Source organism: Eschrichtius robustus, chromosome 9 (assembly GCF_028021215.1).
Source record: "Eschrichtius robustus isolate mEscRob2 chromosome 9, mEscRob2.pri, whole genome shotgun sequence".
NCBI lineage: Eukaryota > Metazoa > Chordata > Mammalia > Artiodactyla > Eschrichtiidae > Eschrichtius > Eschrichtius robustus.
In genome coordinates this window covers 52253595-52397773 of record NC_090832.1, presented here as the reverse complement: position 1 = coordinate 52397773, position 144179 = coordinate 52253595, and the positions used below count along the sequence as shown (strand labels likewise).

The 144179-nt window shown below is 39.6% G+C and overlaps 1 protein-coding gene and 1 pseudogene across 1 annotated transcript; one reads left to right on the top strand and one right to left on the bottom strand.

The window, feature by feature from the left end:
• Positions 1–50696: 50696 nt before the first annotated feature.
• SEC63 (SEC63 homolog, protein translocation regulator) lies at positions 50697–121892 on the bottom strand. Its single transcript, XM_068551338.1, has 21 exons — positions 121668–121892; positions 100233–100332; positions 95199–95313; positions 93759–93871; positions 89802–89863; positions 89156–89214; positions 87641–87691; positions 86506–86614; positions 83766–83860; positions 83534–83666; positions 82062–82154; positions 80895–81049; positions 79417–79564; positions 77983–78065; positions 70066–70125; positions 69687–69860; positions 66177–66335; positions 64307–64408; positions 59290–59388; positions 55454–55558; positions 50697–54488 (listed from the first exon to the last, which is right to left on the bottom strand). Exons 1-21 carry the CDS (start codon positions 121789–121791, stop codon positions 54345–54347), a joined length of 2283 nt encoding a protein of 760 aa, XP_068407439.1. The 5' UTR covers positions 121792–121892; the 3' UTR covers positions 50697–54344.
• LOC137769698 (large ribosomal subunit protein uL23 pseudogene) lies at positions 100424–101470 on the top strand (annotated as a pseudogene).
• Positions 121893–144179: the final 22287 nt, after the last annotated feature.

Sequence of the window (144179 nt, the reverse complement as noted above, 5' to 3'; positions counted from 1 at the left end):
GTAAAGTTTTCCACTTAAATTTACATTTTCCAGATAAAAATATTTGTTTTAATTGATACACAATTACATACAGTGAAATGCACAGGTCTTAAAGGTACAGTTTAATGAGTTTTGACAAATGCATACACCAATGTAATTCATATCCCAGTCAAAATTTAGAGCATTTTCTTCACCTCAGAACGTTCCTTTATGACTCTTTCCAGTCAGCCTCACTCTTCCAAAGCCAACCACTATTCTGATTTCTATCACCATAGATTAGTTTTCTCTGTTCTTGAGTTTCATTTAAATGGAATTATACAATACGTATTCTTTTGCATCTGGCTTCTTTAGTTCATAAACATATTTTTGCACATATCAGTAATTCATTTCTTTTTATTGCTGAACAGTATCCTGTTACATGAATATACCACAACCTGTTAATCCATTCACCTGTTGATAGACATTTAGATTGTTTCTGTTTTTAAGGTATTTGAACAAATCTGCTGGAAACATTCATGTACAAGTCCTTTGTGGACATTTGTTTTCATTTTCTAAGGTAAATACCTAGGAGTGGAATCTCTGGGTCATAGGGTAGGTTTATGTTGAACTTTATAAGGAACTGCGCGACAATTTTCCAATGGTTGCACCGTCTTCACTCCACCAGCAGCGTGAAAGAGCCCAGCTGATCCATATCCTCACCGATATCAGTGCTGTCGGTCTTTCATTTTAGCCATCCTAGTGTGTAGAATTTAATTTGTATTTCCTAGATGAGTAGAGACGTTGAGCACATCTTTAATGTGTGTATTGGCCATTCACGTATCCTCTATTTAACGTACCTGTTCAAGTCTTTTGCCCAAATATTTATTGGGTTGTTTGCCTTTTAAATTATTGAGCTGTAGGAGTGCTTTATATATTTTGGATACAAGCCCTTTGTCAAATATCTGTACTACAAAACTTCTCTCCCTGTCTGCGGCTTGCCTATTTACCCTCTGAATAGTGTCTTTTAATGAACAGAAGTTTGGGTTGGTTTTTTTTTTTCAGTGAAGTCCAGTATAGCAACATCTTATTGATTAGTGGTTTTTGTGCCCTCTCCAAGGAATGTTTTCCCACCCCAAGATCATGAAGATATTCTCCTGTTTTCTTCTAATTTATAAGCTTTGTGATTTTACTTATTACAGTTTAAGGTCTATGATTCATCTCAAATTAACTATTGTGTTTGATGTGGGATAATGTTCAGGATTCATTCATTCCCACACGTAGTTAGCAAGTCATCCCCAACACAATTTGTTGAAAAGGCTTTTCTCTCTCCATTGAATTGCTTTGGTGCCTTTGTCAAAAATCAATTAACCGTATGAATTTTAGTGTATTTCTTGGGCTATTTATTCTTTGTCACTGACATATTTGTCTATCCTTATGCCAATGCCAAACTCTTTTGCTTACTATAACTTTATAGTAAGTCTTAAAATCAGGTAATGTAAGTGCTCCAACTTCATTTTCCTTTTTCAAGATTATTTCATAACTTACATTTGAATTTCCACATAAGTACAAAAAAAAACACCTACTGGCATTTTGAATGGGATTGCATTGAAACTATGAATCAATTTGGGAAGAATTGAAATTTTACCAATATGGAGTCTTACAATCCTTACACGTAGTATACCTCTCCATTTATTTATGACTTCTTTGGTTTTTCTCAGAAATGTTTTTGTAGTTTTTGGTGTAGATATCATTCACACATTTTGTTAAATTTATCATTAAGTATATTTTGGTTTTTTTTTTATTTTTTATTTTTTTTATTTTTGGCTGTGTTGGGTCTTTATTTCTGTGCGAGGGCTTTCTCTAGTTGCGGTGAGCGGGGGCCACTCTTCATCGCGGTGCGTGGGCCTCTCACTGTCGCGGCCTCTCGTTGCAGGGCACAGGCTCCAGACGCGCCAGCTCAGTAGTTGTGGCTCACGGGCCTAGTTGCTCCGCGGCATGTGGGATCTTCCCAGACCAGGGCTTGAACCCATGTCCCCTGCATTGGCAGGCAGATTCTCAACCACTGCACCACCAGGGAAGCCCTATATTTTGGTTTTTGATGTTTCCCCACCTCCCTTCCTGGCATGGTGCACTCAAAGTCATCTTTCCAGATGGCTCAGAGGGCATCTCCTTGAGGAAACTCCCCATTCCTGCATCTACCTATACCTGCTCACTCCCTAGGTATGGAAGCTAGAGTTCTCTGCTACACCTAGGAAGGGCTCATTTCTCTCTGGAATATAGTTCATCAAGGTTTCTTTGCATCTATCACGTTTTGCTAGTCCCATTGAAAAGTATGGGTTTTATTTTTCTAAGTTTTTCTTGTTGCTTCCCATGTCCAAAAATATTGCACATTTTTTTACATCCTAACTGGAAGTAGAAGCCTCTAGGTATTCTTGCACATGCAAAGACAGTTTCCAGTAGTATATGCTATTACAAGGCTAAAGACCGAGAAGTGTGGAATGAGAGTGAGCACATAAGTGGGTAAAGAGAGACATTTTTACTTTTTACTATGATCTTTGTTAATTCATTCATTTATTCAGCAACTGTTTATTGAGCACCTACTATATGCCAGTGTTCTGGGCACTAAGGATATAGTATGAACAACAACAAAAAGTCACTGCTCTCATAGAACTTATATTCTAATGGGGAGAGACAGGCAATAAACAAACAAATAAACAAATATGTTATAAGCTAAGTGATGATAAATGTTATAAGAATAAATTAGGTTAAGGGGGATAAAGCCTGATGGCAATGAGGGTGCTTTTTTATATTGATGGCCTGGGAAGCCCTCTCTCATCAAGGGATACTTGAGCAGAGACCTCAGGGAACTTGGAGAATGAGCCATGGGGATATGTGAATGAAGAGTGTTCCAAGCAGAGAAAACAGCAAGTTCCAAGTCCTGTGGTGGGTATGTACTTGGGTGTTCCAGGACAATATGGAGGCCAGGATATTGGGCATAGACTGTCTGATGGGAGGGATGGGAGATGAGGTGAGAGAGAGAATAAGGGGCCAGAGACTGTAGTACCCCATAGGCCACTTACGAGTGTTGGTTCTTTCTCTAAGATGCAGAACCACCAGACGTTTCCAAGCCAGAGGAATAATGTGACTCACTCTGGCTGCTGTGGAGAGCACAGCTATGTGAATTCTGTACCAATTTACTAATTTTCATTTTAAACATGAACATGCGTGTGTACAACTTGTATATCTTGAAAAAATAATTTAAAATAAGTAAATAACCCTCAACAGCCTGCTACAAGGTTAAGTCCTGGCAGAGTGCCCACCATTGCTTGAGGCCAGGCCCCCTGGGAAGGCAAGATGGGGTCCAGGGCTTTGCTTCTCAAGTTTCATTTCAGCATTATAGATGCAGGACACCCAGAGGGGAGTCCAGAGGAGACAGAGAAAATGGGGGCCAGATTCAAATTGCAATATGTTGTTTAAGCATCCAAGTAGACCTAATATTGGAATCCAAACACGGTATTTTATACCTATGTATATGTGTGTGCACACACACAGACACATACAACCTTTAACTTTAAGAATTGGCTAGCCCTCCAAATTTCTCCTGCTAGCAGAGGATATTATCCAGTTGTCCCATTTTTTTCTCAGCCCTTGAAAGGAAAAAGTGTGACAAAACTGGGGTTGTCGAGGCAGCCCAGAGCCGAGCTGGACACGCGGCCCTTACCTGGGAAGAGGCCCTGCTCTCATCCCAGCCTGAGGCGCGAGACCAGCACCGGTCATCTGAGTGGGGTGGGGTTCAAGTTCATCTCTCCCCCTCATCCCATTCACGAATGCCTTCTATGTTTGCCAGACGAGCCACACCCGCGTACTTGCTGCCCTCACATGCCCTGGCTCTTGCTGGCACACATGGGAGGCGTGCAAGCAAGCAGGACGAAGCCTGCTCCGCTGCTGGACATGACTGATTGCAAATTCTTCCTAATCTTGAGCTCAACCTTGCCTCCCAGAAACTTCTCTCCCCGGCCCTAGTTCTATCTCTGGATTTACATGGGGAAGTCCACTTTCCCCTCCATACGGAAGACTAATTCTTTATGTTTCTAGAGGATCATGGTGAGACTCACACCTTCAGCCTGCCTTTCTCATCTTGCCTCTCTCCGTTCCAGACCCAGGACATGCTCCCCCGGATCCACAGACAGACTGTCTTGCACACACTGTTCAGCCTGCTGGAATCCCTTCCCAACTCCCTTCTCTGTCCGGCACACTCAAAGCCATCCTTCCAGATGGTTCCAAGGACATTTTCTTGGCAAGACTCTCTACCCTGTCCAACAGCGAGGACCCATGGCGCTTTGCAGGACCTCCTCTTACAGCTGGCCTCTCAGTGCCTGGGAATGAGTGATGTAGAGTTTCACATACGTGGTGAGCTCTTTTATAGGCCCTCAGATCTGAGAGCACGTGGCAGCTATAATATTCGCAATCAGACCTGGTGAGAAATCAGCCTGCTTCTGAAATACAATATTCCTAATTATAATAAGAACAATGGCATTGAAATGGACAGACATTATCTCCGAGGAGAACCAGGATTGGCAGGGGATCAGAGAGCATGAGAACCCAGGGATTCACGTGGAGAAGGCCACGGTTATGAGTTCTTGATCTATAGATTTCTGTCAGCCTCAGAAGAATGTCTAAGGAGACATTCCTTTTCTTTTCTTTCCTTATTGAACAAAATAAGATTTATCACGGGGCCAGGTGATACCACAGAGAGTCCTATGCCTACCACCTTCTCTACTTCTCCCAGGCAGCTTTCAACTTAGAGGGCCCCTTGTCAACTCAGAAGGACAAACAATCAAAAAGAGATTTTGTCCTAATAGACAGTGAACAGGGGCTCAGTTGACAATCCATGTGCTAAATGACAGTATCACATCAGCTTCAATTTATTGCACACTCCCTGTGGCCAGGCAATATGCTAAGTGTTATACCCATCTTACCTCATTTGCTCCCCATAGCTACCTGTGATATAGGTGTTCATGTCTGTAGAGCAGCGGGCCCACCAGAGGTCAACGTTAAGGAGCAGAACCACCCAGCTGTGCCCTGGATGGTGGTTACTGGGTCTGCTAGTGGAGAAGTAGAAACCAATTAGTGATGTTACGTTTGTTTGTAATCAGTGAACTTGACAAATAATTATTGAGCCCCTCTGATGGGTGAGACACATGGAGTAACTTACTCTGGCCATGCAGATAGATAAAGTCAGGTCCACTAGCACCAGAAGTGGGTCTCCTGCCCTTCAAGGACCACCTCCTCCAGGAAGCCTCCCTGTCTTCCTCCCGTTCTTGTTCTTTCTCTTGGAGGGCCATTCAGGTCTGCACCTCAATCCCTTGCTCCCTTAGGTCGGAGGTTATCTATTCTGTGTGTGTGTGTGTGTGTGTGTGTGTGTGTGTGTGTGTGCACGCACGTGCATGCACACACAAGTATGTCTTCTCCTCACTTAGGGCAAACTCTGAGGACAGCTGCTGCCTCGCACTCAAGGCTCTGTGATGCAGCATTGGTGTCCGAGCAGCCCAGGGTTTGAATCCCAGCCCTGCCACTGCCTCTTTTCATCTCTGATTCAGCCATCTCCAAGGCCAAATCTCTGACCTGAGGGCAGTTGCCATATCTTTCTCTTGGTTCCTGGCTCTTTGCCCATGTGGTGCTGGTAGCTGGACGAAGCCTTGAGCTCCGCCCAGTAAGAATCCTCCAGCCTGTCTGATGGCAAAGAACTGGCTTCCCCTGCCTTAGGGTTCAGGTGCTCCTGTGTGCTAATTGATAAATCGCTGGCAGCCAGAGAACGTGCATCAGCAACAGGGGAGGGAGAGGAGGGAAATTTAAATGAGTCTTAGGGGATTGGAAAATTATTTGGTGAAATGTTCCTAAGCTTTTTCTAATTAATATCCATAAATTTCAGGGGCCATGTGCGCTAACTGCTTTTGATTTATGATGTCTGTATTCTTGCACTGTATTTATGCCAAATTATGAAAAGGTAGCAAGACTCAAAAGAACCTTTTAAAAATGCTTTGGGACCCATCATGGGGTCGAGCCATTTATGTCAATCTTTGCCGCTACTTGGTTAAAACAAGGGCTCTGGGTGCTGACAGCCGAGTAGCTAATTGGTGTTGGACCCCAGCCCACCAGGAGTCCTCCTCTTCTTAGAAACTTTTTCTTCCCTTCCTCCAGACCCCTGCCTCGGGTAAAACCTTTTAATGGCTGCTGAGGGCAAGGAGGAAAGCCCACCTTGGGTAAACTTCGTGGGGCCAGGTCTCACTCAGCTGCCACAACACAGAAATATTCCCAAGACCCCTAATTAAAATGCCTACAGTCAACCAATATGCTCCTGCTTCATTGCCCAGGGGTTGCAAAGCTCCCTGCTAATGCTGAACACTAACTAAACGCCGTGTCAGCCTTTCTTGTCCCATAACAATGTTATTGTCATATTTATTAGCACAATTCCCTGTTGGACACTGGTTGGACTATCTGAAAAGTGAGTTAAGCACTCTCCTTGGCTAGATTGGGAAAATGCTTGGCCATTTTGGCCACTTCCCTGAACACACATCAACTTTGCCATTTGTGCTCACAGCAACTCCCCGCCAAAGACAAGCCGCCCTGCCGGTGTTCCTGCACTGGATGGGGAAGTTCTCGCAAACTGTAATTGTCTTGCATTCACAAAACTGTAAAATGACTAGGTTGTTGCCATTGTTTTTATTTCAAAGAACAGTTCTGTTTTCTGTTTACTAAAATTTAACAACCTACAGCACTTCCATGAATTAATTACAGTGTGAGGGGAAAACAAACGCAAACATCACCCATCACGTTGTTCCAAATCACTTCAGCCCAATTGCTTGATATTCGGAATTCAGTTTACTTTTGCACATCTCCCTCAATTACTCCCTCCTGCTCTGTCTGTCTGGCTGCCTGCTTCCGCAGTCATTTGTGGGAGACGTATTTTACCCAGAGTAATAGAGAAGTTGCATGAGGAAAAAAGAAAGCAAAAACAAAAACCTCTTTGGGATGTTTGACAAGGAAGGAAAGACATGTTACTATTACAGTTTTGTTCTTGGCCACAACAGGGATGTACATCCCGATACCTTCCTTCTTCCTCCTTGCCCACCAGAAAAATATTCTCAAGTCATGCAGCAGGAGAAGGTTAAGGATCTAAATACTATATATAAAGTCTGTGTGGAGAATATGTGTGGAGAATCAGGGTCAGGGGAGTGATATGTGAGCAATGTCTTAAAAGACACAGAATTTCATCACGTGGAGAAGTGAGGGAAGACATGGGAAGAGAAAGTGAAAAAACACAGAGGCTTTGAGAATGTATGGGAAAGGGCAAAAGGCTCATATGGCCTTTTTCATTTCTATTTTTGCATATGTTTTATAATATGTATACTGCATTAATACAAGTGTATGTATATAATCTATGACTATACATATACTGGAAATGTGCGCTCGAGGAATTATTTGTGATGGAGAACACAGTCCAAACATTTGGCACCTATTGATGTAAGCAGTGGAGTCTATGTGAGATGTTTAAGCAGCTGAGTGACTAGAGTGGATCCATGTGTTACAAAGGTAACCTTGCTGCAATGCACGAAGTGGGTGAAGGGAGGAGGAACTGCAGCGAGAGGAGCAGGGCTGAAGCCCATTGTCCAGGAGAAGGGTGACAGTGAGGGCCTGAGCAAGGGCAACGGAGGGTGGAGGGAGGACCTGAAAGTGCAGGAACTCTTTCGGAAGTAGCATCCATTAGAACTTGGTTTCTAGTTGGAAGGCATGGGGTGAGGAGAGTTAGGGATTCTGAAACTGTTATCTTGGGTAGCTGAGGAAGCAGTGATCGCTTTCATGAAGTCAGAATAAAGGAGAAGGAGAAGATGTGGGGAAGGGAGCAAATAATGAGTCCAGTTTTGGAAATGTTGAGTTTAGGGTACCTGTGGAACATGTAGGTGGAGATGTCCATTAAAACAGTTGAAATTCCAACCTGGAAGTTGGGAAGCTAGCCAAGCAAGTCTTTGGGTGCATAACCCCCTCATGTAACCACCCATCCCCCTTTCTGTCCATACATCTCCTTCGGTCCCTCCGGAAAACACAGGGAGCAGCTCCACGCCAGGCCTGCTGCTCTCGTGGTCCAGGGAAGGGGCAGCTAACAGAGAGGCCGTTCCTGGGCTGATAAGGCACTAGCCACTTCAAGCATGGCCCCTGTCCTGGAGGCTCACACAACAATCCTGATGCTACCACTATCAGCTGAGGAGCTCAAACACAAGGGCACTCATTCTCACTCCCCTCACTACGGTCCTCTTCACACTGCCTGCCACATCGGGGTCAAGAGTCACCGGAAATCTTCAGTCAGGGGCATCAAGTGGTATGCAGATAAATAAAGTCACCCCAAAAGCCCCCAGAAAACCCCTGGCCCCCAAGTAAGGCGGCTATCCCAGTGCTTTCTCTCAATGCCTGGACACCAACCGAAACCATGACAGGCCAGTCAAAACCAATTCACACCATCAAATACGAGTGAGGAGAGTGCTTGAGTTATATGTTATAGCAATGTATTTTCAAACTTCTTCATGCACAACCATCACATATTGCCCATCCTCAAATCAGGGATTCTAGGAAAACTTTACAGGTTAACGTTGACAGTGGCTCTGGCCTGGGATTCAAGAATGCAAGCTCTTCATCCTAACCCTGCTACTGTCATAGACCCTGCAACAAGGGCGCATCAGTCTCCTTGCAACGAAGCTTGTTAACCAGCACACATGCATCCAAACATCAGTGTCAAAATTCAGGTCACAATAATTATTATTCATTTTCAACAGGTTAATCTCTCAAGAATAAGAGGAAACTCCCAGATTGAAGAGTTTAAGAAAATCTAGTTAAAGGGTTGAACCTTAGATTAATAATTTTCACTTGAATAGAATCTGTATCCTCAAGACTCCCCCAGCCAACTGGTGCACAAAGCATCTTAGGATATCTCCTAAGACATCCTAAGATGCCTTGTGTCCTACTGGGAGAGGTAGAATGCACAGTGGGAGCTGTGTCCACAGCATAAACTCTGAGGCGCTATCAGTACAACCCTCCTTGTTGAGTTCCATCAACGTCATGAACTTTGTGAACTTGCACCACTGGGGGAGGAGGAGAGAGGGGGAGACTCCAGTTGCCATTTAAAAAGAATCTGGAGACATCAGATCACCTCCTCTGCCCTGAGGGGAGTGTTGGAACCTTTGTGAGGTAGGTCCCCCGGCCATCTGGAGTGGGTTCGACAGATAAGTGACTGACCTAAAATTCAAAGAAATGTAGGTGTTTGCTAAGTCATAAGAGACCATCATGAGGCATATTTAGCATTGATAGTTTCCAGGGAAATAGATGAAAACTGTCAGCTGAAATCTTAAAACTGCTGTGCACTGAATTGTACACCCCCAAAATTCATATGTTAAAGGCTTAACCCCCAATGTGATTGTATTTGGAGAGGGCCTTTAAAGAGGTAATTAAGATTAAATGAGGTCATAAATGTGGGAGCCTGATCCAATGGGACTGATGTCCTTATAAGAAGAGGGAGAGACACCAGGGGTACCCACGCACAGAGGAAAGGCTGTGTGAGGACACAGCAAAACGGTAGCCATTTACAAGCCAAGGAGAGAGGCCTCAGGAGAAGTGAAACCACTAACACCTTGATCTTGGACTTCTAGACTCCAGAATTGTGAGAAAATAAATTTCTGTTGTTTAAACCACTCAGTTTCTGGTATTTTATTATGACAGCCCAATCAGACTAACACAGGCACTATGAATATTTTCTTCTTTAGTACCAGAAAGAGATCACTGCTGTTTTCATCCTACAGATATATAATCAAAATAAATACAACTTGTTTTTGTGAACTTCCTTGTTTTCTTTATTGTATTGTTTGCTTCTTGTTGTTCCTCATGTTACTTTTTATTTTTTTTATTTTTTTTTTTTATTTTTTAAACACCTTTATACTCATGTTACTTCTGAATCAACCTACCCCTACTCCTTTCTCTAGTCTGACCAGAACTCATCACTTTCAGGGAGTGGAAGTTCCATCCCTCTCTCAGACATCGAAGATAGGGTGAAGACAATTACAGGCTCTGCTGATTTGCAGCAGTTTGTGTAAATGAGGGCTGCCCAGAATGCCCCCAGTCAAAAGGCATCCTCCTGGAGCAAAAGATGTGTCTTCTTCAATCCCACTGAAGTGCCCACCACTGATTTTCTGCTCTGCTATGACACTAAGTCAAAGGAGGTCAAAGAGATAAAAATGCTGCCCTAAAGACTTTTTATTCCACTTCCAAGGGCAGTTTAGACACAAATTCACAGGGAGGGGACAGTGGGTAAGTGAAATTGGTGGTGCTACATAGCATCATCCAAACAAGCCCAGCCCAGAGGGGGATATGAAAATGTTCAGCTCCCTTCATGGTCATGAGACATGGACCTATCATAGCTCCTATGATGCCACATCGTATACATCACATCTGAGCTCCCTGTCACCACTGAGCCAGACTTCGCATTACATATTGAGACAGGGTGCCCAGCGACCCTGACTTCTGGGGCAGACATTCTCTCACCAGAGAACCAAGCTTGCTGTGACGTACAATCCTGTGCGGGAGCTGGCAGGGAGCCCGAACGGCTGCTGCAGAACTGTGGGCAGCCCAAGGCACCGACAGCAAACGTGGCAGCCAGCTGGGAGAGGCAGGGAACGGCCACTCCCAGGAAGGCAGCCAGAAGACTGAAGGGTGGCTCAAACCTCCCCAGAAGTAGAGTCACCAACAGGGACATTCTCTAGAAGCTGCTCTGAAAGCCAAAGAATAACTCTTCCAGGAGACACTATGGGAAGGATTCAGAGGATCACAGTCTCTATGGGTGAACTAAGCAATATCACCAAGGATTTCAGCTCCAAACCCTCAGACCAGAGATAGGGATGGCCTAGGGCACAGTGGAGTGCTTAGCAAACTTCGGATCCTTAGCTACAACCTTCGCAATATTTGTCATGTCTGAACACCTCCTATGATGGTTAATTTTACGTGTCAACTTGACTGAACCGTGGGGTAACCAGATATTTGGTCAAACTTTTATTCTAAGTGTATCTGTGAGGATGTTTTCGGATGAGATTAACATTTGACTCTGTAGACTGAGTAAAGCAGATTTGCCCTCTCTAATGTGGGTGGGGCTCATCCAATCAGGTGAAGGCCTGAATAGAACATAAAGGCTGAGTAAGAGGGAACTCCTCCTGCCTGATGGCCTTTGAGCTGGGACATCATTTTATTCCTGCCCTCAGACTTGAACTGAAACATCAACTCTTCTTGGTTCTCAAGTCTTCCAGCTTTCAGACTGGAACTACACCATTGGCTCTCCTGGGTCTCCAGCTTGCTTTGCTGACCACAGATCGTGGAACTTCTCAGTCTCCATAATCATGGGAGCCAATTCCTTTTTTTTTTTTTTTTTGGCCGCTCCGCATGGCTTGCAGAATCTTAGTTCCCCAACCAGGGATTGAACCCGGGCCCTCGGCAGTGAAAGCGCCAAGTCCTAACCACTGGACCAGCAGGGAATTCCCTGCCAACGTCTTATAATAGATCTCTATCTCTAATCTGTCTGTCTATCTATCCATCTATACTATTGGTTCTGTTTCTCTGGAGAACCCTAATAATACACCCCCTGTACCATATTTACTTAATACCTACTAAATCTTTAAATAGCCTATTTAAATAAATGCATTTTAAAATGCAACTTTGTCATATTGACAAGTTTAAATCAAATATTTTTGTTAAAAATATAAATATATAAGCTAACTGTAAAATTAAATACACACTTACTAAAATAATAGTTCCCCTGAAAACACACACTTCTGGTAACTGTATATGGTACAAAACTTCTGTCTCTCATTTCACTCCCTAGCAAATGGAGATCAACTATATTTTATAGTGAATTTTACCCTCCTTTCAAGTGGAAAATCCTTTCCTCTTAGGCGTCAAAAGTAATACTCAATACAACAGAGAGAATGCTATTACTATGTGCTTCAGTTATCAGTTGCTACACTTAAAACTACACCAAGCTTTGGCTTATTATGTAGGTCTCGCCGTTTTGTGGGTCAGGAATTCAGGAAAGGCTCAACTGGGCAGTTTGTCTCTGATCCTTGTGGCATCAGCTGGGGAGGCTGGGACAGGAAGATCCACTTCCAGGATGGTATCTTCACTCACATGTCTAGTGGCTCCGTGTTTCCTGCCTATTCCTCTCTCCCCTTGGTGTCTCATCCTCCAGCGCCTCTCCACAGAGCTTTGACTTCTTATGGCCTGGTAGCCCTGGAGCAGTCACACTTCTTATGTGGCGGCTCAGTGCTCCAAGGGCGAGCATTCGGAGAGTCCCAGAGGTTCCCCCTGTCTATCCTGGAACGTGACTTCCGCCACATCCTATGAGCCAAGGAAGTCACTTAGGACAGCCCAGAGTCGAAGAGAGGGAACTAGACTCCACAGCTCCATGGGAGGAATGTCAAAGAATCTGTGCCATCTTTATTCCTTCACCCCATTCTTACGTACTGACGAAGGGGAAAGTCCTCAGACGTGGGATTTCCACATCATGGATAAAAGTGGATCGTCTAAGAACTAAGGCAGGAGCCAGGTCACACTGGAGCAAAGGCATCAGTTGGAAGTCAGGCACACCTAGCTTTGACACCAGTTATACCACCTGCCGGGTGACCTTGAGTTTAAACTCACTGCATCTCGGGGGTGGGGGAGTGTTGTCTGTAAAGTGGAATAATGGTACGTTCCAGGGCTATCGTGTGGATACCTAGTAAAAAGACTTACTTTAGTCAGTAAGAGTTAATGCTTTTAAGCAAACCCAGAAAAAACTGATGATTTTACAAAGGTATTTTTAAAATACTGTATCTATGATAAAACCTATTCATACTCTGAAGGAGGATGAGACATGATACAAAGAGCCTTCTCACTTAGCTTAAAGCTGCAGTTTTTGGAGGAAATTCGCGGGCGAGCATCTTCTCAGAATGTCAAAGTTACCCCCAAATTCCTGCCATGATATTTGAGATGGCTCTGCTTAGTAATCATGTAGGGAGCTGGCAAAACAGAACCATCTTTTTTCTAAGCCATAATTAGTCAGGTGTTTGGGGAGGGAGGAGAGAGTGAAATGCATGGCAGTTGGCATGCTCTGATCCACAGGTGCTCGGCGGTGGTGATCACACCCCTGCAGAGGGGCATTTTGGAAATGCGCTGGTCCAACGCAGGGGGCAGGGTAAGCATTACTGTACTTGGAGGGCAGAGACGAGGGACGCTGGGTACACGCAGCTGTCGCACATAATGAAGCACTTGCTCACCGTATAGTCACGTAAGTGAAGACCTCGTTTTTCTGAATCTAGAACTAACTTCGTTTTGCGTATAAACATAATGTATTTCTATTCAGCTATAATATTTTCCAGGAATTCAGTTAGTACATAAACCAAGGAAAGACTGTTCTCTATTTTGTTCAGAATTCCAAGAGTTGTTTACCATTTTGGAAAATCATGTCACTGGCAGCAGCACAAGCTTGTGCTACCCAAGTCTCCAGTATCACTCGCCTGTTTTAGCTGCACTGAAGGTAGCAAATGTCAAGCACCTGATCACGTCACTGGCATCCAACCTCCAAATCCTGGCTCCAAAACAAAAAGCGCGAATGCCCCGAAGTCAGTTTTCACCTTGGGTTTTTCGCCTCAATTGTTCTTGTTTTCTCTTACCAAGGCCCTGTCAAAACAGGATGCAAATCCTGAGGCCAGTCCCAGGCCTGCTCAAAGACTGCAGTCAAGGCAGACCCTCACACGGGGCCGCTGTAAGTGTTAACACCAGTCTGGTGAGAGGGCTCAGGGCCTGGCTCCGGACACCAGAGAAAAACACACTCCTTGGCCTTCCACCCTGGTTCTCTCATCAGAATGATGACGTCCCAGGATGACTTGTGGACGAATGCGAAAGGGAACATAGAAAATCCTTCCTTCCAAAAGAAAACGAACGACCCATAAAGCTCTGTGAGCTGACAGCCTTGTGCCACTGTCGGCTATTACTGAATCCTTTCTGAACTGCACCAGGGGACATAGGAGGGAGGGTGATGCCCAAGTCCTCCTTGGAAGAGGGATGGAATAGGCTCTCTCCTCTGGGTTGTATCTTTGTTCAGTGCCATTTTCCCTGGGCTGGACTAGGACCTAACCAGAGTAATTCTTTGCTCTGCCCAGATCAGCCTTTGCTCCCAAGTTTAGTGTCCATCTTCAGGAAAGGCTGTATATTTCTTTAGAATGAATTTCAGCCATATGTGTGTGTTTTGAAAGAACTGGGGCTTTTGCTCTAGAATGGTCAGCACAGAGACACAAAAAGGGCAAAGTCTTTTGTTACCAAATATTCAGCTCACGAAAGTTGAGTCACCATCACAGGGCTAACCAGACAATGTCACCACCTTTCAAAGCACAGCATTGACACTATTTTTCCCTGGCACATTAATTTTCTCACAACAGCCAACTCCACTCCTCTGCTTCTGTACTGAATGCCCTCTGGAGACAGTAAGGCCACCATTCCTCAGTCCAGCCCCTTCCCCAAAGGGCTCAAAGGAGTGTGCAATCCTTCCTAAAAAGCAGCAACACTGGGACCAAGTTCCATTTATGTGATCAATAAATGAAGCTGATGAAAAAGAATGCACACCTGCCTCCCCACAAATAAAAATTTAGGGAGAACGTGTCTGAGTTTGTGGGAGAGTAAAGAGGAGTTTATACAGTTTGGTGCCACCAGATTCTCTATAAATCACAACTGGTCAAACAGTAACAATAGCAATCCCAGGGAAGCCCGCGACGTGGATCTCGGAATATACTCCTGTTACTCCAGGTGTCACATAGACTCAGTGGAATGACTTCAGCCTACTGCAAAGTGAGAATTGCCACTGGGTAATAAACTCCTTTCTGTCCTAAAATAATCACTGCAAGAAGCAGTGATAGTCCACGAAGTAATCACTTCAAGAAGCAAGAGGTGTTTTAGCTCCTCAGTGGTGGCAAAGTGCCTCTTCAGATTGAAAAATGCTGATTTATTCCAGAATGTGGAGATCCTGCTGGCTGTTCGTCTCCGTCCCCCGCTCCTGAAGGCAGGGATGTTCTGGCCTGTGTCAGAACTGCCAGTTTAACCCAGCAGGAAGTTTTGTCTCCAGCACCCTGTTCGCCAGGTCTGTTGGCCGAGAGAAGCAACAGCTCACCAACGCTAACATGTGAGGAACCCAGAGGGTGGAGAGAGAGGTCTGACTCCTGGAAGGAGTGATCTGCACACATCGCCATTTGCCTTCCAGCTGCTGTGGCCAAATAGCAGCGTCCCTCCTCAGGCTGCCCCTGAATGCCACCCACAAGTGACCAACAGCACCGGGGAGTGGGGCCCGGGGGTTTTGTTGCGGGGCAGGCTGCTCTGAAGTGCCCTGTGCTCCTCTACCTCCTCGGACATTTATACACATAGGTCAGGATAAGCCAGATTTCAAACAGCCCTGAGCACATCTAAAATGGCCTGCAGCTCCACTTCTTTGAGCCTCAGTCTGAACCTCGGCATCTGACAACCCCAGGGTGAGAGTCTGAAGACGTATTAAGGAACGAACCCTTGCCAGAACTGAAACCGAGATGAGTGCAGCAATGAAAAACACTTAGAACCTCGTGGGCTCGCAGCCAAACGCTCGAACTTGGTTTGAACGTCCCAACGAATGCAGGATTCGCCACAGCGATTTACAGCAGAGATTCTAGCAGAGATTTACAGCAGAGACTAGCGTGTGGTGCTCTTGCAAAGGCAGAGGTTTTGGGGGGTAAAGGTAGAAAAGGAAAATGAAGAAAGAGAAAGCGACAGATGCAAATGCAATCCAAACACTCTGAGTCACTCTTTCAACCTCAGAAATTGTACAATTTGAGTGATCCTAATGGTCTTTGAAGTACATTGGAAAATGTCGCAATAGATGTTTGAATTAAAATCCAGTAGGTTAGCCAAAAGACCAATTGTTAAAAATTGGCAAGATTCCAGAGAACTTACTAGGCTGCAGACTGCCCGGGGCTGAGAGAATTGCTAATTCCAAAGAAAGTTAATTATCACCTTATTGATAAAGGGGTAATTTTTAAAGCTTATGGTGTGGCTTTTGTGACTCAATTAACATTTAGAGTAATTTACTAGACACAGTGGTGGCTTCTGTTACATTATATAGTATAAAACCATTTGATTTTTCTCCCAGGGGCTGTTTTTAATCCCCCTGGCCTCTCCTCACCTGTCTGCCTTTGAAGGCAACAAAAACATTAAAAACATGTAAATCTCAAACCAGCCTTTTGAGAGATTGCAGGATTAAGAAGTAAGATGTCCAGGAGACACTTAAACAAAGCTCTCTCCTAGAAATGTCAGATTTGTCCACCGAAATTAAGAATCACATGGGCTCACACCAAAAGGGACTGCTTTCACAAACTTCATTTCCAAAATGTGAGACCTAATTTTATGCCCTTTGTTAATTTGATGGGAAAAGAGTCTTTCCTCATCTCTTTTCCCTTCTCTCCCACACCATCTGCAAATAAAAGCAGAGGCTCTGTGGAAGAAAAGCCTCACGGAATGAAACTGGAGGTGCTTGGGCTGTGAAGCTCCCAGGCAGTGTCACCTCCTGCTCTCTCCAGGACGTGCTGATCGGGGTAAGCACGCCCGGCCACCTGGCGTCAGTGTGACGCTGAGACTTCCAGGGGTACAGACTCGGGAGGAACCTCGTCCCTCGGAGCTCTGCCCGGGGCCCCAGGGAGCCAGTTCCGAGCTCCGCCCCACCTCTGCCTGCCAGGACCCCGTGTTCGCTCTAAAGTGTCTTCAGGAGCGACTGAATGTGTGTGATGCGTCAGCCAGCCACGCCGAACTGCAGACCTCCAAAACACTCTAAACTATAACTTCCCACGTGTGCGTAAAGATTATTTCTCTCTGAGCATTCCTTGTTTTGATTTAAGGGCACTTCCGCGATGTTTCCTTAAACTTGTTGAAATATTTAAGATCCAAAATTTAGATTAAAAAATGCATAAAAGCCGCCACAATATGAGAGGTTTCTGCTTGTGATTTTTCACATCATTTAAAGTTTAAAATTTTTTTTAAATTCTTTGTACTCTGGGGCATCTCTTGAATTTTATAATAAGCAACTGTTATTTCACATTTTAAAAGTCATTATTCTTTCAAATTTTCAATATAAAAGTTTTACAGCAGAGACAGTACCTGGGGCTGGCTCGTGTTCTAGCAGCTGGTCTGCTTGTCTTACCTGCTGTTGGAGGAGCCCCTGCGACCCCAGCCCACAGAAGCCAAGAACTAGAAAGTGAAACTGCTTCTGCTGGTTTCACTTGCCTCAAAAACACACCACCAAAAGCAGATAAATGCCCCAAAGCAATTTACTCTTGTATCTCTTATTGTTTTCTTTCTATTATTGTTCAGTTACTTGTCAGTTTTTTTTATTCTTGCTGTTGTCCTGGTTTTGGGAGGGTGGGTCCTGGCAGCAAAATAGAAGTCATTTTAGTGGCATAGGGAAGAAATTTAAACACGTTAAACGTAAAAGAACTGGGTGTTTGCGGAATTTTCACTTTTCTTATAATTCCACAAATCAAGAAGACATAAATTATTTACCAAAATATTACACAGCCTCTCCACATACACAAAGATAAAAAAAACACATTCATATTTTTAGAAATATCTGTCACAAATATGTTTGAAAGGTAGATTGTGAAGCCACCAGACAACTTCCCTGAAACTGAAGGCTCTACGTTCACATTTTATTTGAGTTTAGACGATTCGCTACTGCTTTTCTAGGTAATCTTCACCGAGCACTGTTGCTCAAATACCCGCTTCATTTCTTCGGGCTAGTTCTACCAAACAACACACACAAAAATGCTGCACATGAATATTGCACCCCTAGGTAGTTTACTTTTCCACACTATAAATTCCTTCATAGTTATTTTTATGCTTTCACTCCAAATATCCTATCTTATATATATATTTTAAAGTCTTGAGGGAAAAAAAAAGCAACTATGTTTCTCACTCTTCAAAAATGATTCCTCTGGTTGAAAAGGAAGAAAAACAGAGTATACAACAAACATCTGGATTCTGAAGTGACTGGATTACTTTCTCAAATACCACAATTTCTGAGACCTACCAAAAAGCCACTTTCTCAGGAAGCTACTGATTGTCGGACCCTCTTGAGTATCATCACAGAATCCAGGGCCTCCTCTCCTTCACTGTTTCAGGTAATGGAAAGAACTTTTGAGCACCTCAACCATCAATCTAATGATTACCTGCAGCCCGCACCTCACCCTCATCCACTGTCCTGTCCTGCTCAGCAAGCAATCACGCCCCTGGATTCAAGTCACAGAAAGCCCTACCTGGAAGGAGGTGACTCTGTATTTAAACTTGGGAAAACTGCTCCTGACACTCCATAGTCACCTGGTTTTTTTCCCCAAAACTAACCAACACCAGCAACTAGCAATAAATAGTATTCTCATCTATCCTGGTAAATTAGGAGAAACTAGTACAAAGACATATAAAATATTCCATCTAAGATATAAAAAACAAAATTCAATTTTAAAAACCACTCTTACGGGCTTCCCTGGTGGCGCAGTGGTTGAGAATCTGCCTGCTAATGCAGGGGACACGGGTTCGAGCCCTGGTCTGGGAAGATCCCACATGCCGCGGAGCAACTAGGCCCGTGAGCCACAACTACTGAGCCTGTGCGTCTGGAGCCTGTGCTCCACAACAAGAGAGGCCACGACAGTGAGAGGCCTGCGCACCGCGATGAAGAGTGGCCCCCGCTTGCCGCAACTAGAGAAAGCCCTCACGCAGAAACGAAGACCCAACACAGCCAAAAATAAATAAATAAATAAATAAATAATTTAAAAAAAAAAAAACAAAAAACAAAAAAAAAAAAAACGAAAAAACCACTCTTACATGTTCACAACATACTGATTATAAAAATTAAATTTTAGGTGAATATTTTTATCCCAAGACATACTACAATTTTTTAAATTAAAAAACAGAACAAAGCAAAGTGAAATCATCATGCCAAAAAAAAAAAAACAAACTAACCAATTATTTGAGTGCACATTTGGGAAAAAAAATAACTTTCTACATATTCAAATGCAGAGTGAAAGAGTAGTATATGTACCCCAAATTGATAAACTATATAATTCTATACTATGTCTTCCCCTCTGAGATCTGGTCAAGAAATCAAACACTGTATTTTGAGTAGGAGGAACTAAAGTTTACCTGCCTGCCTCAGCGGTTTTAGTGCAGGACACTCGTGCATTGCCGTAAATGTAGGCATGCAATCCAGAAGAACTGAAACAGGTAATCTGTTATGCTTATAGTGAAAAGAGAAGGATCCCATGTCAACGGCACACCCTCCGATTGTGCATCTCCCTTACCTACAGCTCGTTCACCAGAGCCCTGATCAGGTTCTTTACCAGGCTGGGAATGTTGACTCAGAAGACAGATGACTTTCAGTACATGCAAACCGAGTATTGCAAAAGCTAATCTTCCACCCGTGTGTTAGTAGCTCACAGTTAGTCTCCAGCAGCCCTGCTCTCCGGCTGCAAACATCTCATTAGACTAATGCATTCAGCACAGGCAGAAAACTCGATTTACCATAGCTACAGCAATGAATTTCCATTACGATGACAGCTTCAACCACCTCATGTCCGGAAAACCAGCCAACCACTGGCTTTTAAAGAACACACACATTTTACATGCAGAAAACGAGGCGTGCGAGTGCATGTGTGTGTGTGTGTGTGTGTGTGTGTGTTTTGTGTTTCCTTCCTCTTAGCAACCCAACTAAGAGAAATGTGCCGTGTAGCTTTTTGCTGACACGAGCTGCAAGGTAATGACACTTCTGCTTCCTTGGTAGTTACGTCCTTGTAATAACCTGAATTATGTCACAATTGTCAGAATGGGTGTTTCCAACATTTCGGTTTTCATTACCCCTCCTCTGTTGCCATGGAAACCAGACTGTAACATCATCTCTTTGTCCCAGTCCTGCAGCAGTGTGCCAGCACCGGGCTTATGAGATACTGGTGATCTGAAGGAGTGAATGCTTGGCTTTGAACAAATAAAATAAAAAGAATTATTCTAATGACATCGTTGTTCAGGGGAGACTGTGTGTTTGCCAGAGGAGTGCGCCTCTACAGGTGAGCACACCATGCTCATACGTACTGACTCTACAGCTGCATACAACACATATGGTTAGTTCTTTTAAACGGGGCACTGACTTGGGCTCCAGATCTGTGCATAAGTGCAGAAGCGTAAACACGGTTTACACTCATAAACATGGTCGGGTCCTGCATGAGGTAGAATGGTCCTCACATGGGATAAGGGCTACTATTCATCCTCCATGCCCTATTGTTTTCTCTGTGGCAAATCAATTTATAGTGGTAAAGAGACTTTTTCTTCTTTTTTTTTTGTAAAGTGGAGCAAGGCTCCCAATTGCCCATTTCATTCACCCCATTCTGGCATTTTATTCCCAAGTATTTCCTACAAGATGAAACATCCGTTTAATATGTGATCACCTGCAGGCTTATTCCTGGGGGTAAACAACAAGCAAATTTAGCCAGGACTAAACATCAACCAGGGATAATTAAGGTTTAGGCCACAACTTGGACAGTTACTGAGAATGAAAAAAATGAAATTACAATTTGCGGTTTTTCCAAATACATACACAGAGTCACAAAAGAAAGAAATAAGAAATCTCTCTCCTCAAATTATAAACATAGAAAAAAATTAAATTTTTTTGAAGTCAAAGCATTGTACTTATTGAACAAGAAATAAATTCACCACTTAATCATCTAATTTTGTTGTTTTGTTTTGTGTGGGAAAAGGCAAGTTTGGTAGTTTTTCATTTTGCTCATGTAATATAAGTTCATTTCATTAAAGGAGGAGGAGGAAGAGGAGGGAGGGAGAGGAAGAGGAGGAGGAAAGAAAACAGGACCCAATGGATGATTTCAATTTGGCCAGCATTTCTGCTGCAGCCACAGTGGTAGTATTTATCCCCATGGCCTTGAACACAAACCTACACTACACTCAGTGAAGCACCTTGGCCTGAGATGCTAGACCAGTCTTTGCTTTAAAATATTTCTTCAGATAAATCAAATAAAAATTTCCCAGATAATCTAGAATATTTCCCAATTTCTGTAAAGGAAGAAAAAGGCTTGTCAAGATCTGCCTGAAATAAAGGAGTTTTCAGTTTTCCTACCCAGCTCTAGAGATTCTGGTGATTCTGGTCCTTGGGGTGCACAAGACCCGTCCTTAAGTCAAGTGTGTCTGGGATGCAGGCACTGGCATCACAGGTCAACTGCACAATGAGGCTTAAAATGGAAATTAACTAAACCTGACTTGCTTTTAAAAAGTAGATAGATGCTTGATGGATAGACAGATAGATAGATGACAGATGATAGATAGATAGGTAATTTTACTGGGATTTCTTTCTTTATACAACCATGACTATGGGTCTTAAGTAATTAAGTTCATGTTTTTAAAAATCCTCAATGTTTTTAATTCCAAGAAAAATTTAAGTTAAACACGTAAGAGAAAGGAAATTTGGTGGGATGGCTGCCTACAAGCTAAGGGGTCTGCTGAGAAGACAAGGGGCCCTTCCGAGCTAATGTATCTCCAGGTTTTATACATCCCTGGGCTAGGATCAGGATGCTTAGGCTATGCCACGTTGTTAATTTTCTTTGGTACTGTGGTTACATTTCTGTCTCAGACCACAGGCAGCACGCTCCACTCTTTCTACACAAATGTTACTGGGTTGGTAGTTAGCAGGAGGCAGCCAGAGGGAACAGGTTAATTTGGGGGCATCCCAAATGCAAATCTACTTAGAGTAGCCTCTCTCTGAAGAGTAATCCCTATGTCAGCTGCTGGTAAAGAGTTCTGGTTCCAACACAAGAATCAGGTGGAGAGGGCTGTGTCCTGGACAAAGGAGTCAGTGCTATGGGAAAAACAACACTTGTTATCATAATAATAGCCAACATTTACTGGGGAAATATCATGTACCAACCCTTTTCATATGTTATCTCATTTACAACAACCCTATGAAATAAGTATTATGAATACCATCCCCATTTTACAGAAAATGAAACTGAGACTTGAGGACTTTAAATAAGTTGCTTGGGCAACTTATTTAAATTTAAATACTTATTTAAAGTATGCAGCTCAGAAGTGTTGCATACAGGACTGACCCAGGCACTTTGTCCCCAAAGACACAGTACTTAGTCATTTGGCCACATGGCCTCCTGGCACTGCCCCTTGTTCCAGCTCTGCCATTAACCCAAAAACATTGGTCGAATGTTATTACACTCTCCTTCTATAACATGGGGATGGGATTAGGAGACTAGATCACCTTTGTGGTCTCTTATGGTCCTGACATTCTACAGTCCAATGAATTGCTTTATCTGCTGGGCTGGAACAGACCAATGCTTTGGGTTGGAGGAGAACTCAGTTATGGTTGTGGCTATGGCCATGACTACTAAGAGGAAAAAAGCACCCTCTCTTTCATTAGAATAAGATCTGATAAACTAGTGCTTTGGACTGCCAATTTGGGATGGAGGTAGAGGAGAGAGAGCATAGAGAAAGAACAGGGAAGTTTTAAAGGCCAAGATCCCATTCCTGAAGTAGCAAAAGGAGACCAGTTTCCCGCAGTCAAGAAGCCCCATGACACCGCTTCCACATCATTCAACACAGACTTTTCCCTGAATGTTCCTGAGAATTTGAGAAGTTTCAGGGTTATGGAAGGTATGAGGCTTATGATCCCATTTTGCCAGAGGGGAAATCGAGGCAGCAAATGGTTAACCTGATTAGTCAGACAAGAGGTAAACAATTAGTAGACCCATATCTCCTAGTTCCTCCAAACTGCCAATTCTTCAACCGAAAACCCTACCTTCCACAGGGCCAGACCTTTGTTTAAACTACACAAGCAGGAATCTTTCAAAATTAGAAGCAAAATTGTTCTTTGTAGTGAAGTTAAATGGGAAACAATCTCAATGTCCAATAAAAAGAGATTATTTGTTAATGTATCATGTGTCCATACTGTAGAATATACAATGTAACCACCAAAAAGGATGTCATAGAAAGCCATGACATGAAAAAAGGTTCTCAATATATAGTTGCCAAAAAATGCAAGTTACAAAAGAATATGCGGAACAGAATCTTATTTTGAAAAAAAAAAAAGATTTGCAAAATACTGGAGCTATGGTAATAGTGATGATCCCTTGGTGATAGGATTATGAGTAATTTTTATCTTCTTAATCTTTCTTTTTTATATTTTCTATAAAGGAACACCTACTTTACGTGGTAATAAAAAGTTAATGTGAACTAATTGATTAGTGACAATTTTTCCTTATCACATCTGTAAACATATTTGCTTATAATTCTCATAAATCTTAAATCTCAAATTTCTTTTACATCAATGAAATAAAAATAAATCCTGTGCCTGGTGGTTGTAGGCTATATTCAGCCATGGCCTTAGCCAGTGCTTCTAGCTTGAAGACTGCTCCCCAACTCTCTCAAGTTATCCTGCTGTCCTCCACTCTGGGCTTCACCATTACCTAATATCTTTGAGCCCATACAGCATACTCAGCACAACTAACACAAAATCAGGGACAGACTCCCTGTCCTTCTATACCCAAGGGCTCCCATGGTCTGTGGGGTCCTTTCACACCTGGTAATACTCAGTCTTGTTTTAGTAAAGCCATATTCTAAAGATAAACGGGTTGGTGAGGGGAGAAGGTGATCGAATGAAGTGAAAATCACTCCCATCCAAGGAAAAAGTGACTCATTAAAATTCTCTTGGGCCTAAAACTTAGTTCCTTTCAGATGGGGCCTACTGTGTTTGTGGCTCTGGGCCTGTGGCCCTGGCTGATATTCAGGGATTGACTTAGTGGAAATATTTGTCTCAGGGTCTGGCAGTTTTGGTGGTAGCAAGTCGTCCAGTGACCCTCATCCCAGGGGCAGTGTCTGGTAACAGGATTGGTTAGTGAGGGCATGTGCTGACAGCCAGGAGAGCTGCAGGGGACAACAGCTGGGACTTTTCTTTGGTAACTAGTCTGTAGATTCCAAGCTGCCAAGGAACCAGTCTTGCTCTCCAATGAATCCCCAACATGTGTCTGGTCTGTAGTAGGAAATCAACAAATAATTATTGCTTAATGAACAAAAGAAACTAGGGGTTAAAAAGGTGACCTAGGGCTTCCCTGGTGGTGCAGTGGTTGAGAATCTGCCTGCCAATGCAGGGGACACGGGTTCGAGCCCTGGTCTGGGAAGATCCCACATGCCGCGGAGCAACTAGGCCCGTGAGCCACAATTACTGAGCCTGCGCGTCTGGAGCCTGTACTCCGCAACAAGAGAGGCTGCGATCGATAGTGAGAGGCCCGCGCACCGCGATGAAGAGTGGCCCCCGCTTGCTGCAACTAGAGAAAGCCCTCGCACAGAAACGAAGACCCAACACAGCCATAAATAAATAAATAAAATTAAAAAAAAAAAAAAGGTGACCTAATCTTAATTAATATTAGTATAGGCCTTTAGACCTGATTCCTTTTCCCCCCCAAAAAGTGACTGACTTTGGATATCTGCCATCAGAAAAAAAAAAAAAAATCCTAATCTGTTAAAACTGAAAGGATGACTTCCATTTCCTATCTCCCTCTACCTTTATGCTCTAAAAATGCTATCTCCTTGGGATCACTTCTGCTTTGAGCCATGTTTGTTTGAAACTGATGAATTTTTATTCAGAATTCATAAAGGTGATCTCCAAACACTTTTGGCTATTTGATAGGTTTCCTTTTACCTCCTAAAATATTTTCCCCAAGTTAAATATGAGCGACCAATGTTGGAATGCTGAGAAACTCCTAGAATTAGAGAAAGTGAGACTCAGCCATACCTGTATGTATACTCCAAAGAGACAGAAAAAGAGACTTCAAATAAAGAGTATATGCAATTTACTCTTTTTTAACCTGAATAGCCAAAGCAATCTTGAGAAAGAAAAACGAAGCTGGAAGAAACAGTTTCCCTGACTTCAGACTATACTCAAAGCTACAGTAATCAAAACAGTAGGGTACTGGCACAAAAAAAGACACATAGATCAACGGAACAGGATAGAAAGCCCAGAAATAAACCCACACACCTATGGTCAATCAATCTACAGCAAAGGAGGCAAGACTATACAATGGAGAAAAGACAGTCTCTTCAATAAGTGGTGCTGGAAAAACTGAATAGCTACATGTGAAAGAACGAAATTAGAACATTCCCTAACACAATATACAAAAATAAACTCAAAATGGATTAAAGACCTAAATGTAAGACTGGATACTATAAAACTCCTAGAGGAAAACATAGGCAGAAGACTCTTTGACATAAATCACAGCAATATCTTTTTGGATCCATCTCCTAGAGTAACAGAGATAAAAACAAAAATAAACAAATGGGACCTAATTAAACTTAAAACCTTTTGCACAGCAAAAGAAACAATAAACAAAACAAAAGGACAACCTACAGAATGGGAGAAAATATTTGCAAAGGATGCATCTGACAAGGGATTAATTTCCAAAATATACAAACAGCTCATACAGCTCAATATCAAAAAAACAAACAACCCAATCAAAAAATGGGCAGAAGACCTAAATAGACATTTCTCCAAAGAAGACATACAGATGGTCAATAGGCACATGAAAAAATGCTCAACATTGCTAATTATTAGAGAAATCCAAACCCAAACTACAATGAGGTATCACCTCACTCCAGTCAGAATGGCCACTATCAAAAAACTACAAATAATAAATGCTGAAGAGGATATGGAGAAAAAGGAACCCTCCTACACTGTTGCTGGGAATGTAAATTGCTACAGCCACTATGGAAAACAGTATGGTGCTTCTTTAAAAAACTAAAAATAGAGCTGCCATTTGATCCTGCAATCCCACTCCTAGGCATATATCCGGAGAAAACTATAATTGGAAAAGACATACGCACCCCAATATTCATTGCAGCACTATTTACAATAGCCAAGACGTGGAAGCAACCTAAATGTCCGTTGACAAATGAATGGATAAAGAACATGTGGTGTATACACACACACACACACACAAAACACACAATGGAATATTACTCAGCCATAAAAAAGAATGAAATAATGCCATTTGCAGCAACATGGATGGACATAGAAATTATCATACTAAGTGAAGTAAGCCAGACAAAGACAAATATCATATGATATGGCTTATATGTAGAATCTAAAAAAAAAAGATACAAATGAACTTATTTACAAAACAGAAATAGACCCACAGACATGGAATACAAACTTATGGTTACCAAAGGGGAAAGGGCAGGAGGAGGGATAAATTAGGAGTTTGGGATTAACACATACACACTACTCTATATAAAATAGATAAACAACAAGGACCTACTATATAGCACAGGGAACTATACTCAATATTTTTTAATGAACTATAAGGGAAAAGAATCTGAAAAAGAATTGATATATATACATATATATACACATATATACACACACACATATAACTGAATCACTGTGCTGTACACCTGAAACTAACACAACATTGTAAATCAACTATACGTCAATTTTAAAAAAAGGAGTATATGCAATTTAGCTGATAACAGTTACTTCTTCTGGACCCAATTTCTACAGAAAGGGGTGTGTGTGTGTGTGTGTTAAGTAGGAAGGACGTACCAGGGGGCTCAGCTAAAAGAAACTCTACATTTTAAAAATGTCATTTAGAGAATAGCCTGTTGGGGGTTGCCTGCAGTTTCAGTTTCTAGAATAAAGTCATTGATCACCTGACGCTCCATCTCCCTTTATTTGAGGGAAGATCTCCAAGATGGGCCCTTCAGTTACCAGAAGGCAAGAACATAACCATTGTCCTTGAAACAGAACTTGAATGCAGATGATGCAGTCAGAAATTTTTCACTGTCTTTAGATTAAAAAGTAGCTGGTTGGTGAATAAAAAGCAACTGGTTGATGAATTCCCTGTAAGGATAACCAACTTCAGTATGGGCCACAATTTTAATAAGCCCACTTGGTTAGAAGCTGAACCCAGAAAACTGACTCTCAGGCCAAGAAGAAGGAAGAGAGAAGTAAGGTTGTATTAACAGTAAAAATAACTCAGAGCATTCATTGGCAGGGAGTCCAGTGAGCTTTCAGTGAGGCTGACCCAACTCAGTGATATGACAAAACACCTGGTCTGAATCATCCTATGCCTGGCTTCCCACATGGTCACAATATGGCTGCCATTTGCTTCTAGGCCACATACTTCCCCATTCACATTCAACACAAAGGAGAGCTTCTCCAGGTACCTTCCACAAAGGAGCTAGGAAGCTTCTTTCTTGGAGCAACCTGCCAACATCTTTCTCATCTCGTTGGCTGCAATTGGGCCATGCCCCATCCCTGAACCAATGACAGCCACTTATATATGCTGATTGGCTTAAGCCCACCTTTGGAGGGGGTGGGAGGTGGATTCTGCTTTGCCCCAGGCACAGGAGCTGCCTGGGGAGGGCTGGATACCTGAATAATTGCAGTGCTCTTGGCCAAAAGGAATGGGTGCTAAGGGACCATAGCCAGCAAGAAGTGACTGATTAGTAGAAGGTAGGGAGGGGGAGATCTGGGAGGAGAGAAGAGCTTGGTGGGTTGGGGGATAAAGAGATGGCAGGATGCTGTGCGCTGCGCATGTGACCCTCACTCCTACAGCACTCTCAGACGTGATCTTCAGGAAAGACCACAGAAATTGTGAAGTGCTTGATGTGGTTGAAGTTCTTGTAGAAATTGGTGAAGATGCTGAGTTTTGCTCTGTTTTGGTGAAGATGCTGAGCACATGAGAAGCCAGGGACGAATACCAAAGGGATTCAAAAACTGTTAAGCCTGGGGAAGTAGTTAACTGCTAAGCCATATGGGGAGAACTCTGGACTTCCCTGGGATGTGAAAATCAGGAATTTAAGGGACAGAAAGGCAGCCAGCTGACAAAGGGGCTAGAGCCATGTAAGTTGGGTGTATATTCAGCTATATTGCACTCTTAAGTAAAGGGGAGGGATCTTCTGGAGATCCTTGACTGGAATTGGTACTCTCCAGATGAGCTATTCAAGACTGAATGACTCTCACTTTGAGAAGACTGTTGTGAACGACTGGGATTACCTTAATCTAGCTGCACAGTTCACCCCTAAACTGCATGTGTGTGTTTTGTGAGATGAGAGAGAAAAGCCAGGCCCTGACTGAAGGGGATCGATGGGAGGGTCGGTTCCGTCCTCTTGAACAATGTAGGGGCTGCAGGCAAGCCTTGGGAAAATGGCCAGGTGGAAACTGAAGGAGTTCCTACAGCTTAGGGCTCAAGGGATGCTGTAGGGACTCAGAGACTACCTGCTTTTGGCAGCAACAGGACATGAGGCAGCACCATCTGGGAATGGGTCCTCTACTGACCTTCCAGTGATGGAGACCAGGAACAACCTCTGGACTAGTACAAAACCCAGAGAGTTTGGGGGACTCTCCAGTGAGGGATGCCCATCTTCTCCTGGTTTGTGGGAGTTATATTCATATGAACACTAAAGGAGATGGGAATAGCAAAAACTAAAATGAAAAGAAAATTTAACAAGAAACATACAAGTTTTATGTGAAGCTCAGTGGCTCAGAGCAAGTATTCTGGCTTGACCCCATCTGTGACCTTGGGTGAAGAAAGTCAACTGCTCTGTGCTTTATTTAATTTCTCTTGTCTGTAAAATGGGCACAGTACTACTGTTGTGAGGATGAAATGAGTTAGAATAGATATAATGTCAAGCTGTTAGAATAGTGTCCGGAATGAATGAATGAATGAATGAATAAATACATAAATAGCTATAATAAGGAAAAGGGAATCTAAACGGCACAAACACACTTGAGAAACAGGAGAAAAGGGGGATAAAAGCAACAAAATTGTAGAAGCTGCAAAGCAAATGGGCTGATGGATGAGGGATCTGACCTGGTGGACCCACGATATCTGAACCTTTATTCTGAAGTGAGGGGTCCCAGGATGCACACACTTCACACCATGAAAGCCTCTGAAAATGGAGGCTTCAGGAATCTCCAAAAGCGGAAGTGAGAGGGGACTAAGAACAAGACCAGACCCCCTCCCCACCCCTATGCTGCTGGTGATGGCCCCTCAATCCTGACCAAACAAAGGATTACTCTATTCTTGAGGACACAGGCCCACCTGAGGGCAGAGGTGCTGTCCCCAAAACAGGATTCAGAAAAAATCCATATCCTTAACCGTGGGACCCACAGAGCCCACCCTGACTCAGCTGTCAGACTGTTTGCAGGGAGACTTAGACCCCCAGGCAGGACATCAGGGGGAGAAAAGATCTACACACACTGACAGGTGGGGTTCACGTGAACGGCCCAGCAAGATCCCCCTTCAGTGAAGGCCACCAGTGACAAGGCTACCCATACGCAGAAAGCTTCCCATCACATTTTAAGGGGCTCACTAAATTTGATTCTCTGGCCTGAAAGACAGAGACTAAAACCAACAAACAGGAAGAAAAGGAATCTGGAGAAAAAAAAATTTTTTTTTAATTATGATGAATGTCCTGGAAGACATAATACAACATATTGCACTAATAACATGAGAATGGGTTGCTATTTTCTAAAAAGACATTAAAAGGATAAAAGAGGATCCTTGGAATTAAAAATATGAGAGTAGAAATGGAAAATGTAATAGAAAGATCAAAGGATATTGTCAAGATAAGAGAGAAAAGCTAAAAGAAGGAATCCAGAAGAAATTAGGGGATCAGTGTAGGAGATGCATGGCAGGCTGATGCCCTCTAAGAAGTGAGATGCATGTCCCTCCTGGCTTTACCCTCCTGCAAGTTTATTTCAGCTAGTTTTTGGTTGTATTTGGATGTCTTCTTGGGAAAACAAGGATTTTGGAGCTTCCTAGGCCATTGTGCTGACGTAAATAATCTTAAGCAAATTTTGATTGCAGCAATTTTTGTTCCTGTGCTTTAAGATGTATTTTAGAAGCAGAGAATAAATTTCTTAAGGCAGATTTATACATCCTTTTAAAAAAACATGCTGTTTTGGAAAAGTATGTTAATTGGAATATTGTTGCTCTCTCATTTGAAAATACTTTAGCAAAAGTACTCTAAAGACATACAGATGAATTTGGAGCTGGCACAGAAATGAGTCCTGCAGGTCAGAGTTATCCTGTCTCCTTATTCTCAGAGTTTTATCCCTCACCCACTCAAAGGCCACATCATCGACACCTTAACTGATGAAACTACACTTTAGGTACCACTTTAGGTAAAGTCTGATTTCCAGATGCTAAACCTCTAACCACATCACAAGACCTAGGGACTTTCCACCCAGGGCTTACCAACAACATGGGGTGCCCTCACTGTCTCTGGACCTCCCAAGCACTGGCCACAGCATACATCATCATCTAATTCTTTAGTCAAGGATGGGAGTAGCTCTCCCACTACTAATTTTGATTGCCCAGATAGGTGTGGTGACTCCTCAAACAGGTGATGACATCTGTTAGTATTTTACTACAACCAATTCGTACAAAACAAAGCACAATACACATTGTATTACATAAGCTCCCACTTTCTCAAAAAAATGATAATCAGGACCACATAGCCCAGGACTCACTCAGAATCTGCCTAAATTTAGCCATTTCTTTGTATGCTTGCCTCGCTAAATCCTGTACATTTGGGAAGTTGTCTGGCATACAAATGCCACAGTCTTCCCCACAATATCACACACTCCTCCCTTTTCCGCTGGGATATGATCAGGGCCGTGAAGTTTTGGAGCACCACATTTCTCAGAGCCACCATTCTTACAGTGATATATGTCCAGTCTCTCATATGGTTTTTGTCCTTCCATACACTGGGATTTGTATATTCAAACACTGTTCTGGAGCTTATCCTGGGTTCTTGATTCCCAGTCTTGATTTCCCTCCCCGCCCGCCATCTTCAGGGAGCCATTGAACATCCACAGGTGTCTCACATGCCCAGTAGGTAGAATAAAGGGCAGGCTGCTATTCCTTACCCATTATCAGAGCCCACTCTGTGGGATCTGCATTGAGAGGTGATAGTATGGAACCATCAGGAAGCATCACATGTTCCAGGAACTGTGCCCTTCCACTTCCGCCTGGGCTTATGAAATGTGTATACCCTAAATAAGGGAATAGCCTTATCGGGTGGGTATCTTGGGGTGTCTGAGGGTTAGATTGTCAATCATGAGCTCTGGGTGACCAGTTTCTGGGCATTGTGGTCCCCAACCCTGGATGTCCAGAAATTAGTAGGCCTACTGTGCTCCCACCCATACCCCATGAGTTCCAGGTTTTGGTCCCCCATCCCATAATTATGAGTGTTTTTCCTGACATTTTCTCTTTGTTTATGATATTTATCAGGTTGACCACTGGGGACAGATCACCCAGAGCCACTGATAGCCTGTGACTCTTGTCAGGTTTAACACCAGATATTATGATAGCCCATCCTTCAGAGATTATGGAGTGAGGGGCCTTCCAAACCTGGAAGGGTATTTTTCCTAAGCATTTTCTTGATGTAGATCAACTCTCTATCAAGGCCCTGATTGCCCTATGGGTGCCATAGCCCTGCCTACTAGGGCCATGATCACATTATCTCTCAAGTCGTAGCTGGCTCCCTACATTAGCACTGCACAGTGCTAGGGCGAGCTGATTGGCTTAAATCTTATTCCAACTGGTATCATAGCCCAACATGTCCTAGATTAACCTCACCATCATTAAGAGAGAAGCAGGGACTCCTTAAGTTTCTCCCCACAAATAACAATGAAGGGCTATTGCTGGCTTACCACCACCTGGGCAGGGCTTGTGGCCCTCTAGAGTCCCAGAGGTGACCACTCAGCCTCCTTTCTCCCCAGGCAGCAAACAGAAGCGGTGATAAATGAAATATGAGGTCAGCTCTGCCCCATCTTCAATTCTTCCCTAGTGTCCTCTAAGGCTTGGTTCAGGAGTGTCTGAAGAAGGACAAATCACCAGAAGCAGTTGGTAGGAGTGATTAATTCCAGAATAATGGTGATGGGAAATTCCAGAATGACAAATATCAATGGACCTCGTGAGCTGCCCATCCTAGAGGCATGTCACCAAAGGGGGAAAAAAAGAACTAGGAGGTAAGGTAATGCTTAAACATAATGAAAGTGTTACAGTGCTGGCAGATAATTTGGGGATAAATTTGTGATAGGTACTTAGAAAACCAAGCAAACAAAAAATAGAGAAAGAGAGAGAGAATTATTAACTCAGAGAAATAAAGAGAAAGAAAAAGAAAATATAACTGTAGTACATTATATGATTCAATTCCAAATGATATATACATTTTCAAAACAATATTATCACTAAGTATCGATTTCACTAAATATTATGCCATAACTTCATTGGGAGGATGGAAGGAGAAAAAGGTGGGATGAGGTCTTCAAGCTAAACCCTCATCTTCCAAAGTAAGAGATAAACAGACTGTACCTAAAATGAAAATAATCAAGAAAGGGCATTATATGCAGATTAATTAGAAATTTAGGCAAATATCAGAAGCAACAACTAACAAAACATGGTTGTCATTGAAGAGTAGGGACAGGAGACCACTATTTTTGATGTAAATCTTATAGAATTATTTGCCTTTTTAATCTCTTTCTCAATAGATAGATACATATATACATATATATATAACTTTAATTATAAAAAGCATTAAATAAAAAATTTTAAGCATGCCCATTAAAATAGAAAAAAAGAAAATCATTGATCTTCTACCTCTGAGAGCGAAGGAGCTCACAAATACTAGGAACATGATATTTTTCACCTAAGAAGAGTTGCCATTTTAAAAAATATGTAATAAAATTCAATCATAAAATAAAAATTAAAAACAAAAATTTTAAAGTAAATCTAATTACACTGTTTTTTCTTTACTCATAATAAAAAATTTTGTATTATTACAGATTCTTTATGAGAATACCTACCATTGCTCTCTAGTTGGATATTGGAATTTTTTTCCTTGGAGAGATTCAATAGCAATGTTGTGCCTAGAACAGTGCCTGACACATAGTGGGCACTCCATAAATGTTTGTTAAATGATGAATGAATGAATGAATGAATGATACTAATTCATTAAACACTTGTGAACATCTAGTTTCCCAGATTCAGAGTTCACTGAACTCTGAATGAGAGGGAGAAAGTTCCTTGAAAGCAGAGACTGTGTTGGATCTATTTTGGGGTCCTGATCTGGGATAAATAATGTGACCCACTGTGTGTCTAGCATGACCCTATTATAGACAGGGATTTTATATTAAATAGGCACTTTTTGAGCTGTCTAGCATATCAGATGCTCACAGATTCCTAACTTCTGAATGCCTTTCCCCTAACTTATGATAAGTGAAGTGACAGGGAATCTTTACTCATTCATTCATTCAACATATAGGTAATGAGTGCCTTCTGTGTTCCAGGCACTATTCTAGGCTCAGCTTAACAAACAGACCAAAATCTCTAGCCTCATGGAGCTTACTTTCTACTGCAGGGAGACAGACAATAAGCAAGATAAATAAATAAAATATGTACATGTTAATAGTGATGAATGACAAGGAGGAACATTTAAGCAGGGAAGGGGGATAAAGAGTGTCAGGGTTGCAGTAAGGAGGAAGGGAATTGTAATTAAAATCAGAGTAGCAGGGCAAGTCTCCTGGAGGTGAAGGTGTGTTAAGATCTGAAGGCAGTGAAGGGGAAGCCCTCTGAGTCTCAGCCCCTCCACTGCAGTGCATAGTGGGAAGACGGTGAGCAGGGGTATCAGCCTGCTCTGTGGACCCCTCACCCACTGCACGTTGGCAGAGCAGCCTTGGGCAAGTTACCTAACCTCTGTCTGGGCCCCTCCGAGTGGGAGTGATGGCAGCTAACTCATAGAATGGGTATGAAGATTCCCGAGACTGAATTCTTTGCTCTCTTCTATGACTTTCGTGATGTTATCAGAGGAACCTCACTCTCATCTATCTGCTCAATCCCCAAACATACCATCTCCCTCCCTTTACCCATTATATCACATCAGACAATATTAAGTCTGTATTGACCAGCATCAATAACTTATAAATAGGTTTATAAATAGTTTAAAATGTAGATTTGTAGTCATCACCTTTTTTGTGCGTAAAACATAATTGATTTAAAACATTGTGTAAGTTTAAGGTGTATAACATGTTGATTTGATACATTTATATACTGTGAAATGATTACCACTGTAGCCTTAGCTAACACCTCTATCATGTTACATAATTATTATTCATTCTGGGGGGGAGATAACATTTAAGACCTAGTCTCTTAGCAACTTTGAAGTCACCTTTCTAATAGGCCAAGATTCTTTCCATTTTTATTCTAAAATGGTCTCAAGTTGCAAATCTGCCAACTAACACTTATCCAGAGCTATTGTTTGCCAGATATTGTGCAAGGCACGGGAGAAACAAATACAGACTTTTCTATCCTGGACCCTATGGTCATGAATACCAGCAAAAACACTCTTTTACATCTGAGCTCTGAGGCCAGACGGCCTGGATTCAAATCCTGACTCTGTCACTTATTAGGTGACTAACCTTTGGCAGATTACTTAACTTGTGCGTGCTTCAGTTTCCACGTCTATAAAATGGGGGTAAAAATACGTTATTCATAAGGATTACATGAACTAATTAATACACTTAAAGTGCTTATAACAATACCTGGAATGTTATAAGCTCTCAACAGATGTTAGCTTTTAAAATGACATAGATGACCTATAATATTTTAAAAAACATTTATAACATCTAGTTTTCACAGATGTCCTGGGTGACAGAGAGCTAACACTCACAAGTCTAACTTGTATAAGTGAATGAATTCCTCTTCCTCCATACATCTGTATTTGCATCCACTGATGTACACAGGGACTTAAAGACTCTTTTGGGGGAGGGGGTAGGAAGTTTTTCCATTTTTTTCTATTTCATTGATTTAGGCTCTTTATTATTTCTTTCCTTCTGCTTGCTTTGGGTTTAATTGCTCTTCTTTTTCTAGATTCTTAGAGTAGAAGCTTAGATTTTTGATCGGAGACATTGCTTCTTTTCTAATATAAGCTTTTTTTTTTTTGGCTGTGTTGGGTCCTCGTTGCTGTGCACAGGCTTTCTCTAGTTGTGGTGAGCAGGAGCTACTCTTAGCTGTGGTGCATGGGCTTCTCATTGCAGTGGCTTCTCTTGTTGCGGAGCATGGGCTCTAGGCGCGCAGGCTTCAGTAGTTGTGGCATGTTGGCTCAGTAGTTATGGCTCACGGGCTCTAGAGCACAGGCTCAGTAGTTGTGGCGCACGGGCTTAGTTGCTCCACAGCATGTGGGATCTTCCCAGACCAGGGATTGAACCCATGTCCCCTGCATTGGCAGGAGGATTCTTAATCACTGTGCCACCAGGGAAATCCCCAATATAAGCATTTTAATGCTATAAATTTTCCTCTAAGCACTGCTTTTGCTGCAATCCACAAATTAGATATAATGTATTTTCATTTTTATTTTGTTCAAAGGATTTTAAAATTTACCTTGAGGCTTCCTTGAGGCCCATAGGTTATATAGAAGTGTGTTAATTGCCAAATATTTGGGGATTTTCCAGACATCTTATTGTTACTGATTTCTAGTTTAATGCCATTATACTTCAAGAACATACTTTGTGAGATTTTGTTTACTTTTTTAACCTGTCCACCTGCCCTCTATCCCACTGGCCCAGCGGAGACACCCTGCACACTCTCTAGGCAGCACCACCACTCTTGCCCATAGGCCAAAGCTCCAGGAACCAAAAAGAGGTTTCCATTTTTAAAAGTGTGTTAAGGTTTTCTTTATGAGCTAGTGTATGGTTTACCTTGGTGAATATTTTGTGTGCAATTGAAAAGAATGTATTTTCTGATCTTGCTGAGTATTGTATCAATATAAACATCAATTAGGTCAAGTCGGTTAATGATATTATTCAGATCTTCTTTGTCTACTGTTTTCTGTCTACTTTTTCTATCAGTCCTTGAAGTCTCCATCTATAATTATGGATTTGCCCCTTTCTCCTTTCAGTTCTAGTAGTTTTTTCTTCATGTCTTTTTAAGCACTGTTGTTAGATATGTACGAATTTAGGATTGCTATGTCTTCTTGGAGGATTGAGTTCTTTAACATTATGTAACATCACTATTTATCCCTGGTAATATTCCTTATATTGAAGTGTACCCTTTCAGATATTAATATAATATAGCTATTCCAGCTTTATTTAGTGTTTGCATATTTATTTTTTGTCCTTTACTCACAATATATGTATGTTTCCATATTTAAAATGAGACAATATAAAATGGTTTAATATATATGCAGTTGGAGCACCAGAAGGAGAAGAGAGAGAGTGAGGCAGAAGAAATATTCGAAGAACTAATGGCTGAGAATTTTCCAAAATTCGTGACAGACATCAAACCACAAATCCAAAAGCTCAGAAACATCAAGCAGAAAACAAAAACATCACACCTAGGTATATCATTTTCAAACTGCTGAAAATAAAAGATGAAAAGGAAATGTTAAAGGCAGCCAGAGAAAAAAGGCATATGACATTCCCTGGGGAGGACAGGAGACTCTAAAAGAGTAGTCAGAAACATCATTCCAGTGCCCCTTTAGAAGGCCATCAATCCAAAATTTAAAAAAAAAAAAAAAATAGAATTGACTTCACCAAACTTAGAGCATCTGTTTTGCAGCAATCTTAAAACTTCTAGTAACATGCCTTTTGAGCACATTAGAGAAGCGTGTTATTCAAAGTAATCCAGGCAAACAAGTCCCCACACACTGTACACTTCTGTTACCAGCTTCTTCATCAACCTGCCTGCTCTGCCTGCCAACCCTGCTAGTGACTTCTGAGCTGTTCCCCCCACAGGCCCTATAGCGGGGGACTGCAGAAGAGCAGGACACCTGTAGGCACATTCAGCTTCAGGGAAGGAGACGAAACATATTTCCAGGTGGGAATGACCCACCCAAACTTCCCGAAACAGGCTGGAGGGGGCGGGAAGGGGATTTACCACACCTGCTCTCACAAGAATTGGAGAGCCCACTGGTGAAGAGACTGGAAGGTATGGCACCGGGGCTGCTGGCACCAGGGCTGCTGGTGATGTTGACCAGCTTCAGCACCTGGAGTCTGGTTTCCATACCCCTGAGAGAGAAAAACCAAAGCAACAGGAAAAAAGAGACAAAGAAAAATTATAATAATCGCAAACTGAGTAGGGGAAACAATCAAGGATACGGTATCAGAATGAAATGAGTGTGAGATTGCTAAAGAAAAGTTAGAGGTAACACGATAGGAAAATAGAAAAATAAAACGTACACCACGATACAGAACAATTAAGTGATGGGAAACAGATGTGAATGTGTGTTGGGAGGAGAAAAAGAAATGAAGAGACTGACAGGAAGAAAGCACATGTTGGCTATGGAAGGGTGAGTGGGTCTTCTGGAGCAGGGTTGACTCACAACAGCATGGGGATATGTGTTGTTGAAGGAGGCTGCCAAGGAGGGAAGGCAGGAAAAATGGTGTTGGTACCCTTGTATGCAAGTGATTGAATTAGTCTTCTACCCGCAATCTCTTTCTACCTCAAATGTATTGAGAAAAAGTATTAATGTGCTCACAGTGGATCAAGAAGCTGATGATTTAAATGATTAGTAGGTACTAATTAGCAGCCACAAGCCTTAAAGGTCTGCAGAAGGGTGTTAAGCCCCCAACTGCTCCTGGGCTCTCAGCTGGACCGAGGCTTCCTCACTTTGCCAAATAACTTTATCTTTAAGGACAGAATCCAATTCATTTTCCAAACAGCTACCGCCGGAGCCCCAAATGGCGATGGCCGTCACAGCAAGGGGACTCCCTCCCTGAGGTCAATTCTCCATCCCATTTGCTCAGATGCCAAATTTTGCACCTCCAATACATTATACTTTAGGGAGATTAAAAATTCATATCCCCAACATAGTGAGACAAAGGATCTCATTTTGGCAAAAAGGACCATTTGAAATTATGCCTGGGGGGATGGGTTGTGAAAAAATCTGTCCTAATGCAGCAGGATGTGATGGCCCTGACTACTAAGTTAGCATTGCTGGAGCCTGGAGACTCTCCCAGGGGGACCAGTAATGGTGGGAAATTGCATGTGCTATTAGCCTGTTTTCACACTGGACTTAGCAGCTACTAGAAAGGTGCCGGTTCTCTGGAAATTACAGAATAGTTGACTGGATTCTTTTTGTCTCCATAAACCAGTGGAGGAACTGGGATTCTCTCCCTTGCATGATTTCCTGTTACTAATTAGAATATTAAAATCTTATGGAACAAAATGGTGACCAAAGTCTGAGTTTGAAACTCTGCAGTGACTATATTCACTTAGAAAGAATTAGGCAAGGCATTATTTTGAATCCTCAGATTTCAATTGTGTGTGACAGAACATGGAGTTGCATTAGAGTTTTATCATCAGAGTAAGAGGATACAGTCCAGGGAGGCTGGGTTTTATGAGACCCAGATTGCTATGAACATGTACTACACGTTATTAAATTTTTACCTCAAATCCTCCGAATGCCTGCCCTTGTTTTTCTTTCCTGGACCAATTCCCAGCTCCTCAGTGAACTTGGGTGCCACATGTGTTGGACACATCCGTGGAGGATGCTCTGCTCAGGGTCCTCTTCCCACCTGCAGTGAGAAGAGACAAGTGGGCCTCTGCCCTGGGGAAGACAAGGACCGCTCCCTGAGGCAAGCATCTCCACCATGGAAAGGTTCACTGTGGAGAGGAAAGCGCCTCTCCTGCCAGGAGCTCAGCTGATCTCTCAGACCAAGTTCAAGTGTCTGACAGGAACAATGTGCTCTCCCAGGAAGCCAGCACTTCCTGGGTTCTAGGAGCTTCCTGACCAAAGCTCCAGCCTGGCAGCCAGCCCCCTGTCTATCAAGGTGCTGATGGGACCCCTCCCCGCCGCCAAAAGAGTCATCTCTCAGGCACCAAAGTATTGCACTTTCATTTATCAGGGTTTCCTTGGTGTTATGGGTTGAATTGTGTCCCTCACAAAATATGGTGCAATCCTAACCCCCAGTTCCTCAGAACATGATCTTAATTGAGATAGGGTCTTTACAGAGGGGATCAGGGTAAAGTGAGGTCATTAGGATGTGCTCTAATCCAATATGACTGGTTTCCTTATAAGAAGGAGAACTTTGGACACAGAGACAGACATGCATTGGGAGAAGACAATGTGAAGAGACACAGGGGAAAGATGCCATCTACAAGCCAAAGACAGATCCTGGAATGATCCTTTCCTCACAGCCCTCAGAAGGAACCAACCCTGCTGACAGCTTGATTTTGAAAATCTAGCCTCCAGAACAGAGACAATACATTTCTGTTGTTTAAGCCACCCAGTTTGTGGTACTTTGTTATAGCAACCCTAGGAAACTAACACACTTGGCTTTCTCTCCTCCAAGACTAAGCAGGTCAGGAGCAACGGGGAGCATATCTACATCTGAGTCAGTCCTATTTTGGATGGGACTCAACAGTGGAGTGAAGGAAACAAGCTCAACAAGGGCCAAGCAGTGTTATTAGGAATATTATAAGGGATCTGGTCCCTCATAGGGGATTGAGTCCTTTGACCCAAAGTCTAAATGTAATGGACACATAGACTGTGTGTGTGTGTGTCCCATAGGACAGTGGGTGTAAAATGCTTATCCAGAAGTGAGGTCCCCAGAAGGCTCCCACCAGGCTTTGTTCAGGGTGGTGCACAGGTGGTATCATGACTTCCATATTTCTGCCCTACCCAACAACTGCTGAGCCTGTGCTCTAGAGCCCGCGAGCCACAACTACTGAAGCCCGTGTGCCACAACTACTGAAGCCTGTGCACCTAGAGCCCGTGCTCCACAACAAGAGAAGCCACCGCAATGAGAAGCCCACACACCGCAATGAAGAGTAGCCCCCGCTCGCTGCAACTAGAGGAAGCCCACGCGCAGCAACGAAGACCCAACGCAGCCAAAAATAAATAAATAAATTTATAAAAAAAAAAAAAAAGAAAGTAAACCTCTCTGCCAAAATAGCAAAATACAGGTTTGTCTATTAAAATAAATTATTGTAAAAATATTAAGCTTCTCAAAAAGAAGTTTCCATAGATATAAAGAGCAGCAGCTTTAGCTGAATTTCACGATCTAAATGATTGGTTGCTTTTTCTTAAAATCTGTTAAGAACGCTGATGGCTTGGGAAAAAAGTCACAGACAAGGTTGTACTCGAGTTTAACTGAAACAAAGCAGAGATTGGATTTTTTTAAAAACCAGCCAGGTTTTTATAAATGGAATTTAAAACATATAGATAAGAAGACATTCAAAAGACAAAACAGAAATGAATCTCTCTCACGATGAGGGTTTCACGCATTCTTTCATTCGCCCACACCTTTCCATTCCTCCCTCCACATAAATTCATTCCTGGCTAGAGTTGCCAGAAAAAATACAGGACACTCAAGTCAAATTCGAATTTCAGATAAACAAGGAACACACACACATACACACACATACATTTAGTATACCAAATGTATATACCTTACACATATATGCATATTTATTAATAAATAGATTTGTATATATATTATGTAATATATATTTAGTATAAGTGTTTTCCTAACTATATAATATAAAAATATATTTAATATACATTTTAGTATAAGTATATAGCAAATATTGCAATGAAACACACTTAAATACTAAAAAATAATCTGTTGTCTATCTGAAATTCAAATTTACCTGGGCATCCTCTGTGTGTGTGCTAAATCTGGCAACCCTGTTCCTGGCCCCAAAGCCAGGCTCCTGACAGCTCCGATGGAAGGTGTGGCGGTGAGCCCTAATGAGGATTATATTTATCCAGGGGGGGTGGCTGTATTTCCTCCATGCTCTAGCGAGAGGCCCTGAAGTTCACCGGGTTACACCTCCGAGGCAATGACCGTGGGTAGCTGTCGGCCCCCAGGGTGGAGTTTCGGGGCTGAATCCTGGGGACAGTGGGGGAGCCCCCCCCGGGGACGGGGCGCCAGGTCTATCCACCCGAGAGACGAACAACGAAAGCGGCAGTGACTCCCTTTGGCTTCCAGGGGTCCGAGGAGAAGCAGCTCGGTCCTGGGAGTGGGCAAAGGGGACATGGTCGGGACTCCGGATCGCCCGTAGCTCGGGAGTGGCTCCGGCCACAGGGGCTCCGGCCGCGGGCTCACAGGAAGGCGCCCCGGATGTCCCGGCTCCCGACGGCCTGCTCCCGGCCTCCTCGGCCGCCTCGCGCCCCCTGGCGGCGGCAGCTGGACACGCCGCTCACTCGCTGAGTCCGTTCCCGCCTGAATCCCGACACCTGCACGGAGCACCTGCGCTGGAGGTCGAGCGTCCTGGGGAAACTAGTGCTTCGTGGGGCAGGGCAGAAGAAAGTGACCGTTTCCACCGAAGACACCTCTTTCAGGGTCTTCAGAGACAAAGGAAGACCTGAGCTCCTGGTAGAAAGTCTCCTAGGGACAATCGCACTGCTCCTGAGAGCATCTTTGCCCTCGTCTTCCGCAGGTGTTAGGTAGCTTAATGCTCCGCTGGCCCCATCACTTAGACCACCTTGAGTAAGTGTGATAGGGAATCCATCTTTTTAACTACAAGACTTGCCAAACTGTAAGAAAAATACAAGTCGACATCTTGCTCAGTCAAAATTAGTAGTATCTCTTGCTGCAAATGCAAAACAAAAAGATGAAGGTCTTGTGTCTTGTTTTACCTTACTCACACAATGATTCCATCCTCTCCCCTTCTCACAATGCTGTGCAGACGTTCTCTAGGCAGACAAAAAATCAAGAGACTGATGCTCCAAGTGAAAACCAAGGGCAAGAGATGTCCTAACCGCCAAATGACTGTCTCTCTCTCGCCCTCCTTCTCCACCCAATGCAAGTTAACTGACAAACACTGTCAAGGTCATCATGGTGGGTGGTTTTTTTATGTGTCCACTTGGCTTGGCCAAGGTACTCTGATATTTTGGTCAAACACCGGATGTTGCTGCAAAGGTATTTTTAAAACGAGATTAACATTTCAATCAGTAGACTTTAAGTAGATTATCCTCCATAATGTGAGCAGGTCTCATCCAATCAGTTCAAGGCCTCAAAAGGAAAAAGATTCACTTCCCCCAAGGAAGGAGGGAATTCTGCCTCCAGACTGCCTTTGGACTCAAGACTGCATCAACTCTTCCCTGTCTCCCAGCCTGCCAGCAGCCCACCCTGGAGACTCTGGACCAGCCCAGCCTCTACAATCGTGTGAGCCAATTCCTTAAAACACCTCTTTCTCTCCCTCTCTCTCTCATACATAGATATAGACATATCTATATCTGGCTGGCACCCTGCTCAGCCCAGACCCATCCCTCTCACCTACTCCAGAACTTGGCTCCAGCAATACCCCTCTCTTGCCTTATAAGTTTTTCCTCTCCAGTAGACGATTTCCTTCTGCATAAGACATACTGTTATTGCTCTCATCTTTTAAAAAAAAAAAATCTTGATTTCATTTCTCTTCCAGCTGCTACTCTCTTTCTTTGGTCATCTTTGTAACAACATTCCTCTAAAGAGTTGTGTGTGCTCTCTGTCTCCAAGTCTCTCCTCCCATTCTCTTTGTTTGCCTTTTTTATTGTGAAATACAACACATATACCAAAAAAAGGGGGAGTGGAGGGTAAAAACAGAACCATACAGCTTAATGATTTATCCAAAACAAATACCCTTGCTACCACCATCCAGGTCAAGAAAAATAGCACATTAGCAAGAGCACAGAGTTCTTCCTTATGCTTTCTTCCACTTCCTTCCCCTGTCTGCCCCCAAAGGTAGCCACCATCCTGACTTTTATGATCATTACTTCCTTGATTTATTTTATTGCTTTACCTTCTAGGCATGCATCCCTCAACACTGTACTTTAGTTTTACCTGTTTCTAGAACTTTAAATAATAGGATTAAAAAAAATGTCTTCTGTGGCTGGCTTCTTTCATGCAATATCATGTTGGTAAAATTCACCCATGTTGACAAATGTAACTGCATTTCATTTATTTTCATTACTTTATAGAATCCCATTGCACTAGTTATCTATTGCTGTGTAACAAATTACCCCAAGATTTAGCAGGTTAAAACTAACATTAATTATATCACCTATGTCCTGAGAGTCAGGGATCATTTGTGGCTTAGCTGGGTGTTCTGGCTTTGGGTGTCTCGTGTAGTTGCAGTCAAGCTGTCGCCTAAGGCTATAATCTCTGAAGACTTAACTAGGGCTGGAAGATCCACTTCCAAATTCACTCACAGGGCTGTTGACAAGACTTGGGCCTCTCCATAGGGCTGCTCACGACATAGATTCCCCAGAGCAAATAGTCCAAGAGAAAAAAATGTGAGTGAAGGAGCTCCCAAGATGGAAGCTGCAATGTTTTTTATAACCTAATCTCAGAAGTGACACACTGTCACTGCTGCTGTTTCCTATTGATCACACAGACCATCCTGGGCCAGTGTGGGAAGGGACCACCCAAGGACATGAGCACCAAGAGGCAGGGATCACTGGGGACCATCTTGGCGGCTCCCCACCTCAACCTTTGTATAAACATAGAAAACTTTATTTATCCTTTCTATAATCAATCAATATTTGGGTTACTTTTATTTTGGGGCTGTTATGAACATTCTTGTACATGTCTCTTGGTGTGTATGTGCATGCATTTCTGCTGGATAAATACCTAGAAGTGTAATTGCTAGGTCACTGCCTATGCATAAGGTCAAGGTTAGTAACTAATGGCAAACTGTTTTAGGAAGTGATCTACAAAGTTACAACCCTACCAGGAGTAGATGTGATTTCCAGTTGCTGCATGTCCTCAGTACCACTTGGTATTGTCAATCTCGTCAAATTCTGCCATTCTCATGAGCATGTAGTGATATCTCATTGTGGCTTTCATTTGCATTTCCTTGATGGATAAAGAGCTTGAACAGCTTTTTTTTATGTATGTGTGAGGACCTTGGGATATAGTGTTTTGTGAACTGTAGTAGATGTGGAGACATGGCACTCAGCTCCTCCTTCCAGGAAGGACTTGCTGCCCAGCAGCGGAGTGGTCCCCAGACAGCCTCCAGCCAGTGGCTCCTTCAGGGTCAGCCTCGACTGTAGAGAACCACCTTGTCCAAGGTCGTGCTCTTCCTGGGGAGCCCATTCTCTGACTGAGCAAGGCAGACTATAAGGGTATAGCCGTACCAGCCTGACACGGGACACAGGACACATTAATGAGCACCCTCCACCAAGTTAGCCTGGGCTTTGCTGGGCCTACATCGAAGTTCAACTCTTTTCTCTGCCCGATCCTGCTTCCTCCCCATTTTGTTCACCATAAGCCTCTTGATTCTTAATAAACATCTTGCACCACAAACTCCTTCTCAGGGTCTGCTTCTGAAGAGCCCAATCTGTGACACAAAGTGTCTTTTTAAGCCTATTGCCCATTTTCCTGTTGAGGCCTTTTTTTTTTCTTACCAATTTGTTGGTGCTTTTTGTTTAGCATGGATACAACTCCTTTGTTAATTGCATGTATGGCAAATATCTTCTCCCACTCTGGGGCTTGCTTTCTTCATTTATTGCGTCTTTGGACAGAAGTCCTTCATTTGTATGTAATTCAGTTTCTCAATTTTTTTTCCTTTTTAGACATGCTCTTTGTATCCTACCCTAAGGTCATGAATATATTCTCCTATATTCCAAAAGCTTTTATTGTTTTGCCTTTCAATTTTAGACTTATATGCCACCTGGAATTAATTGTTGTATAAAGCGTGAGACAGAAGCCATGTATCTTTGTTTTCTTTTTTCCCAAATGGATATCCTATTGTCCCAGCATCATATTTTGAAAATGCCTTCCTTTCCCCCACTGCTCTGCAGCACCAACTTCTCACATATATCAAGTGCGTGAGTCTATCCACACGTGTGGGGCTGTTTTTGGATTCCCATTCTGTATCATTGGCCTCCTTGTCTGCTCTTGTCCCAATACCACACGTCATAATTCCCGTTCTGAATTTCAAAGCTGCTTGGAGTGGGGTTTTTGTCTCCAGTTGTTCCACTGAAATGGCTCTTATGAAGATCAGCAACACTTCCTCCTGGTTAATCCAGGGGTCAATTCTCAGTTCTCACCCCTTTCTTGTCTTCTCAGTGCAATTGACACCAGTGACGATACCTCCTTCTCCTTGACAGCGTCTGCCGGAACCCCACACTCTTGGTTTTCCTCCCAACACATGGTGTGCTCCTTCTCTGTCTCCTCCGCCATCTCCTCCTCCTCACTCCAGCCTGAGAGTGTTACCCCTCTTCAGGGCCCGGACGTCTCTCACTTATTTCTTTGTTGATCTCATTCAGTGAGTAAATGCCATTTCAACCCAAATTTCTATTTTGAGGTGGACCTTGTTCTTAAGCTCCAGACTTAACACACTCAGCTGCCCACCTAACCTTTCATTCGAAGAATCTCAAACTAACATATCCAACACAGAACTTCTAATCTTTTCCCCCAAATCTGTTCCACGTCTTGCCTTGATCTTCTCTGCTGACAGCAACTCCATCCTTCTAGTTGCTCAGGCAAAAACCGTAGAAGGATCTTTACTCCTCTCTTTCCCTCATAACAGCACATTCACTTCACTAGGAAATCCTACTGGATTTACCTTCAAGATATTCACATCCCAAATCCAAACACTGCACCCCACCTCCACGGCTGCCGCCCCACCGAAGCCGCCATGCGGACAAAGGGATAGCTATACAGGCATACCTCGTTTTATTGTGCTTCACAGATTTTTTTTTCCCCCCACAAATTGAAGGTTTGTGGCAACCCTGTGTCAAGAAAGTCTATCAAAGCCATTTTCCCCACAGAATTTGCTCACGTGTCTTTGTGTCACTCTTTGGCATTTCTTACAATATTTCAAACTTTTTCACTATGATATTTGTTACGGTGATCTGTGACAGTGATCTTTGATGTTACTATTGCAAAAAGATTTTGACTCGCTGGAGGCTCAGATGATGATCTGCTTTTTAGCAATAAAGTATTTTTAAATTAAGATATGTATGGTGTTTTAGACATAATAGACACAATACACTACAGTATAGTGCAAACATAACTTTTATATGCACTGGGAAACCAAAAAAAAATCTTATGACTCACTTCATTGCAATACTCACTTTATTGCGCTGGTCTGGAACAGAGCCTGCAACATCTCTGAGGTATGCCTGTATAGCATCCATTGCCTTATAACACATGTAAAAATTCTGGGGAGAATTCTGCAGTAACCTTCTAATTGGTCTTCCTACTTCAACCCCTCTCTCCTTAGTCTTTTTTTTTTTTTTTTAACATAATAGCCAGAAGTATCCTTTTAAGACATAAAAGGATCAAAACCCTGTCACTCCTCTGCTCAAAACCCAGCAGTGGCTCCCCCTTCACTCAGAGTAGAAGCCGAAGTCCTTAAACAAAGTGAAAGGCCCTGCCTTCTGCGACCTTGACCTTCGGTATCTCTCTGAGCTCATCTCTTGCTGCTCTCCCCTCGCTCACTCTGCTCCAGCGGATCCAGCCACTTTGATGGCCTCTTTGATGTTCCCCGCACTTGCCAGCCGCTCCTGTCTTACAGCCTGTGTGTCAGCTTTGCCCTCTGTCTGGAACACTCTTTCCCCAAATATCTGCACGGCTAACTTCTCCACTCCTGCAAGCCTTGGCCCAAATGTCAGCTTGAGATGAGACCCGTCTTGACCACAAAAAGTGAAACCTGTCCTCCATCTGCCTGCCTTGTTTTTCTCTACTTTCTTTTTTCCATCACTCTTATCACCTTCAATTATACTATTTAAATTACTTATCAATTATGTTTATTGTTCATTCTTTTTCTCCTCTTTTAGAATGTACAGCAGGGGTCTTTATTTGCTTTTGTTCTTTTCTGTTTTCTTTGTATCCCAAGCACAGTCTACTCTTAGCTTTGTCCTCTGCCCCTCCCCTCGGCCTCAGGCCCCTGCACCTGGAGCCCATGAGGAACCCGTCAGTGATGGTCTTCCGGGGTAGCCCTGCTGTCGGAAGCAGTGGTGCAAGTAAAGACACGTGGGTTGTACAGTGCAGCCCCTGTGGGGGAAGGTGCCTGGGTCCCAGCTCCAGCTCCGTCACCAACAGTGACAAGTCACTTCTCTTTTTTTTTTTTTTTTTTAAATGCTCACTGTGAGCCATCAGTTAATATGAGGGCTCAACTTTGTTGACTCAGAAAGTGTTGAGTTTCTTTAGGAGTTTTTGTTTAAATTCCTCTACTTTTTTTTTTTTTTTTTATGGCTGTGTTGGGTCTTCGTTTCTGTGCGAGGGCTTTCTCTAGTTGGAGCAAGTGGGGGCCACTCCTCATTGCGGTGCGCAGGCCTCTCATTATCGCGGCCTCTCTTGTTGCGGAGCACAGGCTCCAGACACGCAGACTCAGTAATTGTGGCTCATGGGCCTAGTCACTCCGCGGCATATGGGATCCTCCCAGACCAGGGCTCGAACCCGTGTCCCCTGCATTGACAGGCAGATTCTCAACCACTGCGCCACCAGGGAAGCCCCACATCTCTTATCTGAGTCTTTGTTTCCCTGTCTCTCCCTCACGTCAATGCCTGGCCCTCTGCGGGCGCAGCTGGAAGTGTGATCTACTTCAAACCAGAGCTGCTGAGAAGGGGCCTCCCAGGTTCTCAGCACTTGCATACACGCTGTCATGAACTCCCCACGGTAATGCCACCCCATGGAGGTAGCACCAAGACTAAAATCCATGGATTTTGTTCCCATACCTACATTCTCTCTGCTTATATTAGGCTGTTGGAGGGATTGGGGGACAGGCACTCAGTTCAATCAGAAGTACCTAGCACTAAATTATGCAAAGAAAATTTTACGAATCATACACAGGGAGATGGAGGGAGGCTTTTTTTAAAAGATTTTTTTTTCTCGCTCTAAAAATTATTCTTTTCAACACACTGAAACAGTCACAATTCTACTCAAAACTCAGTTTTAGTATTAGCAAACCTAAAATCGTCTAAAGCGCGCTGCCCCTAATGTGTCATTCCTGACGCTCAGAGGGATACCCTGTCATCAAGTCAGCAGACTTGAAAGATGTGGAGGTTCAGTGTATAAAGAAATAATACTGTGAGTCATAACACTAGTTTCATCTCCAATCCTCAGAAGTACTATTCTGAAAATCACAGCAATCCTCCTAATTTGCATGATGAAGGGCCCGGATCAGCATTTTGTGAGTTGGGTAGGGTAGCTGGAGGAAGATCTCAGGACGGTGGGAAAGAGGAACTGCAGAGTCCGGAACCAGGAGCCGGTTGTGGGGAAAACTGCAAGTCTGAGACGTTTGGAAGGGATGCCCTGCTTCCCTTCAACTTGGGGCACCTCTTCTGGTGCTTCCCCTTCTCTCTCTCATATATGTGTTGTCACCTCAAGAAGAGGAGTCTTCTGGAAAAATGTGGAAAGTTGAGGTACAGCACAGCCAGCAACAGGAGTCCCAGGAATGTGGCAGAGAATCAAGAAATTATAAAAAGCTGGAGAAACTTTGGATGTGATTATAAAGCAAGTAGACTAATTTTTACGAAGATATAGATGCCGAGTAATTCATATACATGAGGGAGGCTAGAGTCATCCCAGTAATATTACTGAATGTCTCCTTGGGAGTCCTCAGATGCACTTTAAATAAAAACCATGATTTTTAAAAAGGCACCCATTGAATCTTGGTCACATGCTTAATTTTTCATCGAAATATCAGCAAATTTGACTACCCTCCCAATTCATCAGCATCATCTCTAAATGACTTTTCACAGTAAAAAAATAAATATTCTCTCAGAGGATGGTCAGATGCCAGCACAACTGTTCAGAAGAATATTTCAGAGGTTCCTCAATTATTTCAACCAAAGACACTCCAAAGACTCCCTGGACTTGGATAGCATCTTAGGAAAAAGGACACCACTAAAGGGATGGCAGCTGTTCTACAAGGATCCACTCACTTGGAGGCACACGTTCAGTTTGTTGGGAAGAGTGGGATTTGGGGGAGGGGGGGGAAGGACACGTTTTGGGTTGAGGTTTTGGGCAAAGGTACAGAGGCAATTATCAAAATCTTTTATGGTTACAATATATAACAGCTATAGTGTTCATTTTTAGACACCCTGTTTGCACTACCACACTGCTCTGGAGTCAATTTGGAAAATTCTGTATTTTTTTTAGTTGGTGCACATGTTAAGTGAACGGTCTTCAATTGTAACATAAAACTATCTTTGACAATAAAACATTTGCAAGAGGTTTAAATGCACATTATTCTCAAGGAACATGGCCTCACTGGTCCTAACGGTCACTAAATAGAACTCATTCTCTTTGAAAATAAGTACTCTATACCTCTTTGTAAATAGAAGTTACTATATATTTTGAATTCCAACTTTTGAGAGACAATTTTCTATGAATATCTCATGTTTCTGCAAACCTTGTGAGCAGAGGCACACTGCTTTTGTTCCAGACTATCTTTTTATGTGTGCATAGGAAACAGCCTTGGAAGAAAGAGTGTCTCCCTCTTGGGCAGCTTTGCTTGCATACTCTTTAAAGAGCAGGTTTCCTGAGCTCGAAATTCCTCAGCATGTGCAGCATCCACCTGAGCTACTCCAACCAGCCCCATGGAACTCGGGAGACAGAGGAGCAGATGGGGAACAGGAAGCTCACGCAGCCTCCAGTGCCTCTGACTTGGGAGTCTCCTGTCTTCCGCCAGTATCCATGGCACTGTGGCAGGTTAACTTGTTAGCTTGTACAAAGAGTAAAAATCTCAGACTCTTCAATAGTTTTTGACACCTACCATCCAAAAATTAATTTTGTAGAATAAAAGGACTTTTTTGTCCTACCTGACTTCCTATCTCTCTCAAGCAATCTAATACATTTGTATTAATAAACGTGGATTGTCCTCGGGAGTTTGTTGCACAGGGGCTTAATGTTTCTAGCCAGAAAACCGGGAAGTAAATTTAATATATTAAAGGACACATGTAATAAAGGCTAGGGTTAGACAGGAATACAAAACATTAAAGGAAAGGAAGTAAGCCTAGAAGGTGGAGATAGAAATAAATTACACAGCCATGTCTTTAATTTTGGTTCTTTGTGTCACAAACTAAACCATTCTTTGCTAAAGAAAATTATAGCCCTATCGTCCTCTACCGGAACCAGGCTAGAAACTACAGGGAAATAGTTTAAAGTTCTTTATGGAATCTGCTCATAATTATCCAGATTTTAAAGTGTACACTTCAGGGATCCAGTAACCCAGCCTGGCAGGTTAACGCTGGACCATTTAGTGCCGAAAAGAGTGGACAGCCCTTCTCATGCTCACCTGTAATTTGTAGCAGCCACTGATTGCAGGGACCACTAACAGAGCTGTAGACTTTGCTGGAAGTCCCTGGAAGCCACACCTGGCACTTCTGCCCTCACCTGTCCCACTTTCTTTCCATGGACAACAGCTGCTTAGAACCCTCCCCTCATCTATTAACCCCATCACCAAACCTACTCAGTTCCACCTCAAAAAATATCACTTTGCTACACAGTGAATGCCAACCCTTTGACTCCAGCAGAGTAGCATTGTTTTGTGAACTCAAATGGTGAGTGCCAAAGGTCCAAACCTTCCTTTTTGCTTAAATGGCAGTATATCAACACTTCAAAGCAGCATATCCAAATATTTTGATCATGCATTGAAATCAGAAAAGAATGTATAATGCACCAATAAATGTATTATTTATTTACAAATTATAGAAGTGTACAATTGTACAATATATTATGTACATTATAAAACACATAAAAATAGAAATTTAAAAGGCTGAGATTAAATACAAACAACCACTTTAACATTTTCCCAGTGGACTGATTACCTGCATATTCCTGGGATGTACACGCCCCCACCTGAAACCACAGCCCTAAAGCAGGCCAATGATTGCTAGACTTGAATTTTTAGCTCAAGTTACAGAAAAATGTACAAGATCACAGCTTTTTTTTTAGTTTTGCAAAATAGCCCTAGCATCAAGTTTAAATGTGTGAAGATGCCTGATGCTAACTTTTTCAGACATATTTGGGCTAATCACTGCACAGCCGGTAGGTAAAATGTCACATTATGGTTCACTGATAGCTGTTTCAGTTACCATAAGGCAGATTAAATAGGGGATTTCATGGAGTTGAATAAGAATATTTGGGGAGGAAAATGCTTTAAAGAAATACTTAATAATAAAGGATGAAGGTTTGCCTTTTTCTTTTTTTAAGCCAACAAGTAGCTAGCACCTAAAAAAACTCCTCTGCCTACAGTGGAAAGACAAACAAAAAAAGGCATTCCAAACAATGGTCATTAGCCAATGCAAATGGATTAAAACAGACTGCCACACATCTGCCTGCCCTAATACCTGTGAGTCATTAAGAACGCAAATTCTTTTGATTTTTACAGCCCCAGTGTCCAATCACAGACCCAGCCACACTGAAACTCAGTAAATATGTGATGAATGATGAACAACCCCTCGAAAAATATGCGAAGTGCTTGCTGAATTACATTTGAAATAACAATTGTTGCTAAAGACCACTCCAGTATCTGGTTTTTATTGGCTGAAGTGAATAACTGGATAAATGTTATGGTCGAGAATAATATGCTTAGAGAACCTCATTACATTCCTCAACACCCTTGCCCCCGTTTTCCGCATCAGTCCGTTGGTGTCCACCCGCCCTGCTTCCCCCCAGGGCCTGAGCCTCCACCTCGCCGTGGAGCCCTGCAGCCAGACCAGGCGCATTATCCTTCTGCACCCCTCAGTGCAAGCTGGGAGAACTAGAAGACAGTAATGTTCTACACAGAAAACCTTATTCAATGTACTCAATTTTTCAAAAATATTCACCAAAAAATTTTTTTTAATTTTAAAGGACATGAACACCTGACTTCGAGATTGAGATATGCAGGTGGGGCCTCAATCAAGTTTCATAACACAAAAATTTACAACTGAAAGACTTTCAATTGTGGTCTCCTCTGGACGAGTACCTTTTAATAGGTACTTCACCAATTTAAAGAGATAAAAATATTATACAATTTAAGTAGCTTAATTTCATAAATAACCAGTTTCACTTTGTATATGCACACTGAATGTTTTCGTCTATATGTTCATCTATTCTGTTGACAAAATGTCAGTGTTTCTTGATGGGAACAAAACTGAAACTGCACTCAATGAAAGTTTCCATTTGATTAAATGCAAACCAGGGTAAATTAGTTATTAAATCTCAATAATAGAGAAAGAAAGAAGGGATGTAGAATTCAGAGACTTGCTGGAAAGATGAGAACTATAAAATGAAGGCTCAGTTCTTTCACTATTGCAATATGGAAAGAGCTTACCTAAAGTACTCATTAGAAGAAAATGTACTATTTGGTTAGGAAGTACACATATATCACACAAATGGCAAAGGAAAACAGGCTAGTAGGGTTTCCTAACGAGGTGATGTTGTTTTTTTAAGCACTGTGGTGAGTTACTGGGTTGTAAAATCATCCTCTAGCCTTAAAATCAGAAAGAAGCCAGTTGTTTGAATAACTTACAAAGCCTCTTTAAGACAAAATCGCCACTAGAATAGAAATACTTTTCTTGAAAAGTATCTTTCAAGAAAACCAGGACTGCGCATACTACACATTGTTTCATTTGCTCACTTTCCTTGCCTTCATGCCACCTGCGTTTTCTCTAACCTCTCCTTTCACTGGATGCTACAGGCTGGCTCACTCCCTTCCACCTCAATTAGGTGACCAGCAGCTTCCCAGCAAAACCTGACTCAAAAATTAAACCCATCCTCTACTTATAAAATGAAACAATTCCTCAGTGGCGCTTCTGCTTCCCAAGGAAGGGTCTCACTAACACCTTTAAAAGAAAAATAGGTGATGGAGGTTCCAGTGAAAAAACTGCTTTGACCATATTATAGGATTTAGAACCAACCTAAATTTAGAACCAAAAAAACCCCCATTCATGTTTTCGGTTAAATTTCAAATTTTATTTCCAACTACTGCAGTTACAAAACACCAGTGGTAATTCTGCATGGAAAGTGGCAACCTTCTAAATAAACAAGGTCACAAATTAGTATTCCAAGAGTACTTTGGTCTGTGGAGATTTAGATAGGAGAGGATTATTACAATCAGTCCTCTAATAGAGACTTACGCTTCCTCCGTATCTAGTAATACTAATACCGCAATAACTCATCATGTACACATTTCTGCTCTATATACGCACTACCCTGTGGGAGTGTGAGGGGGAAATTCCTCCCAATCATGGGTTTTTCTAAAGTATACAGAAATAGCAATCACTTCAGCAGTCATGTACATTATTATTAAATTTTTAGTTGAAAAATAAAAGAATGAATTATCCTATCATATCCCTTTCTGGGAGTAAAAAGACACACCATTACAAACGTAAAGTGAGTCAAACTTCTATTTTATTGACAGGAGTCCAAAATGAATACAAAAAAATGCCTCGTTTGCATGTTATATTTTTCCTTAAAAGGCTTCTGATAGAGTCAGGTAGATTAAAAGCTAAGAATGTATTTCAGCTTTTATAATGAACCTTTTAAAAAAGGTTTAATAACGTAAGTCACCAATATCAGAGAACATATGGTCCCACAATCATTTTTAGATCTACAGCTTATAAAAAGAATTAGATCCTGTATTGATCTGCTAAAATAGAGGCTTAAAAATGTTTTAAGCCATTAAAAGCCATTTTTATAATCTGATAACTCTGGGCAATTAAGAAAAGGAAAATCCCAAAACGTAGCCCTCTATATTATGTGGAATGTGACAGAATGCCAACTTACGACCAAGATAGGCAAAAATAAAATGTTTAAAGCTATGAATGGAGCTGTTATAAATACTCTTGTATCACTGCAAAATGTCAATAAATGAATAATAGAGCTTACCAAGAGATTAAAACTTGAGCAGATGTTACTTAAAACATTTGTGGTGTTTATCATACTTTAACGTTTGTTAAAACTAAAGCTAAACAAAGAAAAGTCGCTCATTTATAGATTGTTTTTCATGTACCTTTACTTTCACTGGGACCACAAATGATCAGATAATACATAGCCCACACTTCTGGACAGTTATAACAAAGGGTTTATTATCATTTTCAGATGAAATAAATGCACCAGCCCATACTTGAAAGGCTTTCACAAGCCTTAAGCATTTTTCAGACTGTACCAAGGCACCACCACTGCCTAGTTATATTATGCACCCATTTCTAGTAAAGAACTAACACCTCCCTCAACATCAGTTCTGCACTGTTTCTGGTTTATTACACACTTCCAAAACAGCAAAAATTTGCAAATATGTGCAAACGTTGTGGTCCATTCATAGTACTGCTTAGTCATCATCTTCCTCCTCTTCTTCCTCTTCCTCAAAGCTATCTTCAAAGCCCTCGCTGTCCTCCTGGTCTTCATCCCCCTCTACTGCTGTATCCCACTGTGGGTGATTTTCTGGCACAGGCTTAGCCTCATGAACTTCCAACTATAAAAAAGAATTAAATGTAGACTTCAGAAACTTGGGGAGGAATAATGGGAGAAATACCTGGTAAAGAAAAGGTTTTCTTTGACTGCAGCAATTATAAAGAGATAGATTTTATGCTTTTAACTCTAAATTTAACAGATTTAGAACAGATATTCATCCCAGAAATAAAAAGGTGAATCTACTAACATGCAAGTATAGTTAAATTTCTAATGTAGTTTGATAGTTTGATTTTAGGAGCTTATACTATTTATTCTGTGACATGAAAGAGGAATAATTGTTATTCTTGAGCGAGAACACAGAGTAATGTCTTAATAAGTCTTCTGCTGATGAAGAAAAACTCAAGTGTGACTTCCAAAGAGGTATTTGCAGCCTCCAGACTCATGAAGTAACATTCTACAGCCAATGGAAAGAAATACAGTATTCTCGTGGGGGAAAAAAAGGTATGTCTTTGCTGGCTCCCTTCTCTTAGGTCTCCAGTATAGAGTGCAACAATACTTCTTCAGCACAGTGTCTCTAACACAATAGCATGCCTCTTATAAAAAGCTCAAGTGAAATGGTAAACACTGATGGGAGTGTGCTTCAAATGATACACAAATGTATACTCTAAAATGATCAAAAACAAATTAGTTTTGGAAATCAACAAACACTACAATGGAATCTGTGGGAAAACACATGTGCTTTTTAAAGAAAACAGAACCCATTTGGTGAGGCCCTGTAAAGTAAGAGCATATTACAGCACATTAAAATGTATCACGTAAGTTATACTCAAGGTTCTAAATCATTATACTCCGTTAATACAACTTAAGTTTATTACTGAAAGAGTAGTCCATCAAGTATATTACCCAAAAGTATGAGATGACCTCTTTTTCTATTATTCTACATTTCAAAACTAGAAAAGCTTCTCCAGTATATTAAGCACTTATTCAAATAGACAACCATATTTACTGCATAGTCATTATTCTTACCTTCAATGGTTTAATCTGATCCAAACCCATATAGGAGTCTGATCTTAGAAACACTGTATATTGATAATTTCCAGGCTTTCCTGGTGCAGGAAACTTCAGTTCTACCTAGAATATAAAATCAGCACTTAAAATCTGTATTTTGAGGAGTGGAAGAAACAACAGCTCACTCCTAAAATATTTAGACTAGAGTATTTAATAGCTAGGGTTTACTCAGATGACACAGGAGGTCCTAATAAATGTTACAAAAGTTCTAACAACAACAAATACATACATATATGATGTTTATGTCATATATATACTATACAAAAAGAAAACAAAAAGAGGCAGAATTGATGGGGTTAATTTCTATCTCCACAATTCAAGAAAGCATATTTAAAGCAACCAAGTTCTATGTTGACCATCACATCTTCACAACTTGAATGAAGTTGGGTATAAAAGTAAAATAAATGAAATTGGCTAAAACAGACTTCACCAGAGAGGAAACAGTTCTTGCCAAATTCTCTTATTTCTATGACAAATGTTGTGAGATAATAGAAAATATATATTATTGGCCTCTGCCCTCAGTTCCAGGCACAGAGCTCCTCAAACCCCTGTAATTTCGTAAGTGATAAGAGCACAAGGAGCATCTTTTGTTCTAACATTTGGTCTTTGACTCTGGTTCCTGACACTGAGCTTATAAATCCCTTGGAATTTCCTGGATAAGAATGAGTTCTCTTCTAATGAGGTGGCTCTTGGTGGGCTCCTAGATGAGGACTGGTCACCAGAAAGCCCAAACCACGATTAGAGGCTTAGAACTTTTAGTCCCACGCCCCCATTCTCCAGAGAAGGGCTGGAAACTGAGCTAATGATCAATTATGCCTTTGTGATAAAGCCTCCATAAAAATCCCCAAAGTAGGGGTTCAGGGAGCTTCCGAGTTGGTGAACATGTGCAAGTGCTGGGAGAGTGGATTGCTCAGAAAGAGCATGGAAGCTCCATGCCCCTTCCCACATACCCTGGCCCTAGGTATTTCTTCCATCTGGATATTCATCTATATCCTTTATCATACTATTTTCATAATAAACTGGTAAATATGTTTCCCTGAGTTCTGTGAGCCATTCTAGCAAATTACTGAACCCAAGGAGGGGGACCATGGGAACCACGATTTACAGCCAGTTGGTCAGAAGTATAGGTGACAACCTGGGACTTGTGACTGGCATCTAAAGATGGGGAGTGGGGGAACAGCAGTCTTGTGGGACTGAACCCTTAACCTGAGGTAGATATCCAGGTAGACAATGTCAGCACTGAGCTAAACCACAGGACACTCAGCTGGTGTCACAGCGAATTGCTTGGTGTGGGGAAAAGCCCACAAACTGGTATCAGAAGTGTTGAGAGTGTGGCAGTAGTGTTAGAGTAAAGGAGAAACACACAGGAGAAATACATTTTTTCTTTATAGATGTCCAATGCCTTACCAGGTCAAAAAGATATGTTATTTCCTATCATATACTAATGAACTTCAAATACAAAAATTTACGAACCCTTAGAAGTTTCTATTCCACTTGGACAAAGGAAGAATACATTTTTATGATGACATTTAGATGTTCTGGTAATCTGCCTCCACTTCCCAAAATCCAGATTTTGTTGGCAAGATTATATATTCAAATTTGCCATTAAAACAAACAAGTTAGAAAACATCATGGGAGAATTTTTTCTTAAATTAATCTCAAAGTTTGGCCCCTCTAACTGTAACATCAAACCTAGAAATCATAAATGAAAAAAACTACTAAATCACACCATCAAGCACCCAAATAAACCAATGGATAAACAAATGAGTAAATATTTCTATTTTTGCTTGATAAAAACAGCCACAAACTGGGGAGAAATATCTGCAATACACATCACAAAGGGCTGATTTCATAATGTTTAAACAAAAAAAGTTCCCCAAACCAATTTAAAAGACCAATAACCCAACAAAAATGAACAATGGTCACAAAAACACACACAAAGAAATATGATTCAAACACACTGAAAGATGTACAGTTTCCCTCTTAAGAGAAATATAAAATTAAAACTACACTGAATACAACCAGCATAGTAAAAATTGATTCAGGCAAGAATCATCAACATATGCTAAAATGAGTGGGTTAAAGTCTGTTGGAGAACAGGGTATTCACATAGTGTCCAAGTATCACCCCGCAGATTGGAGGAAGACATACTTTTTACAACAGAGAAAAGTCTTAACTAAATGATCAACCATGATATATCACCAATATCAGGCAAACTGATATAATGTGCCCCTGATGTGATGCACTAAGAAGGTTATTACATCACCTACGCAGTATTTTTGCCAAAAATATTTGAGAAGAATATAAGCGTGAGTAACCAATAAGACAAATTCAGATTAAGGGATATTCTATAAAATACCTTGCCTGGACTCTTCAAAAATGTCAATGGCATGAAAAAATAAAAAAGAAAGAGGTCAAAACTCATAGATGAAGGGTCTATGGGGGCATAACGTGCATGCCACATTTTTATATGTCTCACACACTGAGAGGCAATGGGCACACTTGAACATTCATTCTCCCTATGGAGAAATAAACATTTAGCAATATCAAAATTACAAATGTGCAGGGCCTCTGATTCATTAATTCTACCTCTATGAATTTATCCTATAGATATGTTTGTACATGTGCAAAATGACATGAGGTTATTCATTGCAGCAAAAGACAAGAAACATCTTGTAAGTCCACCAAACAGCTGAGTGCTGAATAAACTAACTCCCACACAAAAGAATATCATGCAGCTGTAAAAACAAATGAGGAAGCTTTTTCTGTACTAACAAAAATTAATACAGAAATTAATTTGCACCATAACTTGGTGCAAATTCCAAGTTATGTCACTAAGAGAAAAAGGTAAGGTGCAGAACATGGTATATGCTACCTTTTGTGCAAAACTGAAGAGAATATACCTACATATTTGCTTGTAATTTACAATACCACATGAAGAACAGATAAAATTTTGATAACACGGATGGTCTCCAGGAAGTGGAATGGGTGACTGAGAGACAGGGATACAAGATATTTCAATGTGTGCACTTTTGTATATCTTCTGAAATATTAACTAGGTGAACGTATTATCCATTCAAAAATAGGTAAAATTTAAATTTAAAAAAATGTTAAAATTACTCTGTCAAAGAAATACCCTTAAGTTGGTACCAACTCTAAGTGTCAAATAAACAAGAAACTACTTCATACATGTACTACTTGGTTAGAAAGGTGGGAAAAAACGTTTTGGATTAAAAATCATCATCATAGATCTTGAAATTCAAAGCCTTGCTCTTGTCCACCAAGTCCAGGTAGACAGAACCTTCTTCCTAGAAAAATAACATAAAAAATCAAGAAGAAAAACAAGAAAATCCAAGGCAAAATATGTTCATCACAAAGCTATATTAGTGATGTCACTGACAGTGGACAATGCAATGTAATAAAAAATTCCACTCTAAAACACGAATCACCAGTTCTTATATTTGTTTTTTAAGACAAGAGGTATATATCTGAGCACTAACCCAAAGAGGATAAAAATCATAAATTTTTCTAAAACATAATTAAATTCTGGAGATAAGGTAAGGCATGTGTTCTGAGATAGTAACAGTGAAAACTCCCCAAAATAAGTTGAGAACAAGGTTTTAGAAGACTACCAAGTTGTAGTTCAGTACTTTATAAATTTCCAATGAGCTCTCTCCAAAAAGATGTCAGAGAATAGTTATAAAATGTGTCTTAAATAAAATGTAATAAGCCAAATACGATAAACTGATTTCTATACTGTTTTCTATATTTAAATGATGTTGTTGGATAATTACCTCTTCCATATCTTTTAGTGTGCACACATGGTATGGCATAGATATTAACGTTTGTTCCTTCCTATCTGCGATATAAAGCCACCACCATTCTTGTTTTTCCTGCAAAGAAAAAAAGAGTATAAATAACCAAAAAGAGTTGGAGAAATACAATTTTGCCTTGTCTCATTTTAGCGGTATGGTTATCCCTTGGTACCTGAGGGGGACTGGTTCCAGACACGCCCCCCCACACCCACAATGTGGACACCAAAATCCATGAATGCTCACATCCTTTATATAAACTGGTGTCGTATTTGCATATGATTTGTTTCATCTCTAGATTACTTATAATATCTAATACAATGTAAATGCTATGCCAGTACCCAGCAAATTCAAGTTTTGCCTTTTGGAACTTTCTGGAATGTACCCCCCTAACATTTTCAATCCACAGTTGGTCAAATCCACGGATGCAAAACCCACAGATGCAGAGGGCCAACTGTATTTTCCTTGTTTTATTCGTTGCTGTATCCCCAGCACAGACTCAGTGCCTGGTACAAAATAGATGTCAATAAATATTTACTGAATGAATAAATTGTTCTTAACCATTTGTAGATCTGCTCTCCACAACACTTTTGTATGTAATTTTGGTGTTTCAAATGGCCCCTTAAACGCTATTGATGAACCTCTGTATTAAAAACCCCTGATTAATTGTAAATGACAAAAGATATGCTAAAAAAGAAAACAGTATGAACTATTACAATATCATTTAGCAAATAATCTTAGTAATGTTACCTAGTAATAAGCAAAAGCCAGAAAGTAGGAGTGGAAGGGACTTGGGCAACAATATCAGAAATCAATATATTAAAACACATTACTCATAAGAGAGCATCTCAGATTCCAAGAGCCTGTTTATACCTTTTACTGCACATGATTTTAATAAGCTCAGCATTTTTAGTTGTACTTCATAGAAGATTAGGAACAGAAAAAGAGCTGGGCAAAAAAATTGCCACCAGAATGCACAATGGTAGCAGAGAGCACTGACAGGAGACAAAAATCTATTAAAACAAAAATTAGAAGACTAGTCTGGAAGTACCAAACTTCAGTGTGCCCAGCAACCGTCACTGTATTACAGCACAGGTCAGTAACTAAACAGTCATCTGCTTCGCATCCACTGTTTAAGAACTGGGTAGAGACAATATCTTTCTAAAATGGCTTTTAAAAAAAAAAATGTTTTGTAGCTAAAAATAAATTCTAGGATATTCCAAATAATCAACCAAAACAACAATAGACTATTCTAAAGTCTCAATTATCCAAAAGAAGGTTAAAAAAATGACTTTTTACTGAAAATAGTTTCGTAGGAAAAATGTTTATGCTTCTAAGCCAAAATCACTTGCACTTTCTATTGCATTTCAATCCTAAGACATTAAAATTTGTTTTATTATCTTTCTAAAAATGCTACACTAAGTTCAGCTAAAAGTTTTTGTTTAAATGCCTTAAACTACAAGGCACTGCAACATTAATAAGCAGAATAACAGATCACAAGTGCATGATTAACCCAACTTCTGCTTAACCCAAGGGTTAAGACTACCACAATAGGTATATGTGTATATATATGTTCGTCTATGTGTGTTGTGAACACACAAAATGTGTAAAACATAACAGACTCAAAATGGAGTACAGTTGTACCCCACAGGAGATTGGTTCCAGGACCACCCCACCTCCAGGATACCAAAATTCATAGATGCTCAAGTCTCTTACATAAAGTGTCATGGTACGGTTGGCCCTCCATATTTGCAGATGCAGAACCCACAGATACCGAGGGCCAACTGTATAAACATCTGGCCTTTGTGAGCCAGAGTCTCTGCTGCAACTACTCAACTCTGCCACTGTATTGCAAAAAGAATGAGTGTGACTCTGTTCCAATAAAACTTCATTTACAGGCTGGGAGGCAGATTTGTCTGTAGGCAGTAGTTTGCCAATGCCTGTTTTAAAGCCATCCAGACCTGATTATTTCACTTCTCTAAACCTCACTTTTTTCTCTGTTAAGTGATGAATGCCTACCTCACGCTGTGTTGTGAACATAAACTGAGATAATACAAGTAAAATATCTGTAAAACTGCCTAGGACACAGAGCACAATAAAATTACAGTTACATTTATATAGCCACTATGGAAAACAGTATGGAGGATCCTCAAAAAATTAAAAATACTACAACTACCAAATGATTCAGCAATTTCACTTCTGGCAATTTACCCCAAGAAAACAAAGTTGCTAATTTGAAAAGCAATTACTGCAATTACACAGCAATTCACCGCATCATTATTTACAGTAGTCAAGATATGGAAGCAACTGAAGTGTCCATTGATGGATGAATGGACAAAGAAGATGTGGTACATATATACAACGGAATATTACTTAGCCATAAAAAAGAATCGAAATCTTGACATTTGAAACAATGTGGATGGACCTAGAGGATATCATGTTAAGTAAAGTGAGAGAAAGACGAATACCATATGATCTCACTTATTTGTAGAATCTAAAAAACAAAACAAAATGAAAACAGACTCACAGACATAGAGAACAAACAGGTAGTTGCCAGAGGGGTGGGGGTAGGGGGAGAAATAAGTGAAGGAGATTAAGAAGTACAAACCTCCAGTTATAAAATAAATAAGCCATGGGGATGTAATATACAGCATAAGGAATATGATCAATAATATTGTAATAACTCTGTATGGGAACAGATGGTTACTAGACTTATTGTGGCGACCATTTCATAATGTATGCAAATGTCAAATCACTATATGGTATACCTGAAACTAACGTGATGTTGTATTTCAACTATATATCAATAATAATTTTAAAAGTTATGATTATTAATGAAATGAGGTAAACATCTCTACTATTTAAGTGGTCTGACATTTCATTACCAGAACATATATTAATATGAGAAGCAGAGGGGTATAGTCAAAATGTGCATTTATTCTTTATCTCCACTTAGAGAATGCCTCCCACCCTCCACCCCCTACCCACGCTATTTGATTAAAATGAGATTCATTCAAGAATACTATTTATTAAGAAGCTAGTGACTATCTGGGACTTCCCTGGTGGCGCAGTGGTTAAGAATCCACCTGCCAGTGCAGGGGACACAGGTTTGAGCCCTGGTCTGGGAAAATCCCACATGTGGTGGAGCAACTAAGCCTGTGTGCCACAACTACTGAGCCTGCACTCTAGAGCCCACGAGCCACAACTACTGAGCCCGCGTGTCACAACTACTGAAGCCTGCATGTCTAGAGCTCGTTTTCCTCAACAAGAGAAGCCACGGCAATGAGAAGCCCGTGCATCTCAATGAAGAGTAGTCCCCGCTCGCCGCAGCTAGAGAAAGCCCGCGTACAGCAAGAAAGACCCAATGCAGCCTAAATAAATAAAAGAAAATTTAAGATTAAAAAAAAAAAAAAAAGAGCGGATCTGTTGTGTAAAAAAAAAAAAAAAGAAGCTAGTGACTATCAATCTACGGCACTGCACCTACGCTCTCTTGATGCACATGGTGAAAAGTGGAAAAGATGTTCTACCATGAGTTATTTGTACTTTAAACAAAACTGTTTCTGTTGTGTGAGATTCCCAACCATTCTTAACTTATTAAATAAACATGAGCTGCAATTAACATGTAAGTCAATTATTAACATAAAACTTTAAGTAATTTAAGTGGGTAGTATGGTGGTTAGGTAGGTACATGGGAAGGTAGACAGGTAGATGTTAGGAAAATCCTAAATAAAGTTTATCTGATAAATGGCACTTTGAGATATTTACCATGTAGATGAAATTACAAGAAGGCATTTTCACTGCTAAAATGTTCTAAGGGAGTAAATGAATGCTTTGCTTATTAACTAAGCATGGTCTAAAATGAAGCTGTCTATTATAAGGGTACAAATTATGCAGCTTACAGCATCCCATGGTACTTTTAAAACCAATCAATGAGTGGAATTTATTCGCTTGCTTTCAGGAGCTTTGGTGTTGGCAGACGACACTGCAATGGGCAAAATGCCCCAACAGATGGGCTATAGCTCAGGACATGCCAGAAGATCAGTGCACACAGTAAGATGGAATCCTGGGCTGACTTCTCTCCAAGTCAAAACAAAAGTCTGTGCAGAGCCACTCATTTATTATTAGGAGAGCCAAATCACTTAGGAATTTGCCTTCAGCAGCCCCCAGCAACTAGAGATTGATGTTCTAGAGCAGAAAGCAGATTTATACATGAAATCACCTGCCAAACATGAGTGGTAAGCACAAGGTTCTGTGGCAAAGCTGCAAGGCAGTCTACGGGAACAGCTTCGCTAAACTAAGAGGCAACCAGTCCTTGATCTCTAGCCACAGACAAAATCATCCACAAATGCAATACGTCAAGCAGATCCCAAATTCATTTGAAAGACAAACAACATAGCGTATCAAAGAGATCAAAAGTTGAACAGGCCACAGTCACAAAGTAAACAAGCACAAGGGAACAAACAGCACTGCAATGATCTGTCCTGAGCTTGGGGCTTGGCTACTACTGAACTTAGCGGGTCCCTCAGCCATGGGCTTGCCTCTTCCCATGGACCAGGGCAATTATCGGAGCAAGTCTAGTGGCTACAGGTGGCCAGTAGAGAACCCTCAGAGAAAACCCATGGGGAAAATTTAAGGACATTTTCATCCTATTTAAAACATGACCGAAGTGTGAGATTCACAACAGCCACATAGTCATAGGCAAAATATGCATTTGTCCAACTAGGACTGCCTGAACTGCTAATGAAAAATCATCATTAAGCACAACTCTCAGTAATCTGGGCGCAGAAAAGACAGAAGTACTTAAAAAGTTAACAACCCTCCTTTTAAACAACACATTCACTAAAAATGATTTATGTTGAAATATAGGCTTCAAAAATGTGGCCTATCAAGAATAGACCACATTCAGCATATTTGAGCCAATACACACTACAGAGAGATAAAAAGCAACTAAGAAATATCTGAATAGAATAAGGAAAACACTAGGCTGTGTATAACTCACCTCAGGAAAGTAAAGACTATAAACAGGGTGTGTTATCTTTGATTTGGTTTCCAGTAGAGCTCGCTCCTTTCGCTGTATACTTTGTTGTAATTCTTGCCACTCCTGTAAAGTGAAAATTAAATATTTGAAATCAAGCATGTTTTCAATCATTTTGAGGGGTGTCCGTCTTCTTCCAGATGTTATTCCTGACAACACTAACTACTACTGAGTTCAGTTCCACAAATCTGATCATTTCCCTGCCCCAGACTTACAATGCTTCTTTTCATAAATCAACTCTAACCCATCTAGTATGAACTACACAGCCAATCATGACCTGACCTGGACCTGTCTCTCCAGTCTCCTGTCACTGTTTTCCTCCCTGCACTTTTTCTTCTAGTCGTTTCCAACCACCTAGACTTCTCTGACCTCACCAGCTATTTCACTCCTCCTAAACCCTGTTTGGATTTTTGTTTTCTTTTTTCTCTACCTGGCAAATTCCTACTCATTATTCTTTCAGGAGCAGCTAAAGTCTAAAGTGTGAGTTCCTGAGTCCCACAAATCGTCCTCTACCCCAGAGCTGAGTTGATCACTCCTTCCTTTGTGCCATCACTGCCCCTTGCACAACGTGCATAGTCTCTTTGGTACTATAGTGCTTACTTACAAGTCTGCCTTCTCCATTAGGCTACTATCATTCAAGGGCAGAAACTATTGCACATTTAGCTTTGCATTCCTATCATCTAACACCACGCTTGCAGTGTGACAGATAATGAGTAATTATTTGTTATTTGTATAATTATTTGTCAATTGAATGAATGTAATTTTTGGTCATCTGAAGAAACTAGTTTATCAAAACCCTACTAACCTAGTCACTTCTACTAACCCTAATACAGCCAGAAAGAAATATGTCAACTCTTTCTCAAAACAAGGGTGGGGGAATAATTTGATAGGTTTTAATTTCCTGGCAATCAACTTAATTCTCAAAGTACAAAAACACTCAAGGGCCAGCAACTGCTAAAAACAGTCATCCTTATTTTTTTCCCACCATTCCCAAGGGCAAGTGCATTATTTCTATATACCTTTATCCTTTGCCCTTTTACTTTTTCCTTTTTTTTGGCCTCTGCTTTTGCTTCAGAGGCTATTCAGGGAATCTCTTTTAAATTCCTAAACCACAAGGGTTACTTTTAGATCAATGGTCCAGTCAAGAACACCACAAACACAAAGAAAATGGCTGATCAGGTTACAGTTCATTTACAGTGAGCCTCTAAGGACCGTTATTTGTCCACCAAATATTCTTTTCTACAGCCTTCTCATAAATCATGTGCAACTTAATGCCATGCCATGAGATTTTTTTTCTATTCCCTTTACCCTCACAATCTTAATTCCTTAGTGACAGCCCTTTCCTTAATGTCTTATATACCTCTTGAAACGAGGTGGCATTCCGTAAATGTTAGCTTTTACCTTAACCAACTTCTTGACGTTACAGCCCACAGTAATGTTTCTTCACCCTAAACATTTCCTGGAACTTTTGAGATCCTCTTCCAAGTAAATGCTACCTATTTCATAATCCACCTTTCCTTACTCATATTTCCAGATAACACAGAAAATTGCCTTAAGAGAACAAACTGACTTCACCTCAGACCCAGGTCCTACCCCATCTAACAATTTAAGATTTAAGAAAATTAGGATTTCCAATCTTGTTAGAAATAACTTTTCTTTATAATTACAACTACCATCCCTCAAAAACATTCTGTAAAAGTAATATAAGATTATAAAATATACTGGTATTGCTTAAGACAAGCAAAAAAAGTAAGCAAGCAAAGGAAAAACAACAACAGAAACCAAAACTATCATCAGAGGTATAATTCCAATTATTTAAACCTATAAGTCTTACTGCTTCATCATCCTTGTTTTGTTTTTCATCTTGCTCTCTATCAGAGTCTCTGTCACTACCATCATCTTTTTCACTTTGAGAGTCTCTATTGGTTTCTTCTTCCTCAGAGTCACTGCCTTTGTCAGAAACTTCTTCTTCATCTTCCTTTACTGCAGCTTCCTAAAAGGAAAAAGCAACCACAAAAGCTCTGAATATCTCAATGAATATACCATTCTGAGTCCCTGAAACTAATTTACTGTCATTATAATTAAACGGGCTCAAGATTACAATTTCACTATTCATGCAGAATTTTAGAGAATTATAAACATTTTTATGTATAAATATGTGGGAGTCAGCCTGAAGACTTTTAACATTTGGCTTATTTGTCTTTTTGTCAGTTATTTTATTCAGTCTTCAGAGTTTGTAAAACAAAAATATTTTATTTCTATTTGCAAAATATACTACCACAATGGCTAAGATGGCTCATCTTTCACAAACACCAATTATATAATATATTTTATTTGAGAAGGAGAAATGAGAAGTTTATAGTACTGCTTTGGGAATTTAATATCATCTTCAATAAGGAGTATAATGCAGTAAGGAAAGTCACTGTCCCAGACAAAATACTTACTAGTCCGTTTCAAGAAGCAAGCAAAAGAATAGCAAATTAAATGCAAAGAAAGTAGCAGTGAATAATACAGACCAGAAATCAATTAAAGAGAAAGCAGATATGCAAAAGGGAAACCCAAACAAAACCAAACATTGGTTCTTTAAAAAGATTAATAAAATTAATAAATCTTATTAGGCAAGACTAATCGAAGAAAAAAAGAGACAATACAGATTACCAATATTAGGAATAAAAGAGACATAACTACAGATCCAAAAGACATTAAAAATAAGGATATTATGAATAACTTTGTCAATAAATTTGACAACTTAGAGGAAATGGACAAAGTCCTTGAAAAACACAATTTACTAAAACTGATATAAGAAAAAAAGTGGAATGTGTTAAATAAATGGACTCTACAATTAAATCCTTTTTCAAACTCCAAGCCCATATGGCTTCTCTAGGTAATTCTTTCAAATAAGAAACAACCCAATCTTATATACCCTTCCAGGAAAAAGAAAGAGAGAATAATCCCTAACTTGTTTAATGAGGCCAGCATAAACGTGATCCAAAACCTCGCAAGAATATTACAAGAAAGAAGAATGACAAACCAACTTTCTCTCATAAAAATAGATGCAGGAATCCTAAACAAAATATTACTAAATCCAGATAAATATTTTAAAAATACTATGTTATGAGCAAATGAGATTTGTTCCAGGAATACAAGGATAGTTTAAAATTTTTTAATTCATCAGTATAATTAGTCACATTAACAGAAAGGAGAAATATCATACAATCATCTCATGATAAAAAACCAAACTGGGAATAGAGGGAACACATCCTTAACTTGATAAAGAGTATCTACAAAAACCCTATACCTAACCTCATACTTAGTGGTGAAATAATGTTTGCTTTCTCCATGAGATCAACAATAAGAAAAGGGTGACTGCCATCTTCACTTCTACTTCTAATCAACATTACACTGAAAGTTCTAGCCAGTACAGTAAGGCAGAAAGGAAGAAACCGCATAAAGATTAAAGTAAAGCTGTCTTTATTCCCAGATGGCATGATTGTGTATGTAGAAAATCTTTTTCTTTAAATATCTACAAATAGTTAGAATTACTGTCAATTCATCAAGAATCCTTGATATAAGGTAAATATTTAGAAGGCAACTACACTTCTATACACCAGCAATAAACACTGAAGAATGAAATTTTTTTAATGTTATTTGCAATAGCACTAGAAAGGATCAAACACACAGGAGTAAATCTAATGAAAGATGTGTCATATCCTCTGCCAATGGAAATCACAAAACACTGCTGAGAAAAATTAAGAAAGATCCAGTTAATAAAGATAAAGCATAATTATGAATAAAAAGAGTCAATACTGTTAACCTGTGAATTCTTCCCATATTGAATCACAGAGTAAACACAATACCAATCTAAATTCCAGCAGCTTTTTTTGGGTGGAAATTCTCAAGCTTATTCTAAAATTTTAGCTGGAAATGCAAAGGACCTAAAATAGTCAAGACAATTTTGAAGAAGTAAAATAATAGTTTGAGGACTTACATGACCATATTTTAAGACTTAAAATAAAGCCACAATAATTAAGACAGTGTGGTACTGGCACAAGAAGAGACAAATAATCAGTGCAATGGACTAGAAAGTCCATAAACAGATTTGCGCATATACACTTATGGTAACGTTTTTACAACAAATCACTATTGCAATTCAGAGAGGAAAGAATGATGTTTCCAATAAATGGTGCTAAAATAAGTGGTCTATAATCCCAATCTCACACTATTCACAAAAATTTAAGATATAACACAGAGCTAAATTTAACAAGCAAAATAATAATACTCATAGAAGAAAACAAAAATATCTTCCATTCCTTGTGTCCTTGGGATAGGCAAAGATGTCTCTAACAGGATACGAAAGCACTAACCATAAAGACTGATGAAACAGACTTTATTAAAATTAAGAACCATCAAAAGCTCCATTAAGAGAGCTAAAAGGGACTCATATCCAGAATACATAAAGGAATCCTACAAATCCATAAGAAGAAAAACAACCCCAAAATAAGAGGATATCCAAATGGCCAGTATGTACATGAAAAGGTGCTCAAAATCATTAGTCATCAGGTAAATATAAATAAAACCACACACAGGAAAAACACACACACACACCCACACCCACACCCACACACACAGATACCACCACAGATCCATCACAGTGGCTTAAATAAAAAAGAATGGTAAAACCAGGTATTGGTGAGGATGTGGAACAGGACTCATATTTTGCTGGTAGGACCAAAAAATGGTAAAACTTTAGAAAATGGGCTCTTTCAACAAGTTAAACATACACCTGTTTTATGACCCAGCAATTCCACTGCTAGGTACATACCCAAGAAAAATGAATGCCCACAAAATGACATGTACAAAAGCAGAACATCTTTATTAAGAATAGGCAAAAACCAGAAAAACCCATAATGTCCACCAATCACAGAACAGATAAATTGTGGTATATTCATATAATGGAATCTCTCTCTCACACACACACACACACACACACACAGCTGCTGCTGCACACTGTACAGGTGAATGTCAAAGACACTATGTTGAATGAAAGCAGCCAAACAATGCCACTTATAGGAATTTTAAGAATAGGCAAAACTAATCTATGGTCCTAACAGTGAGAACAGTGGGGAAGGCCGTCGGGGGTGGATGGAGGGGTCACTGACTGAGAAGGGTACAAGAGAGCCTTTTAGGGTGCTGGTAAGGTTTTATATCTTGATCTGAGTATAATGGGTACACACAATTGTAAAACTTCAGGAGCTATACACATAAGATTTGAACATTTTAGTGTATGTTAGACCTCAATAAAGATGATAGTAACAATAATCTTTACATAAGATAATAAACTTACGCTCCCAACGACTCCGTTAGCCTGCTTTTGTTTCTGTTGCTTTGGTTGTGATAAGGGCACAGGTGTAGGTTTTTTTTTTAAAGGTTTCTTTTTTTTTGATTTAGCAGTTTTCTTGGGTCCTTTACTCTTCTGTTGCCATCCTCCTTTTGTTCTGTTCTTGTTAGTATCACCCTGCTGTAAATCACAACACACATGCACACTCAGAAGTTGTAGCACTAGTTTCATTTGGAAGTCATAGTAAATTTTAGATGGAAATGGCTAAACTAATAAATGTTGTAGTAAAGTGAATTAGTCTCCCACAGCAATATAAATCAATCAGAGAACTAAACAAAACAGTTCTTTCACCAGGAAAGATAGATAGGAAAACTGAAGTTTTTACCCCATCTTCTGCTGGCTGTTCCTCTGCAGCACAGATGGACTGCTCCTTTTCAAATACTTCCTACAGGTAGTGGGAAGAAAAATATAAAGTCTGTCAACCTATATTTACCTTTCCGATAAAGCAATCTTTCAATATATATTATCAGTAAGTTTTTTAACTGCTGACAACTGCACGGGGTGGGGACAAAACCATGGATAGACAGGAGACTTGAAGCAATTACTAAATGATGTATGTGTGCAAATTTAGCAATCACTAAATGATGCTTTAGAAGTTACCTTCTGAAATATCTCACATCTGTCTTGAATATATTTTGAGAAGTACGTTCTACTTAAATTTACAAATGCAATGCCTTAAAATATGTAAACTCATTATAAGTCAGTCATATTTCATAATTTAAATTTTTACTTTTATTCTAATAGTAATCAGACATGACTATTTTAAAGTTATGAGAATTTGAATATATTACATTATTCTCTAACATTAAAACTTCAGGAGACCAATATTAGTTTATTTATGATTGTAAGTGATATTGCTGATATAACTGATATAACTTAGATATAACTAAGAAGTGGAACACCAAATCTACATATCCTAAAGACATACCCACCCACCAAATAATCCATTTAGAATCAGTACAGAAGCTATAAATTTAGGATTTGAAATCCCATAAGAACTTAGCAAGAATCTATACCAGAAGACGACAAGTGATATGGGTTGTGTTTCATAAACTCCCTAGAATTATTAAAGCTAACAAGTGAAAACAACAACTGTTGGGCTCAAACTGTTGGCCTAATGCATCGGTCAGCAAACTATGGCTCACTGTCTGCTTTTTAAACAAAGTTTTATTAGAACACAACTATGCCCATTTGTGAGTTCAGCAGTTGCTACAGAGACCGTACGGCCTGTAAAAACCAAACATATCAATATTTTTTAAAATTAATTAATTTCTTTTTGGCTGCGTTGGGTCTTTGTTGCTACGCGCAGGCTTTCTCTAGATGCGGTGAGTGGGGGCTACTCTTTGTTGCGGTGTGCAGGGTTCTCATTGCTGTGGCTTCTCTTGTTGTGGAACATGGGCTCTAGGCATGCGGGCTTCAGTAGTTGTGGTTCACGGGCTCTAGAGCGCAGGCTCAGTAGTTGTGGCTCACAGGCTTAGTTGCTTCGTGGCATGTGGGATCTTCCTGGACCAGGGCTCGAACCCATTTCCCCTGCATTACCAGGTGGATTCTTAACCACTGCACCACCAGGGAAGTCCTGAACATATTATTTAATAACTGGACCTTTATAGAAAAAGTCTGCCAGCCTCTAGCCTAATTCTATCATCTCTGCTTCATTTCTTCACTTATTAGTTGGGTTCTAATGCTTAATTATGCTGAGATACAACTGATGAAAGAACTGAAAGATAAATACTTGATTCTTTCCCTTCCTCCAGGGCACTTTTGCTTTTTCTTTTACTAATTACCTGAGAAGTGTCAACAGCCGAAGGCCAATTTTGTGCTCATTTCTCAGGCTGGGAATTTCAAAGCCTGTGGGCAGTGTAAATCTAGATTCTAAACCCAATCCTGACCACTGGCTTAGAGCTTCCTCTTCTCCCAGGAGGCACGTCTCATCCAGAGTCCATGATACAAATGCTTCCTTACCACTTGCTACCATAAAACAGTATCTTTGATTTGATATGTCCTACTACAAAATATGCTTTTCCTACCAGAGGTTTTAGACATGGGTTTTAAAGGTAGCAAAGGTTTCCTACAGATGCCAATAGACCTCAGAGTAGAACAGGCTAAAATCTACCACTGGCTGAATAAAACTGAGCTGAAATACTACAGTCTATTAAAAATGGGTTACGACTATAGTTGAAACTTGGGAGTTATACTTGGCTTGGGAGGTAATATAAATACGTAACAGAAACTGAGAAAAACAAGATGCAGGAAACATAGACATTATGACTGGATTTAATGAAAAAGAATGAGAAAAGTACCAATATACATATACATGCATGTACATATATGCACTGAAAAGGTCCAGATAGTAAACACGAGCATGGAGAAAGATACAAAAAGATTAACACAAGACTGAATTCTGGTCATCTGGGTCTGACAAGGAGGTTTCCTGGGGGAGCAGGGGTGAGATAAGGGATCCATGATAAAACTATCATTTAACTCTGTGGGTATTCATGCATTAGGCTAGCTAAAGGGATGAGCTTCAAAACTGATGATCTCAGAGTGGCAGAATTTTAGGTGATTTTAATTTCTTCCTATACTTTTCTGCATTGCCTCAATTTTTTTCCCCACACAGCATGAATGTTTCACATAATTAGGAAAAAAAGCTAATTTTACTGTACTTTTTAAAATAAAAATAAAAGGGAGTAAATTCTCAAGAATTGACTAAAAAGAAGTAGGTAGAGGGCAGACAGCAGAAGCAAGAAGAACTACAATTCTGCAGCCTGTGGAAGGAAAACCACATTCACAGTAGGACAGACAAAATGAAAAGGAGAGGACTTTGTACCACATGAAGGAACAAGATTAAACCCCAGAAAAACAACTAAATAGAGTGGAGATAGGCAACCTTCCAGAAAAAGAATTCAGAATAATGACAGTGAAGATGATCCAGGACCTCGGACAAAGAATGGAGGCAAAGATCTAGCAGATGCAAGAGAAGTTTAACAAAGACCTAGAAGAATTAAACAACAAACACCTAGAAGAATTAAGAACAAACAAACAGAGATGAACAATACAATAACTAAAATGAAGAATACACTTGAAGGAATCAATAGCAGAATAACTGAGGCAGAAGAACGGATAAGTGACCTGGAAGACAGAATGGTGGAATTCACTGCTGCAGAACAGAATAAAGAAAAAAGAATGAAAAAGAATGAAGACAGCCTAAGTGACCTCTGGGACAACATTAAATGCAACAACATTCACATTACAGGGGTACCAGAAGGAGAAGAGAGAGAGAAAGGATGCAAGAAAATATTTGAAGAGATTATAGCTGAAAACTTCCCTAACGTGGGAAAGGAAATAGCCACCCAAGTCCAGGAAGCGCAGAGTCCCAGGCAGGATAAACCCAAGGAGAAACATGCCGAGACACGAAGTAATCAAATTGACAAAAATTAAAGACAAGGGAAAACTACTGAAAGCAACAAGGGAAAAATGACAAATAACATACAAGGGAACTCCCATAAGGTTAACAGCTGATTTCTCAGCAGAAACTCTACAAGCCAGAAGGGAGTGCCATGATATATTTAAAGTGATAAACGGGAAGAACCTACAACCAAGATGACTCTACCCAGCAATGATTTCATTCAGATTCGACAGAGAAATCAAAAGCTTTACAGACAAGCAAAAGCTAAGAGAATTCAGCACCACCAAACCAGCTCTATAACAAATGCTAAAGGAACTTCTCTAAGTGGGAAACACAAGAGAAGAAAAGGACCTACAAAAACAAACCCAAAACAATTAAGAAAATGGTCATAGGAACATAGATATCAATAATTACCTTAAACGTGAATGGATTAAATGCTCCAACCAAAAGACATAGGCTCGCTGAATGGATACAAAAACAGGACTCATATATGTGCTGTCTACAAGAGACCCACTTCAGACCTAGGGACACACACAGACTGAAAGTGAGGGGATGGAAAAAGATATTCCATGCAAATGGAAATCAAAAGAAACCTGGAGTAGCAATATTCGTATCAGATAAAATAGACTTTAAAATAAAGAATGTTACAAGAGACAAGGAAGGACACTACATAATGATCAAGGGATCAATCCAAGAAGAAGATAGGACAATTATAATTATATATGCACCCAACATAGGAGCACCTCAACACATAAGGCAACTGCTAACAGCTATAAAAGAGGATATCGACAGTAACACAGTAACAGTGGGGGACTTTAACACCTCACTTACACCAATGGACAGATCATCCAAACAGAAAATTAATAAGGAAACACAAGCTTTAAATGACACAACAGACCAGATAGATTTAATTGATATTTATAGGACATTCCATCCCAAAGCAGCAGATTACACTTTCTTCTCAAGGGCTCATGGAACATTCTCCAGGATAGAGAATGTTGGGTCATAAATCAAGTGTCACATCTTGGGTCATAAATCAAGCCTCAGTAAATTTAAGAAAACTGAAATCATATCAAGCATCTTTTCTGACCACAATGCTATGAGATTAGAAATCCATTACAGGGAAAAAAACGTAAAAAACACAACACATGGAGGTTAAACAATACGTTACTAAATAACCAAGAGATCACTGAAGAAATCAAAGAGGAAATCAAAAAATACCTAGAGACAAATGACAAAGAAAACACGATGATCCAAAAACCTATGGGACGCAGCAAAAGCAGTTCTAAGAGGGAAGTTTATAGCTATACAAGCCTACCTCAAGAAACAAGAAAAATCTCAAATAAACAATCTAACCTTACACCTAAAGGAACTTGAGAAAGAAGAACAAACAAAACCCAAAGTTAGTAGAAGGAAAGAAATCATAAAGATCAGAGCAGAAATAAATGAAATAGAAACAAAGAAAACAATAGCAAAGATCAATAAAACTAAAAGCTGGTTCTTTGAGAAGATAAACAAAACTGATAAACCTTTAGCCACACTCATCAAGAAAAAGAGGGAGAGGACTCAAATCAATAAAATTAAAAATGAAAAAGAAGTTACAACAGACACTGCAGAAATATAAAGCATTAAAAGAGACTACTACAAGCAACTCAATGCCAATAAAATGGACAACCTGGAAGAAATGGACAAATTCTTAGAAAGGTATAATCTTCCAAGACTGAACCAGGAAGATATAGAAAATATGAACAGACCAATCACAAGTAATGAAATTGAAACTGTGATTAAAAATCTTCCAACAAACAAAAGTCCAGGACCAGATGGCTTCACAGGTGAATTCTATCAAACATTTAGAGAAGCGCTAACACCCATCCTTCTCAAACTCTTCCAAAAAATTGCAGAGGAAGGAACACTCCCAAACTCATTCTATGAGGCCACCATCACCCTGATACCAAAACCAAACAAAGATACTATAAAAAAAGAAAATTACAGACCAGTATCACTGATGAATATAGATGTAAAAATCCTCAACAAAATACTAGCAAACAGAATCCAACAACACATTAAAAGGATCATACACCATGATCAAGTGGGATTTATCGCAGGGATGCAAGGATTCTTCAATACATGCAAATCAATCGATGTGATACATCATTATTAATAAACTGAAGAATTAAAACCATATGATCATCTCAATAGATGCAGAAAAAGCTTTTGACAAAATTCAACACCCATTTATGATAAAAACTCTCCAGAAAGTGGGCATAGAGGGAACCTACCTCAACGTAATAAAGGCCATATATGACAAACCCACAGCAAACATCATTCTCAATGGTGAAAAACTGAAAAGCATTTCCTCTAAGATCACGAACAAAACAAGGATGTCCACTCTCACCACTATTATTCAACATAGTTTTGGAAGTCCTAGCCACGGCAATCAGAGAAGAAAAAGAAATAAAAGGAATACAAATTGGAAAAGAAGAAGTAAAACTGTCACTGTTTGCAGATGACATGATACTATACATAGAGAATCCTAAAGATGCCACCAGAAAACTACTAGAGCTAATCAATGAATTTGGTAAAGTTGCAGGATACAAAATTAATGCCCAGAAATCTCTTGCCTTCCTATACACTAATAACAAAAGATCAGAAAGAGAAATTAAGGAAACAATCCCATTCACCACTGCAACAAAAAGAATAAAATACCTACTAATAAACCTACCTAGGGAGACAAAAGACCTGTACCTGTACTCAGAAAACTATAAGACACTGATGAAAGAAATCAAAGATGACACAAACAGATGGAGAGAGATACCATGTTCCTGGACTGGAAGAATCAATATTGTGAAAATGACTATACTACCCAAAGCAATCTACAGATTCAACGTAATCCCTATCAAATTACCAGTGGCATTTTTTACAGAACTAGAACAAAAAATCTTAAAATTTGTATGGAGACACAAAAGACCCAAAATAGCCAGAGCAGTCTTGAGGGAAAAAAATGGAGCTGGAGGAATCAGACTCCCTGACTTCAGACTATACTACAAAGCTACAATAATCAAGACAATATGGTACTGGCACAAAAACAGACATATAGATCAATGGAACAGGATAGAAAGCCCAGAGATAAACCCACGCACCTATAGTCAACTAATCTATGACAAAGGAGGCAAGGATATACAATGGAGAAAAGACAGTCTCTTCAATAAGTGGTGCTGGGAAAACTGGACAGCTACATGTAAAAGAATGAAATTAGAACACTCCCTAACACCATACACAAAAATAAACTCAAAATGGATTCGAGACCTAAATGTAAGACCGGACACTATAAAACTCTTAGAGGAAAACATAGGAAGAACACTCTTTGACAAAAATCACAGCAACATCTTTTTTGATCCACCTCCTAGAGTAATGGAAATAAAAACAAAAATAAACAAATGGGACCTAATGAAACTTAAAAGCTTTTGCAAAGCAAAGGAAACTACAAACAAGACGAAAAGACAACCCTCAGAACGGGAGAAAATATTTGCAAATGAATCAACGGACAAAGGATTAATCTCCAAAATATATAAACAACTCATGCAGCTCAATATTAAAAAACAAACAACCCAATCCAAAAATGGGCAGAAGACCTAAATAGACATTTCTCCAAAGAAGACATACAGATGGCCAAGAAGCACATGAAAAGATGCTCAACATCATTAGAGAAATGCAAATCAAAACTACAGTGAGGTATCACCTCACACCAGTAAGAATGGGCATCATCAGAAAATCTACAAACAACAAATGCTGGAGAGGGTGTGGAGAAAAGGGTACCCTCCTGCACTCTTGGTGGGAGTGTAAATTGATACAGCCACTATGGACGACAGTATGGAGGTTCCTTAAAAAACTAAAAATAGAACTACCATACGACCCAGCAATCCCACTACTGGGCATATACCCAGAGAAAATCATAATTCAAAAAGACACATGTACCCCAATGTTCACTGCAGCACTATTTACAATAGCCAGGTCATGGAAGCAACCTAAATGCCCATCGACAGACGAATGGATAAAGAAGATGTGGTACACATATACAATGGAATATTACTCAGCCATAAAAAGGAACGAAATTGGGTCATTTGTTGAGACATGGATGGATCTAGAGACTGTCATACAGAGTGAAGTAAGTCAGAAAGAGAAAAACAAATATCGTATATTAACGCATATATGTAGAACCTAGAAAAATGGTACAGATGAACTGGTTTGCAGGGTAGAAATAGACACAGATGTAGAGAACAAACGTATGGACACCAAGGTGGGGAAAGTGGCGGGGGGTGGTGGGGGGTTGCTGGTGGTGGTGGGATGAATTGGGAGATCAGGATTGACATATATACACTAATATGTATAAAACAGATAACTAGTAAGAACCTGCTGTATAAAAAAATAAAATAAAATTCAAAAATTCAAAACAAAGTAGGTAATGAAATTCTCAACAATAATCAATAATTAATCTCTGTATAACACTTTACAGTTCAAGATACCCACACTACCTTGTAATTATAATGTTTTATAGGGAATTAACAAATCATCACAGGAAGAATTAAAGTATTTTTCAACTTTGTGTGTGTGTGTTAAAAACTAATGTGAAAATTATAAAAATTAATTTAAAATTTCAAAACAGCTAACAGAACCTGCAAAATTAGATTTTCAAATCTACAATAAAAAAATTAATTAATTAATTTTTTAAAAAATCTACAATAGTTTTGACTTTGAGAATGTATAACTTAGAATGAAAGAATATAAAAACCTTAACACATAACTCTTAAAGCATAAAAATACAAACAGACTACTTACTGCCATTGTTTGCCTTGTCAATTTAACCAACACTGTAACTAAGGATCCTACTGTGATGTTGTTGCTATCTTCATCATCCAATACTATAAGATAAAAGGAAAATAAATAAATAAAAATCAAGCTCTATGTCAAGGCAAACAGCAAAACTTAACTTATTCAAATCAATCTGGTATTTCAGTATTTCAAACATACAGAGTTTTAAACCTACTAAATAAAAAATAATTCATTGACTATCTACTCTATAAAAAGCTCTCTAGTAGATGCCTTCAACAATGTACTCATTTAATCCTTAAATCAGCTCTATGAAGCATTATTATTATTTCTTTAAAGAAGATACTGAGGTTCAGAAATAAAGTAAAATGCCCAAGGTCACAAAATGGCTACATTGACACTGCCAAGTTTCAAACCCAAGTCTTTTAAAACAGAGTATAATGTTAGGACTACAACAGCTTTCTCTCACAGTGATATAAAAATAGAATTCTGTCACTCTATTAAATTGTGCAAACTTTATACTCACAAGATCTTACCTATATGAAAAAATGCGTGCCTGTAAGAATAAAATAATTAAAACTAGTATTCTGAGCAACAGTAAAGATATTTTAAGGCAAGAACTTGAAAATATTGTTTATATTAAAAAACACTTTAAAAACATTTTTTGCAATGTTTTTGCAACTGTTTAATTTTTTAAAACCACATTTGCTACACACACCCCCAAAAGTCTAATAATAAGAAAACACAACTACAAGCCCTTTAAAAACAGAGACCATTCCTAACACATCCTTGTATTCTTGGTCCCACAAGAATGTTTTCACAATGGCAACTTAGTAAATGTCAAAGCTCAGAACAATGTCACAATGAAGGAATGGAGCAGAATAATCTCTAATTCTGTCACCATTCTAAGATACTATATTCAGCTCTAAAATGGGAACTCACAAGACAATTATGTAGGTAGAAAAATAATCTCTATTTTTTTCACTCCAAGCAGACATAAAGACAGAAGTCAGTCAAGAAAAACACATGAAATGTGCCACAGAGCATGGTGATTTTCAAGATTTAATTAATATAAACAAGTTAGGTTTTTCAAAAATTAATTTTAGAACTAAGCAGGTATCTTATACTAACAATAGATATATTTCAAATATCCTTCATTACATCTAGAAATCTCTTTCATTCTTTGAAAAGTTAAGATCTTCTTGAAAGCTGAACTACAGAACAGAAGCATCCTCAAGCCTAAGCCCATTAGGAGGATAATAAAAGTAGGGTTCTCAAAACTAGTAAGTATACAACATCTTCCATCACAGCAAATTTGACAGGTAAACTACAGTTCTGCAAAGTCTAATTAAAAGTTATTAAATGAAGTGTTTTGAGAACCTTGAGCCAAATAAGCAAAAGCCAATCTATCAAAAGGGAAGCAATGGGAAACCTCCCATTTACCCTGTGATTTTATGTCCATGGTCACAAATGGGAAACTCCCAAGGACAGCCATAACCTCTTCATACTTTTCATCTTCAAGGAAGTGCAATAGATTGTGACGATCTGATTCTTTTAAACTCACCAAATCCTGGATAGTCTTAATTTTGTACTAAATTTAAAAAGAGAGAGAAAGAAAATAAATCCCGAAGTCATATAACTTTACATAAAAGGAAAATTATTAGCATGTTTACCAAAACAAAATCCAAAAACTTTTAGAAAAATATTAAGATTATATACATTTCAAAGCAGAAAATACAACTTCACTGCATTTCATGGCCTTTTTCTCCAAGGAAATTTAAACGTAAGAATTTTCTTTATTACAAAGTTAATACACAGTTACTTTTTTTTAATTAGAAAAAAATAAAGTTAGAGGAAAAAAATAATAACATTCATATAAACTCTTGACCCAAGCAAGAATGACTGTCATTTGATTTGTTCAGTTTGCAGACATTTATTTTTAATTTTAATGATAAAAACCTTTAAGAGTATGAATTTATGTCCAAGTAACAGCTGCATGCACCCTTAAGTTTTACTATGCAATACTCTCATTTTTGTTATTTTCTAAGTACAGCTATCTGTTATTGCAGTAATACCCAGCCTGGCTAAATGGATACTCAAGAGAGGATTTTTTAATTTCTGAGTATTTGGTGCCAGTTATTAATTTTTACTTTCACCGATAGGGATTAGCTCAGGAGGCATGTGAAATGCCTGCTTCTGAATTCTGAAGTTTACAATTATGACTTAAAATGTGATCAAATTTATAAGAGTAACACACTTACTCGAAAGGAGAGAACTCTGATGCAAATTTCTAATATATATTTATTAGTTCTACCTTAACACTATCAAATCCAATGTCTATCTTCTGCCTACTTTGTCTAATATCAATATATACAAAGTAATGTTTAAAATCTCCTAGCAAAATTAAATTTCATTCCACTTTTTCTTATATTTCCTCAAGTTTTCATTTATATTACATTCCTTAAGTATCTTAAGATTCATTATCATAATCTATATACAGATTGTATTTTCTAAATAAGAATTATCTGTATTTGATCTACTTATTTTTTGAATGCTTAATTTTTTTTGTTCATACTCAACCAATAAACTATTGCCCAGCCCTTTAAGCCACGAATGAAATAAATGGAAAGTATACAGTGCATTTTTACTTAGTACATTTATTTTTGGCAACATAAAGAACAAAGTGTTGACTGCTAAAATGAACTGACAGCCAAAGTAAACCACTACAGTAGTAAAATATTACAAAACAGCTACCTAATCAAGAAAGTATTAACAGAATCACTTGAGGGATAGTTTTAGAATGTTTAAAACATTGTAAATCTAAGAAGTTCATAGTAACCATTTCTAGAAAAATTTTCATTCATGTTACCTTTAAGTGACAGGACAAACCGCTTAAAACTAATTTTAAAGTAGCAAATTACCTTTTTATGATTAGAAACCCTTCTAAGATTGTCTTCTTCAATGTGAGGGAGCTGCAGAAGGGGAGACTTAAACTGCTGAAGGCCTTGCACAGCCATCTGGGAAAGCTTCATGCAGTTTTCCAGGGATGCCAAAGTTGGAGCACGAAACTCCCTTTCTTAGAAAGAATAGAAGAAAAGCAAAAACAGGTCTGGACTTTTTATATGTTCAGGAGTACACAATTCATCACAAAACCAAATTCATGTTAACATCCTTAACACCTCAAATTTTACGATCACAGTGTTGAATTTCCTTTAAAAGTTACTGGGTAAGACACAGAAAATACACAAACTTGATCAAATGTACATACTGATGTCATGCCAAAAACTGACATCATCCATAACAACAAAACACAACCAGTATCTCTTTTTTAAGGGTCTCTCTTTCCATTACTGACCATAAATAAACTCCCTCGTTCTTTTTTCCATTATGTAAAAAACACTACATGTCAGATCAATCACCATAACATCACTTAAAGAATTACTTCAGGGCTTCCCTGGTGGCGCAGTGGTGGAGAATCTGCCTGCCGATGCAGGGGACGCAGGTTCGAGCCCCGGTCTGGGAAGATCCCACATGCCGCGGAGCGATTGGGCCCGTGAGCCCCAACTACTGAGCCTGCGCGTCTGGAGCCTGTGCTCCGCAACAAGAGAGGCCAAGATAGTGAGAGGCCCGCGCACCGCGATGAAGAGTGGCCCCCGCTTGGCGCAACTGGAGAAAGCCCTCGCACAGAAACGAAGACCCAACACAGCCATAAATAATAAATAAATAAATAAATAATAATCAAAATACCAAGAACCTCCCACATATTTAAAAAAAAAAAAAAAAAGAATTACTTCAAACTCATTGTTAACCTAATTCTAAAACTACTCAGAGGAAGGAAAAGGGTATTTTAAATCTTTGCAAACAATAAATAACAATAAAACAATGAAAAATTAAACTCAAAAAACATACGTTACGATACTTTACATAATGAAAAATACAGGAAAGAAGAAAAACCATGAACAAAACTGGGAAAACTGATTCACCTTACAGACAGAATTATACTAAGCACCCAAAAATCTTAAAACTATGAAGTGTAATCTGTATGTGCTTGCAAGAAAAAGTACAACATAATTATGCTTCCTCCTCACCTTCACGGCTCCGGGCCATTATTATTAGTTGGCAGATTACATTAACCATTTCTTGAAGTAGGGCAGGGCATTTTTTCAGCATAAATTGCTGATCTGCAAAACAATAAAACACCTGAAACAAATCATTCTTCTTTTATGATTAAAACATCTTTATCACCTGTAGTCCAAGACGAATGCTAAATTTAAGCTGTCACACAAATTTTTCACATAACTTCAGAATATTACAGGTTGAACACAATAGTTTCTCCTCGGCAGCACTATGTCAAAAATCAATCAGAAAACCCTACCTCAAATTAGATGTTTCAAAGGCAAACTTTTAATATTATGGTCTTGGCCTTTATAAATTACTCCCTACCTTTTTTTTTTGAAATAGCCTTAATCTTAAATTTAATCATAATCTTACTAATTTAAGAACTTCAAAATTCTTCTTCTTGTGTACCTAAATTCCTATAAGTATAATTATGGATAAGTCCAAAGACTAAGCTTGAGAATAAATGTCAACTAAATGGAGAGAGGAGGATAGGAGGAGGAGTGAGACAGACACTTTCATTTATACTGCATATAATAGTTAACCATTAAGATCATCCATTGGGGTTGGTACTCAACCTAAAAAATATCTGTTCCCTGTTTCTTAGATAATTGGTAAAAATGGAGATGGTTTCATATCTGTACAGAACATTAGGAACAGAATTACTAGTTAACTTGCAACTTCAATAAACAATGTCTAAATAGCGCTCCTTGATTCCATCATAAGCAGCCTATCCTATCATTAATCACTGAGCATCAACTGACCTTGTTTTCAAAGGCATTTGATTGCACTACTGGCTTAAAGCAGGGTTGCGGGGGGGGGGGGGGTTGTTGGTTCATTCAGAAAGAAAATTCCCTAAGGATAATAACTTTCTTTTAAAACTTCCAATTGAAATAATGCAAGTGAAAAGAGATGACACTCAAATTCATGACATCCCTAAAACACCACTGTCCCAATCCACTGCTTTTCTTTTAAGTAGAATAGATGGCTTCAAGTACTTATGAAGCTTTAAATAAAGATTAAACAGACACTTTATTGGTAACTACTGCTGGAGTATGATGGTGGTACTGGTGGCAGTGACTGAGACATCTGTTGTGAAAATCCATTTTTTTCTTGCCCCAAAAGGCTTACAAAAGCCTTTTTTAAAAGTCATCAGGAATTATTGTATAATCTGCAACTGACTTAACATTTTTCATAGAGAGTATTCTCTCACCTTGAAATACAACATTTTAACATTTGCCAAAACATCTGACTTACTAATACCTTCAAAGAATTTGTGAAGTAATGATGTACGTAGCATATAGATTTGTTTTTAAAAGGTCCTTGAGTAATTATCTGATTGAGCAAAAAAGAACAGTGACAAAAAAACACAGCACCATGAGGTCTAATTAAATCCACCTCTTCTGTACCACTAAAACCCTACAGATATTAGAATCACAAATACCTTCTTCAAGAGTCTCAGGAATTTTCATTCTAGCAAGATGAGACAGTAAAAGAACTCTGGCCTTCAGGCTATATGGGCAGGTAAGTGGCGGCTCATTCTTCTTTAAATTAATGCTGCCAATTTCTCTGATTAGCTAGAGTAAATAAAATAATCATTTAAAAATGTATACTTAAAAAAGCATTAACTTTATATACTTAAATGTTTATCAAGGAATTTGGGAGGCAGGCCTAACCTGAGGTATTAGAATATTATCTGTTGGTCTGCTTGTGGCATCCTTGTTATACTGAGGATCAAATTCAGAGGCTCCAGCCAAGACCATGATAAGCCCTAAGAAAACAAAAGAAATATGAAGAAAAATAAATTTGCTCACCCATTAATCCGCCTCCCATGATACTTGGTTAATCCTAGAGTGAGGCAGTTTTCCAATCACACACAATGCTAAAATCATCTGAACTCCACTATCAATAAGCAGTAATCTCTCTCATAACAAAAGAAACGTCTCACTTTTTAAAATGTGTGCAATATTACCTATCACAAGTAAATAGAAATACACATCAAATTAAGGGCCCAGAAGCAACTAGGTGCATTAAAATCACTACAAATAGCATCGGTTTCTAGACCTAAGCATGTGTTCCACAGAAATTTATAGCAGGAAGTATTCTATGTGATGTTACTAACTGCTTTGTAAAAAAAAAAAAAAAAGGGCGGGGGGGAACAGTGGTTGAGAATCTGCCTGCCAATGCAGGGGACACAGGTTCGAGCCCTGGTCTGGGAAGATCCCACATGCCGCGGAGCAAATGGGCCCATGAGCCACAATTACTGAGCCTGCGAGTCTGGAGCCTGTGCTCCACAACAAGAAAGGCCGCGATAGTGAGAGGCCCGCGCACCGCGATGAAGAGTGGCCCCCGCTTGCCACAACTAGAGAAAGCCCTCGCACAGAAACGAAGATCCAACACAGCCATAAATAAATAAATAAAGCACACCTAGTATTAAAAAAAAAAAAAGAGTTTCAGGTTTCTTCACTTCATGACTCCTCAGAGCCTTGAGTAAACTAAAATATACTGTAATTTGCAGAAATTTTTATTATGGAACCCTGGAGGGTTTTGTGGGAATAGTGTTCCTTGAAATACACATGATGTGAGGTCACATATATTAGCATTACTCTCGTTGGCCTATACAAGTTCTTTAATGACTGGCACTATAGTCATCAATCTTACCTTACAGCAGAAAATACATAAAACATCCTCACAAAAAGCAGGACGGTACAGAGGTTAAGTGCGTAGATGAATGACCTAGAACAATATTCTTCACCTCTCTGTGGGCCTCGGTTTCTTCATATGTGCCTGACACACAGTCAGCATAGTAATGTGTGTGAGCTATTACTATTACTATCCTCAAATGTTTGAATGAAAACAACTAAGACAGCTATATAAATGGTGCCAATGCTAAAACCAAGGATATATAACCAAACCCACCAGCTAAACAAAGCTTTTCTGATAGAATTAATTGTTAAGGCCAAGTACCATCCTCAGAAATGAAATAGAAATCAAGATCACTGATCCAAAAAACACATTAAAACAGGTTACAAACATGAAACAGTTTCATAAGGGAGAATGTTTATATATTAATATTTCGACCCAGCGTAAGGAAGAGCCATACATGTACATAAGGGAAGGTAACATTCACTCATTCCTCAGAAATAAAAGATCTGCTCATTCTTCAGGAATATAAGATCAGTTCATTCTTCAGAAACACAAGATCAGCTCACACAGTCATATGATCCTGAGGAATCTCTTTCTCACTACCAAGAAAGTTAGTAAAATTGGCAAATATGGGGCTTCCCTGGTGGCGCAGTGGTTGAGAATCTGCCTGCCAATGCAGGGGACACGGGTTCGAGCCCTGGTCTGGGAAGATCCCACATGCCACGGAGCAACTAGGCCCGTGAGCCACAACGACTGAGCCTGCGCGTCTCGAGCCTGTGCTCCGCAACAAGAGAGGCCGCAACAGTGAGAGGCCCGCGCACCGCGATGAAGAGTGGCCCCCGCTTGCCACAACTAGAGAAAGCCCCCGCACAGAAACGAAGACCCAACACAGCCAAAAATAAATAAATAAATAAATAAATTTTAAAAAAAAATTGGCAAATATGAAATACGAAAAAGTCCACTCAGGTTTTGGAACAAAAATACATCCTCCAGTGAGGCACAATTTAAAACTTACTTTTTTTTTTTTTTTTTAAGGAAGGGAAGGGAAGGGAAATGTGTATGATTTCCACAGAGCAGTGATTCTGAAAGGCAACACTATATATTCCAGGGATAAAATTTATAATGTTAGCTTTATGGGATCAAAGAAAGTTATTTAGGATGGTACTTTTTGTTTTTCATAATAAATTTTGAAATAAGACTCTGGGAATGAAATATTCTGGCAGTTTTCTTTTAACACACCCAAGACCTCTACATACTTTACACGATTAACACAGTATAATGTACTGGTTTAGGGCTTGGGAACCACATTACCTGAGTTCCATCCTAGCTCTGTCACTTACTGTATATCCTTGGGCTCAGTTTCTTCATCTATAAAATGTGCTTAAAAACAGCACTTATTTATGGGGGCATACAAAGATTAAATGAGTTAATACATGCATAGTGGTTAGCAATGCCTGGCAACGACAAATACTCAAGAAATGTTAGCTGGTATTATTATTACAAAATTAGCCCACAAGAAGTTTTACTATAAAATTTCTGGAGGGAAAAAAATATGTATTGATATATACATATAGCTGAGTAAAACGGGAACAAGAGAACTACAGATTAAGACATATGATAAAGGGTGTTAGCATTTTCCTCCAGCTTTAGCTATAATGAACTGAATATCCCTAAAACTATTAAATGGAATTTCTCCAGTTGAATATATATCAACTCTACATAAATGACTCAGAAAATAATCTAATGTCACAGTTACTTAAATTTACTTACGTTTCATATCCATATTTCGGGTTTTATAAACAAAGTATGTATAAATCTGTGTTGTGCGTATTAGAATCTGGTCTCCACTATAGCGTATTGAGCGATACCACCAAGAGCCCTAAAACACAAAATTAAACCAGAAATAAAGCATAAAAACCATGATAAATGTTAACTTTGATGCAGAATGGTCAAATTTTCTAAATGTTCATAAACCAATAAAAAGACATGCTCTTTAGAACAAATGCCTTTGTTACATATTTCAAATGATTTATTTGGTAAATATTTATGCTGCCTGAGGCCTAAACACCAACCTACCTCATTACATATATATGATTAAAACATTTAAGTTTCAGCTAGAAATTAAAGACAAAATAGGAATGAAACAACCCACTGTTATAAGCAACAAGCTGGTTCCTCACACATAGCATGTCTTCAACAAATATTTGACAAATAAGCGTAGGAGCAATTTTATAGTTGATATACTACTTTCATTCACATTATTCCACACAAGTGGATTCTCACACAACAATCCTATGAAGAAGGCAAGACAAGTTAATTGTTAGCCTCACTATGGGACCCACAGGAACCATAAGATCAGTAAGAACACCACCAGTCATAAGAGTAATAAACAACAAAATCATAAACTTTATGGTACCTCCATATTGAGGTACTATGCAACTGTTTTTAAAAATGAGGTTGTTCTACATGTTGTACCCCTATATGAAGCAAAAAAAGTCACAGAACAATACATATAGTAAGATCACATTTTTTAAAAAAATGTGCACATGTATATATACATAATGCAAAGAAAAATATCTGAAAAGGAAGCAAACTTAGCAGTGATTATCTCTGACAGAGAAATGGAGTTGGGGGAGGTGGTAACGGAAGATTTTCATTTTAAATTCTAAATACATCTGTACTATCTCGTTTGTGTGTAATTTTTGGATCAGGAGGAGATTCATTTTAACATACTAAAGAGATGTCACCTTTAGAAGACCTTTAAAGTATAACTGAATATAAGATTATTAAAATTCAAGGATTAATGGATTATATTCTAATACAAATTACAATCTTATAAGGAGACTCCAAAGCATGCACCAATTCCCTTCCCTAAAAAATGTTAATAAAAAGAGCTGGAACTTACCACAACAACTGGAAGGATAACCATGAATGCCAATCCATATACAAGTAAAACCTTGAATTGCAAAGGAAAGAAAAAATTATGGCCTTCATCAGGTAAATTATGACAACATCCATGAACACTTATTTTGAGGCTTACATGGGGGAGGCACTATTAAAAGCACTCCTCATGCAGTACTTCATTTAATCCTTATTTTCAAACTCTAAGAGGAAGGTACCATTATTATTTTCCTTTTGCAGATAGGGAACCTGCAGCATATATAGTCATCCCTCGGTAACCATGGGGAACTGGTTTTAAGGCCCCCAAGGATACCAAAATTCAGGGATGCTCAAGTCCTTGATATAAAATGGTGATAAAAGAGTAGGGCCTCTTTATCCATGGATGCAAAACATGCCGAAAGGGAGGGCCAACTTCAGCTGACCCTTGAACAATGTGGGGCTTGGCTCCCCGACCTCCTTGCAGTGGAAAATCCACCTCTAACTTCAGAGTTGGCCCCCCATTACCTGTGGTTCTGCATCCGCAGATTCAACCAACCATGGATTGTGTAGTACTGTAGTCCGTATTTATTGAAAAAATCCATGTATTAAGTGGACCCACACAGTTCAAGCCCCTGTTGTCCAAGGGTCAACTGTATTATATATCCACACCTTGGCAAGTAGTTAGTGCCTTGGAAATAAATGGTAGAAGCTGGTTTCTTTACCTAAATATCAAACAGAACACATAATGTTCTGTTTGCAAGTAATTTCTATCTATTGGTCTTAGATGTCTGTCCTACTGCTTGATCCCAAATCTGGTAGCTAACTATCTTTTCTCTTCTCTAGTATTCCCTGAATAACCCTAAGCATAATAAACATGCTTATATACAGCAACTATATACCCTGGAAAATAACATGTAAATAAATAGCCATAAAATAACACTAAATAGCCATTTTTAAAACAAAACATGGATTTTTTTATTGCTTCAAAGATAGCTCCTAGATAATTATTTTCAAGAAAGGAGAAGTAGGGAATTCCTGAACAATAGGTTAGGATAACTCCCGATGTTTTAAGAGTTGCAGCCTCTATTACAGACTGAAGTCTGATAACCTACTGCCTCCTGAAGTACCATATATAATATATATCATTATGTTAGCACACATTAAAATTAATTTAGCCTGGGTAAATGTGGAATAAAAGATAACAAATTTTGAGCGCTACTTAAGATAAATGTAGATACCATAAAAAAACAGTGGTTCCCTAAACCAAGGGTAGGACCCAATCTGAAACCACCTCCACAAGAAATCACCACAACTGTAAGAAATTCCTTAAACAGTGGCGGGGGGAACCCTACACTAGAACACACTGCCCCAAACCAACAACCTAATAATAGGAACCAATTCTTTTCTCCATTATGCAAAAACAGTTTTCACAATCCACAGTTAAACTGAAAACAGCATACCAGTATTTTCTTTGTAAAGCTCTCTTTATATTACCAAGATATAGCGAACACATTACAGTGTCTTATTTAAATGTACTCACCAAAATTGAATTTTTCTGGTCAACTATCCAAGCTGGCAGGGCAATTCCAAAGCTCGTGGCTAAAATAGGAAGAATATTTTTGAAAAGTCTCCATTTCCAGTTTTATTTCTTTATATCCCCAAATTCTGTCTCCCCCACCCCCTCCAAAAAAGCTGTAAGATTATCTTATTATGTGTTTCCATTACACAAAAGTTGATGGACATGGTTTATATTTGAAACTAAATTTTTCCAGAAGAAAAAAAAATTCTAAGTACGTGAATTCCTTCTTCCCAGAACACTTAAATTCTTTTATATGTCCTGAGTTTATGTAAACACTATGACTATATGAGAAAATGTTTAGTCAGTAAAGAAAAACAGATTTTTTTCATCCAATTTTTATCAACTACTAACTGGAAATGAAGAATAATGACAGTGACTACTTTCCTCATCAAATCAATCAAAGTTCTATCTTTCAAACCAATCTCTAGAAAGAAGAATAAAGTAAAAATTAAAGGGAACTCACTTTACATATTTGTTTAACTCCTTGTAGTTGTAATTTTCCTATTCACAAACTAAGAAAATCAAAACATTCTTTTCAATCTAGTTAACATTTTTATAATATACACATATCATAACCCCAGTATTTTTTAATCATCATTTACCACACCTTGAGGCCCATCTGGATTTCCAAACTCTTCCCAATTTTTCCGGGACTCTTCATCAGTTAAACTAGCATAAAAGGAACAAAGGTGCAAAATTAGAAAGCCACATCTGAAAAATAAGTACTCATATACACAAACTCCATTAACTAACCAACTCACTTCTTAAAGATAATTTCAGAGAATCAAGAAAAGAACTCTCTGAAATCAGAAAAGGGGGAGAGAAAAATAAGAAATTCAGCATTAACAGAAAATGCTAACTATTGAGCCCAGATACAAATTCCTAGTTGGCCCACGGGTTCTCAGGTTTAGCCAGTTCAAGCCAGAAGATGCAACTTTAAAGGCTACTACATTTTCTAAGGAGGCAGGGAGGATTATAGGTTACTTTTAAAAATCTTATACACTCAGATATTTCCCAAAATTTCTTCAATGGGCATGTTTTTACTTTAATAATGATATATATCTATTTTTTAAATATAAACTTAATACATGACTAATAATAATCCCTCCAAAACTGGCACCACATTCTCAAAGAAAAAAATAATAACACCTATAAAATTCCACTGCTTTGGAAAAGGTCATTTGCATTGTGCTAAGATCACAATTTTCTCCTAAGCCAACTTCAAGCAAGACTAGGAAAATACCTGCTAAAGCAACAGCTTCTTAACCCAAGCAATATGAAAGTGACAGTGATTTTTTAAACACCTAAACATAAATATAACCCCTAACCTGGGCAATGGCTCAAGGCACAGGGTGAGAGTAGTTTTATTCCAGGTCCCAGTATAGATGTTAAAAAAAAAAAAAAAAAAATTAAAAGAAATTTTCAAGTCCTTCAAAAACTTTACAATGCTGTTAAGGAGACAAGGCAGACACATACACACAAAATGACCAATAAGGAGACAAGGCAGACACATACACACAAAATGACCAATAACATAATAAGGAAGGCATTCTTGCAGACCAATTGGCAAAAGATTATGTTTATGTCCAAATCTAATTTTAGCCATGTTTCTATTTCCCAGAACATATGCACTTAAGATACAATGCATTTTCTATTCAACAAAGCTCCAATTGAGAGAGAGAATGCAGAAGTACCTTAATAAAATTGCAAAATTTTTCAATGACTGGAAAATATTTTTAAACTTATCAATTTAGTCATTTATGAAAACAAGAACCTTGATGTCTTTAGTCCTTATTCAACTATAACTCCACTTACACTGTTTGACCTAAGGCCGCAGTAAAATACAGGAGCCAATGAAAGGCATTATTAGAGAGATTACAAGTTAATAAGGAGTGGTGCTAAGATTCCTTTCTGCTAAGGGAGGGATGTTTTTCAAAAACTTTTGCCTTTGTTTCCCTGTACAATTGTCCACCCCACCCAGAGCTTTAGCTATTGTTTCTTTCAATTTTCTGTCTCCTAATCAGAGTCTTTTCCCCAAAATAATTATCTCTGTCCCCTCCTGACTTTCTAATGATGGCAGCACCACAAACTGTTCTGTTCTCTATACAATGCCCTTAGGTTTTGCAAAATAAAGCACAGCTCTCATCAGAGAAGCACTTGATTTTTCAACCTGCATACACAGCTGATTAATGAGTTAATTCCATTAACTCATTCATTAAACCAATTGTACAACTGTTGTGTAACCATCCTGTATACTCAAAGGAATTATCCATTTTTTTAAAAGTCAGTGTAGGAAAGCAACTGATTTTTGGCTACTTATTAGTGCTTCAGTATCCATTCCTAAGACTTAAAGGTACTTAAAAGCTATATGATTTCAGTATAATTTATATATAACAAGCTTAAACAACACCAATGGTGCTAACATAATTTTTTTAAATTCAATGAGTATAAAGTTTCCTAAACATGATTATATCCCTTGACTTTGGGGGTGGGAGGTTATATCATAGATCTTATTAGGAATCTAATGAAACCTATGCCCCTTCTGCCCCGGAAAAAAATGCACATTTACAAACACACATAAATTCTGTATACAGTTTCAGGGACCTCAGTTTATAAATCCTAACCCAGAGAATGCTTTCACTAAATTATATGTGAGGGGCCTGAGTTGGCTATGTAGAGCTAAGTTACATATTCATATGTAAGAACACATGAAAACATACTTTTTAAAAATCAAAATATCTTTAAGGATGTAAATCATGCTGCCCACTTGTTATAAAGTAGTTTAAACATAGATTTTACACACAAAAGCAAAATCCCAACTATATCCAGAAGAATGAATCAGATATCAATAGTTGGTCTAACTCCTCAAAAATAACCATACCTCCTTTCCTTTAAGTTACAATCTGGTCTGAAGAAATAGGAATGACCCAGCTTGTTTATTATAATGAATGAATAAGGGAAGAGAAACTAGCCTGAATAACCAAGGCAAATTCTGAAAAACTTTGTAGATCATGCAGTTTTTTATATCTGCATTCTACAAGTTGATTGAATTACATAACTTAGGCTGGTAGAGTTATACGTAAGATAGTAGCTTCAATCACTCAGAACCTATATTCAGTAAAATGCACCCTTTTAACTAATCTAGTTATACTTGTCCAAGTTACAATAACTCAAAGTTCTGGGTCCCATAATCATTTTACTTCTTCATTTGTCTGATAGACCATCAACTATTTAAGACATTTTACATACAAAACATTCTACATCTTGAACATGTAACTGAGTTAAAACCAAAGGCCATATATTATTCTTCTGTACTTCTTAGAATAGTGACCATACATCATAGAGTCAGATTTCCAGTAACCTGAGAACAAAATCATGAACTTGAAAGTGTTAAATACCTGAAAACTCAGGGGGGGAAAAAAATAACTGTACCAAAAGCACTAAAATTAAAACTACTAATTATTTTGGGGAAAAGAATCTGAATAGGAGACAGAAAGCTGAAAGAAACAATAGCTAAAGCTCTGGGTGGGGTGGACAATTGTACAGGGAAACCAAGGCTATCCGACTTCCTCTGGAAATCTTCAGTTCTTCTTAAATTACCTGAAGACAGCAACTAAGGCACTGCAATACTTGTGCAACAAAGGTAAATGCTTAAAGGAGACACACTGAAAAAAGGGGAAAAGGAGACACCAACTGAAAGACAGCAATCTGGAGGACGTCTGCTGCATAGAAAAGAAAATGTAGTGTACACTTCAGAAGCTCCTGAAAGTATTGCTTTACTACAGAATCATATTCACATAGATAACAAGCAATCCACAAAGGGGGGGCGGGCTAGGCAGAGAGGAAACACGGTCAATATACTTTTATTAAGCACAAAAATGCGTAAGATGATATTTCCCAAACTTCTGTCATTCACATACCACTTTCACAGCCTGCTATTATATCTGCATATCCTATTATTTACTCATATTTTTTAAGTTACCTTACAAAATTATATACATCACCGAGTCCCCAAAAAACAGATAACATCTTGTCTGTAGTTTACTCTTTCATTCAACATAAGAGCTGTGTGGGATACATCTATGATTCCGGAAGAGTCCAGCTAACTTTTTAACTCTTGTAATATTAATACTCAAGGAATTACTTCAAATTTTATATACCCTATCCTGTTTCCCCAAAATTAAACTCATCTTTAGTTTATAGTTTAAATGAGACAAGCTACAGGCCAAAATAAAAGAAATAGATCTAGCCTAACAAAAAGCCTAGAAATGAAAACAAGGGGCAAGTATATCTCTTCTAATCAGGATGCTTTGAAAATAGCTCAGTTAACCCATCACTTATTAATTTAACCAACTTACATGGCAAAAGCACTACTGTAAGTTACTTAAAATTAAGGTTTGGCTAAATTAACACTTCATGGTTGCCAGGTAGTTCCATAAATGATAGACTCAACATATGAGGCGCTTAATAAAAGTGTATGACAACTATTTTATTACTACTTTATTCAAATAGAAAACTATCTTTACCACTCTTAAAAATGTGTAACAGGTCCTATAATACTTACGCTGCATAAGCTTTTGCTATCCTCATGAACATAACTTCATCACCTCCTTTATCTGGATGATACTTAAGTGACAGCAAACGATACTGTTTCTTAATTTCTGCTACTGTTGCCCCCTAAAAGAAAAGGCTTTGTTTTAGTAAAAATAAGCACAGTGCTGTAAAAACATAATCCATCCCACTTTGAACTTAAAATATTGAACTACTCAATATTTTCAGAAACAGAAAATGAAGTTTTCATCCTATATATACCTTGTCCTATAAATTTCACCTCCATATTTTTTAAATAAAAATACTCATTTTGTCCAATATATTTTATTTTATTGAGCACCTAGTATGTGCCACGCAGTACCCTAGGCACCGACGATTTGAGACTGATACTATATAATGCCATTTAAATAAAATAAAATGATAGTGACATTTAAATATCAACGAATGATCACAGTAAATTAAGTCTGGCTGAAAAAAACTCAAATCAAAGGTTAACTTCCTTTCTAAGAAAAAATCTGAAGAATTTCTGGTTTCACCTGCTTGTCAATATTTTAATATTAAGTAAATACTTAATAAGTTTACCTTAGTTGTTTCCTAATTAGATTCAATTTCTATCAATAAATTTTTCACATTGATTTTTTATGGCATTATATTGCCCCCAAACCTTTTAATCTTAACAAATCTCTCTTGATGACCATGACCATCACAATAAGAAAACTCAGGTGATATGCAAACTTTTCTTCTACAAAGCAGAAAACTAGAAGATAAACACACTCCTTACTGTGTATCATATGAATCTCTGGATCAAGCCATCTATTGAGGAGAGGCTAGAAGTAAAAAAAAAAGTAGTATGGGGGAAAAAATGGAACGGGCACTAGATTCACCTTGGTTACTAAGTTATGGGACCCCAGACAAAACACAATTTTCCAGGCCTCATTTTCTCCATGAGAAAAAAAGGCTAAATGATCTCTAGCATTCATTTCAGTTCTAACTTTCCACTGATTAACTTAAAAGACCAGTTTTCTACTGGGACCCATCACTCAAGTTCAGTCAAGAAAGTCAGCTAACAGGTACACTCAAGATTAACCTGAATTTCTATGACAAAGACACCAACACACTGCCTTAGTGTCAACTAACACAGGGTCCCACCCAACTAACATAAATAAACCCCTTGCTTCTAACTTTGCATTAAACCAACCTTAGAAATGTCTTTTAAAAATATACTAACTTCTTATCTCATCTTCAGATATTTTTACATTTTAGCAATTATAAACCAACCCTTAATAGGATGGCAATCAACATCTGTGGCTTAAAAAACATATATGCATTAGAATAATAATGGATTAGGTATCTTTTTTAACTGACCAGAGTCTGATTTCTTTAGGCACAGCTCAATTTCTTTTAGGCTGTGGGCCCAGAGTATTTTCAAGGGACTATATAAAATACTACTTACGGGATCCAAATTTAATACTTCATAAGGATTGTATTCTTGATATTCTCGGTCTGTTTTGGAAACTTTGTATGTAAGGAATAATAACAATGCCCATCCTGCAAGCAGAACTATTTTCCTGTTTAGAAAAAAGATAAGTGAAGTATAAATAAATACAACTATATGGTTTTCCTTTAAGATTCTAAAGACACTATGGCAAGGCATAAAACAATCTTAAGTAGTCTCATGTCACTGTGCTATTGACTCAAATTCTATAACCACTGGGTTGTAAGACACAATAAGGACAGCATCTTTTTTCACCTTTGAATTCTCTAGAATCTAGCAGTGCCTGGCATATAATATTCTCTCAGTTACTATTTGCAGAATTTTAAGTAAGAAGTTAATGTACTCATTAACTTATTGGACCCATTCCATTAGATCAAAATATATTAATACTTAGTATTCAGTTAACCATTTAATGTAAAAAAGAATTGCTCTTGACCTTGTAATTACACTTTTAGTAAGATAAAGTATGAAAAATAATGGGTCAATTGTGCAAAGATGAATAAGTAGCCTTGTTTATAACAGTAAAAATTTGGAAACAACCTTAATGTCCATTTATAAGGAACTAATTAAATAAACCATTTATAGGAGACTAATTAAATAAACCAAGATATAGCCACACAATAGAACATTTTTAGCTAACAGATATAGAAAGACGTGCATAACAGGTTAAAAAAAGATATAAAAGAACATATAGTTTGAAAAACAACTAATTTCTTTTCTCTTCAATATGTTCTGTTTAGTAAAAATATTTAAAAGGTTGATATTACCAGTGTTGGAGAGGCTAAGGTAAAAAGGAACTCTCATACATTCTACACTCTGAAGGAATATCTGGCAATAAGGTTATCAAAAGCCCTAAAGAAGTTATACCTTTTTAACTATCATCTATTCCACTTCAAGAAATTTAGAAGGAAATAAACTAAAATTAAGTTTATAACGTATAAAAGGGTGATTACAGGTATAATTAATAGCTGAAAACACACACACATAAATGTCCATCAATAGAGTACTGAACAGATAAATAACAGTACATCCATAGAGAGATAATATCTAGACACTAAAAATATTTGCTGTGGAAGATTATCTACCTTGTACTGTTAAATTAGAAAAACAGCTTTCAAAGCTGTATGTATAATATAATCCTATTCTTTGTAAATAAAAGTTTATTATAAGTAAAAATATAGAAGGTAAATCATCTTAATGGTGGTTATCTTTAATGATGAAATTGAATAATTTTTTTATACTTTTTGTATCACAATTTGTTACATTAGGTAGGAACTGTTAAACAAAGGCATAAATGAATCATAGGAGACCTAATCAAACAAAACTGAAGTGACCTATTTTCAAATACAGAAAGAAAACATTCCGTGTGTTTAAGCTCTCTTGATAGGAACCTAGCTTAAACGTGTTTATTTGGAGTTTCCAGGATCCAGTTCCAACCTACCTCCTTACTTTTATCACCCTAGTATTTCAAACAAAATAAATCCCCATATCCCACAGTTCCCTAAGCTTTTCCCACCATTATGCTTTTGCTCTCTTGGGTCTTTCTACCTAGAATTCCCATTCCCCATTGCTGCGTCTCCAAACGATATTCATCCTTCAAGACTCAACTCAAATTATCTATCCTCCAAGAAGCAATCATTAACTCTTGTTAAGATGATCAATGGGGAGACCGTGGTTACAGTCACAAAGAAGCACAAACCATGACCTTCCTCCTCTGGCTCGTTGCAAACTCCTTGAGCATGTGGACAGGATCTTATTCAGTTCTGACTAACCTCAGCATAACAAAGAGATGGCACTCAGATGCAAATTTCTTTCTACCTGGCCAAATTAATGCTCTAAACCTTATTAAGGGTATAATACCGCAAGCTGCTTTCCATACTATCTGTACGCCCAAAGACGAAGAGGGAGGCCTACCTGGAATACTCCCACTTTTACCTGGCTATCTAGGGAGAGGTAGTTAAGAACATAGGCTCTGGAGCAAAAACTACCTGAAGTCAAATCCCAACTTTACCACTTATTAACTGAGAGATCTTGGCAAGCTGCTTAGCCTTTTACAATTCAATTTCCAACTTTCAGGGTGGGTTTGAGAATTAAATAAGATTAGGTATGTAAAGCCCCTAAAAGGTGCCTCACAGACAGTAAACAACCAATTCATGGTAGCTATTTGCTGTTGTTAGTAACTCTTACCCAAGTCTCAGCTTTCAACTAGGACCTCACTTACTCAAGGAAATCTTCTCTATCTCATGCCAGTTAAGAGCCCTCCCTAAGTTCTTTTATGGCACACCCTCCCCGCCCCTTACAACCCTTACTAAACTCTATTATCATCACTTGTTTACTTGTTAGTATTTGTTACTCACAGTATATCAGCGCCTAGTGTAATACCTGACACATACATAGCACACAATAACTACTTATTTTATGAATAATGAAAATAATTTAAAACAGTAACTTTTGACTCAAACCCAAAGTTTGCTAATACCCTCAATATGCTAAAGAACACTTGAAAATATATTTTATTTCCACACAAACTTAGTAACTCCACATTTTGTTTTGTGAACTTCCCCAAAAGGCTACAAAGCTCAAAAAACAAAGATAAAAGTAAAATTGAAAACCACTAAAGTAAAATTTTAAAGCAAACAAGGGTAGAAGAGAAAGGGAACAAAACACCTAAAACACACTACACCCTGTGTTAGATGCTCTTCATGTAGCATCTAGCTCTCTGAGCCAAAGAATAAAGGGAGGAGAGAAGAGGTTCATGACAGAATCCCCAGGCTGACGAAAACTACCACAACCAATAAAAACCACGCTCTAATTTCCGGAGAGCCAAACCAAAGGTAGAAACATAACAAATTATATCATGCTCTGTGCCCAATTTTTTAAAAACATGTTTGGTTTCTCTTAAAAGACAAACATTTTCCCTACATATGGCTTCAGTAATTAAGTTGAGGTCTTGTGTTTTTTCTTTTAAGCAACTTCCAGAAATTAGAGTATTACACAATGACTACTTAATCTTGAAAGAATGCTTCAAGGTTAAGTAGCAAAAAGGTTTTGATGGTTCCTGACCTTATCTAAAATTTTACCAGTATTATTTAATTCTTCCTTACTTAAACATCCATTAATCTGTACTTCTATTTAAGTAAATCTCTTTACTAATTATTAAATAGAACAAAGTTGGGTTTTTTTTCTTGAAAACTGAGGTTCAGATACCCACAATGTGTTGACCAAAGCCCAAAACAGAAGAGACTGGAAAGCCAAAAATATCTGCCTTGCTGCCTCAGAAAAGTTTAATTTAAAACGAGAAGCAAGGACTTCCCTGGTGGTGCAGTGGTTAAGAATCCACCTGCCAAAGCAGAGGACATGGGTTCGAGCCCTGGTCCGGGAAGATCCACATGCCACGGAGCAACTAAGCCCATGCGCCACAACCACTGAGCCTGCGCTCTAGAGCCTGCGAGCCACAACTACTGTGCCTGCGTGCCACAACTACTAAAGCCCGCGTGCCTAGAGCCCGTGCTCCGCAACAAAAGAAGCCACTGAATGAGAAGCCCACGAACCGCAACAAAGAGTAGCCCCTGCTTGCCGCAACTGGAGAAAAGCCCGCGTGAGCAACGAAGACCCAAAGCAGCCAAAAAAAATAAATTAAATAAATAAATTTAAAAAACAAAACAAAACAAAAAATGAGAAGCAATAGCAAGGAATACATAGTGAACATGAAACTACTCTTGTAAACACTAATTTTGCCTTTTAGTTTCACACCATTGAAGAACTCTTAACACCAAAGCTAAGACTTCCCTCCCTCTACAAAGGAACTAAACCAGGCACATATGTTGAAAACTATCATCATCATTTAAACCAATTTTTAAAAATAACTGGATCCACTTTTACTAATATCCTCTGCTAGGTCTTGCCCTCCTATCTACTGGATAGATATATGTAGGTAATTCACAGGATATAGTCCTCCAATAATGGCAGCTCTTTCACTTCCCCTCAGTTTCATCTGTTACCTGTAAATTGATGCCTTAGGGTGAAGGTCCAAAGCCCAGGCTAACCAGCATACCCCACAGCCTCAAAAAATCAAAGACACCTACTCTAATTAAACATGCTAATGGCCTGTTTAAGCAGATGGCCCTGCAAAAATAAAGGGTAACTAGGTCCCTACTCCACCACTTCTTGCTGCAGGAACTTGGTCAAGTTACCTCATCTTCTTAGTCTCAGTTTCCTCATCTGAGAAAAAGCAAAAACATCTACCTTTAAGTTAACATAAAACTAATGAGATAACATATAAAATCCTAGCCCAGCACCTGGCACACAGTATGTGCTCAAAAACTTCAATCACCATGAAATGCAAACTTGACCCTGTCACCTCTGTGCTTTCGATAACCTTTTAAAGATTCCTCCATAGTCTTTAAGACAAAATTCAAATCCTGACACAAGATATACAAGATCTTCCTTCAAGATTTGACTTCTCGGGGCTTCCCTGGTGGCGCAGTGGTTGAGAGTCTGCCTGCCAGTGCAGGGGACACGGGTTCGAGCCCTGGTCTGGGAAGATCCCACATGCCGCGGAGCAACTAGGCCCGTGAGCCACAATTACTGAGCCTGCGCGTCTGGAGCTTGTGCTCCGCAACAAGAAAGGCCACGACAGTGAGAGGCCTGCGCACCGTGATGAAGAGTGGCCCCCGCTTGCCACAACTAGAGAAAGCCCTCGCACAGAAACGAAGACCCAACACAGCCAAAAATAAATAAATTAATTAAAAAAAAAAGATTTGACTTCTCTTTCTCCCCTCCTCCCCCAAGTCAGAAGTACACTCTCTCTCTTTTGAACTTCTAAACCACTCTGCTCAGACTGTTCTCAAATTTACTAATCACATCTTACCCCTACTAAGGTTACAATTTTTTACAAACACATGTTTTTATTCATCATTATACCCCTATTTTATATGATACCTAGCAAAGAGTAAGCACTAAGTATGTTTTTTATTGAAATCAATTACTTACTTTACTGTAGGAATAATATTTGGCTGAGGTTTTAATAACCGTAAACGATACCACATACATCTTCCATATACTTTTCTGATATTCTTTAATCGATTTTGCTCTGTCAAAAAAAGAAAAATAAGGTGGTAAGTTCAACGATTTCCACAGTGAAGGCAAAAACCAGAGTTAAAACCATACTAACCTTCATTATCATGCTAATATTATATTGGAACATCAAAGTACTCTCCACTTAAACTTTTAAGAAAAATTCACAAGATAGGCTAAATTTTCTACCACTTAGAACAAATGATCTATCTGGAAAATTTTATTCAACTACCAGGCAATCATTTTTCATGTGAGACTTAACTTCTAACTGAAAAAATTAAAAACTGACTTGAACCCAAAATATTTAGTTGTATAAGCAGTAATTTCTGAGAAGTTCTCTCCTCTTTTCCCTTCTGCTATAAAAGTAACAAAAAGTGCAAAATAGTTGGAACGTGCACTTTATTAGGGAAGCCAAGCAGAAATGATAGTCTTCAAATATGAAAATAATTACGTTAAATGAGAAAAGTCATCCAAACCCATAAGAAGTTAAAATAGGTTTATATAAGAGTTATAACAAAAGGTATTATTTTAGTCCCCAGGAAAAATCTGTAATTCAATTAAAAAGGAATTAAACCAAAGCCAACATATCATATACTGTTTTACTAAGCTCACCACAATCACTTGGTTTGAATAACTATCCCAAGTTTAAAAAAATTTTAGGTAAGTTTTAAAATAAAAATCTACCTTTTCATGAAGATGGCATATAGAAAGCAAAGAAAGGAGCCCATGCCACTCCAAAGCCAAAGCCAAAAACAAAAGCTTGGAAGGCCAAGAAGGCAGTGCTAAAAAGCATCCATATCCACACACAAAAAAAGAAGATTGCATGTTACCCACTTTCTGGGTGGCCCAAGACACCCCGAAGGCAGCCCGTTTATCCTTGGAAGAGCGACAAGCTTAAGCACTATGTCATCATCAAGTTCCCCTTGAGCAGGGAGTTGGTCATGAAGAAGACAGAAGACAGCAATACACTTGGGTTCATTATGAATGTCAAAGCCAACAAGCACCAGATCAAACGGTCTATGAAGCAGCTCTACAACATTGACATGGCCAAGGTCAACACCCTGATCAGGGCTGATGGAGATAAGAAGGTATATGTTCAACTGGCTACTGACTATAATGCTTTGGATGTTGCCAACAAAACTGAGATCATCTAAACTGAGTCCAGCCGCTTAATACTAAATAAAAATTTTTTCACAATATTAAAAAACTACAAAACCAAAGTCCTTAAATGAGATCTCAGGTAAGTAAAAGAACTTTGCATATAATAGAATGTTCCAAAGCTGCCATATAAGAAGTCCACCAACCCTGTTATCACCATGCTTCCAGGAAAGAATCCACATGAGAGAGCTATGTGGCAGGAGGTATGAGAAACAGGTGTGGTGAAGAGGGATCCATATAGGGGGAGGGGTGGTGGCAGAAAAGGAGACGGGTGAAATGCAGGGAGAATTATCAAGTAAGTTACTATATTAAGGATAACTGCAGTCAGTTTTTCACTGTCAGAGAAGGGAGTTACATATGTGAAAAATTAGAAAACATGAATGAACTCTGTGGTATTAGAGTGGAACTGAAGATATCAGTAAGAACTAATTAATATCTTTTAATATAGAAATATAGATGTAGATCTATACACATACATACACATTCCCTAACTCTATTAAGTGAGCCTAGGAACAATGACATCTCAATAGCAGTGAGCACACCTAGTACCCAGATCTTGATTTCTAAATAGCATTCTCCGCGAACGGGAACCAGAGATCCAAGTATCTTCCCACAAGATATTACAAAAGGGAAAGAATGATTTTACAGTGGGGAAGTGTGATAGGCTGAATAATTGCCCCCTGTCAAGATGTCCACCACATCCTAAAACCCAGAACCAGTGAATATATTATCTTACACGGCAAAAGGCACTTCACAGATGTGACTAAATTAAAGATTTGAGATGGGAAGATTATCCTATATTATCTGGGTGGTCCCAATATAATCACAGGGGTCCATATAAGGAAGCAGGAGGGTCAAAGAGAAGATGATGTAACAATGCGAGCAGAGGTTGGAGCGATGTTCTTTGAAGATGGAAGGAGAGGCCACAAACCAAAGAATACAGGCTGTCTCCAGAAGCTGGAAAAGGCAAGGATTCTATTCTAAACCCTGCAGAAAGAACCTGCCCTGCCAACACAATCACTAGCCCAGTAAAACCGCCCTTGGAAGTCTGGCCTCCAAAACTATAAATTTGTGTAATATTAAGCCACTAAGGTTGTGGTTTGTTACAGCAATGATAGGAAACTAATACAAAAAATCTGGTGGACACCATCTTTCCAGGTGATCAGTGAACATCACCAGCAATGAGACAAAATGCAATCATATACCATCTAACAGAATGCAATGAGAAGAACACAGAATCAGTTTTGTGAAATTCTTCTCTAAGATACATAACCTGAATCTAATAATGAGAAAATACCAGACAACCAAAATTCAGGTCCATTCTACAAAATAATTGGCCTAAGATCTTTTTTTTTTTTTTTAAATTAATAGCTACTCTATTTATTTATTTATTTATTTATTTATTTATTTTTTAGCTGTGTTGGGTCTTCGTTTCGTGCGAGGGCTTTCTCTAGTTGCGGCAAGCGGGGGCCACTCTTCATCGTGGTGCGGGGGCCACTCTTCATCGCGGTGCGCGGGCCTCTCACTATCACGGCCCCTCCCGTAGCAGGGCACAGGCTCCAGACGCGCAGGCTCAGCAGTTGTGGCTCACGGGCCCAGTTGCTCCACGGCATGTGGGATCTTCCCAGACCAGGGCTCGAACCCGTGTCCCCTGCATTAGCAGGCAGATTCTCAACCACTGCGCCACCAGGGAAGCCCTGGCCTATGATCTTTAAAGTCAAGGAAAAACTAAAGAACTGTTCCAGACTGAAGGAGACTAAAGAAACATGTCAACTAAATGTGATGTGTGATTCTGAAATGGATCATCTGCTATAGAGGACATCATTGAGACAAGTGACAAAACTTGAATAGGTCTGAAAATGAAATGGTAGTAATGTTAATTTTCTGATTTTCACAGTTAAATTATGGACACTTTTGAAAACACCACTGGTGATTTTTTAATCTGGATCTCATTAAATTAAGCCTCCACAGTCTCCCATTTTAAGTATGAAACCAAGGAAACATGTTATAAGAACATGCTGAAGTCTCTTTATTAACCAGATGGCTTGATATATTCAAAGGAATGATATTCTCCCAATGTTTCTGTCCAAGAGAAAGTACACATGGTTTTCAGCCCCCAAAGTCTTGCACAATGTGTACATGCACCTTGTATGCCTCACTCTTCCAATCCAAAATTTATATCTTAACCTTTTAGTAGAATATTTAAATAATCAGTAAGTACTATGGGGTATAGTTTACACAGTAACACAGTGACATCCAGCACCACCCAATATTCATAGTACACATTCCAAAATTCTATACTAATGACCTCAAGTCAAAGTAACTATCAAAAGTAAAGTCCTTCCACAAGGAGGAATGGATTGGGAGTTTGGGACTAGCAGATGCAAACCATTATATATAGAAAAAACAACAAGGTCCTACTGTGTAGCACAGGGCACTATATGTAATATCCTGTAATAAACCATAATGGAAAAGAAGAAAAAAGTAAAGTACTTTGAGAGTTTTTTAAAGACACTTAGAATAAAAAGAAATTCATTTATCAACTTCTAGTTTATAGAATTACTAGTTTCATGGCTAGCAAAAATTACCTAAGTAATATCATTAACTTATAGTTTTTAAAGAAATTATTCACATTTATAGAAAAGGGAAATTACAAGGTCATAAAACAATTCTGTGATTTAACAAAAAATAGCAACATATGATGATTGCTCTCAGCAATCATGAAGTTTATATGTCCACGGGAGCAGTTCAGGCTTGGGGGCAGGTTATTATGGTTATGCTTCATAAGCTATACAGTGCCTTTGCTAAAACAGTCATATCCACCCGTCATGCAGAATGATCTGTCAGTCTGTAGTATAACTGAGTGAACCCTTAGCACCATATTCCTAGAACCTGAAGAGCTGAAAGAATGTTAGTCAGATCCGGTCTTCAAACCTGTGTGCCTGCTTACCACAAAAGAATTTTTAAAAATCATGTACCCTCTTGTAGAGTTCTAATTTGGCATCTAAAATTTTCATCGTAAGTTTGAAGAGTTGCAAAAGATGTTGTTTCTGACATAAGTTGATATTTTAAAATAAAATAGTTTCACTGCTTTTAAATGTACCAATGAAATCTAAAAATCATAATAGCAATTTCATATCCACCATCATCCATTTACAGAAATTTATGAACAAGCTCTTCATTCTACTTCCCCCACATAATTTTATCCTAATGTAATATATTTTTATCCTGGTAAGTCATTTCTTGTAATACTGACACATACTTCTTCAAATTAATTTGTTTTATTCCCTGTGACTATTTTTCCCAAATTTTTATATTGAAAATTTTCAAGCCTTCAGAAAAGGTGAAAGAATATTACAATGAACAATACCCTTCACCTAAATCCACCAACTATTAACATTCTGCAACTCTTGGCTTTATCTCTAGTTCCTTCTTTCCCTCCCTCTCCCCTTTTTTTAGAGTAAGTTGCAGACATCAAGACACTTCACCTCCAAATGCTTTGGCATGCGTGACCAAAGGACATCAGTAATTTTACCACAGTGAAGTTTAACACATCCATAAGGTTTTTTATGTGTTAAAATTTCTGCTGCTACTTTTATACGTATGTGTGTGTACGCACGTGTGTGTGTGTTATCAAGGCAACATAAATATTACAAATTGATAAATTACTAAAATAAGAGTAAAACATCCATTACGCTTTCACTTATAAGCAACTTGTAAATATCCCATATGTTCAAAGAGTTGAAATTCTAAACACTGACACTTAGTTTTAAAAATAAAAAGTACACTGTTGTCAATACGGCACAATGTTAGGTAAAATAGCTTTATCTTTTACTTTAAGTATATTTTTTCAAAACTTGGAAGTTGCAGATTATCTTCAGTTATTCAATTTATAGAAAAAACATGCTCCATAACCTAACTGACAAAGGCAGTCCTCACTGTCAAACCAATTAGGCAAATCAAACTTGGTCCAAAAAGAGTCTGACTTCATTTTTCAGTTCAAATAAATATATCAATATATATTTTGATATTTTGAGGATTATAAAAATCACTGAGAAATAAATTTTAGAATATACCTTGCAATATAGATTACTAAAATTAATAAAGCTAAGTGATATAGAGATAACATAATTTACTTAAAAGAAAAAAATGTACCACACTTCTTTCCAAAATTCAGTGACTCCTAAAAACTATTCCTAAATCCCTAAGGGGTCCAAGAAAATAGTACCAAGAATCAAAAGGTTATATTCAATATTCTAAAAAGTCTAGAAGACATTATACATCAGTTGTCTAGCTACCCAAAGTCTCTCTGCAGCTAGCTGAGAATATATCACCTCAATGTGATGACACTGGCTCACTCGTTGTTGGGACAATTTTGTTCTTTTACTTAAAAAAAACAGGAAAACACATTTCACTATAATAGTGCAGTTTGGTTCCCAGAATACTTCAAAATAGAAAAGGCATGAAAATGATAATTTGGAAATGAAAAACTGGGAATTCAGTGCTCCAGACCACCAAAACTATAGCTTACCTAGTCACCCTAATCTCAAAACAGACTAAGAGAAACTAAAGCTTCTGTTATGCTCTTAACCTGAATCTGAATAGTTAGCCATAGTGTGTCATTCTCAAGGCCAGGTCAGAACTGTTTGGATTTGGGATAGATAAGACACTTGACTACACACTACTCACCATCACTACCACCCAGTGCACACAATCACAGATTACCTAAATTGGAAGGATTTCAGAAACTTGGGTTCAGTTGCCACCTACCCCCTATGCATACCCTGGCAACAGAGAAGGAAACCCAGAAAGCAACTGAAAATGTTTGGATCAGAGTGGAACCACCCCACCACCACCAAAGTTCATAATCCTCAGGAATGCCTAAGGATTATATAAGTGCAACATAAGTGCAAACCAATACAAACCAAGTGGTTCAAACAGATTCAGCTGGTGCTTGACTGGACAGCAGCATACAACTATACCATATGCTTACCCACCTCAATTTTATTTTCCCTTTAGAGTACTGAAATGAGTACTATAGAGCACGGTTTTTCAGCCTCAGCACTATGGACATTTTGGACTAGGTAACAGTTGTGGGGAGCTGCCTTGTGTATCAGAGTATGTTTGGCAGCTTTATGGTCTCTACCCACTAGATGCCAAGAGCACCTCCCCGCTGGAGACAATATTAAACACACACACACCAAAACACATGGCTATAGAGGGGTCATGGAAAGCAGCTGAATGATATGGCCTGAAGATCAGGGACACAGGGAGAAGAAAGGAAAGGTTGGGAGAATAAACAGAGGTGATAAGGCAACAATTCTCTTTTTCCATTCCCCTACAAGTATCCTTCAGGCAAAGAGAATCACTATATATTTGAGTACTTATGAACACCTTGAGGGAGGGGGAGGTTGGGGAGCTTCATTATTTTAAAAGAAGAAAAAAGCCAGACAACAAAAAAAAGCTGGAGGAAGAAAGCCCACAACAATCTCAATTAATAGTAGTTTAGCACACTCAGAGGTCATCTGAAGGCAAAAATATTTAGATATTCCATAATTATCCCTGGGGGTATATCTCACAATTACAAGTGTTAAGCTGTCATTGTAAGCAACCTTTGTAAAGACCACTTGAAAAATTTAGCAAGTGGCTACATTATGGAGATTAAAAATATATACTTACAGGATGACCAAACACGTAATGTTATATAATGCTGCACTTGTGGCTTGGAATAAAATTTCCAGTGATGGTATCATATTCAGAGCCCAAAAGTGCTGTATCACAAACGCAGATGAAACATATACATTCTGAAAAATTGTTAAATGACTCATAAAATAGCTCTGGTGATCACAAAGACACTGAGGTTGAATACATGAGAAGTTTGAAAATAATTGTTTCCTGAAATGTAAGGGGATAAAACTGTATTTTTAAGTACTATATTTTATAGTATATGATTTTTAAATATTTTAAGTAGATACAACTTCATCCTTAAAAGGATATATATCCAAGCTGGCCAAAAAACTTTTTTCACCTCATTAAGAAATAGGAGACCTTGTCAACTTCTCTGCTTAGAAACGTTCAATAGCTTCCAACTGCACCTAAAATAAAATCCAAGCTTCGTACCAGGCTTACAGACATTTTCAGCACCCCAGCTCCCTCTCTGACTTTATCCCAGATTCTTCTCCTCACCTGCCACACTCTTGCCACTTTGGTCTTCTTTGTTCCTGGAATATGTCCAACTCTTTCTTCCCTTGAAGACTTTGTACACAGTTTCCCCAGCCTGAAACAGGCTTTTCCACTCAATTCAGATCTTTGAATGGCTGGCTCCCTTTCGTCCCTCAGCTTGAAGAAACTTTCTCAGGAAGATTTTCTCTGAATATTCTACTTCTCTACACAGTATTTATCACTATCTGATTTTGTTTGTTTGTTTGTTTAGATGTCAATCGTCTCCCCCACACTAAGATGTAAGCTTCAAGAGAGCAGGGATCCTGTCTATATTGTTCACTCCCATATTCCATTGCCTAACATAATGCCTGGCAAATAGTAGGTGCTTAATAAATATTTGTTGAATGTTTTAATTACCTCATTTAGACCTCCCAACCACCCTGGGGGTACGTATGTATGTATGGATGATTATACTTCAAAACAAAACAAAAAAACCTGAGGCTCAGTGAGGTTAAGTAACTTGCCCAAAGTTACAGACGGTACCAAAGGAATTGCAAATAACCACTAAAGAATACAGATGAGACTTGTGCCCAGGTTTAAATTCATAGGTCTGTGCACATAATCACTTTAACTGTCTTTCCTAATCAGAGAATAGTTAGATTGCCTTGACAATTCTCAAAAGCAGCTAAAATATATTATATCCCTATTCTCATTAACTTAACCAGACTGGACTATATCTCCGAAGCAGAAAATGTAATATGAAGAAATTCAAGTCAAAATATTTAAGAACAAGGAGTAGCTAAAAACAACTGATTAGGTGACACCTCTAAACTTCTGAAACAGAAGTTTACAGACCAGGGATTCCCTGGCGGTCCAGTGGTTAGGACTCGGTGCTTTCACTGCCATGGCCCGGGTTCAATCCCTGGTGGAGGAACTAAGATCCCGCAAGCCGTGCGGCGTGGCCCAAAACAAACAAACAAACAAACAAACGAAAAAAACAATTAAAATTTATTTTAAAAAAAGTACTACAAATAAAACTGCCACAAGGACTTCAGTATTAAAGAGTGTGGGACAAGGCAATGTAGTACATAAATTTGAGGGGGAGGGGATGGCAAACCAGTTCTCTTTTGTTTGTTTTAGCTCAATTTGCTATAGAAGTGTCAAGATCCAAAAGAAAAGCAAACCATCCTTCATATCTGTAGGACACAGGGGTTTTTGTGAGCCATTTGTCTCTAAGCCAGAAGATAATACTAAGGAAAGAAGGGGAGTCTCAACCGCAGGAACGATTCATTTCAAGCTACATTTCTTTTTTTTTTTTTTTTTAACAGATTTTATTTATTTATTTATTTATTTATTTATTTATTTATTTTGGCTGCATCGGGTCTTAGTTGCAGCATGCAGGATCTTCATTGCAGCATGCAGGATCTTTTGCTTCGGCACATGGGCTTCTCTCTAGTTGTGGCGTGCAGGTTTTCTCTTCTCTAGTTGTGGCACAGGCTCCACAGCTCGTGGGCTATATAGTTTGCAGCACGCAGGCTCTCTAGTTGAGGTGCACGAGCTCAGTAGTTGTGGCGCGCAGGCTTAGTTGCCCCGCAGCATGTGGGATCTTAGTTCCCCGACCAGGGATCGCAAACCCGCGTCCCCTGCATTGCAGGGGAGATTCTTTACCACTGGACCACCAAGGAAGTCCCTCAAGTTACATTTCTTAAACTGAACTAGAGATGCAAGATAGTGGAGAATTCTAAACGAATTATAGTGTGCTGCAAGTGGGTCTCTGAGAAGGATGCTATGTCTCCTTAGCATACTCTCAAACATGACCCAAGATCCTACTAAAGGGTCCTCTCTACCCTGCCATCTCATCAGCCGACAACACAGCTACTGTTAGCTACCTTACTCTTCATCCAATCCTCTACCATTACCACTCTATTTTTCTTTTCACCTTTATCCCAAGTGATAATCCATAGCCCAAGTCAAAGGTTAATTATTTCTAAGACAAAACAAGAGAAAAAGAAATAGAGAAACTCAAATACTGTTACAGTAAAGAAATACTAGCTTTTAAAAAAAAATGGCAATTTAAAACACAACGATGGGGCTTCCCTGGTGGGGCAATGGTTAAGAATCCGCCTGCCAATACAGGGGACAGGGGTTCGAGCCCTGGTCGGGGAAGATCCCACATGCCGCGGAGCAACTAAGCTCGTGAGCCACAACTACTGAGCCTGTGCTCTAGAACCCACGAGCCACAACTACTGAAGCCTGTGCACCTACAGCCTGTGCTCTGCAACAAGAGAAGCCACTGCAATGAGAAGCCCGCACACTGCAACGAAGAGTGGCCCCCGCTCACCGCAGCTAGAGAAAGCCCGCACGCAGCAATGAAGACCCGACGCAGCCAAAAATAAAAAATAAAATAAATTAATTTTAAAAAACCCAAAAAACACAAGGATGTATGTCCCACTGGGACCTTAAACACTACATACCCCAAAGTAAAAACAATTCACTGAGCTGAAAGGGCCTGCAGACATAAGAGGTACAGAGAATGTCTTCCTCCTTCTATGGCTATGATTGGCTCATTCCATCATAGCCAATCTAGCCAGAGATTCTTTGAATAAGCTTTCAGACATTAATACAAATTCATACAGTAAACTCAGCATATACATAAGAGCAGAAGGAAGAAAATATTCACCATTCTGACACCCAGATAATAATCAATAATAATATTTTAATGTGTTTCCTTTGTAGTCCTCTTTCGGAGAACATCTGGGAAGGAGGAAGGAAGAAAGGAAAGTTGGCAAGGTTGAGGGTACATACTCAGGAAAGACTTCTCTAAGAACAAGGAAATTCCAGCAACTAATTTCTAGGGGCAATGTGCTTCCCTCAATCAGAGGGCTGCGGGGCTGCCTCAATCAAGGCCCTCAAGGACACTTCTGCAGTAATGATGACATCTACTACTTCTCCCCAGTGCAGCAGATGCCCAAGAGATAGTTTCTCAGACAGAAGAACAAGCAGGACATACAAATGCTAATTTAAGGGCAGCACTCTATAATGTACCAGCGTACAAACTGACAGACACAAACACATAAAGCTAAAGTTTGTGTTAAAATCACATTACCTGTAATTTTTAATTTTTTAATTTCTAAATATCTCCCATGTTTAGAAACTCAATGTAAACATCATTTAATGACTACTGATAACCAAATGAATTGACACCATAATATACCTACCATCCTATAATTCGACATACAAATTGTTTCTGATTTTTTGATATTACGGGCATTTAAATAGGGTGTTCTGAGACTCAATTTCCAACGTGGGGGTGGGGAGGGTCCCCACACCTTCGACGAGTAATTCTTGGAATACCAGCTAGGTGTCCGAAAATTCAACTCAGTTCTGACACTATCTACCCAGAGTTAGCATCAGACTCCACAGGTTGAGGGCTCGGTCCCACAAGACTGCACACCCATGCCCCCCTACTTTAGATGCCAGTCGCAAGCCCAGGTTATAGACTGGGGGGGTTCCAATCACCTCCTCCTTTGGTTTGATTAATTTGCTAAAGTGGCTCACAGAACTCAGAGAAACATTTCACTTACTATATCACCGGTTTACTATAAAAGGATACAACTGAGGAAAAGCCAAATGGAACAGATGCATAGAGCAAGGTTTGGGGAAAGGGCGAGGAGCTTCCATGCCCTCTCTGGGTGCACCTCTCTCCCAAAATCTCCATGTGTTCACCAACCCAGAAGCCTCTCCGAACCCTATCCTTTTGGGGTTTTATAGAGGCTTCATATAGGCACGGTTGATTAAATAACTGGCCACTGGCATCTGAGCTCAATCCCTAGCCCCTCTACCATCCCTGGAGATCAGGGGTAGGACTGAAAGTTCCAACCCCCTAATCACATGGTTGGTTCTCCTGGTGACCAGCAGAGTCCCTTTTCAGTGCTTCCAAAAGTCACCTCATTCACATAACAAAAGATACCTGTATCACTCTTAACACTTAGGAAATTCCAAGGATTTTGGAAGTTGTGAGCAGGAACTGTGGACAAAGGCCAAATATATACAAGAAGCATATATCTGGTCATTCAGATGACCAAAATATATTTTTATAAGTCACAATAATATCACAGTAGCTTTCTTTGGTCCTACAAGTATTTAGAACTATATCCTTAGAACACTGTCCCAGAAGTGGAATTACTAAATTTAAAATTTTTAACATCTTTATAGCTCTCTTCTAAAAAAGGAAGTAGGACTATACATTCTTTTCAGCAGCTGGCATGAATGGCACCACCATTCTTCAGCAGCCAGTATTAAATCCAATTTTTACTAATCTGTACTCGAACTCTTGGAGGCAGACACTGTTGTCATATACATAATCAGCCCTGCCCTTTCCAGTTGCCAAGAATACAGCAAGCACTACATAAATATTTGTATAGAATGTAGAGAACAGCTTTATTAAATAAATATTGGTGGGTACCTACTATGTGCCTGGATGTTTCTGGACACTGAGGATACAGCAGAAAACAAAACAAAAACCCCGCTCTCACACACCATATATTCTAGCGGAGGAGAAAGCAATAAACAAATTAAGTAAACTATATAGTATATTAGAAGATGATAAGTGTTATGAAGAGAAATAAAACAGAAAAAGGGAAGAGCTTCTTTGAAGGTAGAAAAATACTTAACAATTTTAAATAAGGTGCTCAAAGAAGGCAACACTGAGAAGATGGTGTTTGAGCAAGGACATAATGGAGATGGGGGAGGTCATAATGTGGCTATCTAGAGAAAAAGCATTCCAGGCATAGGGAGCAGCAACTATAAAGGTTCAAAAGAAGAAGTGTGCCTCATGTGCCCTAAGAACAGCAGAGCGGCTAGTATGACTGGAATGGAAGAAACAAGAGAGAAAGTATAAGAAATGAAGTCAAAAAGCTCATGAAGGACTTCACAGCCACTCTAATGACTTTAGCTTCTACTGTGATTGAGATGGGAGAGGCTTAAAGGGTTCTGAGCACAAGAGTGACAGGGCCAGCTTCAGTTCTAAAAGGATCACTCTGCTACTATTTTGAGAAAAGACTGCAAGGAGTAAGGGTAGAAACAATGCGACTAGTTAGAAGGCTAATGATAATCCAGGCAATAAAACAGGACGGTGGTGGTGGTGGTGGTGGAGCAAAAAGAAATGGTCAGACTAGATATAATAATTTGAAGGTAGAGCCAACAGGACACACTAAAAGTCTGGAAGTGGCATATGAGACAAAGACATGAACCAAGAATAACTCTAAGGCTTCTTCCCAGAACAGCTGAAGAAACAGATGTGATTAACTGAGATGGAGAAGACTATGGGTCAAGAAGGTTGGGGAGAGGGGAGACAGAAATCACATCAGTATTTTGCATATTAAGATGTCTATTAGATATGCAAAAGGAAATGTGGACCTGGAACTTACATATACAGAAGTCTGGAGTTCAGGGAAAGAGTTCTAGACTGGAAATATAAGTTTTTATGAGTCACACAGCTGATATTTAAAGCCATGAGACCAGATGAGATCACCAAAGGAATAAGTGTGGATGGAAAAGAAGTCAAGGACTCAGCCTTGAGGTATTCTAAAATTAAGAGGTCCTCACTGGTAAACTATGCTCAATAAATTATCCCACAAAAATAGAGACTACCCACGTGTCTAGAGCCAACTGATTTTTGAAAAGGCTATTGTTCATTCAATGAAAAATGAACAGTCTCTTCAACAAATACCATTTGGACAACTGGATTCCACCCCTAGGAATATACCCCAAAGAACTGAAAATAAGAACTCAGACATCTGAATGCCAATGTTCACTGCAGCATTATTCACAAAAGACAAAGAACAGAAACAACCCATGTGTTCATCAACAGATGAGTGAATAAAAATGTGGTATATCTGTACAACGGAATATTATTCAGCCATAAAAAGAATGAAGTTCTGATACATGCTACAACATGGATGAATGTAGAAAACATTATGCTAAATGAAATAAGCTAAACACAAAAGGACAAATATTGTATGATTCCACTTATATGAAATATCTAGAATAGGCAAATTTACAGAGACAAAAAGTAGCTTGGGGTTTACCAGGGGCTGAAGGAAAGAGAGAACGAGAAGTTATTGCTCAATAGGTACACAGTTTTATTTGGGATGACGAAAAATTTTGGAAAGATGATGGTTGCATAACATTGTGAATGTAATTAATGCTAATGAACTGTACATTTAAAATGGTTAAAACTACAAATTTTATGTTTTATATACATACTACCACAATAAAAATTTTAAAAGAAAAGTAATATATCAAGTAATATCTCAAGTATGTCCCTTACCTTCCTATTGCTACCACCATTGTTTGGGCCCATATTATTTCTTGTCTGCTTCTCAATCTCTATACTGTCTCATCCTATGAGATGTTATTACATTAACTTGCATATAGCACAGTTGCAAAAGTGTTCTAAAATGTTCAAAATGACACACTGTCAACCAAATCACATATACACTCTTCAGCTGAACATATAAGGTTTTCTATATGACTTAATCAAGTTTTCTGGCCTTTTCTCACACTTTTTCACTCTGGGAACTCTGCTGCAACTGGTTTGATCTGTACTTTAAACATGTTTCATGCTTTCCAGCCTCTACACTTTTGCTCATGTGATTTCTTCTTTGCACCTCCTCCCTCCATTCCACCCATTAAATCTTTCTTATCCTTTAACAGTCCAGTCAAAATCAACTTACTCTGAAGAGCCTTTCCTCATCTCTAGATGCCCACTACCACCCCCAACTAGATGCAAATACTTTATCCAACTAACTTCCATAGCACTTGTTTTAACTTCTCTTACACTTTCTTTGTTGCGTTTTGGATATAATAATTTGTGTATCTGTCTAATCCTAATTCTCCCACCCCATCCAGATTATAAACGCTATCAAAAGACTATATTTACACTGCATTCATCTTTGTACCGTCTGCTGCTCCTAGTACAGGCAAACAGTGAATGCTCAATCAATAACTACTAGATTTAACTAAACAGGCAAAAATCTAAAGTGAAAAACATCTGGAATCTACACAAGAAATTTCCTTCATCCATACTGACAAATATAATTCCAAAATGTAAGGAACACCTTATGTTACCAAACCCAAGTTTGGGTTTGCTCACCTGCCACAGCAAAGCCAATTTACTGACGCTGGGGTGTGGTGAAGGAAAGTACAGCATTTACTGCAGGTGCCAAGCAAGGAGTAGGGTAGCTCATGCTCAAAAGACCCAAACTCCCCGACTGTTTTCAGGCAAGGGTTTTTAAAGGCAGCATCTGGGGGTGAGGGCTGCAGGATACATGGCTTTCTTCTGATTGGCTGGTGGTGAGGTAACAAGGTGGTGTCTCAGGAATGTCAATCATCAACCTTCCAAAGTCACCACAGGGTTGGGGTGGGGCGGGGGGGGGGGGGGGGGGGGGGGTAGGTCTTAGTTCCTGAAGAACAACTCCAAGAGATCCTTCAGATAGTTCTGTATATCCCTTGAGGAGGAACTAGGACTCTGTTTTATCCCTGAACTATTGTCATTACTTTTCTTGTTTAACTGCTTTTCCTTTGTTTCTGCATTCCCTCACTTCCCTACTTAGTAACTACCTATGCCTACTCTTTGGAACTCAAGGAAGGCCTAGGAGACTAAAGTCTTTTTCTACAAACAAGAAATGGGGGACACGGAGGGGCTTTTGTACCTGGCAGGGTCCTGCTTGGTTTCAATCCCCCTTTCCTTTGATACTCCTCAATCTTGAGGGGAACAGTTACGGGACAAGAAAGGGAATAACGTTTTGAATAGAGAGGTTAATCATAAACTCGGCAGAGGAACTCGGGGTTTAGGGGGACTTGGTTTCACTTATTAAGAGAATGAACAATAACGCCTTTCAACAAACAATGTGACGGTGAGATGGTGTAACAACATTTGTCATCAACAGAGTCTGGTAATGGGACTTTTTTTAAAAGGAAGTCTGAGTACAATATGGATATATTTGTTATGACCTGTAAAGTATAAGTAAGGGAGTGAACATCTGAAAATTTTATTTTATATGAAAGTAAGCCTATCTTTGTCTTTCAGGTTCTCCAAGATCAAGCAAGAATGCAAGATGACCTTTAAAAACAATTTTATAAATGCATTTACTAATCCAATGTCTGTCACCGCATTTATAAAACCTAAATGTTGTACTATAATTCATACTGCCAAGTTTCCTCTATGACGTGAGACTTAAATGTGTACATGCTCACGTCTGATACCTTTTCTGTCCAGACAGAACACAGAGGGAATGACTACTTTAAAATGACTCAAACTTCTCAGATCTCTAATACCCCTTCAAAATCTAAAATCTTAGGAAGACTGTATGTTCTAACTGCAATAAGAACATTCAAAAAATATACTCCTTTGAACACAAAACTGATAACTAGCCAGTTTTTTCTGTTAAAAAATCCACTCAACAACAGATTGAGATAACTCTACTGTAATTAGAAATTATCTAGATAAATCAATAGATAAAGCCAACATTTCATTTTAAATAAAAATGTTCATCCCCATCCTTTTCCCTGCACCCAACCCTAAAACTGATAAAAGTTAGTATGTTATTATTGGACGAGTCACCAAACAGCTTTTAAGAGGAAGAGAAACAAAACAGAAATGAGTGAAAATTCAAAATCTGCACTCCACTCTCTCTTTCCCTCCACGGTACATATATTCCACAAACAGCCCATGCTATCTTACAATTCTCTTTCTAACCTGCTCATTCCCCTATATGCTGACATCTCAAAGGACTAATAAGCCTCTGAAATGGACTCCTTCTCCATCTAGTTTCTACCCGCCCAGACACCACCACCTCCCACCAAACCATTCTCCACTAAACGCTCCACAAAAGCAAAACTGACCATGTAAATTACCCTACTTAAAAACCTCCATTATTTATCCAATAACTTATAGGATAAAGTATAAAATGGTTGATTTGCTCCTAAGTGCCAATCACATTAAATCTTTTTTTTTTTTTAAAGTTTTTTCCTTTGTGATGAGAACTCTTTATTTATTTATTTATTTATTTATGGCTGTGTTGGGTCTTCGTTTCTGTGCGAGGGCTTTCTCTAGTTGTGGCAAGCGGGGGCCACTCTTCATCGCGGTGCGCGGGCCTCTCACTATCGCAGGCTCCCCTGTTGCGGAGCACAGGCTGCAGACGCGCAGGCTCAGTAATTGTGGCTCACGGGCCCAGCCGCTCCGCGGCATGTGGGATCTTCCCAGACCAGGGCTCGAACCCGTGTCCCCTACATTGACAGGCAGCTTCTCAACCACTGCGCCACCAGGGAAGCCCCACATTAAATCTTTACCACTTACTGAACATCTCCACGCTTTTGCATATGCTTTCCCCTACATCTGGAACGCACTTCTCCCATTTACCTTTTAAGACCTATCTCAAATCAACTCCTCTACATTAAACACCCAAATCCCGGGCTTCCCTGGTGGCGCAGTGGTTGAGAATCCGCCTGCTAATGCAGGGGACACGGGTTCGAGCCCTGGTCTGGGAAGATCCCACATGCCGCGGAGCAACTAGGCCCGTGAGCCACAACTACTGAGCCTGCGCATCTGGAGCCTGTGCTCCGCAACAAGAGAGGCCGCGACAGTGAGAGGCCCGCGCACCGCGATGAAGAGTGGCCCCCGCTTGCCACAACTAGAGAAAGCCCTCGCACAGAAACGAAGACCCAACACAGCCAAAAATAAATAATAAATAAAAGATTAAAAAAAAAACAAAAAAAAAACACCCAAATCCCCAAACAGAATTATTCTCTCCTTCCTCTGTGCTCCCACAGCACTTTCCACTTATCATTTTAATACTTATTATAATGTGTTATAGTAATTACAGGAGAGAGTATAAGGTAGTGGCTAACAAGAGAAGCTTTGGCATAAGATGGATTTGGGTCCAACACTCAATCTTCCACCTAGTAGCAATACAGCTTTAGACAAGTTGGTTACCTCCTCTAGGGCTCAATTTTCTCATTAATAAAATTGGGATAACACTTGAGTCTAGTTTAAAGTGCTATAGTGAGTGCACTCAGCACTACCCATCTCTGAGGCTAGTCAACATTCAATGAACAGCAGCAAAGCTGAGGTGAGGATCACAATTATCTGTCTAAGACTGGAGGAGGATGTGGGGTCTCCCCCCCACAAGAAAAGGGACTATGTCTAAAGTCATCCCAAGGGGATGCACACACCAAAATGTTTAATCACTTCTGGGTGATTTGGGTGATGGAATTACAAGCAGTTTTTGTTCTGTTCCTTTGATCTTTTCTGCATTTAGTATATGCAACTTACTAAGAAAAAAGCTATAAGCCCTTAAATACCTGATCCATCGGCCTTCCCTCGTGGAGCAGTGGTTGAGAATCCGCCTGCCAATGCAAGGGACACAGGTTCAATCCCTGGTCCAGGAAAATCCCACATACCACGGAGCAACTAAGACCTGTGAGCCACAGCTACCAAGCCTGTGCTCTAGAGCCCGCGAGCCACAACTACTGAGCCTGCGTGCTGCAACTACTGAAGCTCGTGTGCCTAGAGCCTGTGCTCCACAACAAGAGAGGCCACCACAGTGAGAAGCCCACGCACTGCAACGAAGAGTAGCCCCCGCTCGCCACAACTAGAGAAAGCCCACGTGCAGCAACGAAGACCCAACGCTGCCAAAAATAAAAAAATAAATATAAAAAAAAAAACCTGATCCATCACCTAGGAGCAGCATCTAGCACAAAGTATTATGCTCTATAAATACTTGCAAAATGAAGAAATTTCTACAGTACATTTAGTTTTACAAGCAAGCATGTTTATATGCATTTATTTCTTTGCTTCTCATAACCACTTCTTGGGTAGGTAGGGCAGGTTATTATTATCACCCCTAGAAAATGAGGATGAGAGTTCAGAAACAACTAAACAGGGACTAGGCTGGAACTTAAAACCAAAACTTCTAACTTCAAATACAGCGTTTTTTACTTCACTACTAAGCACTAAAAGTGAACTCCTACTCACATTCCCAAGTCAGAGAGCTAAATCACTTGTACACTATTTGAGAGGGAGCAAGCAAAGAAGAATAAAGGAATGTAACTTTTTAAAAAAAGTTTCATTAATCCTTTCAAACAATGGGGGAAAAAATCTGAGTACATAAGTGTACCAAATCAAATTGTTCCAGAAAGTCTAAGTAACCAGCAAAAACAACAGGAGCTAAGAGCCCCCATATGTGCCAGACACTGTTCTAAACATTTTACATATATCTATTTTATTAATTTAATTCTATAAAACAGATAACTACTGTCTCTAGTTCACAAATGAGTAAACTAAAACATAGAAATTAAATCACCTGCCTAAGATAACACAGTAATTGGCAGATCCAGGTTTCAAAACTAGGCAGTTTTGAAAAAGTAAGATCAAGGAGTCAAAAAAAAAAACCTCCAAAATCTGGGAAAAGCAGTGATGTATTTTATCTCAATCAAAGGATCTATAATCCTTAACCTATGGAAAGAATAAAAGCCCTCTCTGGATTATTTGAATTTCTAATAATTAGAAACAGTTATTTTCTCTTGTTCAAATATCATTATAAACCTATTAAAGTTGCTTTAACAAAAATATTCTACTTTCAACTACAAGAACTTTACAGCCCTATTCTACAGTAAGTACTTATTAGCTTTGTAAAATAAAAAAGCTAAGACATTAGAGGTTTTTTTGTTTTCAGGAAAGTGCACATATCAAAAGAAATACACCACCTCCCAAAATGACAACTCCAACAAAAGACCACTACCTACCTTAGCAACACTACTCAAACCTAGTTACAATTTACAATCACATAGGGACTTTTTAAAAAACCAATACATAGCACCCACTCCAGACCAATTAAATCACAATATCTGGTGATGGGTCTAAGTTTTTAAAAGGTCCCCCAAGTGATTCTAATGAGTAGTCAGGTTTAAGAACCACTATTCTAAGGAAATCCAAACCCTCCATATTACTACTTCACACAGAGCTTTTGCCCATAAAGGTCTGAAAAAGTATTCAGTCATCTTATTCAGCCAATTTGCAAACAACCAAGAGAGTAAGATAAATAGGACCCTTCAACTACTAAAAGGGGTATTAATTATAAGGGCACTTAGCCCAACAGATTAGACAAAAATCAAGGCAAAAGGATTCCAATGATAATGTTTTGGATAACAGAGTAACTTCAATTAACACGTCAAATATGCCAATGACCAAGCTATTTCTATTTGTCAAACCTTATATTTTCCAATCTGAAATGGTGCCATGCTTTCTGATGGACTCAAGAGCCCAACAATTCCAAAAGAGCAACACTGAAACAACTGTCAACCTTGAAACTGAAAGCCCCCAAATGTGTCATCTTTTAAAAAAGCTAAACAAAGATTAAACTCAACTTTAATGTTGTACAATTGCTGAGTAAATCTTTTTATGCTTTCATATAGAAGATACCCCTGAAAAGTCAATATTGCCATAAGAACTCTGAAATTCAAAATTACATGCCTAGATGTTTGCAGGAAAATAATTTGGTGACTTGGACTGATAGAAGGCTACTTATAATCTTTATTCAACTCACTTAAAAAATTAGTCATATTTTGCTGTTGGGATATTAATTTGTTTGATTATTGGTGCTGTTTTAGACCCTTAAAGGCTTGTTAGGGTAGGTACTATCTTTCAAAAATTTGAAAAACTCTGTAGCATACCTGTCCTCAAGCGTTTTGAATAAAGCATGTGGATCTGTAGTAGTAATTTTGAATAACACAACAGGATATTTTAATATTTGATTTTTGAAGCTTATTTAGTTTTCCTGTGAAACTGTAAGTAGTTAAAAGCACTGAATCAGTCTTAAAGCATAACAAGTTCCGATGTGATTCCATACTTCACTGGTAACAATGTCCCCAAAGTACAGTATACCACCTGGACAACCTAGACTCCCACCACACCCAACTTGAGAGAATCTATTTATTCAAGTTAGCATAGCTCTTGTGAAACAGAAAGCCTTCCCTAAATGTTCTTACTCAAAAGCTACTTGTTACTGTTAACGCTACCACAAACAACCTACTAAGGCCTTGCAGTTCTATCAGTTATAAGAATATCACCTGCCATATATCCTAGTAGAGTGCAACAAACGGAATCCAAAACCCAAACATAAAATGCCTTGCAAAGAATCTAAATAATTCTGTGTTCTAACCCGATGTTGTTTAATGTGAAGATTGAGAACTAAAAGCAAACGGACCAGCTACCTCACAACTGGACTACCTAGAAGACTTAATCCTTCCTTCATACTTGCACTTTTTCCGCCATAAACAACAGGAAACTCCAAAGAAACGGAAATAGAGAAAAGCCTAATTTTTCCTAAGGGTAATAACGGCATCGCTTCCAACACACCCCCCTCCCCCAGTGTGAGTGAACAAATGAAAAAGCAACGGGGGAAAGGCACGGGGGGAGGGGCGGTTGGCGAGCTCAGCTGGAGTCCTATACCTGCCACCCAGCTCAGACGGTACCCGAAACATCTGTAACGACCGCTGCAACAGGGAAACTGGGCTGTGGGGGGAAGAAGACCGTGGCCTGGGGGCTCAGAGTGGAGCCTGCACGCTCGGCTTCCTCCTTGGCCAACTCTTCTCTCACCTCCCAATTCCCATCCTCCCTATCCCACCCTGCTCCCTCCGTAAAGAAAAATACCCAATAACACAGGAGGCAGAGAAGACAAAGAGGCAAAACGATGCCGCAAGCAGCGTCCAGAACAATGGGGGACAGGGTGCAAAGCGAAACTCCCGAGGAGGACAATGAAGGGGGTGGAGAGGAACCCGGAGAAGCACAGAGGGAAACACCGCCGAGCCCGGGCCCCGCCGGCCGCGGACGCCTGGACTCGAGGCCCGGCCGCGCGTGCGGTATCACCCCGGGCGCGCCGGGCTGGGCCGGAGAGGGTGGGAGCGGCGCGGCCCGGAGGGGCCGGCGGAGCCTGCGCGTGTCCACCGGCTGCTGCCGGCGGGACTCACCGGCATTCTGATCTCGGGGCCAGAGGTAGTATGTGGCCGGGATCACGATGAGCCCCACGAAGGAGGTGAGGAAGTAGAAGAAGGTGTTCCCGCTGTCATCGTACTGGAACTGCTGCCCCGCCATGGCACCCCCTCCTCCGCCTCCCTCTTCTCACCACCGCCGCCACGACCCCGCTCTGCTTTCGGACTCCCAGCGCCCCGGCCGCGTGTGGCGTAGCTCCTACGCCGCCGCCTCTCCTCCCCGCCCCCACGCTACTCTCACGGACACGCCGCCGCCACCGCCGCTGCGGTCCCAGCTCTCGCGAGAAGAGATAGCTCCCTCCCCGAGCGGCTTTTTCCTCCTCCGCCCCTCGCCTCTCCCCAACCAGCTCGCTGAGAGAGACGTGGCGCGCAGCCGAAGAACTCTGCGAGCTCCCGCCCTTAGCCCTGCCCGCTTAGCCTCAGCTCCGCCCCTCAAGCTCTGGTAGACCCTCCCTGAAGGCCCCTCCCCTACCCCTAAAGTACCTCCCCCTCCCTCCTCAGTTTCCTTTCCCCGGGTCGAGCTCCGGGTCCTGAGGGTCGGTTTACAGGGTCCCAGCCGAGGCTTCCGGGCCGAGCAGTGGGCGCGGGTGGTTCACCTGACTACGACCGCGGTCGCACGCATTCGAAGCAGAGGTGAGGCTTCCTTGCCTCCCCTGTCTCCCATCGCTACCCACCCTGTCCTGCACTCTCACTTTTCAATTTCCCTGGTTGATAAGAATGTTTCCTTAAGTTCCGGATCCGCTCCTCCAGTTTGGAAACACTGGTCCGTCAGAATAGGGCGCGGGAGCAGGGCGGTGGGGAGGGATGGTGAGGGGTTTGGTTGTAGGGGTCTTTTGGCAAAGCAACGTTTGCTATTAAGAGACTGCGATCTACATTGCGCCCATTTTGCAGATGGAGATTCCCCAAGCCGGTAGAGATGGTGACCTACCTATCCGAGAGCTAATAATATTTATAGCATTTTCTTCGACACAGGCAGTAGGCAAAGACCTTCATTGCTTTAAATCATTCAATGGTCGGCGAACCCCTTGGAATGAATCAAAGCATGCCCGCTCTCCAGATGAGGAAATGGAGGCTGAGAGAGATTGCCTAAAGTGAAGCACAGTAAGGAAACGTCTGGGGATTCAAACCCAGATGACGCTGACGCCACAAAGCCAGTGCCCTGACCACCGCCTCGTCGCCGACCCTCGCATTTCCCTGAGAGCGGCCGGCCCTCGCGTGCGGAGTGGGGGCAGGAATCCGCACTGCGAGGAGAGACGGCTGGGGGAGCAGTCGCTCTCCGCGGCCTCTGCCCTCGCCGGCTGTGAGATCCCAGAGGCTGGTGTCAGCTAAGCTGGGAGCCAAGGGGGCTGGCGCCCTGATCCGTGAATGACCCCCACGGTCCCGCGGCAGCCCCGGCTGGAGCCTATCGCAGCATCTCCCCCTCCCCTCAGGGGACCAAAAGGAAAGGCCCACCCGAGTCACCTCACAGAGTCGTTGTGAAGATTAAAGGGAGTTATAGTGAAAACTGGAAAACCAATGCAACAAACAGATATTACATTGTATTTTTAAAAACTCATTTTAAGGCTATATAGTCTATTTACTAGGTTCCTTTCAATATGCCTTCCACTGTTGGAAGCGAAATCTGGTCACATGTCATCTTTTATTTCATGTCGTCAAAAATAGTATTTATCATAATCAGTGACGACTTCCTTCATAATAGATTATATTCACATGTATTCTCTCTTCCCTCTCAAATGTCGTAACTACCCATTTTGAAAGAAAATTTCAGAACATCATTTTCTCTGCATTCCCCTCCTCACTTTTTTCTGTGTGAAGTTTTCAAAGACTGTATTAGAGGGGAAGAAATTAAACAGAGAGGTGAGGGGGAGAGGATTGGACAATTAGGTCAGCACAGCACTGTGATCACCCAAGGCTGATATGCCCAAAACAACTTGCTTTGCTTCAGAAACAAGCCTGTCATAAAATTGGCTCAACTGCAGTGGGCAGGATCCTGAAGTTCCTTTTGTTTATGTTGAATTTGTTATTAAGTCTTGTTTTAATAATGCTGAACTGGTTGTTTTTTATTACTCTGATTATACATTTTACTCTGCATTTGGATAAAGATAATACATCAGTTTTATAACCTTGCGTCAATATAAATTATTCATGATAAATATTCCCCTTCTGACTTTTTTTCTGCAGGAGTAATCTTTTCACTGCAGTTTGGGGTCATGCATATGAGTGCTTTGTACAGAACTGAACCATGAAACCAAATTTTGAACAAATCACATTTATTTGCTAAACTCCAGACCTATCTAAAACATGAATTTTTTAACCAAATTAAAAGATTAAAGATTTGAAAATGTATAAACACAGTCTATCTTAGAACTTAATGTTATTCATCATAGATAAACTCAGATCACCCAAATATTCCCCAAAGCGAATCTGAATCATACCTTTAATTAATCACAATTTTTTCTGACTGATTTTTTTAAATTGCTTTTTGAACAGTTGTTTCTTTTAAGATATCATTTCAATGAAACATTTAATAGTACTGAGTGAATATGGTAGAACCAGAGCTACAAACACATTTTGTTTAGTCAAATAGGACATGTTAAAAGGCATTTTTGTATTTTCTCTATATGTGTCTATAAATGAGTATTTTAACCAATTTCATTTTAATTGCTAGGTAGATATTTCCTCTCAAGTGTAGAAAACCTGCCTATTTTTTGGTTCCCCCTGATAATTTGCTTTTTCCTTAGAGTGAATCTTTCCTTCCTTGCAAGTCATGCTTGTAACTACTGGTGTTGACTTAACATTTATACATACCAAAATACATTTGTGTAGCTATAGTCAACATGATTTAATTTTCTGCTTAATGTAGTTAGCCTCAAAGAGACTGGAAAGAACCAAATTACTAAGTAGGTACATGCAATTATTTCCAGTCTTTTCCCCCTCTCTCTACCCTACAATAACCTTCACTGTCAAAGCCTAGCAAATCATCTTTAATGTTATGCCTCTTATTACTTTGTTTCAGTGCCAGGATTTTCTCCATTAAGAGCTAAATCTCTTCTGATACAAAATGAACAATTCTTTTTATTTGATCTTACAGAGACGAAAAGTTATGCCCATCATAATGACAACAGTAACATCAACAAAGTAACCTTTGTACAACATTTATTATTTACAAAAAACTTCCTCAGCATTATTCCAGTTGAAATTTTAAAGCATGACCCACATGTTGGAACTTTGACTAGGTAAAAGGTACTAACCCATCGCAATCCTTTCATTCCCTAGCTTCCTAAGGCCCTTATGACCCAATGAAACCCCAATCTTACACTTGGAGAGAATGTGAAGGGAGGTATGGGTTAGAAAGACATTGGAACTGGATTATGCTCCACTCTGAAAGCATGAAAACAATGTTAAAAGAGGAATTGAGGGCTGTGGTTTTCTTTAGTGTTGGGAGCAGGTTTGCATTTTGGCTCCTCTCTTTTCATGAGTATGTTGGACTTGTCAATATCGTTCTTGTTCTATACCTACTTTTGTGATTACAAAGCTGAGAATTATTGTACTAAAACCAGTTGTCAACGATGTATCAACAAACTTAGGTTATTCCTTTATGAATTAATTTTATGCATTACCAACATATCTAAACTGCTTAAAGAAAAAATGATTGACATTTCACAGTGAGCCATAAAATAGCACTTAATGAAATTTCCCGCCCAGATTGAAATATAATTTGGAAGAGTGGCCATAAATAAACAGGACAGATCACTATGGGCAATTTCAAGTTTGTATATTTGCGTAAGGAGAAAAATAAAATCTCAATAGAGATTAGAACTTAAGGGAAAACATAAATCATCTTGTTGAAAAACAAATATTTGTGGATCCTGAAGTTTATAAAATTGGGGAGCCTTAATTAATAAAAAATATAAAATTATTATAAAATTATGTACAAAAGTTCATATTCACTGTGAACTCTGGTGATAATGATGTGTCAAGGTAGGTTCATCATTTGTAACAAATGTACCACTCTACTGGGGGATGTTGAAAATGGAGGAGGCTCTGGGGGCCAGGAGAGGGAGAGAGTAGGAAATATATGAGAAATCTCTGTACCTTCCACTCTGTTTTGCTGTGAACCTAAATCTGCTCTAAAAGAAGTCTACTAAAAAATAGCTAATATTTATAATAATTATAATTGCTATAGGTTTGTGTTCTACAAACGAAAGAATTCTGATAAATTCTATTTTTGCATGATTTACATCAGGATGCTTTTTAATATGGTAACATTTACAATTGTATAAACTGCATATTGAATATATTTCTACTGAGAGAGATTTTTCCTTTTTGACAAGGCTCAATGACAACCAAATTCTCTGCTTACAATTTTAACATCTCATGAGTGGAAGAATTTTCCACAGAGTAGTTTCTGACTCTGTACATTTCAAACAATATTTCTCCTCTATTACCTACATACTTCAGGTACCAGGCCTAGTGGAATATATTCATATCATGAATCAAGATGTATCACTCTTTCATGTTGCAATGCTTGGTGAGTTTGCCCCAGGGGTAGAGGTGGAAGAAGTATTCCTGGAAGTGCTAACAACTATACACAGAAGTAACTGTAAACTACATAAAAATATCACCCTAACTCCAAAATGAGTGTACCCCCTTACTTTCAAATATACAGATTATTATGAGGAAGAAAATCAGTCATTCAACACTTAACATTCATTGAAATCACATACACTATTAGCGACGGTGGGGAGCACAGGAATGTTTAAGACAGGGTCTCTGACCTCTGGAAACTTGCCTATAGTCTAATGAGAAGGACATACTTTTTTCAATAAGTAACAAAAACCAGAGGAAGGAATTGATAAATGCTGTAAGGAATATACAAATAAAATTATTTCCAAGTTCATAGGAAATAGTCCTTTCTTTTGGCAGAGAGAATCAGAAGGCTTCAAGGACGAGGTGGCAATTGAGCTAGGCCTTCAAATAGAAATTGAAGGAAAAAATCCAGGTGGAATCAGCTCAGAGAACATTTGAAGAATAGCATGAAGTCCAGTCTGGTTGTAAATGGCAATCACAGAAGTGGGAAAATACTTTTAAGTCCAGCTTCCAGGTTACAGGCAGCATGTTAGAAATATTGCCATTTAATGAGCTTTGTTAAAGGAGTCCGTAAGTGGGAGACATTGCAGTCTCCTTTAGATACCTTAAAAAAAGAGAGAGAGAAAAAAAGAAATGGTTTTAACTAGCATGGTTTAAGTAAAGGCCTGCAGAAAACAAGAGGGTGAACTAGGTCATGATTTCTACTATTTTCTTCTTTCTCCTTTACCGAGCATATAGTTTCCATTCTTTGATATCAATCAAATCTTAAGATCTAATACAATAGTTATGTCCCCAAAAAGATTTCTTTGACATACCTTACCTCACTCTGCTGGCTCCTATATTTCACATCCTGTTCACTCTCTACTTCCAATCCTGCGTTCCCACCTCTGTCCTGCCTCACATCTGTTCTCTACACAGCAACCAGGGATCCTTTTCTTCTTTCAACTTTCTATTTTGAAATAATTATAGATTCACAAGAAGTTGCAAAACCAGTAGAGACAAGACCCATTTACCCTTCACTGCTGGCCTGCAGAGGGCTGAGTGGTTATGGTCACTGTGGGGTCCTCAGCTCTCATGGCTCAGTCAGATTAGCACGGACTCAGAGTAGCCATCCTAGAGCTGACTGATAGCCAGTGAGGAGGTTTCAGCATCAGCAAGCATTTCCAGTTCACCAAAAGTTTGGTGTGTGCCCTCCCTGCCAATGTTAACTAATCAGATCAAGGAAGGGAAACTTTGACTTACAGGCTGACTAGATTCAACCCTCATTTTAATCTCTGATTCATTGGACAGGTTGGCTAGAGACCATAAATATGAAATACATGAATAAACTTGCCTTCCAGGTTCAGTAGTTGCCTTGCTTTATGGGTAGTGAGACAATGGCCAGACCAATCTGACAATAGAACTCTAACCCACAACCCTTACAGCAAGCAATCCAGGGAGCCAAAACACAACCTCTTCAGCAGCTGGCCCAGAGTGTCAGGACTAGCTTCCCAATTTTTTGCCCCCATTTGCTAATTAGGATCAACCAGCCAAATATGCTGCCTTAATCAGTCATGCAGGATACCCAACTCCTAGTCAGCCTGTCTCCAGCTTCTCCATCAAAGCACACTGAAGCCTTCCCTTTTTTCACCGTAAAGCTTCCCCACTCCCCTGCCTGGCTTTGAGTCTCTGCCAAACCCAAGCAATGGTGGCAGAATCTCTTGCTATAGCAAGGTCTGAATAAATAGCCTCTGTTTGTTCTCATTTGGAAGATCTTCACTTATTTCTACATTATGTAAATACTAAATGAATTGCTTTTAACAGTTGTTAGGTATACATAGTATTACACACATAGTAGTAGTCTAACATAGACGTCTTCATGGTTTGCCAAGTGCCTACCTCTACTCCCACTAAAACCTAGACACTGAGGAAAAAACAACCAACCAACCAACCTATGAAATCAAACTCACCGCCTGAGTCTGAGACAGGACCAAAGAAATAAAAAGCCTTTTTAGAACCTAAGGAATGTTCTTCCTTAGCAGAGATTACCAATTTGATCCTTATAATTAGCCCTTCTGTATGCCTATTCACATGTCATTACCTGTTCGTACGGATAAGAACTACCAAACCTTGTGCCACATACAGCTGTGCTTTTAAAATTGTTTTTGACCATTATTCGTAGCAAGAGATGTATTTTACATTATGGCTCAGTACAAGTTTCATAAAAGAATACTTAACCCTCACCATGTGCAATGTGGTGTGATATTTTTCTATCGTACACTATACATTTATTCATATTAAATGTATATGTAATAAATTATACTTATGTGTGAAATGCTTTATTAAAGAAACACTGAACTACGGTCTGGAAGATTTCTGAAGATACATAGAAAAGCTCAATCATAGAATACAGATAAGGTCTCCTTTGACAGTAAGTATGTTCTTGAACATTCTTTTATCAGGTGGGGAGCTTCTCATTTAAAGAAATGCTCTAGCACAGTAGTTCTCAAACTTTATTTGCAGGAGAATCACCTAGAAGGCTCATTAAAGCTCAGAATGCTGGGCCTCACCCCCAGAGTTTCTGAATCAGGCTGTGGTAAAGGGCAGCCTGAAAATTTGCATTTCTCACAAGTTCCCAGGTGATGCTGATGCTGCTAGTCTGGAAACCACACTGTTTTAGTGAATCATTTTTATAAATCAAATCATCCTTTTGCACAATGAATAATCACTTCCCAATTTGTCTGTTTGTCATATGTTGAGTTTACTGAAGCAACATATGTTGTAGTGGTTGGATGTGTGTGACTATAATTTGTGTCTGAGCAGAAGGTCAAAAGTCAGGAATTAAGGGAGACCATCTGCTTGCTGATTCCTTCCTCCAGCCCTCTGGTGCTCCTTTTCAGAGTTATTTAACCACACATTCATTTATTTCACAAATATTTGTGACCCTGTGCCAAGATCTGTGCTAGGCTTTAGATTACCATCCGCCTGAGCATTTTATAAGAAAACAGTTCCCTTCAGAAAGCTGTAGAATGGGGACTTCCCTAGTGGCACAGTGGTTTAGAATCCGCCTGCCAATGCAGGGGACACATGTTCGATCCCTGGTCCGGGAAGATCCCACATGCCGCGGAGCAACTAAGCCTGTGCACCACAACTACTGAGCCTGCGCTCTAGAGCCCACGTGCCACAACTACTGAAGCCCACGTGCCACAACTACTGAAGTCCACGTGCATAGAGCCTGTGTTCTGCAACAAGAGAAGCTACCGCAATGAGAAGCCCACGCACCTCAACGAAGAGTAGCCCCCGCTCGCTGCAACTAGAGAAAGCCCGCGCACAGCAACGAAGACCCGACGCAGCCAAAAATAAAAAGAAATTTAAAAATTTGAAAATAAAAGCTGTGGAATGATGCTGAGTCCCTTTTTCTGTTCTTTTATAACCATTTTGTTCCTGATGGGTGAGGATCAGGTGCCCTTCCAGAAACAGGAAGATGACAAAATCAGGCAGCTGTTGCAAGTTTTACAGCTCCTGATTCACTGGTCTTTGAAGGCAGTGCCTTCCAAACCTCCTCTCTGAGGAGGAGCAGAGCACCCAGGTGCTAGTTAAAATTATAGCTCCCAGGCCCTTGGCGATTCTGACACAGCTGGGGAGGAAGCATGGTTGTTATATTTTTAGCAATTACTCCAGGTGAGTCTTAAAATCAAATAAGTATGGGAATTGTCGTTTTAAAACACACTATTACATATAAAATAGATAACTAATAAGGACCTACTGTATAACACAGGGAACTCTACTCAATACTCTGTGATGACCTATATGGGAAAAGAATATAAAAAAGAGTGGATATATGTATATGTATAACTGATTCACTTTGCTGTGCCGCAGAAACTCACACAACATTGTAAATCAACTATACTCCAATACAAATTTTAAAAATATAAAATAAAACTATCTTTGAATACAATATAGACCCTAGAATCATATTAACTGAAAGAAGAAGGTATTCACAGTAGGTAAGTGGTCCTCAAACTTCACTGCATGTAAGAACCACTTGGGGAACTTCCAAAGCCTAGGTCATTCCCTATATCAATTATATCAGAACTTTCCTCCCTATCTCCCCCGTGAGTCCAATTGGCAGCCAAATTTTAGAACCAGTACAATCATTTATGTAAGTTAAACCCCTCTTCATACTGAAGCACTTTTCACAGTCTCTTCCTAATGCAGTTGCTTTCCATCATGATGAAAAACTACATCCTGTTTAAATATTGGAGACTTAAGTATTGGGGCAGGTGAAGTATTATCAGGTGATTTTGAGTGCTCTTGTTCTGCTGATGCCAGCAGCCTACTAGCTTTTGAAAGCTCTGGACTAGATCAGGAACTACCCCAAAGCTTGGTGGCTTCAGGGATTCTGCTCAAAGATTTGGACTAGTGCCTTTCAGATTTCAATGTGCATTTGAACCCCATGGAGAATCTTAATAAAATGAAGGTTCTAATTCAGTAAGTCCAGAGTGTGATCTTTGAGTCCACATTTCTAACAAGCTCCAGGTGATGTCTATGCTACTGGACCACAAACTACACTTGGAGTAGCAAAGCTGTAGACCGTCCCCCAAATCTAGTGTCAATAAATAAAAGCAGCAGGAGTATATATAGCTATGGCAAATAAGCTAAGATAGAAGGGACAGGTGACTGTGACTCTCATGTAGGCAGGGCACAACAAAGCCTAGTGAACATCATAAAAATGGTGTTTGAGGTAACACAGGTGGAAAGAACTGCAGACCAAATCTGATGAGACATTTGAGATAGTCAAAGTTCAACTAAAGAGTGTGTTCAATACTGAAAAATATGGCCAGGGTGTAGATGGAGAAAAGCAGGGTAGCATAGAAGGTAAGAGCTTGGGTTTCCAAATCAGCTTAAAATTTAAATCCTGGCTCTACCACTTACTGCCTATGTGACCTTAGGGAAATGGCTTAATTTCATCTGTGAAATAGAAAGAACTTTGTGTGTGTGTGCTTAGTAAATTACAGGTGCCCAGCCCAGGGCCTGGCAACAGTAGGTCTTCAATAAATGATTGTTACAACTATACAACTGTAGCCCAAGTGTTCAGGGCTTCACCAGATTTAGGTTCATTCATCTAATCTTTTTTTTTTTTTATTGGAATATAGTTGATTTATAATGTGTTAGTTTCAGGTGTACAGCATAGTGATTCAGTTATACATAGAATATTCATTCTTTTTCAGATTTTTTTCCTATATAGCTTATTACAGAATATTGAGTAGAGTTCCCTGTGCTATAGAGTAGGTCCTTGCTGGTTATCTATTTTATGTATAGTAGTGTGTGTATGTTAATCCCAAATTCCTAATTTATCCCTCTCCCCTGCCACATTTCCCCTTTGATCACCATAAGTTTGTTTTCAAAATCTGTGAGTCTGTTTCTGGTTTGTAAAGAAGTTCATTTATAGCATTCATCCAGTCTTGATGGCTCTTCGTTCCTGCTTGGCAGCCTGTAGGAAATCCAGCCTCATGCAAAAGAGGGAGCTCTCTTGTGTGACCATTTTGGACTTGCTCATTGCTCTCTGCCATGGCTAATTAGGTTACAACCCTGCAGGCTTAGACTACAACGGAACCCAGAGAGGCCACTGCCCAGCCCTCACCACCACTGCTGTCATTGCCTAAATGCTAGATCCTTTGCATCTGATTGTTGAAATCCATGCCATTGCTTTTGCAAAAAGAATATATCCTAGTATTACTATGTTGTTTGTCCAGGATTTGGTGATGGCGGTAGAGTTCTCTGAAGTTAGAGTGGGGATAGAGGAACAAGCAGAGCGGCCCACAGAAAGGATTCTTGAGTGCCAAAGGATCACAGAACCTTGAGTCCACACACATAGGCACCTTCTCCCCAGAGCACACAAATGAAGTGGAAGTTCCAGGGTCAACCACCACTCTATCCAGAACTGCTCACTACTGGCTCCTTAATGCTAAAGCCTTTTGGCTGATAACAGGAATCTTCACTAAGTACTTTACATACTTTAGCTCATTTCATTCTCAAACAGCCCTATGAAGTAGGTACTAGAAGTGCTCCCATTTTCCACATGAGGAAAAGGGAGGCTTAAAGAGATAAAGAAATATGTCCAGGGACACACAAGTGGTCAGCAGTGGAGGTGAGTTTGGAATCCAAGCAGTCTGACTCCAGGACAGAGATGTTCCTCTTTGCCTCCAATCCCTATCCTGCTCCCTGCACCAGATTCCTCTTACTTTCCCGTGTGTTTTCCCAGAAACCTAGCTTCCACCTGGAACCCCCAGTTAATCAGACATGTCTGTATATGTCTTAGCCCCAGTTGTGGACAGGGTTCAAGTACTTTGCCCAGAGGGCTCCCCAGTTGTGATACATGTCAGTGAATGCAAATAACTACACAGTGAAGAGGGTCACCATGCTTCCTTCTCCTAGAGTATCTGACTCTCACCTCTGGCCCAGCAAAGTCACCCAGTTATGGAATTAAGATGATAATGATGGAGCCAGTTTGTAAAGGGTTTGAAGGTCAAATCAGAATAAGGAACCTGGACTTTAATCTATGGGCAAATTCTATGACTATATCATTAATAAAATGGACAGGGCGTGAGGAGGATAAAAAAGGGGAAAAGGAAGAAAAGATTGAATTTCAGGTCCATTTGCTCAGGCTGTCAATGCTATGTGTTCCAACACCAGTGATGAGGGCAGCCCCAGGTGCTTCAGATGGAGAGTTCCATCTCCAATAAATGAACGTAAGAACAAGTGAAGAGTTGCTGGATGGTAGGATTAACTAATACAATGTGATAGCTGCTGTGATTCACCCCTTGCTTGAAGGTGTCAGATAAAGATGTCCTAAACTGGAATCAAGCAGGGAGAGAAAACTCGGAGAAGAGAGGGGATTGTAGTACACCCCAAAATCTTTGGTCTGTGAATAAGAATGTAAATCTCTAAGATGAAGCTTCTCAAATTATTTGACCATTGCCTCCTTTTTAAAAATAGGAATGACAAGGGTCTACAGAAATGCACTTTGGGAAATGCTGGTCTAGTAGTTTTAGCAAAATGGTTGCCACTGATGGATTACTTTATCAAGAGTAGTTGCAATGGAGTAGTTGGGAGGGGAGAAGCCAGTGTGTAATGATTAGAAGGAAAAGGAAAGACAGAGACAAGTGTGGGTGCTCAGCATCTGCACTGTTCTGTCAGGAGGGGAAGGAACAGGAACGAGAGCTGGAAGAAGGGGCATGGATCGGGAATGAGAGACTGAGGGAGAACCAATTGCTGAGGTTTTCTTCTTTTTAAACATGGATGACTTTGCCATGTTTATATGACATGCTCTCAGTCCCTCTGTTTTCTGTCCCTCATAAGATGTTTCTAGCTGCTCTTCTGGGTGGAACATTATATAAATCACCCCTGCTGATCTCCTCTGGGGCTGGGCCCCTCCTGGTCAGCCATGAACTTCCCATGCCTACTAGCAGGGGCCTCTCAGTTTTAGATACAGCCTTATCTCCAATCCCTACGGAAGGTTTAGGCAGTAATTTACTCAAAGGTTTAGGAAAGAAGTCCAGAACCAAGCTTTACAGAGGATGGGAGTTAGGGAGGAGTGTAGTTAAGGTACCTATCCTCAGTTCCCTAACCAGACACTTTGCCCCCAGGCAGCATTCACAAACCAAATCCCCACTGCAGGGTTTTCTGAAATCTTACAGTCTCATAGCCTCTAGCTTTGGTGCTCAATAGCCTGTGAAGGGCCAAACTCTGGTCTCATGGATGAACGGAAGAATAAATGCTATCATTTATGTGTGTGCGTGCTTGGGGAGGGGAGGGTTGGATTTTTTGGGGTTTTTTTGTTTTTCGGGGGGCGCACCACTCGCGGGATGTTAGTTCCCTGACCAGGGATTGAACCCGTGCCCTTAGCAGTGAAAGCGTGGAGTCCTAACCACTGGACCACCAGAGAATTCCCTCATCTGTACTTAATGGGTCTTACGTTTGGGGACATTGCTAATCCCTTCTGATCTCTAGCATCTCAAATCAAGTACATTTAATCACCTTGAAGAGTGATTTTCAAATGCTGTGTAGTCACCTTAAGACATCCATCTTTCTCCTAGTAACTGCACTCTGACTCTATCTTAAGAGCTAAGATCTGGTCTCATTCTGTTAAGTTGATGAATATCTCTTCCCTGTGTTAACTAAGAGGGATCTGAAGCCTGATGGCTCCTCCCTGATTCCTGGAGTGTGAATGTGAAGGTCTATCAGTGACTGGGAGTTAGAGAATAGGGAAAGGATGGGGAGGAGAAGGAAGGCACCTCTGGAGTGAGTGGAATTGAAAATACAGAAGAAGGGATAATTTGAAGATTTATTTATGGCACTAACCTGTTTTTAACTCTAATAATTAATGTAGTTATAAATACACTTGGCAAGAAAAATACTTCATCCTAAAAAAAGTACAAAACTTTAAAAATGTGGGTACTAGTTCTGAATATACCATTACTAACTTTGTGACCTTGGGCAAGTCACTTTACTTTGCACTTCACAATTGCATGTGTTTGCTTTTGTCTACAGAATGGTATAATATTACACACCTTATCTCTCTCACAGCAATACCATAGAGGTCAAATCAGATTACATTAAAATAGTTATAATTACTTTCATTTGCATAGTACTTTATCATCCACAAAGCACTTCTGAGTATATTATTCCATTTTCATGAAAGAGCTTTGAAAAGTTATAAAGTGTTATCAAAGGATAATACTTAGGTTTCTATTTAAATATCAGCTCCATCCTTCTCTACTTCAATTTTCTCATCAGTAAAATGGGGATAACAGTGGTATCTACCTCGTAGGTGGTTGAGGGGATTAAAGTTATATCACCCTGAAAAGAAACCTGGTACCAATAGCAGTCACTCCTCATTCTCCCTCATCTCCCTCCAGCCCATGGCAACCAATAATCTACTTTCTATCTGTGTGAATTTGCCTTTTCTGGATATTTCATGTAAATACAATCATATGCCATGTGGTCTTTGTGACTGGCTTCTTTCAGTTTGCATAATGTTTCTAAGGTTCATCCATGCTGTACCAGCACTTCATTCCTTTTTATGGCTGAGTAATATTCTAGTATATGGACATTCCACATTTTGTTTATCCAATCAGTTGACGGATATTTGGGTTTTTTTCTACTGTTTGGCTGAATGATACTGCTATGAGCACTCATGTATAGGTTTTTGTGTGGTTGCATGTTTTCAGTTCTCTTGGGTACATACCTAGGAGTGGAATTGTTAAGTCATATAGTAACTCTGTGTTTAACATTTTGAAGAACTGCCAAACTGTATTCCAAAGTGTCTGAACCATTTATAATTCTGTAACAAAGAACAAACCTGACTCCACATTGGATCTAGTCCTTTAGTTCTAACCTTCTTGTTCTGTTGCCTGTGCTTAGTCATGCTGGCTCTGCAGCTTTGTAAAGGAATGCTGCCTATAGCCTGAAATATACATAATAGCCCATACTCAAGGCTCTTCCTCCCAGGCCTTTAAAGGTATAACACTTTTCATTCATATAGAGATAAAAAGTTGTGGAACAGAGAACATTTGTCTTGTTGCAGGTTTTCAGAAACCTTGCTAGCAGACCTATACAGACAGCTATAAGAACAAAGGATCATCACATACTCCCCAGGGTCTGGCCGGCACTAAGAAGTTGGCAACAACCAGCCACAACCCCTCCCCTTTTAGTATAAAAGAAGTCTGAACTCTAACTCCAGTGAGATGGGTTTTGGGGACAGTAGTCCACGATCTTCTTGGTCTCCTGGTTTTCCAAATAAGATCACTATTCCTTGCCCCAACCCCTTGTCTCTCAATTTATTGGCCTGTTGTGTGGCAAGCACCATAAGCTTGGACTGGTAACAATCACACAGCAACGTGTAAGGGTTACACTTTCTTCACATCTTCATGAACACTTGTTATAGTCTTTTTAAAATTTTAGTCATCCCAGTGAGCATGAAATGATAACTAATTGCGGGGTTTATTTTGTTTTTTTTTTTGGCTGTGTTGGGTCTTCATTGCTGCACACGGGCTTTCTCTAGTTGTGGCGAGTAGGGGCTACTCTTCATTGTGGTGTGCAGGTTTCTCATTGCAGTGGCTTCTCTTGCTGCAGAGCATGGGCTCTAGGCGCGTGGGCTTCAGTAGTTGCAGCACTGCAGGCTCAGTAGTCGTGGCTCGCAGGCTTAGTAGTTGTGGCACATGGGCTTAGTTGCTCCGCGGCATGTGGGATCTTCCCGGACCAGGGATCGAACATGTGTCCCCTGCATTGGCAAGCGGATTCTTAACCACTGCACCACCAGGGAAACCCCCTACTAATTGCGGTTTTGATTTGCATGTTCCCGATGACTAATGATGTCAATCATCTTGTCTTACGCTTACAGGCCATATGTATGTCCTCTTTAGAGACAAGTCGATCCAGATCTTTTGCCCTTTTTAAAATGGAGTTATTTGTCTTTATTATTGTTAAGTTGTAAAATGTCTTTACTCTGGTACAAGTCCCATATTAGATATAGGACTTACAAATATTTTCTCCCTTTCTGTGGGTTGTCTTTTCACTTTTTTGATGGTGTCCTTTGAAACACAAAGGTTTATAGCTTTGATGAAGTCTGGTTTATCTATTTTGAATTCACTTTTGAAATTTCTTCCCTTTAAGACCAGAGATGATTGATCTTTGTCCTATTGCTCCAAGAGCTGGCATGTCATTCTTGTCAGGAGCTGCTGTGATATAGGCAGTATGACTATATATTCAGCCTCTTTCTCGTGTTCTGTGCCGTGACATGTGCTGCTTCCTTACTTGAAATTCCATCTCTGCCTCCATCTTCTCTGCCTAGCCAGGTCTTTATTGCTCTTGAAGACTTAGCTCGACATTTTCTCCTCCTGTTTGGAGATCCCTGGTCCCCCCACTCCAGCAGAGGGAGCCACGTCCAATTCCTCACCACAGATGGTGTGCAGCTCTGTCTTCCCTCGTGGAAGTCATCAAAGGCAGGAATTTGGGTTTATTGTCTTTGTTATTCGGGAGTGGAGTCTAAACAGGTCTGCATTTGAATTTCAGCCCCATAATTAGCTGTACAAATTTGGGCAGTGCAATATTTCTGATCCTTGGTCATTTTCATAAAATGAAAATAATTTCTAAACATAGGATAATTGTAAGATTATAGATATAGTAATAAAGTTAAACTATTTAGCTTGGTGGATTCTTAATAAGTCCCAGCTATTGTTTTTAGCATTATTATTATTATTATTTTTTAATGTGGGAGCTAACAGCATCAGGCACATGGTAAGTTCTCAAGGAATGTTAGTTTTCTTATTTTCTAATTCCAGCTCCAATAATGGATGTCTGGTGGCAAAGAGAACCACTATAGGTCTGACATATCTCCTGTGTGGGCACCTCAGCTACACTCCTTTCAAAGTTTCCAGGGAGCTGTTTCCTGATGCATCTTTGAGCATCTGATGAAAACAATGAACCATACCCCCAGAAAATGCACGTTACCCAATAGTTTGTGTATTATTTTGGTGGGATTTCTGAATGCCTGAAGCCCATCATGGGTCCAGGGACTAAAGGTTAAGTAGATTTTAACAGATATTTACAGCCAGTGCTGCCCACTTAGTCCTCTTAAAAATGAGCAACCTTTACCATACCATCCAGCAACGGCACTCCTTGGTATTTACACAAATAAGTTGAAAATTTATACCTACACAAAAACCTGAACACGAATGTTTAGAACAGCTTTATTCATAATTGTCAAAACTTGGAAGCAACCAAGATTTAGTTGATGAATGGATAAATAAACTGTGCTACATCCTCACAATGGAATATTATCCAATGCTAAAAAGAAATGAGCTATCAAGCCATGAAAAGACAAAGAGGAAACTCAGATGCATACTACTAAGTGAAAGAAGCTAACCTGGAAAGTTTACATACTGTATGATTCCAACTAAATGACATTCTGGAAAAGGCAAAACTGTGGAGACAGTAAAACGATCAAGGGTTGCCAGGGGTTAGGGAGGGATGAACAGATGGAGCAAAGGGGATTTTTAGGGCCGTGAAACTATTCTGTATGATACTACAGTGGTGGATACATGTCATTATACATTTGCCAGAATCCATAGATCTTACAACACAAAGAGTGAACCCGAATGTAAACTATTTACCTCTTTGGGTGACAAAGATGCGTCAATATAAGTTCATCGATTGTAACAAACTTACTACTCTGGTGCCAGATGTTGGCAGCGGGGGAAGCTGTGCGCGTGTGAGGGCAGGAAGCACATAGGAACTCTCTGTAAACTCCACTCGATCACTCAGTTTTGCTGTGAACCTAAAATTACTCTAAACAATAAAGTCTTTTTTGTTTTTTAAACAAGCACCTGGCCCTGTAGAGTGATGCCCGGTAGCTGTGCAACCATCTTCCCAGGAAACAACAACACAACGTACAAATATATTTTTTTGAGAGATACGTTCTCTGGAAGTTTGGCATGACTCTCTGGTATCACCGTGGGCATGAAAAATACCATTCTCTTTGGGGTTTCGAGAACTACTTAAACCAAGCAATAACCAGATTGTTGCAATCTTCCTGGGAATTTTTATTTTCTAGTACAGAGGATTACCAGCAGATGGCAATCAAAGAATATGAAACCTGAGTTTATCCTATTCAAGATATTTGACAACTGGTTGAAGAATGATAAGATGATAGATTGAAGGTGGGCACACCACTGCATTTGACCTCTTGAATACCAGTTCTCCATAGAGCCACAGTTTCTTATGCTCCAAACAAACAAGTCTTCTTCCACCAGGAATTGAAATAAATGTCTAGCCACAGAAGAGGCACCAGGGACAAACTCCTAGATTTTTTTAGTTACTCAAATGGGGACTCTATGTGAAAATGAATTAGAAGAGCTTGTTGTTTTTATTTAAGCATTGTATTTCCTTTAGATTTTCTGCTTACATTGTGAGCCAGGGTAAATGTTCTTTGGTATAAAACTGAACATTTGTGTAAATGAGTTCCTAATGGTAGAAAATAGACAGCTGTAGTAGAATAGAGCTGCAAAATCACCAGAGGGAAGGAATTTGCTCAAAACAGTCCAGTGTGTGTGCGTGGGAATGGGACTGAGAAGGGTTCATGAGGGTGTTCTTACCAAACTTAGGATTTTACAACCCATTTTACAAAAATAGGAATTTCTTCCTTCCTCCTTTTGCTTCTGGAGATATACTAGTAAGTAGATTCTCAATTAAATCAAGCATTCTCAATAATGTGTCTATTAAGCATGGAAGACTTTGCCCCTGTTGGTAAATTCTGGTATTTATGCTTTCCATTTGCTAAACTCACCACGAGTCCACAGAGAGAGCTGCAGTATAGCAGAGCCTACAGAATATGAATATTGCTAATTTGTCTATTGAGACAAAGAAAATTTCGGTTTATAGTTTACAGTTCGGGCATATTTGATGGCATAAGAGAACCCCATTATACATGGCATGTGGATCATTGTAGAAAATGATTAATCTGTTTTGTTTTGTTTATTGACAATATCTTTATGAAAAAAGCCTCATAAAGCACTTGAAAAAAATAGGCCTGGAGAGTTTGGGGAATATTCAATGTTTAAGAGAAGCAATGAACAGTAAATAATATTTTTTGGACTCCTACTATGTATTAGGCAATATTATCTCAAGACAGATAAATTATTTAGTCACATATTTACAGATTATGGAACTAAGGTTCAAAGAGATTCATAATTTACCAAAGTTACATAGCTAGTAAGTAGCTGAGCTGGCATTTGAACCCAGGCCTGTTTAGGTAAATGTAAGTACTTCCCTACATTGTAATTTTTTATCTTATTCTGACAGATGATGTTAAGCATTTGAAACCTAGCTAATTCAAAAATTTAACCAAATCAGCTGGGTAACTGTGAAAGAATCAGAGTCCCAGGTCATTCCCATAGAGATTCTAATTCAGAAGATTGCAGATGGGGCCCAGGAATCTGAGTTTTTAACACGCTCCCCCTGCCCTCCCAGTGGTTCTGCAGCAGGTAATCTTCTGACCTCAAACAATTGAAGAAAACACAGGCCCAACTCAGTGGACCAACTTTTCATGATCAAAGAGGACCTGATGAAAGCCCTGGACCATTTTTTCAGAAAAATGCACATTTTACACCCAAAACTTTGCATACAACTTTAGGGAGTTCCCAGATGCTCTGAAGCCATGGACACTTGGTCTCCTACATGTCCCAATTAAAAGTGGCCTAATAAGAAGCCCCTTCCATCTCTCCACCGAAAGATGTCACTCTTCAGCCTCAAACAGCCTCAAAAAGCCACCCCAAAAGATGCCAGTGTTTTTATTTTTTCCTTTCTCCTCAACTACAAAGGGAAGAGTTTCCCAGGAAAATGAGTTTACTGTTTGTAAAGGAGCTTCCCCTGTAAACAGAGCAGACTCTAGTTCGGTGCTTCAAAAAATTAGGTTGAAACAAATGATAATATTTTCTACAATCACGATAAAAGCTGATCTGGAAATTAAGGTGTTGTGATTAAAACCTACAGTAGGGACCACAGATTAATATGGGCACAACCAGAATGAAGGATCCTGAAGTTTACTTTCCCAAAAGCCCCTTCTCTAACTTCTTTTCAATCTCTAGGTTTTCTCTTAGGTCTCCACCTTAAAGCTAGCTTTTGCATCATTAAGTAACTAAAGACTTATGCAGCATATCTTTTGAAACATGTACATAAAAGACATTGACACAGAGTCCTCAAAAATTTTTACCATTAATAGGTTCTGGATTCTGTAAAATAGGAAAAGCATAAGGAGAACATGTAGTTCTCTGTGTAGGACTGGGGTCTTGTTAAACCTATGGCTAGAAGTAAGAGGGGAAGTGTCTGCAAACACCCTGATTTGTACATAAGTGTCATATGTTTACTATCTTTTCTGGGGAAAGAGTCCATGGCTCTCATTAAATTCTTAAAGGAATCTTTAACTAAAATTTAAAATGTAATCATTTATAGGAGTCTTGTCTCATAAGACCAAGACAAGCAAACAGGGTGACAGAGCCATGTGGTGTGGGCTTGGTGAGCATCTTCTTCAAACATAAAGCGATAGTCAACATTGTATATGAAGTATGAACACAGCATTGTCAGAGCACGTGTCCTGATTTTGGTGCCCTTCTTCACCACTCTACCAGAGGGTCCACTTTTCCAGAAACATGTTTTCCTTGGTATGAGAACAGAAGCATGTATTTTGGATCAGGAAGACTTTTATCAGTGACAACGCAGATTATACGTACCTCTCTGACACCGAATGTACCTGTAAATCAAGAATAATCATTCCTAATTCATCAGGTTATTGGGAGGCAGAAATGAAATAGCATATGTAAAGCTCCTAGCACAGTGTCTGGCACAGAGTAGGCACTCAGAAATGTTTGTTTTTGTCCCTCTTGCTCACCACCACACTAAGATTTCCCCCATGACAGGGATGCTGAGCTCACACTATCTACTGCTCAGCTAGGGCTGCACCTATCAGCCTGAAGGAAATCAGGTTTCCTTAGGAATTCCCACTTTCCAGTCTCCCCTCCATCACTATTGTAAAGGTAAGCAAGGACCTCAGGCACAGAACATGCCTGAGGCTAACAAGAAGTCACAAGGGATGAAAAGACGTCATCCCTCTCCTTGGAGTTGCCAGACCCTAATAGGGCAGACAGTACCAAAAATTAGTAAGCAGAAGCCACAGGGCATGGAATGCTAACAACATACATATAAGCACCAATATTCTACACACATGAAAACAAGTTGTGATAGAAAGAACAAAGCCATGTGGAGTTGATTTAGGAAACTGTCACAAAGAAAATAATTATTGAGCAATATTTTTAAAGTAGGGGAAGGGATATAATTTGAGACAAAGAAAGAGGAGGGGGAAAAGCTAAGAAAGGAGGCTAGAGTGTCATAGGGGCGGGCTTAGGAAAGAGGAGGACATGGAGCAGATTTGCGGGGCAGCAGGAGAAGCCATACTTGAGGGCCTGTGAAAAGATGACAGCAGTTACGTGTGGGGGAAGGCAGGCAGCTAATTGGTAGAGACCCTTGAAACCCATGATTAGGAGTTTTAATTTAATTCAAGAGGCAACTGGAGCTATTGTAGGCTTCTAAGAAGGGGAGTGATATGATCAAAACGATGCTTGAGGACAGTGATTCTTGCCGCTGTGAGCAGGGTGGATTAGATGAAGGAGACTCTCAGGCCAGGAGGCTGATCTGAGGTTATTCCAGGAATGCAGGGTTACAGGCGCATGGCCTAGAGCAGGGCTCTGGGCGTGGGATGGAAGGAGCAGAACCGAAATATATTATGGAGGGTAAACATTCATTCATTCTTTTTAGAACCAGACACTGGGTTAGGTGCTGTGATAATATGGGGAACAGGCACAGAGGCTGGGATGGGGAGAGACAATTAGGCAATTATAATATGGTGAGATACGTGCTGTGACCATTGAACCAGAGACATATAAGAGTGCATAGCAGGAGCAGCACTTAACAGAGTCATGGGGAGGGATACAGGTGGTCAGGGAAGCCTTCCGTGAGGAAGTAGAGTTTACCCTGGCAATTTAATGAAGGATCGGAAGTTAACTGACTGAAAAATCACTGGGGGAAATGTTCTAGGCAGGAAGCCTCAAGATGAAAGGGTAGGAGTGGAGCCATGAAGGAAAGGAAAGAATGGTTTCTAGAAAGGCTCAAAGGAGCAAGAAGGGTGGGACCAGACCAGGAAGGGCCTTGAGTCTGCAATATGAACTGTGGACTTTATCCTTAGGGCAGTGAAAGGCCAGGAGAGAGACATGGTTCATTTTTCATCTTAGAAAAATCTCTCCGGCAATTGTGGGAGAAAAGGATTGGTGATGATTAGGAGAGGAGACTTGCATAGTCTAGGCAGAGATGATTGGGAAATAGAGACGGAGACATGTAGATATTTAGGATAGAGAATTTATGGGATGAGAAAGAGATTTAGAGGAAGAGAGTATTAGCCGGATGTCATTAGCCCAGAGAGGGGAGGTCATTCTCTAGGGTCATACAGCCAACCTGTGGAAGCATCAATGTTACAATCCAAGTCTCCCATTCTTTTTATGTTTTTTGTTTGTTTGTTTGTTTGTCTTTTGGCCACACCGCAAGGCTTGTGGGATCTTAGTTCCCCCGCCAGGGATCAAACCCTGTGCCCCCTGCAGTGGAAGCATGGAGTCCTAACCACTGGACTGCCAGGGAATTCCCACCTGATTCTTTTTAAAATAAGTATCTTTCATATTTCTCCTCATCATGCTCATGTTTTCCTTTACATTGTCAAATATACCTGTATGATTTATAATAGATGTTTTAAGCTCTTTGTCTGCTAATTCCATTACCTCTGTCATTTCTGGATCTGTCTCTACTGGTTGATTTTTCTCCTTGGTGTGGGTCATATTTTCCTGCTTCTTTGTATGGCTGGTAATTTTTATCAGATGCCAGACATTGTGCATTTTACATTGTTGGACACTAGATTTTATTGTATTCTTAAAGAGCTTGGGACTTTGTTCTGATGTGCAGCTAAGTTATTTGAGTTTGATCCTGTCAATGTTTTCTTTTAAGCTTCTTTAGGGCAAATTTAGAGGAGGCTTTAGGACTTCTGCTTTCAGCCATGATGGAGTAACAGGGACTGGATTTACTCTCCCACCTGAAACAACAATAATGAATCAGGTTAAATGTATGAAACATTGGTCATCAGGCAATGAAGGACAGTGATCCCTGAGAGATAAGAAACAAATGAGGTGAGTCCTATGATTGCCCCAGCTTTCTGCCTTGAAAAGTTCCCAGGCCACAGCAAAGAAAATGCGAACTCGTGTGGATCCTGTTGGACTCGTGAATCGAGGAGATGGAGCCGAGAGTCTGGGGAGATAAAGGCAGCTA

Excerpts from the sequence above, each read along its gene's own strand:
- SEC63 (XM_068551338.1), bottom strand. The coding sequence starts at position 121,791 with ATGGCGGGGCAGCAGTTCCAGTACGATGACAGCGGGAACACCTTCTTC. Across the intron at positions 86,615-87,640 it reads TTATCCTTCCAGTTGTTGTG|GGCTCTTGGTGGTATCGCTC; the intron begins GTAAGTTCCAGC and ends TTTGTGTTTTAG. Across the intron at positions 66,336-69,686 it reads CTAACGGAGTCGTTGGGAGC|GAAGCTGCAGTAAAGGAAGA; the intron begins GTAAGTTTATTA and ends TTTTCCTTTTAG.